This window comes from Polypterus senegalus, chromosome 7, assembly GCF_016835505.1.
Source record: "Polypterus senegalus isolate Bchr_013 chromosome 7, ASM1683550v1, whole genome shotgun sequence".
NCBI lineage: Eukaryota > Metazoa > Chordata > Cladistia > Polypteriformes > Polypteridae > Polypterus > Polypterus senegalus.
This window is the reverse complement of record NC_053160.1, coordinates 106,619,691-106,756,308: the sequence shown is the minus strand read 5'-3', so window position 1 is coordinate 106,756,308 and position 136,618 is coordinate 106,619,691. Positions and strand designations below refer to the sequence as shown.

Below are 136,618 nucleotides of genomic sequence, written 5' to 3'. Positions count from 1 at the left end.
ATAACTAATAATTCTGTAACAATAGTCAGTATTAACTATTGTTTGGTCATTATTCATAATATATCCAATACTGTGCATAGTACATCAAGTACTGTACATAGTCATCCAAGTACACTGGTCTCCTATACTCTCTGCTGGGATACCCTGTAACAGGATTGTCTTTAGAATTGTCTTAGTTACCTACTCCAGTTTTATTTCCATGAACATGTACTGGCTTTTCAACAGTAATATCAGAATTAAGGTTAATATAGTTTTGTCTTTTTATATTAGTTTTTCTTTCTATACTATTTCTGATCTTACTTGGAAATTCAGTTTAGTCTTAGTTTTCCTTCATCATGTACTTTTAGTTTTTTCATTTAGTTTTTATTTCACAAAGATATTTCTATATTAATTTTATATACAGTATATTAGTTTCAGTTTTAGTTTTATTATTATGGTATGGTTAAAGAGCTATTATGGAGTTTAGTTGTGTATTACAATCAGACAACTGTACATTTAACAGGTTTGAAAATGAGATGAGTTTAATGTTAGTGGAAGCTTACTACATCACACGGTTTACTATCTGGTATTGGTTTTGTCTGATAAAAACAAGCATAATCAAAACCAGATATAGAATATGAACAATTTTATACAGTTCTATAATTTTTTTAATATTTTGTATGTTATCTGTCCTGAACAAATGTGTGCTGACTGTTGGTACGTTTCATCATTCCCTTATCTTGCCCAGAATGGGAAAATTTGTGATGAAATTTTGTTGAATTTTAGGGTTTGAGGGTTTTTTACTCTAAATGTCTACAGCTCACAACATATCCTACTCCAAGACTATGCGCTTACAATTAATGCCTTCAATATTGTATTAAAAAATCTCCCATACTGCTCTTTGTTATTTTCAACCAGTCATATTGATCTTTGATTACATCTCAGACATATACAATTTATAGACAGAATTTTGCCACCAGCAGGCCTAAAAAGGTATCAAAAGTCAGAAAACACTGTGTTCTGTCAGGTATGATCATGAAAATCATGGTGGCTTACGAAGAACAGAGCTCTTAGTCTTGAATCAGTGTGCAGACCCCACCTTGCTGTATTAAGGAAAACAAAGAAAATATATATTTTTTCTAAACTTGATTATCCAGAGCAGGATAACGGGAAACCTGGAGCCTATACCAGTAGCTTTGGATGCTAGGCAGGAAAAATCCCAGGACAGGGTGCCAGCCTATTGCAATAATACTATATATATGCAATATGTATGACATGGCTGATGTTAAGGACAAAAAGAGTATGATATTTCAGAGAGTGAGAGAAAGATTGAAAAGAGTGAGTGAAATATTTTAAAACATAATTCTGCCACTGGATTATTTTCACAATATCAGGTATTTTGAGTTGTGAATGTAAAATTTAAAAAGTTCAGTAGAGGCATTGACAACTCAGGAATTTTACAAGATTTGTTTTGCTTCGTTGTGTGATAAGACAGCCCCCGGGCACAGACAGGCAGACACCGAATGTCCCAAAACGCACACTGTTTATTTACAAAATGTCATGCACACAACACAGTGCTCTTATCCTCCCAAACTTAGTCACTTCATTCTCTACTCTTCTTCGTCTTCTGCTGACTTTACTCCTCAAGCTTCGTCTTCCTCCTCCCGACTCCGGCTCCCAAGTGGAGAAAGGCGGCCTCTTTTATAAGCACTCAGATGTGCTCCTTGACAATCTTCTGGCGGCACTTCCTGGTGTGGCGGAAGTGCTGATGTCCAGGACCACAATCCTGCGAGGGCTCCCCTGTGGTGACCACAAGCCCCAATAGGGTTGAGCTTCTATGCTCTGCTCCCGTGGCCCCATACAAACCAGGGCGGCTGCCCTCTCAAGGCCCAGGGGAGGTATAGTCCCTCTCCAGGTCCTTTCAGGCGTCCTATCTGGGCATGGCCAACAGTTCTCCGCCACAGTTAGTAAATTACCTTTTTAAAGCAAAAGTGATTGGTCAGCAACATTATGCTGATCTGGTATGATGACCTTGTTAATTTCTTGATCAGTGCTGTTTTATTTTCAAAAAGGATTTCTACTGTGCAAGGTGGCAGGTGAATTATTGTCAAGAAAATGCAGGCACTTGAGAAATAAACTGAAACATTAATCATTCGTGATTTAGCTGTCCATACAGTAAATGTTTTGTTGACAAGCACATTCCAACTTCAGGTGTTTGAATTACATCTTGATATACTTTACAACAAGCGCAAAGAATTGCGGCCGCTCATCATAACAGACATCAGACTCATGCAGCCTGGAATTTAGCTTAGTATTTGCTTCAGCATTAATAGCTGTGTACATACTGTATCTTGGCCTCAGTCAGAAATACAGTTAACATGCCATCATTTATAAACAGACTAAAATTCTATAAGGGATTATCTGTATCTAATACTTCTCTCATGAGCCCCGGAGATTCAGTGAATGGCAGCTTTGAAAATTGCTAAGCACATTCAAAGCAAAACCATCATCTTGCTATGCTTCACTAACACTTGGACCAGAATTCATCATTCAGACACTATCAGCTCCTGAAGTACTGTCGTTATTATCACACAGTAAATTGCTTTCCTCCTCACATGCTTTATGTGCCCATATTCAGCTTGTTCTATCATGCTGTGTGACCACCTGTCCTCCTTCACCAGCTGCCGTTTACTGGATGAATGTATTTGGACTTCTCGTGGGGGATGACTTTCTGTTTTAGAGTTAAAAATGGCAAAGTTTAATGGCTAACCGCAGGAATATTTATTAAAAAACCAAATGAGAAAATCTTATTAATATATTTGGATTAATTTTGGGACCCCTGTAGCTCAGGGTAACACTTGCATAAGTCAGTTTGTTACAAAAACTAAAAATATTTTTAGTAAATTATTATTTTATTTCAGTTAGTCTTTTCAGCCACTTTAATAGTTTCATTTAGTTTCAGTTTTTCATTTCAGTTATGTTAATTATTTTATTTCAGTTTTCAAAAATGTTTTTATTAATAGTTTAAGATTTGATTTAGTTTTCATTAACTATAATAACCTTGTTCAGAACTACCAATAATTCTGCCAATCTGCTGAGTGTTACTCCTCCACAGGTATTAATCATCACTGTCGCCAGTCTGTACCTGTTCAAGTCTATGTGATCTGCTCTGTTCTACTCTTCTCAACAAACGTCACTAGCCTGTGCCTTAGAACCCTGCCAGTATCTGAATAATAGACTATGTAGGCTGGGCTATATTTGTCATAGCCAACAAAGATACCTTTCTCACACCAAGTGTCTTCTTTTTGTCTTGTTTGTATGTATAGTACATGGACCCAAACGTTTGCATCACAGAAACAGACTTTTTTATGTCAACATAAAGTATGGTGTCTGTTTGGTACGATTGAAGTAGCACCTGCTCCTGATTAGCACTGCTATTTGTACCTCATACATCCATAGCTCTTTGGGGAGGTTACTCTCAATGAGCATGCACCTGGCCATGTCATATAGTATTCTCCATTGTAATTCTGCAGTACCATTCTGGTGAGGTGAGTGTGGTGCAGAAGTCTCATGACTTATATCATTTTTGGTCAGCAGTGCTTTCACACATAAATTCTGTACAATTATCTGATCGCACACATTTGATTTCCCATAAGAGGCACTGTCAGCAATAAACTTCTCCAAGTCTACCAAAGTGCCACCTTTATCCTTCAAGAAATAGATACATATTATACCAGAAAAGTCATCAGTGAATATCATCTCATATTTATATCCCACTTTTGATACTGGGTCAGTTGGACTTGTTAAATCTGTGTGAACTAACTCAAATACTTGTTTGGCTCTTTAAATATTTGTATGAACACTAAAAGAGTCAACACCATAAGACATAAACTAAAAATGTTTCACAATGTGTCCCTGAATGAAGGGAGGCTCAAAATCAAAAGTACCAGTCAGTATCTGATGTGGCCACCAGCTGCTTGAAGTACTGCAGTGCATCTCCTCCTTATGGACTGGACAAGATTTGTCAGTTCTTGCTGTGAGATGTTACCGCACTCTTCCACCAAGGCACCTGCAAGTTCCTGGACATTTCTGGGGGGAATGGCCCTAGCCCTCACCCTGCGATCCAACAGGTCCCAGACGTGCTCAATTCCTTCGACGATAAACACGAATCCGTCCATCACCCCTGGTGAGACAAAACCGTGACTCATCAGTGAAGAGCACTTTTTGCCACTCCTGTCTGGTCCAGCGAAGGTGGGTTTGTGCCCATAGGCGGCGTTGTTGCTGGTGATGTCTGGTAAGGACCTGCCTTACAACAGGCCTACAAGCCCTCAGTCCAGCCTCTCTCAGCCTATTGTGGACAGTCTGAGCACTGATGGAGGGATTGTGTGTTCCTGATGTGAATCGGGCAGTTGTTGTGGCCATCCTGTACCTGTCACGCAGGTGTGATATTCGGATGTACCGAGCCTGTGCAGGTGTTGTTACACGTGGTCTTCCACTGCGAGGATGATCAGCTGTCCTTCCTGTCTCCCTGTAGCGCTGTTTTAGGCGTCTCACAGTGCGACATGGCAATTTATTGCCCTAGCCACATCAGCAGTCCTCATGCCTCCCTGCAGCATGCCTAACGCACGTTCACGCAGAAGAGCAGGGACCCTGGGCATCTTTCTTTGGGTGTTTTTCACAGTTAGTAGACAAGTCTTTTTACTGTCCTGCGTTTTTAGAACTGTGACCTTAAATGCCTACTTTCTGTAAGCTGTTAAGATCTTAACGACCATCCCACAGGTGCATGTTAATAAATTGATTATGGTTAATTGAGTATGCATGGAAAACATTTTTTAAACCCTTTACAATGAAGATCTGTAAAGTTATTTGGATTTTTAAAACATTATTGTTGAAATACACAGTCCTGAAAAAGGGACGTTTCTTTTTTTGCTGAGTATACTTGTTTGGCTCTTTTGTCAGGGTATTTGTTTTTACTCTGGGTAAATTTTCTCTGAATGAACACTTCACAGGAAAGACTGGACTTATCAACTTTACCCTTGATTTTCAACCAAACAACAACATTTTGTAGCTTCAATATGCCATCATAAAATGGTCAACATTTTCATGCTATGTCTGCACATCCTGACATATCTTACAATTGTCATGGTTTTAATCACATACCACATTCAAGAAGTACAGTCTGTTATACACTTTGATGTCAAATTAATTACTGTCTTTGAGCTGAATTACATTTCTGTCTTGCTGGAAGATCACGTTGGCTCCTCTAGCTGTTGCTGCTTTCATGGAGAAAGTGCCCTGCAGGTATGGGGGAATGTACAGTGTGCCTTTAAGTGTCACTGTACACAGTTGTCCCCTGTTGTCAATCAGCTCCAACTCAGCGTCTCCTCTCTGTTGTGCAAATCCTCTGGACCTGGTTCCAAATTTATGGTGTGCCACTCTGTCTGGAACTTGTCTTCAAATGTCTTAAACCTTTTGATGTATGTAATAATGTGTAACGTTGCTCCTGTGTCGACCATCAAGCCCTTCAAGGTCACTTGTCTTGAAAGCATAAGTGTGTTTGGTGTCCTCCTCAGCCATCTGCTTTGCGTTGTCTTTGCCCTGCTGTCTTCTTCAGCACATTGCACCTCAGTTTGTCTTGCTTTTGCACCAGCTGCACCACTGGTGGAACAGAGTGCTTGTTAGGACATGTTCTGGTTATATGTCCTTCCAGACCACAACTGTAGCACACAATATCTGCAAGGCTTTGCACTGGAGCACTGGGCTTTTCTTGTACCTATACTCTCATCATGTGATCATCCAATGCACAAACACTATATTTCTTTGTGTCTTAATAACTTCTTAATTTTACCTTAAAGTATGCAAAAGGTTATAGCCTCATCACTATGTGTCACATAAAAAGTAAATGGCTTAAATGTTTCTAGAAGTTCCTTCTAAGTCATTGCTACCAGGAGACAATCACTAAATGTTTCCCCTGCACTTCGTTGCACTATAATGGCATTCCATACACCATTGGTCACACTTTTTCCATGCGTCTTCTGCAATGAGGTCAACTTAGTGTAAAAACTAATTATTCGTGGCTTGCAATTCCCAGTATAATAGTCTTTTAATATTTTTAATGCTTTTCTGCCATCATCTGCAGCTTCTCGCATATCGAGGGAGAGGCTCTTATTGTCCAGAAACTGTACTTGTTCAGCATAGGCCTCACCATTTAATTCTGTGTCTTCCTCTCTGTCTTCATCTTCAGTTTGCTCATCTTTTTCAGTCCTTGTAAGTGTAGATGGTTCAAAAATTTTGTTTCCCACCGTTCATAGTTTTTCTCATCTCCGTTGACAACTAACCTACTCCATCGGTTATCCTGTTCTATCGTCTTTATTCAAGCAGCTTGTGCGTTAGCTGTACTCGACATACTGTTTACTTGAAATTACTTGCTGATGCTAATTAACTCACATATATCCGGGGCCCATAACCTGTTGACACAAAGACTAAATGTCTGTGTAACAGCAAGAAAATTAATAACAATGTATGCCTGAGATGCGAAAATAAACAGAGGATATACGTATATATATACTTTTAAACTTTCAATTAGAATTTAGTCTTGTGGTCTCTTTTTATTATTATAAACACACACACAGGTTACATGTACTGTACATGTAACCTGTGTGTGTGTTTATAATAATAAAAAGAGACCACAAGACTGGTGTGTTCTCTGGTTGAGAAGTTTAAAAGTGCATTAAACAGTTTTAATAGTCAAATGACTATTAAACAAGGGAACATATCTTGCAACTGAGTGCATTTTATGGTCATATGTTAAAAGTTAAATTTTTCTTTTTTACATATGCTTTTGTCATTGTCTTTTAACATAAACAGAATGGAAGGGGCTATTTATATTGATCAGTATATTCAAATATGCAAAATTCTGAAAGGAGTTGGGGTGGGGATGTAGGTGCATGCATATGCATTAAAATTCACGTTGGGATTTATAAAGGGGAAGTACGTGGAACTTTGGTTATGCACAGTTTTATGAATCTGAATTTTTTGAGCGTATGCACATTTCTGTTTTTGTCTGTAAGCCATGTTTTAGTGTGAATTCTTTGCACGGCATTATACATGAGGCCCCTCAAGTGCCGTTGTGCTTATATGAATTATCAGTGGGCACAGACATATGCCAGTGTTCTGTGACAGGCTGCCATTATCTAGATTTAAGTAGAGCAGCATGTCCAGCCTACCATGGAAGTTCCTTAGCAGACCTGAAGGGTGCAAATCACTCCTAAAAATTTAGGCAACTTTACATCCTTTGAGGCATTCATTTTAAATATTAAAACAGATTCCAACACAATTATAGTGCTAGTCTACAGACCACCAGGGCCATATTCATTGTTCATGACTGAATTTAGCAACCTTCTGTCTGATTTGGCAATAAATTATGATCACGTAGTTCTGATGGGGGATTTTAATGTACACATCGATGTGGAAACTGACACTTTTAGCAAATGTTTTACTTATTTGTTAAATTCAGTAGGATTTTGTCAGATTGTCAAAGGTCCAACTCATAATCATAACCATACATTAGATTTAATTATAACTTACAAAGTTGAAATTCAAAATTTAAATATTACTCCATTAAATGTAGTTATTTCCGATCACTTCTTAATTACGTTTGATTTAGTTCTGCCCATGCCAGCGCACTCGCAGATTAAAACAAAGACAGTGCGACATCTAGATTGTAATTCTGCTTCAAAATTTATAGATACCTTGAGTAAGTCGAGTGTAATTGTGGAAAACCATTTAGATCAGTTAACATCAAATGTAAACGTGGAAAACAATTTAGATCAGCTAACATCACATTATAATGTGACCTTGAGAGATGCTCTGGACACAGTGGCTCCCCTTAAAACAAAAGTGATCAAAGCACATAGAAACTCTCCCTGGTTTAATGAAAACACTCGAGCTCTTAAATTAGAGTGTCAAAACTGGAGCGCAGATGGAGAACAACAAAGCTACATGTCTTTCAAATTGCATGGACAGAGAGTGTTAATAAATATAAAAAGGCCCTCTTTAAAGCTCGCTCAGAATACTATTCTACATTAATAGATAGCAATAATAAAAATCCTAGGGTACTTTTAGAGCAGTGGCTAAATTAACAAATGGGAATTCAGATCAACAGTGCAAAATACCAACAGATATTAGCAGTACAGACTTTATGAACTTCTTCAATGAGAAAATTAAAAATATAAGATCCCAGATCTCAGCATCACAGTACAAACCAAATACTAGCTTAGCAGACCCTGTCTCACATTGCATTCAGCACTTTAATAATTTTAATCCTGTAACTGAGCAGGAAGTCTTAACTTTAATTTAAAATGAAGCCCACTACTTGTTCCCTAGATCCAGTGCCAACAAAACTAGTAAAAAGTGCAATGGATGTTCTTGTAGCACCAATTCTAAACATTATCAATAGTTCATTATTGCATGGCACAGTACCTGATGCACTAAAAGTGTCAGTCATTAAACCTTTACTTAAAAAGTCAGACCTAGACCCACACATACTAAATAACTATAGGCCTATTTCAAATTTACCATTTCTCTCTAAAATACTAGAGAAAGTAGTCGCCAGTCAGCTTCAGTCACACCTTACGCATTACAATTTATTTGAGAAATTCCAGTCTGGCTTTCGCACTGGTCATAGTACAGAAACGCACTAACACGGGTTGTAAATGACATTCTGATATCCTCTGATGAAGGAAATTCCACTGTAATTATGTTGTTGGACTTAAGTGCAGCATTTGACACCATTGACCATTCTATTTTACTGCACAGGCTAGAAAATGATGTTGGGCTTACAGGCCCCGTGCTCGCTTGGTTCAGTTCTTATTTATCAAATCGATTCCAGTATGTACAGAAATGTGCAGACAGTACTCCATCATTATACACAGAAGTTCAATATGGTGTCCCGCAGGGCTCAGTACTGGGACCTTTACTGTTTTCACTTTACATGCTTCCACTGGGATCTCTCATTAGGAAACATAATGTTAATTTTCACTGTATGCAGATGACACCCAGTTATACCTTTCATTTAAATCAAATGAAGTTTCTCCGATGTTGTCTTTAATTAGTTGTGTTAGTGAATTAAAGGAATGGATGAATGAGAACTACTTGTCTTTAAATACAGATAAAACAGAGATGTTAATTGTTGGAGGGAATGACGCTGATCACAGCAATATTTTGTCGTCATTTAACTCAGTTGGAATCCCAATTAATTTTACTGAATCAGCCCGCAATCTAGGAGTTATCTTTGACTCTAGCATGTCATTTAAAGCATATTACAAAGTCGTCCAAAACATGTTTTTCCATCTTAAAAATATTAGGAAATTAAGGCGCTTTCTAAATAAACAGGATTGTGAGAAATTAATTCATGCATTTATCTCTAGTAGGATTGACTACTGCAATGCGGTGTTCACTGGCTGTTCAAACTGTTCTCTATACAGCCTCCAGTTAATCCAAAATGCGCTGCAAGAATTATTACAAGAACAAGAAAATATGAACACATAACCCCAGTTCTTAAATCTTTACACTGGCTCCCAGTTAAATTTAGGGCAGATTTCAAAATCCTCCTTTTAACATATAAAGCATTAAATGGCCAAGGTCCGCTTACTTGTCTGAACTTATCATGACTTACAAACCTGAGCGCACATTAAGATCTCAAGATGCCGGTCTGCTTAGGATTCCAAGGATTAATAAAATAACAGTGGGAGGTCGAGCTTTTAGTTACAGGGCCCCTAAACTGTGGAATGGTCTTCCTGCTTCCATAAGAGATGCCCCCTCGGTCTCAGCCTTTAAATCCCGGCTGAAGACTCACTACTTCAGTTTAGCATATCCTGACTAGAGCTGCTGATTAACTGTACATACTGCATCTCTGTTGTTAGTCATTAGCACTATAACATAAGTAACATGATAATTATATTTGAATACTAACCCTCACCTATTCTGTTTCTTTTCTCGGTACCCAAATGTGGCCATTGGTGCCACGGCCCACCTGCCAAGTTGTTTGCCTGCCTATGGTAAAGTCATCCCTGATGGAGGATCACAGGAATCATGGGAAAGAGGGGTCCTTTCATCGGAGCAATGTTTCAGCCGTGGCATGGCCAAATGGAGATGCAGCTAGATGGATGAGGTCTCCAGGACTCTAAAAATATCGAAACCTAATTATGTCATATCATCTACTGTTAAACCGTAATTCTAAAATTTTTATTATGCTGTCTTAAGGAATTGTTCTGTTGTGTATATTGTATTGTATTGACTCCCTACTTTTGACACCTACTGCACGCCCAACCTACCTGGAAAGGGTCTCTCTTGAACTGCCTTTCCGAGGTTTCTTCCATTTTTCCCTACAAGGTTTTTATTGGGAGTTTTTCCTTGTCTTCTCAGAGAGTCAAGGCTGGGGGGCTGTCAAAAGGCAGGGCCTGTTAAAGCCCATTGCGGCACTTCCTGTGTGATTTTGGGCTATACAAAAATAAACTGTATTGTATTGTATTGTATAGAGAATACTAACGACCTAATGCAGTACTGGATATACAGTATGTGTTCCGTGTCTAACGGAAGAACTCTTAAAGTGGGTGTTGTTAGATAGTAAAATTTTATAGTTAAAAAGGTTGTTTATAAGTTATACAACTATATATAAATATTCCCAGAAAAAAATATGAGGGGTCAAAACATTTCAGCCTGAATCCAAAAAGGGTATTCTGTGGATCTGTGTTTGTAATGGTCTATTATCTTCTGTGTGTGCTAATATATTTGAATAACAAGTTTCTAGTATTTGTAGGTTAAAGCATACATTTCTTGCTTTTAAACAAATCTGCCATGAATGCCAAAATTTTACAAAATCAGGTATTGTGCTCTCATTGAATTTGTAGCCTTATAGTCCAATATACCTTTAGAGATTTATTCTCGCCTAGTCAACATGTACCCAAATCATTTCCCCTTATACACCACAGTCAAGAGACATGCCCCAGAATTCCATTATTGCAGGATATCTCTCCAAAATAACAGAGCTTTGTCTGCCCTTTGACATCTACAACAGAAGAAAATTTTGCCACTGTATTACAAATTGTAATGGAGAATTGAAGAGTGAAGGGGTGTGATGTGGCAGTCACTAAAGGATTAGTTTTGAGTCAGTTGAATCCATTCTTCACAAGCAACTAAACAAGAAAACAGTCTTTAAAGCTGCAAGTCCAGATATTTGACACAGCTGGATATGAAACTTGGATACATCACTATGACTCACAGTACAAACAATAGTTGAAACAACAGAAGCATTGTGGATTTTCAGCACTAAAAAAGTTTAAGATCTTAGCTAGTGCAAAGCCATAAGTACAATTTTATATGATGTTTGGAGTATAGACACTCTGTAATAGGGTGAGTAACTTAGCAATTTGGATGAACCTCAGAATAGAGTCGCTGCTCCTCCAAATCGAGAAGAGCCAGTTAAGGTAGTTTCAACATATCGCAAGAATGCCCTCTGGATGGCTCCCCCTAGAGCTGCTCCGGCCACATTCCACTTGGTGGAAACCCTGTAGTAGATTCAGGATGCACTGAAGAGATTATATCTCTCGGCTGACTTGAGAATGCCTGGGAGTGTCTCAGGAAGAGCTGGAATCTGTTTCTGTGGACAGGGATGTCTGGGTTGACCTGCTTGGCCTGCTGTCATAGTGACCAGGAAAAAACACCAGGAAATGCAGATAAGAAGATGAGATGAATTTAGAGTATATTCCATATTGACTATGTGCCTAAAATGACACCTATAACCAGTCAGAATTATGTTTATTTTTTGTGGCATTTGTGACAGTCATTCTAGGAAAAGCAGCAAGTAAAGCTGTAGACTATTACTCTTCTGCTTCATGACAATGCTCCTGTTCACATGATACAGGAAGTAAAGACAGTTCTTTGAAACTGTAGATTTGAGTAATCCCATATTAGTCCCATTATCTAAACCAGGTTTTGTTGTGACAACCACCTGTTCCCCAATACACTGTAGGACACACTGTGGTAAAGATGACGATATCAAGTCAGCTACACAGGAGTACTTTTATATGCAAGACAAAACATTTTAAATTTTAATTCATACAAAAAGTGATGTGAACATTGTCATGTGGGTATTAGTGTTTATAAATACTATTTTAAAAAAAAAGATTTACTTAGTCATACTGGTGCTTGTCTTAATAGGTCAGTTTTAAACATTTTGATCACACCTTAAACCCCAAGTTTAATTCTATATAAATGTTATGCACCTGCTGCAAAAAAGTTAGCAAGGTATCTGCAGCTAAAAATGATAAATAATTACAGAAAATAAATTCTATGAAATCCCAAGCAAGAAGTAGCCATCAGGAAGGAGCTCTGGGTAATACTAAGCATCACATAGAAGCATAGGGCAGGCCACTCAGCAGTGGCACAGGTTACCGGACCCTCTTCTGAGAAAGAGAGAAAGAAATTGAGAGAAAGAAAGAGAGAGAGAGTTGGCAAGAATAAAATTACAGACCTGCAATGCTTTCTGGTCACTAAAGATTCATGTTCTGGGAGACGTGCGGCATGTAACACTGTGCTCTCCCTCAAATATTGAGGGATCATCCTTGCAGCACTAGAAGTATCACAATAACCAGTAGTACACCAAGAGTACCAGTACACCACAGAGCATACTCATGTAAACAGTCAAACACATATTCACACAGTACCAGTTTGGAATTGTTAAAGTAATATGCAGATGTTTATATATGTGGAAGGAAAACCAGACTACTGTACTGTGAAAAAAATGTACATTGACACAAATCAAATGTGCTGACTCAAAGTTTTTAAACTCACAGTTGTTGAATCTGTAGGGCGGCAGTACACTTGTGTGCTGTCTACATGTATATTTATTAGAGAATACCCACAAGGCAAGACACTGAATGGGCTAATTGCACTACTAGGATAGAATAGGACAGGGCTAAGTCCCACAACTGACCTCCAAAAGAAAGAGCTAGATTTACAGTTGATCGAATGCATTTTCATTTTTTGTAATGCAGGAACCACTATAGGTAGGTATGCCATTTATGTCTGGGACCATGCTCTCCTCCCAGTATAGGGCAGACAGAAAAGTAGCTGGCATAAAGTCCCAGTCCTTTAAAACATATTGAAGGCACACCAGTAGCCATGAGAAAGTTATTGCCTGGTGTTTTTAGAACAAATGGAACATCACTCAAATTCAGGAAGTGATTCTGGTGATTTGGCTGGAAGTTATACTAGAATTGGGTTTAAAGATGTATTCCTTACAGTCAGAAGTTCATCAGGTTCATAGTTGGAACTCATTTGATAATATGAAGAGAGGTAAGGGTGTGGATAGACTGATGAGCCATCTCACTCAGTGTTTGTCCCTCCTTACAGTTTACTTTTAATAAAGGCCATATTTGCTATGGGTTTAGAGGCCTGCCTTCTTCCACAATGAGAATGATGCCAATGAGGAAATACGTTTACCAAAAATTTTAATTTGTTCATTTATTTCTTAAACACCAAAGGAGGGATATACATGGGAGAACCCAAAGTACTATGTAAACAGCAGACAGAATAAACAAGGCTGACTTTCTTGGCCTTCCTAAAAGGTATCTAACATCAGTGTAGCAAGAGAGGTTACTCCAAGGCCATCTCAAAAAGGACGTGAAATGGGCGACTGCCTAGAGTTCTGTTCTTTGTAGATCTCCCCTGTCGCACATGTGTGCATTGTGGACAGCTTAAAGTAATTCCCCACCGTTCCATAGGTTGCAACTATTTACTAGCACCTTTTTTCTTCCTTCCTCTGAAAACTTGGCTTTAACATCAATGACATCCCTTCCGGTGTCTGTCTACATTGACTCGCCTCTTCCTGATGGAAGTCCTTAAAGACAGAAGATTCGTCATCTTCGGCAGTCAAGACTTAGACTCACATCTGAAAAGACATATTTTTTCAATGCCGTCTGTAAGAAATATTTTATTTTCATTTCTATCATAGAGGGCTTGCCTAAATCTTTATGTGTCTCTATTTACTTTCTTACATCCCCAATAATCCTCAATCCCTCTTCACACATACATAAAATATAAAAATATACATAATGTTTAAATATTATAGTAAAGTAACAAACAAAAATGTTTGTTTTTAAACTAGGATGAATGCTAACATTGGGGGGGACACAGATACATTATTCAAAACTGGAGGTTTTATGAAAGATAACGTTTAGCATAACTAAACTAATTTTGAAACAAAAACTTTAGCCATTTGAGAAAATGGTGAGTACACCTATCAATCTTCATTGAGGGACTGCTCCCAGCCCTATAAAGGCTGATGGGCAATGCAGTCCCTCTGCAGTACATTGTATACACTCTGGGTATTAGTGAGTTTCTCTTTAGAATTACTGTCTTTTTGACTTTTTTGCTATATTTCAGGATTTTGTCTTACATTTAATGCTTTGGGATTAGTTGCTGTGGAATGCCTTTATAGGCAATTCCTTTTTGTCTTGCTTGGATCTTCTGAGCTTTTGCTCTGTATTTCCCCTTTTCTGTAATAAATCTTTTATTTATAAAGATTCTTTGTTTGCCCTTTCATCCATAGAGGAGGTGTTTGGTCATACTCCCTGTAGTGGAGAGGAGAGAGAGGTTAGGAGTACGCACTGATACAGCCACCACATGACAAACCAACTCAGGATCCCAGATTAGGATCTGAGTGCAGCCATACAACGGGTGGGATTGGAATATAATTTCTGAACATTACTTATATTTTTTAACTTTTAAAGCCAAAGTCCATTTGCCCTGGTGTAGACTGAAACCAGCCGTTGGAGTTCGGGCTGCATAGGATGAGCCTTATTTGGGCAGGCTAGTGTGGAGCCTGAGGCGTGCTTTTTAGCTCAGTTTTGGAGGCCTCACACCTTTTTACCATTTTTGTGTGTTTGTAAATCACAACATAGCTAGTAAGACACCTGAATGCACCAATAACATTAGCAACAACTACAACAGGCCAGTTACGTGGTCAGTCATCACCACAGCCACTGCTATTCCATGCTGCCCCCACTCCAAAGAAGAATCTCTCAACATTGGTCCATGTTGTACTTCAGCCATGGTTCTTGCTTCTCTGAGTTTCAAATTCTTGTTTTATGTCTTTTTTTGTTCATTGTTTAGTCTTGATTATATGTTAAGGTTACTTTTGTTTATTACTTGATTGATTCCTTAGGCTTATGTTATGTTCCTTGTATTTTGTGAATGGTTTTTCAAAAGGCAGTGCAATCTACCCACCACCACAAGGGACTGCCTACAGCCCTATAAAGGTGGGGACAGTGCACAGTTCCTTGTGGTTCATTAAAATGCTCTTGAGAATGATGAGTTTCTTGTGCTTTGTTATTTACTCTATTTTTGAACTCTGTATTCTGTATTAAGAATATTCTTTGGATTTTAGTATTAGAACCTTGTTTGCCTTGTATTGCCTTTGTTGGCAACTCCCTTTCATCTTTGTGTGTTCCATGGATATTCACAGAGCGTTTTTTGAAAATAAATCCTTAATTTTATGAAGATCTTATGTTTGTCTTATTACTAGATGGGGTTTGACATTGATATTCCCATGTAGTGGGCATTTTTTTTAACTTTTTGGGACTTACATACTTGTGAACTCTTGAGATTCATAGCAGTCCAACAACAACAAACCCCTCCCATCATTCTGTGATGCCAGTCCTGACCTGGGCCCTGCCCACCTCTTGAGATGGGCCTGGGTTGATCACTCGCATTTTTACATTACAAATGTATTCCCAGAATACTATTTCTTTGTCCATACCCCATCTAATGCAATAAAATTCACAACTGTCTTGACCTTTCCTCCTACCAGTGAGCCTTTGCATCATCTCACTTCATAATTTTAGACACAGTAATTGCTCTACTTTAAATCACCCTCTGGGCTCATTTTCAGCAAAGCCCAAGAATAATTTCCAGATTCAGTTTCAGCCCTACTTTTGCTACAGGTGCACAATGCTAGAACACTATTTTGTGGCAGCTGGTGTCTCTGCACTACTGAACATGCAACAACACTAAAAGAGTTAAATTTGCAAGATGGCATGTCAGCTGTTATCTCCCTAAACAAGCAACTTGGCTCATCATACTCTAAGTCATGGACTACTCCCTGTTGACTGTTGTTGAGACAGTGGCCTTCTGTCAATTCTTCCAAGAACTTGTCCTTGAAGTAACAGCCAGATTTTAAACTTTACCGGCCTGTCTGCCTGAATTTCTTGTAGCTTCTTTAGGCATTTTTGTCCTCTCTCCCTTTCTCCTCTCTAAAGTAAGCATTTTGCATGGGTAGCATGCCAAAGATTTTATTTCTCTGTTATATTAAAAAAAGATTTATGTTGTGTCCACGTTATTCAGCCTTGACTACTCCCTTCCACGTCCCTCACCCAATCATTACTACTACTGCACACATCCTTTCTCCGTAGCACCCTGTGACACTCTCTGTGCTAACTTCTCCCTTCAACACAGTCATTTATAATGGCAAGGCAGAAAAGCAAATTGTCTGTTCAAGAACGTTGAATTTTAGATCCTAATAGAAAAAGAGCGGCAGGAGCAGATAATGACTGTTGAAAAAAAGAAAATAAAAAAAAGGTCTGCATATAATAAAAATCAACAACAAAGAGAATTGTCCAATAAACTAAAAAGAGAAAAATATCCTCAACAATATGCAAACAGAAATGCAAAAAAATCAAAGTTTATAGAATTAAGTTTAGAAGATAAAGTCATTAATAATATTGTTTTTGATGAGGCATTAATGTAATTTCATTTCTTATTTACTTTTTTTATGTTTTATTATTCATTGGTTTTTAAAATAGACAGTTGTAATGAAATGCTCAAGTAATTGATTTTCTATCTATAATAACTAAGGACCAAACCGTCTTCCTCCCATGCCCTGCATACTCTTCTATATACCAACTCTTTGAATACAATTACTTTCTCTATTGAAGGGGCACCTTGGCGCCCTTCGAGTGGCTCATCCACGAGATAGTCCCCCCAGGGTTGATCAGTCAATCAAGCAGGGGGCAGAGCCCCCTAGAATTTATTAAATAAGGTTCTCAAATTACTTGCCATTAATAAGATAATAATATAAGGCTACTGTGTATGACTTTGGTATAATATTATTTTCTGATTGCCTATTATTGTGACATTATCTCCTATTTCTTCTGAGGCCTAGTTTTTAAGGTCAGGGAAGACAACTTGATCAAAGTGGCAGCAATGGCAAGTGCCAGTGCAGGTCAATGAGAAGACAAATGGAATGAAAAGGTCTTATTATCATACATTGATTATTACAAATATTAATATATAATAAGTTCGGCTTCCCTGTGAATGTTTGATTCTTAAGTTTAGACTGATATTCTTTATGTGATATGCTGTTTTTATCTTGATAACCCTGCTAGTAAACTACAAAAAAACAAAATTTTAGACGACCCGAATAAAATCAACAAGATGCATCCATTTATTAGTAAACCTGCTTATTCCAGCTGTGGGTTGTTGGGGTTGAAGCCTGTTTAGGTAGTATAAAGTAGGATGTATGAACCAGTTTTTGAAGGAGTACAAGTTAAGTTGTACAACAATTTTTTAAAGTACACCCATTTATTTTCTAACCAGCTAATTCATTTCAGATTCTTAGACAACCATTACTGATTCTAATAACACTGGCAACAAAGTAGAAACTACATAGGTTGGGGTGCTAGTCCATCACTACCTACACTTGCACCAGCATCAACATTTATCTTTAGATCTTTATTTAGAGTCATAATTTAACCTAACATTTACAGCTTTTGGTGCGCTTCAAGTAAAGAAAATCACAGTATTTAGCATCATATTTCAATTTCCTCCACTACAGTATATTGAAGAATACCCACTCTCTGAGCTGGTAAATGAATAGAGTACTATATAAAAATTAACTGAATTTTACTGATTTGTGTTCTATTATGCTGAATAAAGTCATAAAAAAATAAATGCATTGTTTAATTTAAAATGGTGCCAATGAGTACAGTTTTCTAAAGGTACACAATAAAAATCTTTATTAAATTAGAATCAAGAAAAAAAAGCAACGTTGGTGTGTTTTAATACTCTCATCATTCTCATCTACGATCCCTGTGTAGAAACCAATGCACTCACACACACAGATAGATAGATAGATAGATAGATAGATAGATAGATAGATAGATAGATAAACATGACGGAGAATGTATATTTATGAGATCTACTAAATAGAAACGAGGAGCTCATTAATAATTCAGAGATCTATACAGCTACACAGGAGTCGGGATCAGGCAGCTCCCGGACCCGGAAATGAGTCGTCGAGTCATCGCTGAAGCATCATAGCTGGGATGAGAGAGAAAGAGGAGGTACCTTCGGAGAGTACTGTTTGGAATTGAAGAGCGGAACTCGCGAAGACACCAGTCGCAAGGACTAGGCAATCACGGCACCACCAAAATGATGGAAGAAATCGATAGATTTCAGGTGCCAACGGTCCACTCTGAGATGCAGCCTCTGGTAGGACTTTTATGGTGCGAGGAGAGTCCCGTGCGTGCGCGATATTAGTCGTCTTTGCAGCTGTCACGCCCCGATACGTGCCTATTACTAGAGGACGCAAAGAAAAAGCGGTTTTATTGACAGATTTTCAGTATTTCGATTTGAAGCTTATAAAAACAGAAATGCACGTGAGGGTAATTCATAGGTAATAACCATAAATGTGTTTATGCAAAAAATGGCAGCGTTGTCGCAAACCGCCATTGATTCAAAATGAATAGAGCTCCAGTAGATTGCATGCCATCTGTTTGGCACAGTGGCGTCGGGGACTCCAGAAATTTCACCCAGTAGCAATGGCCCACTCCTTCCGTACTTGGGCCCAGTGGACTCGTACTGATACAGACGGTGCAGAAAAAGCTTGGGCCCTGACGTTCACGGTGCGTTTTGCGGCGAAGGCTGCTGCTGTGATGCATTTTTATTACATGGCAAGGTCTACACTGCTCATTTGGCGAATACTTTACGTTCTTTATATATCAAATGAACAACATCACGAAAAATATATGCCTGTCATGTTCAGGAAAATAAGTTGTGTTTAGCAGATTCGTAATGCGACGTCATATCTATTAGGATGCAGGTAGAAATGCTGCATCTTATGCATGGTGATGACACCGGTATTTTTTTAAACTTGTGTAAAGAAAACAGACGTTACAAATGAAACGTGTTATTTTGTATAGCATCGGATTTCCATTATTTTTATTGTGCCAAACAGTGATGACTATGTGCTGCATAATAATGTGTAGTGCCGTATCTTTGTATAAAGTACACATTCTATTAGATAGGCCCAAATTGTTATCATTTGTAATACAGTCAGACACAGTATAACAGGTCAGTATACACTTTTAATTAAAAAAAAAAAAAAAATTTGTGTGTGTATCTATATGTAAAATATATGTGTATGTATCTATTCATGTATAGGCAGTGTGTATTTAAGCCTTTGAGGTAATTCAGATAACTGTTTTGTGCAAGGAAATTATAATGTCATGGACCGTAAACAAGGCCATTTGGCAGAGGAGAAACAAAACTAAACTTTATGTTGATGCCAGAATTAGCAGAAAATGTTTCTAAGTATTTAATGTAGGAGTTTTCACTATATTGTTGAGGTGCTATTTTGTTTAAAATGTTTTAATTATTCACCTTGAGTTGAAGACACATGAATGGAGAATGATTTTGTTGAAACCATTGATTACTTGTTTAGTACAGAGCTGGTAAATAACTGTAAAGCAGCTACACCTCTTTTAAGTATTTCTTTTTTTTATATATATCTGATGACAACATGTAAAATCACACTGTGAGAACTGGGTGACAGAATCCATGAGAAATTGCTAGACCATCATATACCATTTGTTTATATCTGTAGTGTTTCAACTGATGATGTACAGAAAATTTGGCAACAATTAATTTTGTCTTTAGTTATGTAAAAGGGGACATTTTTCATTTATTCTTGGCACAACTTAGAAAGATTTCTACATTATACTAATGTTGAGGTGTGAGAAAAAAACCCCTCACATAATGAAAGATTTCACCATTTTGTCATCTAGTTATTGAATACATGCACTACACTGTTATGTCCACAAAGAACATTGCTCATTATCAGATTTATATAGACAGTTAGCAGAGTCCCAGCTCTCTGAACCTGGGATCACACAGAATTTTCCTGAGGGGAAAAAGGTGATTTCAGAACAAACATACAGTACTTCAATTTACTGCAATTGCTTGTGTATTATTTTGTAATAGAAAACCTGGAAAAAAAAAAAGAAAAATGTATTGCATTTGGGAGAAAGGAAATTCTTCTTTGGCACCATATTTTTTCAAAATTTTTCCTACCAGCTCTCTTTGTGTATCAGTCTATCACAAATTACATCAAGATTCAATACATATAAAAAAAATAAGCAACCCCTTCTGCCATAATTCTATAGGATTTATAACTATAAATATCAAATGTATATAATATTTATGCTATTGAATCAAACTATTTCTGACTATCTTAAGAGGTAATTGGGTAGCATGGATTATTTAGTGTGTACCTTGCTTTACAGGATAATCGGGGAGGATAATTATTTAAGACCTATCTGAAATTGTTTGCAATCGCAAGAAGGGACGAATCCTGGCATACAGTCTTTGTAGTTATAACATAATTTGTGCTTTGCATTAGCCTATTTATTATGTGCATATTTATTTTAGCTTCACCATGCAATATCTAAACACATGCAAGTGACCAAATTCTTAATGCTATGAATAAACCTATTATATCATTATACAGTATACATGAACAGATTGTATCCATACACATAGACATCAGTCATATGTCAACTTATTGATAATTTTGGAGGATGGTATTATTCTCTGTATGTTACATATGATGCTTTTGTCAACATTTGGCTTTTTCATGGGCAAGTATGGCAAGTTTGTCAAATTAACAATGATATACAGCGAGGGAGGAAATAGGTACATTTTAGTAAGGATGGTCATAGTTATAGTCACAACTATAGTTTAAAAAAAGACTAATGTAATATGAACTATATCAGGATCTCTACCAAGAGCATACTTTCCAATAATAATGCCCTATCAATCTTTGGTGTCTATAATATTATCATGTAGATTGTTCCAAAGATAGGGGGCTCCTATAAAATTCCCACATCTTTAGACCGTGGTTTATGCTGTGGAGCACAGGCAGTAATTTTATTAATAAAAAATGGATTTTGTGTTTGCCCGTAGAAGTGATATCTTGTATACAGCAAAAGAAGCATAAGCAAGAATACAGACTCGCAAAACAGGTAACACATCCAATCGATCAATTGATAAATAAGTAAATACAAATAATTGAGTACTTCTTGTGGAAGCATTGAATTGCCTGATAATAGTGGGATATCAGGATGCCCGGAGGCACTTCTTAGCACACTGTGGTTAAAAGTGCTCCAAAAGAGTACCTCCTGGAGGGGATTTTTCATGATGGTATTCAGCTTTGTTATCATCAGTGTGTACAGGGTTTGCCTAGTGATGGAGCATGCTTTCTTGATACGTTGATTCAGTCAATGTGCTTCTTTTGTTCTCAGTTTGCTTCCCCAGGTCACTGCAGCATAGAACACCACACTGGTCACTATGGACTGGTAGAACATTTCCAGCTGCTTGCTGCACACATCATAAGACCAGAACAGTCTGTTCTGTCCCTTCTTGTATAGTGTCACTGTGTTGTCATACCAGTCCAGTTTTTTGTTTATGTGAGCTGCCAGATACTTGTAGCTCTGCACCACTTCCATGTCCTCCACCTGAATGGTGACTGGTCTCAGATGTTTCTTGGCATGTCAGAAGTCCACCACCAGTGGTCTTACTGACGAGTTGCAGGATATTGTCCCAAACTACTAAAGAACATAAATTAAAATTTCTGGCTTTATTCCTTAAGTCTGTGTGTGGTGCTGTGTAAAGACTTAGCAAAATGATAGTCAAAGGCACCTGGTTGTTAAGAGTGAGAGTGCATTGTAAGTGTTGTCTCTTAAGACATCATGAAATTGGATGAGAATATCCAAAGATATTCTGTACATTCATGTGACCCTTTAAATGTATCCTGATAAATATTAGATATTTACAATATAATTAGTTAAGAAAAATAATACACAAAACTTTGTGATTTCAGATCTTTTGTTTATTTCTGGATTAGAATCTAGATTTTTCTTATCCTAGATCAGCTGTGCGCAACCTACGGCCGCATGCGGCCGTGGGCAAGGACTTTGGCGGCCGTGGACGTGTATATAAAAGTGTACGTAATGGCGGCCGTGCAGGTGTAGGGTCTCTGGACTCCAGTGACGGCTCTGATTGACAGCAAAGAAGTAAAGCCTGACCAAATTCCTACCGTCCGTTTTTCGGGCACTTTAGACGGGCTGTTGCAGGAATTCGCTAACCGTTTTCAAGATTTCGAAAAGATTTCAGCAACAATAAGACTCGTTGCTTCTCCTCATCTGGTGGAGACAGAGAGTGCACCGTTACATCTACAAATGGAGCTAGTAGAGTTGAAGAACAATGAGCAGCTTGTGAAAAAGTTTACGGAAGAAAGCGACCTGCTGGATACGTGGAAATCAGCAGTAGAATACCCACAACTACGAGAACTGGCCAGGAACATTCTCGTTCTTTTCGGAAGCACTTATTTGTGCGAAGCAGCGTTTTCCAGAATGAAATATCTGAAAAACAGGTACCGGTTTTTGTCCTATATGACGCTTTCAGACATTTTTTACATATGTAGACCAGTAAATTGAATATTGTCAGATATATCATACTCTGTTTTAATGTGTAATCTGTAAATTTTTACATAAATCATAAAACATTATTAAGTTTACTTGGACTTACTGGCGGCCGTTATTAAAGTAAAAAGTCTGTAGTGCACCCGTCAATAGCGGAAAGGTTGCGCATGCCTGTCCTAGATAATATCCAAACATAATATCAAAAGTATGTTACTTTTATATTAGTTTACTTTCATATTGAGACATCTTTACTCAATTAATATAAGATCATTACTTTTTAATTTATTATGACTAATACATAAAACTCTCAAATTCTGTTATTGATATGACTTTGATAACTAGTTCTTTCATAGTTTGAGTAAGACTTGATATATCTTTTTGTTCCGTATAAATAACATAATTACTATATTACATTCTCAAATGCAAACATCAGGGGCCTCATGCATAATGCCATGCGTAGAATTTGCACTATAATACAATACAATACAGTTTATTTTTGTATAGCCCAAAATCACACAGGAAGTGCCGCAATGGGCTTTAACAGGCCCTGCCTTTTGACAGCCCCCCAGCCTTGACTCTCTGAGAAGACAAGGAAAAACTCCCAATAAAACCTTGTAGGGAAAATGGAAGAAACCTCGGAAAGGCAGTTCAAAGAGAGACCCCTTTCCAGGTAGGTTGGGCATGCAGTAGGTGTCAAAAGTAGGGGGTCAATACAATACAATATACACAACAGAACAATTCCTTAAGACAGCATAATAAAAATTTTAGAATTACGGTTTAACAGTAGATGATATGACATAATTAGGTTTGGATATTTTTAGAGTCCTGGAGACCTCATCCATCTAGCTGCATCTCCATTTGGCCATGCCACGGCTGAAACATTGCTCCGATGAAAGGACCCTCTTTCCCATGATTCCTGTGATCCTCCATCAGGGATGACTTTACCATAGGCAGGCAAACAACTTGGCAGGTGGGCGTGGCACCAATGGCCACATTTGGGTACCGAGAAAAGAAACAGAATAGGTGAGGGTTAGTATTCAAATATAATTATCATGTTACTTATGTTATAGTGCTAATGACTAACAACAGAGATGCAGTATGTACAGTTAATCAGCAGCTCTAGTCAGGATATGCTAAACTGAAGTAGTGAGTCTTCAGCCGGGATTTAAAGGCTGAGACCGAGGGGGCATCTCTTATGGAAGCAGGAAGACCATTCCACAGTTTAGGGGCCCTGTAACTAAAAGCTCGACCTCCCACTGTTATTTTATTAATCCTTGGAATCCTAAGCAGACCGGCATCTTGAGATCTTAATGTGCTCAGGTTTGTAAGTCATGATAAGTTCAGACAAGTAAGCGGACCTTGGCCATTTAATGCTTTATATGTTAAAAGGAGGATTTTGAAATCTGCCCTAAATTTAACTGGGAGCCAGTGTAAAGATTTAAGAACTGGGGTTATGTGTTCATATTTTCTTGTTCTTGTAATAATTCTTGCAGCGCATTTTGGATTAACTGGAGGCTGTATAGAGAACAGTTTGAACAGCCAGTGAACACCGCATTGCAGTAGTCAATCCTACTAGAGATAAATGCATGAATTAATTTCTCACAATCCTGTTTATTTAGAAAGCCTTAATTTCCTAATATTTTTAAGATGGAAAAACATGTTTTGGACGACTTTGTAATATGCTTTAAATGACATGCTAGAGTCAAAGATAACTCCTAGATTGCGGGCTGATTCAGTAAAATTAATTGGGATTCCAACTGAGTTAAATGACGACAAAATATTGCTGTGATCAGCGTCATTCCCTCCAACAATTAACATCTCTGTTTTATCTGTATTTAAAGACAAGTAGTTCTCATTCATCCATTCCTTTAATTCACTAACACAACTAATTAAAGACAACATCGGAGAAACTTCATTTGATTTAAATGAAAGGTATAACTGGGTGTCATCTGCATACAGTGAAAATTAACATTATGTTTCCTAATGAGAGATCCCAGTGGAAGCATGTAAAGTGAAAACAGTAAAGGTCCCAGTACTGAGCCCTGGGGACACCATATTGAACTTCTGTGTATAATGATGGAGTACTGTCAGCACATTTCTGTACATACTGGAATCGATTTGATAAATAAGAACTGAACCAAGCGAGCACGGGCCTGTAAGCCCAACATCGTTTTCTAGCCTGTGCAGTAAAATAGAATGGTCAATGGTGTCAAATGCTGCACTTAAGTCCAACAACATAATTACAGTGGAATTTCCTTCATCAGAGGATATCAGAATGTCATTTACAACCCGTGTTAGTGCCGTTTCTGTACTATGACCAGTGCAAAGCCAGACTGGAATTTCTCAAATAAATTGTAATGCGTAAGGTGTGACTGAAGCTGACTGGCGACTACTTTCTCTAGTATTTTAGAGAGAAATGGTAAATTTGAAATAGGCCTATAGTTATTTAGTATGTGTGGGTCTAGGTCTGACTTTTTAAGTAAAGGTTTAATGACTGACACTTTTAGTGCATCAGGTACTGTGCCATGCAATAATGAACTATTGATAATGTTTAGAATAGGTGCTACAAGAACATCCATTGCACTTTTACTAGTTTTGTTGGCACTGGATCTATTGAACAAGTAGTGGGCTTCATTTTAAATTAAAGTTAAGACTTCCTGCTCAGTTACAGGATTAAAATTATTAAAGTGCTGAATGCAATGTGAGCAGGGTCTGCTAAGCTAGTATTTGGTTTGTACTGTGATGCTGAGATCTGGGATCTTATATTTTTAATTTTCTCATTGAAGAAGTTCATAAAGTCTGTACTGCTAATATCTGTTGGTATTTTGCACTGTTGATCTGAATTCCCATTTGTTAATTTAGCCACTGCTCTAAAAAGTACCCTAGGATTTTTATTATTGCTATCTATTAATGTAGAATAGTATTCTGAGCGAGCTTTAAAGAGGGCTTTTTATATTTTTTAATGCTCTCTGTCCATGCAATTTGAAAGACATGTAGCTTTGTTGTTCTCCATCTGGCTCCAGTTTTCGACACTCTAATTTAAGAGCTCGAGTGTTTTCATTAAACCAGGGAGAGTTTCTATGTGCTTTGATCACTTTTGTTTTAGGGAGCCACTGTGTCCAGAGCATCTCTCAAGGTCACATTATAATGTGATATTAGCTGATCTAAATTGTTTTCCACGTTTACATTTGATGTTAACTGATCTAAATGGTTTTCCACAATTACACTCGACTTACTCAAGGTATCTATAAATTTTGAAGCAGAATTACAATCTAGATGTCGCACTGTCTTTGTTTTAATCTGCGAGCTGGCATGGGCAGAACTAAATCAAACGTAATTAAGAAGTGATCGGAAATAACTACATTTAATGGAGTAATATTTAAATTTTGAATTTCAACTTTGTAAGTTATAATTAAATCTAATGTATGGTTATGATTATGAGTTGGACCTTTGACAATCTGACAAAATCCTACTGAATTTAACAAATAAGTAAAACATTTGCTAAAAGTGTCAGTTTCCACATCAATGTGTACATTAATATCCCCCTCAGAACTACGTGATCATAATTTATAGCCAAATCAGACAGAAGGTTGCTAAATTCAGTCATGAACAATGAATATGGCCCTGGTGGTCTGTAGACTAGCACTAGAATTGTGTTGGAATCTGTTTTAATATTTAAAATGAATTCCTCAAAGGATGTAAAGTTGCCTAAATTTTTAGGAGTGATTTGCATTTTGTTACAATGAATTATTCCAAGGCCTCCTCCTCGACCAGAATCTCTAGACTTATGAAGGAACGAGTATCCATCTGGTGACGCCTCAGCTAGGGAACAGTGTCACATTTACTAAGCCAGGTTTCAGTAAGAAGACACAGATCAGATTTTGTACTTAATATTATATCATTTACCAAAACAGCTTTAGTGCCAAGAGAGCGAATGTTCAATAAACAGCATTTAAAACTGCATGGTTCTTTCTGAACTGCTGATATATTTTTGTTTTAATTTGAATTAAATTTCTATTACAGATGCCCCTGGTGGAGTGTCTGGTTTTATCCCTTGGTCTAATTATACACCTTATTTTTGGTTATCAATTAATTTATGGTTTGTTTCAAGACTAAATTTACTGGATGCCCCACAACAGGGATTATGGGTAACAGCTTCAGGAAAATAACAGGTGGGATAAACAACAGCCTGTGATTTAAGATCACATGACTGCGGCCTGGATGGTGCTCTAATCAGTCAACCAGGCAGTTTTGCTGCCATATTTTGGGATAATACATAAGATCCCTCCAGTTAGGATGAAGACCATCTCTTCTGAAAAATCCAGGCCTTTCCCAAAAATCATCCCAATTGTTCACAAATGCTATGCTTTTATTTGCACACCAGGTTTCTAGCCAGCAGTGAAAGGAATGCAATCTGCTATAAATCACATCCCTCTATACAATCTTGGTAAGGGACCAGATACAATTAAATTCCGACATTTTGTTTTAGCTTTGGTGCATAGAGAGATGAAGTTCGCTTTAATACCTCAGATTGCTGTAAATAAATATCATTAGTGCCGACATGCAGCAATAAGGTAGATACTTCATCGCCGGCAACACGGTCCAATGCGGCCTTTATGCCAGAAATCTTGGCCCCTGCAAGGCACTTAACATTAACTGCTGGTTTAACATAGTTTGGAATTCTAACATTCCGCACTATGGAATCGCCAATTATGAGCACTTTATTATTCTCAGTTTCCACAGGCGCGCTGCGGAGAGCTGAGAACCTGTTCTGGGTCCGAATTGGTGACCTGGGTGCTGGGGGACTAAATTTTGGATTCTTAGACCCCGTCTTACTGTTACCCACTCGCCCTGTGGCTGAATTGGTGCTGCTGATTTCGGCCTCGCACTGACTACAGTGGGACCTGGAGAGACTGAAGCCGAATCAGATGTAGCCGAATTGTCTAAACAAACCGAGTCGATCCAATTTTCGGTTTGCCTAATCGCTATCAGATTCCTAACGCGGTCCTCCAATTCGCGTATTTTCCCGACCAACTCTAAATTAACTAAACATTTTTGGCAGGTGAAGCTATCTGCACTGTCTGCCGGAAAACCTGAGCTGTACATACTGCAGGACACACAACATATAAACGTGCCCTCGATGGGCAGAGAGCAGATAGAACTTACATTAAATGTTGAAGTCATCTTTGCCGTTTTTATAGGTGCTTCTGCGCTTTCCGTGTTGAGCTGAATCACCGTCGCTTTTAAGTTTCCACCACCCGCTAAGCGATCGACTTTAATTTCTCACTGCCGGTTATTTCTACTGGTCAGCTGCCGGCTTTATCTCAGGTGAACTTGCTCGTGTGCTTTCAAAGGGCTACGTGCCTGTGGGAGACGCCGCCGCTCTGCTCTCTGCTTCCGCTCGCTGATCCGCTCTCTGGTAAAGGTATGTCATTTATAACATGACATAACATGACATAAGCACAAAAGCCAAAATGTTCTTACACACAGAAAAATCTAGATGCAGGAATCTGTGCGTACTTCAGCTTCCATGTTCTTCTGCTCCATAAATCTCAGTCAGCGTGAAAAGTAATGCTCCTGCATGTGCCTTCTGTCCCGCCCCCAACTCCTCCCAGAATTACGCCTCTATGAATATGCAAATCAATATAAATTGCCCTTAGGCTCAGCCTTCTGTGAAAAGACAATGGGAAAAGCACGGGGGAAAATATAAGAATTTCAGCGAATACCAAGTGGAGGCAAAGGAAAAGCATATTATTTGTTGATTTAAACAGTGGTATAATCAACAAAAGGAAGTTGATTGAGTGACATAGCATGTTGGAGAAACTCAAAAGCTCAAGTTCACAAAGTTGCACAGTGCCAAAGTAAAAAAAGTCACAGTGAAAAGGCGAGTTGTAGCCCACCGTCTGAGCTTATTAGGGTACAGACAAAAAAATAGGCACACAGTGGGGAAAAAGCACGAAATGTCAACTTTAATCTCGAAATTTCTACTTTAATCACAGTTTATTTTGTCATTAAAGTAGAACATCATAAACTTCTTAAAATCATTTAATTTACTAGTTTCTGAAATCCCATCGTAACTAAAGTAGCATGTTAAATGCTTTGTTTTGTATTTGATCTTCAATGTGCTCTAAGTGTGTGAATCGCTACGTGCTTCTGTTCTTTCTCCGACAGGACACAGAATCCATTACATTCATGATATTACAGCTCTCTGAATAATTAAAATACTGAGATGTATAAGTGGTATCATTTTCATGATGATTGGAATGAAAGCATGTTATTAAACATGGAAACATGATGGCACAGTGATTGTTCATGTCTCACACAAGATGCTGCTGCACCATGCACGACCTTCAATGAAATAATTTATTGTAGCAGTACTGTCTGTTTCAAACATACTAACCTACAATTCCTGCCCTTACTTTTCTTTCCTCAAATACCCAATCGCCACACAATCAGCTCTGTAATAGACCTTAAGCCATCTGTAATCTTAGAACGACGATTCTTCAAAACCTTTAAGGAACATTGAAATATCTTCATAGTACGTGTTTAATTATTCTATTTATCTATCTTTCCAGTGTCCCGCCAGCCTCAGCAAATATACAGCGCAAGGCAGGAACAATACGTGAACTTGCTAGCGCTGCGGCACCGTGTCCTCACATGTTTAATTATTAACAATACAGATTATTTAAATGAAGTTAGTTTTATTTGTATAATATAATCAACATATTTTGCTGTATTTCATCTTACAAATGATACTGTCATCATATGTAAATACGCGCTTTATAAAGTGGCGCAGGTTTTGCAATATTATAACTGTAGTGCAAGTTTACAGTGGGGTAATTGTACTTATAAGTACAAACAGTTCTACAAGGAACAATTGATTGAGTGCGTTTGTAGTTCTTGGGATGAAAGTTTTTCTGAACCGCGAGGTCCGCACAGGAAAGGCTTTGAAAGATTTGCCGTGGCTGAGGCAGCGTAGGCTTGATGCTGTATATCGATAATTCTCTTTCCGATCAGCTGCTGCTGTGATTCCCCACTCAGATATAGTGATATAAATACTTTGAGTGGTGCAGTGAGAGTAATATGGAAAAAGATGATCCACTGTGGCAACCCTTAAAGGGAGCAGCTAAAAGAAGAAGAAGATGGTGCAGTGACAGTAACAACGCTAAAGTAGTTATGGTATTTGGAATACTATGGCTATTCCCTGGACCATTATATTGTTACAAGTTAATTGCAATCAGATGCATTACACTAATCAACAATATGCGGTTAGCTTCAGTGTATTTATAAAGCCGCGTCAGGAAAATAAAGAGTAACCACACAGGAACAGTAGCACTGCTTTGTCGCTGGGTGCCACCAGTCTGCAAAACCGAGCAGCGAATTTGCGTACGACAGGGTATGAGGTACCGTGGAAAATTGCGTGGCTTTACGGCAAATGTATGTTTTATACATCGCGATTTGAACATGGAAACATTCTTACGCAACATTTCTATGCGTATACACCGTTTATGCATGAGACCCCAGATGTCTCTGATAGTAAGTTTGTAATTGAGCAAGGGATAAGATGCTGTATAAATAAAATGTATTTTTCTAAGGTACAAAGTCATTTTAGGTGTTGTAGGAGGGAGTTTAATTATAATTTTTTATTAGTAACATTTTAGACAAAGTCCAGATTGGTCTATAAATTGAAAGCACAAATTTCGTTGCATATAAAATGTTAATGACCAACTTTGTATAATCACTTAAAAACAATTATTGATTTTATTATGGCTTTGAACAAGATCTGTGTAAGCAATGCAATTTGCAACATTCTCAAACCTGCTTAAGCCAACTCAGTGTCTCTGTGTGATTAATATGTATTCAGTGATGAAGCATTTTTTAAGACTAATCTTTTAATATAATTATGTATAGAGTGTACAGTATTAGGGCTGTGCGATATGACCAAAATCTTATATCCTGATATTTCATTTCATATCCCGATATCACGATATAGTACATTTTCTTTGTATTCAGTGAATAGTTTATATAATCACCACTCCTTTTTTTTTTCATTTAAATTAAAAAATCAAAAATGAAAAGTACTCAACTTGTAATTATTTCTGTTCTTTTATTTAGAACATTTGAGCAAATGTTTGACTTGGAATGTAAACATAAAATGTTAATGTATCAAATATAAAACACTTTTCAAAAAAAAATTACTAAAGGCCCAATATAAAATACTGCTATATAAAATGCCTGACATAAACAAAATGTGAACTGTAGCAGCAATAACTCTCACAACATATATTAAATATAAAAGGATCAAAGTACTAACAACTAAACTATAAAAGGCCAATAAACCCTTTAAACAAAATAAATATAAGTCTAACATTAACTGTCAATACCAAATGTAAACATTGTACTTCAAACTGTAGCAGCAATAAGGCTTACGACAAAAATATATTAAATATATAATATTTTTTAGGCTACATTCTAGTAAAATGTTAATTTGCACATCGTAGTGTGGCAAATCTCCGTTAATGAGTTACAGCTGATCGCCCCGTGCGTGGGACTGGACGGCGCTAACGTGTTGATGCCGTCCAGCCCTAAGCACGGGGCGATCCGCGGTAACTCGTTAACGGAGATTTGCCGTGTTAATGCAGTTGTCGCGTAAACGGAATTTTAACAAGATTAACGCTGACAGCAAACGCTGCAGGGAAAATTATGCCTTAAGCAAATTGTTTTGGTAGCAATTAATCTTCCAAGCTTTTAACATGCTCGTTTAAATAGTACGTTTTCAACTGTAATATCCTACGTGGTCTGCCTCTCGGTTGTAAACTCTCTGCATGCTCGCTCACGTGCTTTTTGCGGAGGTGGTAGAAGAGGTTTGTCGTGTTGGAGTCTATGGTAGCGATCGGTTTGCAGCATAATTTGCACAGTACCGTTTTCTGGTCCATGTCAGACTCTTCAAATCGAAACCATCTCCATACTACAGAGGTAGCCCCTCGTTTAGGAGCAAGGTCCTTCTGTGTGGAGCTACCTGGTGTTGCCTCGTCTTCATCAGCCATGCTAGTGTGTCTGCATCCACGTGGTGGCCATCAAAACAATTAAAAAAATATTGCCGTAAACAGTTTATTTTGTGACACCACGAAACAAACGATAGCGTAATGTGCAGCGATAGACGTTTTCATATCCGATATATATCGTTATATCGAACAGCCCTATACAGTATAGTCATGTTGTGGGCAATGGCATAGGACTTAAAACCACAGGAGTTCTAGTTAAGTTTCCATCTTCCTTTCCTGGAATTTAAAGGCTATGATGAATTGGCACCATATTCTTGGTTAATACATGTTTTTGGCCTTATACTTGACAAAGGCTCTTGCCCCTTTAACTCTTTAATTGGATTATGTGGACTTAAACAATGGATGGATAGATAATTTTATTACTGCAAGTTGCAAGTATGATTAGTTTATTTTCTCATTTTAATTTTGTTTTGAGTGCTATCTATAACAAACAAGAGCTGTACGTAGCTTAGATGCCAAAAATTAGCATTTTTGTGTGAACGTTATTGCACCTCTTTCTGTGATCAGCCTTCTATATGTCTGTTTACACTTCTAAATCATAAGGTCTTCACTGGAATGTAGTACTTCATATAGCCTATTACTACTACTGTCTTTAACCAAAGCTAGACTGAAAATTCACCCGGGGTGATTGTGGACATATGAACAAGTACGCATATTGAAAGAAATCAAACTTGTGCATTTGCGGATTCCTGTCCTGCACTATATTTTTTTCAGTTATTTTTAGTTCCATTATACTCAACAATATTTGGGTCTTAATACAGTGGATGACTAAAATATATACAAGTAATTCTGCATACATCTTTATTCATTGGGTTCCTTTTTTTTTTTTGCTCTAGAGTTTGAGAAAAGGAGCATTAGTCTAACAACTTGACTTAACCAAAGTTTTTTCGCCAAAGTCCTGGTATAAAACTATCCTGCTCTTGCATTTTGTGTAAGAAGAGAAGGGCATTGTAATTCCAATGTGATGAAAAGCCTTAACACTTACCTTTGCTACTTCAAAGTGGATGTTATAGATATCGATTTATAAATAAGTGCCTTCTGCATTTCTGAGGCATGGTTTTAACATCAAAAGTAAACTTGAAACTATATATATTTTATCACAGATTCTTGGAACTATTTTCTGTGGTAAGGATTATGGATTACTAGCTGAAATACCCAGTGTTGCCCGAGAGGAAAATACATTTTTTTTATTAATTGTTTGAGGAAAACATGATTAAAAAAACGCAACATTAAAAATAAATTAAGAAACAATGAAGACTCACTAATGTGCTTGCCTTATGGTCTTGTATGTATGTTATCAACCAGTTGATGCTCGGAACCGGTCAACTCTACTTAATTTGAAAAGCAACAAAGGCACGGTTATGCTCAAACATAAAAAATGCTGGCAGTCGCCTCCAGTTTGCCTTCTGGTGGTTGTTCTGAATGTCAGCTGGATGATACCATGCATACAAGACCTCAAGATCACCCCCCATTCTACTTAGAAGGTTGTGGGTTAGGGTTGATTTTACCCTACGGTATTTTTAGTCGACCAATGAGAAACGTGTACCAAGTTTCATGAAAATTGGTCCAGCCGTTTGGAAGTGATGCTGGAATATACATACACACACACACACACACATATACATTGACTTTTATATATTATTATTATTATGACTAAAGCAGAATAAAATATATAAAAAGATTAATGGATGAAAGATATTGAGGATGGCAATTATGATGATGGTGATGTTATTAGTGTTAATATTATAATTATTATCCATTAGAACATTTTTATTATTAGAATTGAGGTGTTGTTCCTGCCATCTGCCTTGTGATTCATGAGAAGTTGTCTCATGACCCTGCCTTGGATAAACATGTTAGGAAGATAGATGGGTGGATTATTATTATTATTATGCATATAGCAAAGACAAATATAAAAACAGATTAATGGATGGAATATAAACTGCTCAAAAAAATTAAAGAAACACATCAGATCTCAATGGGAAAAAGAAATCCTCCTGGATATCTATACTGATATAGACTGGGTAATGTGTTAGGAACGAAAGGATGCCACATCGTTTGATGGAAATGAAAATGATCAACCTACAGAGCCCTGAATTCAAAGACGCCCCAAAAATCAGAGTGAAAAAATTATGTGGCAGGCTAGTCCATTTTGCCAAAATGTAATTGCAGCAACTCAAAATTGTATGCAGCACTTTGTATGGCCCCTGTGTTCTTGTATACATGCCTGACAACATCGGTGCATGCTTCTAATGAGATGACAGATGGTGTTGTGGGGGATGTCCTCCCAGATCTGGACCAGGGCATCACTGAGCTCCTGGACAGTCTGAGGTGCAACCTGGTGGCATTGGATGGACCAAAACATAATGTCCCAGAGGTGTTCTATTGGATTTAGGTCAGGAAAGTGTGGTGGCCAGTCAATGGTATCAATTCCTTCATCCTCCAGGAACTTCCTGCATACTCTCACCACATGAGGCCAGGAATTGTCGTGCACCAGGAGCCACTGTACCAGCATAGGGTCTGACAATGGGTCCAAGGATTTCATCCTGATACCTAATGGCAGCCAAGGTGCCTTTGTCAAGCCTGTAGCGGTCTGTGTGACCCTCCATGGATATGTCTCCCCAGACAATCATTAACCCACCACCAAACTGCTCATGCTGAATGAGGTTACAGGCAGCATAATGTTCTCCATGGCTTCTCCAGACCCTTTCACTTCTGTCACGTGCTCAGGGTGAACCTGCTCTCATCTGTAAAAAGCACAGGGCACCAGTGGTGCATCTGCCAATTCTGGTATTCTATGGCGAATGCCAATCGAGCTGCATGCTGCTGGGCAGTGAGCTCAGGGCCCATTAGAGGACATGGGGCCCTTGGGTCACCCTCATGAAGTCTTTCTGGTTGTTTGGTCAGAGACATTCACAGCAGTGGCCTGCTGGAGGTCATTTTGTAGGGCTCTGGCAGTGCTCATCCTGTTCTTCCTTGCCCAAAGGAGCAGATACTGGTCCTGCTGATGGGTTATGGACATTCTATGGCCCTCTCCAGCTCTCCTATGGTAACTGCTTGTCTCCTAGAATCTCCTCCATGCCTTTGAGACTGTGCAGGGAGACACAGCAAACCTTCTGGCAATGACACGTATTGATGTGCCATCCTGGAGAAGTTGGACTACCTGTGCAACCTCTGTAGGGTCCAGGTATCGCCTCATGCTACCAGTAGTGACACTGACTGTAGCCAAATGCAAAACTAGTGAAGAAACAGTCAGAAAAGATGAGGAGGGAAAAATGTCAGTGGCCTCCATCTGTTAAACCATTCCTGTTTTGGGGGTCATCTCATTGTTGCCCCTGTAGTGCATCTGTCGTTAATTTCATTAACACCACAGCAGCTGAAACTGATTAACAACCCCCTCTGCTACTTAACTGACCAGATTAATATCCCATAAGTTTCATTGACTTTATGCTATACTCTGATTAAAAAGTGTTCCTTTAATTCTTTTGAGCAGTATATTTAGGATAGCTATTATTACAGTACTGTTGTTGTTATTATTGGGTAGCACAGTGGTAATGCTGCCTTTCAGTGAAGGAGAATGGGGTTTGTTATCCCAGGTGTTCGCTGCATGGAGTTTGCATGTACTCCCAGGGTGCTCTGGTTTCCTTGCATAGTCCAAGCATATGCAGGTTAGGAGGACTGATGTTGCTAAAGTGACCCATGTGTGTGTTCTCCTTGCAGTGGACAGGCACCACTCCTGATGACCTTTTGTAGTTTTCTGATATTTACACAAAGGCTTCATCTCAAAGATGAAGGTAATAATGATAATATTCAAAGTAGTAGGAGGATAAGAAGAACATGATAAGTTAGGATACTGTGCTAAACTACAATTCATTATTGTCACTGTATCCCATAAACATGAAGAATAATACAGTAACGAAGACCAAGATGTAAAAACAGAGACACACACAGATTTGGAGTTAAGCCCTAAAACAGTCATGTTTATTTAATAATGAATGATCCAAAGCCATACATTTACTTATGGCTATGGGAAGTGCAGTGTCTTTAAAGTAACAGTTACTGAAACTAGCCTTGGCTAAAAGTCAGTTATTTTTCCAGTGTTTTGTTCATCTTCCAGAGTCATTTGCTGTGTGCCTCTCCATGATTCTCACTTATCTTCTGTGAGGCTGTACTTATATAATGCCCCAGGAGTCTCCATGTGACTTCTTGTACATTCCCGAGCTTGTAAAATATAACATGAGTGTTCCAAAAGTTTGTGGATTTTGCTGTTGGTCACTTTTTCTGCTCTAGTTATCTTCAGTGGATTGATGTTGTGATATTGCTTGCAATTCACAAATGCGTGCAGATTTGCATGCTGTAAATGCATCTTGTGTTAACATTGCCTCACATAGACTGATGGGGAATGTATAATCTGCATATTACCTCACACATTGCCAAAATGTGAGATATGGTTGTGACATACACACATCAGTGTTTTTGGAAAGCAAGTACACATCCTTGCTGTGCCACAAATATGCTTAAGCCTGTGCGCTGCAGGTTTTTGCAGTGATTTATTCTGTTATATATTACTGTATCTTCACTTCCATATAGTTTAGTATCATTTGCAGAATTAAACAGCTTTTTTATATATATTCTTATTCATATCATTAGCATATATTTAAAAGAACAGTGGTGAAGTTCCCTGAAGGCCACTACTTTTAGTATCACCTAATTCTGGAAACCATAACCCTCTTTTCCCAGTGTTTAGGTCAATGTGCACTCCCTTACAAATTACACCTTGAATTCTTACTTTTAGTTTCATCACATGTCTGAAACGTGGGACCTTATTACAAGCTTTTTGAAAAATGTATCTCTTGGATAACACACTTTTGTCACTTTCTCCTTGAAGTCCAGCATATTATTGAAACAGTTTTCCACTGTCAAAAATCATGTTGATGATTTCACAAATAACACCTGTTCTTGCCATGTGATTCGTGATCTATTCCAAGATAATTGCTTCTCAATAATTTACCTGTGATTTTAAACTTACTGGCCTATAATTACCATAATCATAGAATGACAGAAAATATTTGCTAGTTTCTAGGCCTCAGAAATTTCCCCAGTGTACAGTGATTTTTGTCGTTTCTGGTCTGTACCAAGTTGATACCAAAATTCCATAAAATTTAATAGTGTAAGCTTTTTTTACAGTATCTGTAGTACAGAGAGAAAGTTGGCATGACACTTGGGCATGACTGCAAGTAGACAAATTATTTCGGAAGGCACAGTAATGCATGAGAAGAGAATGAGTAAAAGCTTCATGTAAAAATCTCATAGTAGTGATGATACTGCACCTTATCAACACATGTTAAAGATAAACAGTGGAGGCTGTGCCTGAAAAAGATTCATGTTCAAAGCAGAAGAATTTAATTGTGTGAATGTGGGAATTATGGTTAGAAAGCCAAAACACACATACTCGCAGGCTTTCATTATTGTTACTTTTATGTCATTATGGAATAAGTTCTGAAATAAATTAATGTGTGATTTGTGAGATGTGAGTTTTAATTATTCAACTTGTAATAACATTGTAGTAAAGACAAATTGATGCTAAGTTGTTTTTTAATACAGCAATCACTACACAGTCTCTAAAAAGGAACAGAGGCTTCACATTCATTCTGTTCACTTCTACAGATGATCAATCAATACATTTTCTAACCAGTTTATATAGTTCGCAGGTTACGGGGGAAGTCTTGCTTCTCCTGTTAGACATATAGGACTGTGCCAACTGGCAGTGCCAACAACAGTTATTGCATGTAAAAAAAATACAGAAAGGTTTCAGATGCAGTGAATTTTTGGCTTGTGGTGAAATAAGCTGCTCTATTTGTTAATAGCAAAGTTAAATATATTTAGTGTCTTGAAGCACCAAGCAGTATAATTATACCAGTTAGCACAACTAGCAAAATGGTATACTTCATTTTGAAATATGAATATGCAAACACCAAATATATGTGCTTTGTTTTGGTCTTGAAGGCAAGCTATTCTTCATTAATATATCCCCTAAAATATGACTAATGTAGTGAAATCACATATGTCATATAGTTGAAAGGTACATTAGTGAATGTAATGCTGTCTACTAGTTACACTGCAGGTCCATTTAATACTCTAATTCTGGATTTGTATACAGTGTGGAGCCGACCTGGACACAGACAGGCGGACATGTTGTTCTTCACCATCACACGTTTAATATACAACAAATGGTCACTCAGACCCAGAATAGTCCAAATAGTGCACAAACCCCAAACACACACAGTCCTGGCCACAATATGCCTTTCTTCAGGCCGCCTCCACTCTCTCTTCTCTTGCCTTGTCGTGCCTCCTGGTGTGGCGGAAGTGCTGGGGAAACAGGTCCCCAAGGCATTGGGGCGCCTCCTGGCGGTGACCACGGGCCCCTACAGGGTCCTTCATGGCATCCCGGCCGAGTCATTGCCCCTAACATCCCTGACAACAGACTAAGCAATAACAAAGTCTTATCAGTCATATAAGATAATTTGAAAACTGCACAATAAACTGTGTTTTACAAAATTTCTGAAATAACAGGTTAGTATAATACTAAAGTTTGAATTCACATAGGAAACAAAATTTGGACAAATGCTAAATAAGGAGGGACAGATTTGGAAAATTGAAGTTCAAGGACATTGTGATATTGAAAAACCTAATTCATTTGAGCCATATATTAAATATTACTCTTTATTAAGAACACTGTCTATCTATCCTGGAATTTTCCCAGAAAATACACCATTTCTCCCATAAAATTGTTGCAATTACAAATGTTTTGGTATACACATGTTTATTTACTTTATGTGCATTGGAACAACACAAAAAAACAGAGGAAAAAAGCCAAATCTGACATAATTTCACGCAAAACTCAAAAACCGGGCTGGACAAAATTATTGGCACCCTCAACTTAATATTTGGTTGCACGCCCTTTGGAAAAAATAACTGAAATCAAGTGCTTCCTATAACCATCAACAAGCTTGTTACACCTCTCAACTGGAATTTCCCACCACTCTTCTTTTGCAAACTGCTCAAGGTCTCTCAGATTTGAAGGGGCGCCTTCTCCCAATAGCAATTTTGAGATCTCTCCATCAGTGTTCAATCGGATTTAGATCTAGACTCATTACTGGCCACTTCAGAACTTATCAGTGCTTTGTCTTCAACCATTTCTGGCTGCTTTTAGAGGTATGTTTGGGGTCATTGTCCTGCTGGAACACCCATGACCTCTGACGCAGACCCAGCTTTCTGACACTGGGCCCTACATTTTGCCCCTCAAGGCATCCAATGCCAGAGGCAGCAAAACATCTTAGAACATCCACCATGTTTGACTCTAGGTACTTTGTTCTTTTCTTTGTAGGCCTCATTCCGTTTTCTGTAAACAGTAGAATGATGAGCCTTACCAAAATGCTCCACCTTGGTCTCATCTGTCCACAAGACGTTCGCACAGAAGGATTTTGGCTTCCTCAAGTACATTTTGGCAAACTCCAGCCTGGCTTTTTTATGTTTCTGTGTCAGCAGTAGGGTCCTGCTGGCTCTCCTGCCATAGTGTTTCATTTCGTTCAGATGTCGACGGATAGTTCGAGCTGACACTGTTGCACCCTGAGTCTGCAGAACAGCTTGAATATGTTTTAAAGTTGATTGGAGTTGTTTATCCACCATTTGGACTATCCTTTGTTGCAGTCTTTTATCAATTTTTCTCTTATGTCCACATCCAAGGAGATTAGCTACAGTGCCATGTGTTGTGAACTTCTTGATTATGTTGCGCACAGTGGACAAAGGAACATGAAGATCTCTGGAGATGGACTTGATATTTTTCCACAGTTTTTGTTCTCAATCCCTCAGACAATTCTCTGCTCTTCTTTCTGTTCTCCATGCTTAATGTGGCACACTCAGACACACAACAGAAAGGTTGAGTCAACTTTTCTCCATTTTAACTGTCTTTAGGTATGATTGCTATATTGCCAGAACATGTTTCTTGCCATGGTGAGTTCAAACGAGCATCATATGCTTGAAATAAAATGATGTACCCACAATTTTGAAAAGGTTCCAATAATTTTGTCCAGCCCATTTTTGGAGTTTTGTTTGACAAGATGTCAGATTTGGCTTTTTTTTTGTGTTGTCCAATGCATATAAAGGAAATAAACATGTGTATACCAAAACATTTGTAATTGCAACAATTGTATGGGAGAAGTACTGCATTTATAGATATATAGATATACAGTGGAACCTCGGTTTACGAGTAACTTGGTTTCCGAGTGTTTTGCAAGACGAGCAAAAATTTTTAATAAATTTTGACTTGATAAGCGATGTCTTGCAATACGAGCAGTATGGATACACTTTGTCTGCTGAGCGTCATGTGATCACAACTGAGCTGATGGTTCTTCTCTTTCTCTCCTTATCTCGCTCGCTTGCCCAGCACCTCTCTCTCTCCTTATCTTGCTTGCTTGCTCGCCCAGCCCGTCTCTCTGTTTACAGCGCGTCTCTCTCTCTCTCCTTATCTCGCTTGCTCGCCCAGCTCGTCTCTGTTTACAGCGCGTCTCTCGGTCGCCCAGCGCGTCTCTCTGTTTACTACAGCATTGTAACTGTGTGTGTGTGCGCTGTGAAGTGCGAGTCCCCATCTTGCTCCCCAAAACACGAAGCTCAGTACTTTAACACTAGTTTTATTTAGCTTGAAACCGCAACAGCGCTGTTATTTATTGCAGCGGGATCTTTATAATGTTCCTTGTATGACCCATTGACGACAGGCATAGCATGTCTGCGATCTTTTGGATGCGCTTATACGCTTAACTGCTACAGCTGGGAGACTGCGATTGCTTTGGGACACTCTTCCGCGTGTCTTCCTGTTGGGTGGAATCCCACATGAGTTTAGAAACTGGGGAAATTTGCTTTGATATACGAGTGTTTTGGATTGCGAGCATGTTTCCGGAACGAATTATGATCGCAAACCGAGGTTCCACTGTATGTATGTATGTATGTATATATATATATATATATATATATATATATATATATAAAATACATACATAGATATATATATATATACATAGATATATAGATTTTGCAACTTCTGTCATCGTGCTAAGTATCATAGTTCGCGTATGAATTATTTGCGCAAATTTGAGACAGTGGTTACAGGCCTAGGGGAGGGGAGCAGGGCCCTCCTCACTTACGTGCCAGCCTCCATTCAAGTTGGTTTACCTCTCGCCACGTGTTGAAGTGTACCTTGCATCAGCTTATTTAGTGATACTTGTTTGTTCAACAGACATTATCATTTACAGATTGTTAAGGGGTAACGTTTGACATTTATGAGAGAGAGATTAGAACTATGTGTTTTTAGAGGGTAACTGCTAATTACCAGAGATATCACGGCCTCATGCTTTTCTCCCCACGCAGGGGATGCTCTTCCATCAGAGCTGAACTCGATCAGATCAGTTAATTAAGTCAGCTGTAGTTGTTGCTTGGAATAGGTTGCAGTGCTAGCTGGAACCGAAAGACCCATTTACAGTATGAAAATAGGATAAGTATACAGTGGAGGAAATAATTATTTGACCCCTCACTGATTTTGTAAGTTTGTCCAATGACAAAGAAATGAAAAGTCTCAGAACAGTATCATTTCAATGGTAGGTTTATTTCAACAGTGGCAGATTGCACATCAAAAGGAAAATCGAAAAAATAACTTTAAATAAAAGATAGAAATTGATTTGCATTTCATTGAGGGAAATAAGTTTTTGAACCCTCTAACAAAAAAAGACTTAATACTTAGTGGAAAAACCCTTGTTTGCAAGCACAGAGGTCAAACGTTTCTTGTAATTGATGACCAAGTTTGCACATTTTAGGAGGAATGTTGGTCCACTCCTCTTTGCAGATCATCTCTAAATCCCTAAGGTTTCGAGGCTGTCTCTGTGCTACTCTGAGCTTGAGCTCCCTCCATAGGTTTTCTATTGGATTAAGGTCCGAGACTGACTAGGCCACTCCATGACCTTAATGTGCTTCTTCTTGAGCCACTCCTTTGTTGCCTTTGCTGTATGTTTTGGGTCATTGTCGTGCTGGAACACCCATCCACGACCCATTTTCAGTTTCCTGGCAGAGGGAAGGAGATTGTCGCTCAGGATTTCACGATACATGGCTCCGTCCATTTTCCCGTTAATGCGATTAAGTTGTCCTGTGCCCTTAGCAGAAAAACACCCCCAAAGCAAAATGTTTCCACCCCCATGCTTGACGGTGGGGACGGTGTTTTGGGGGTCATAGGCAGCATTTTTCTTCCTCCAAACACAGCGAGTTGAGTTAATGCCAAAGAGCTCTATTTTGGTCTCATCAGACCACAGCACCTTCTCCCAGTCACTCTCTGAATCATTCAGGTGTTCATTGGCAAACTTCAGACGGGCCTGCACATGTGCCTTCTTGAGCAGGGGGACCTTGCGAGCCCTGCAGGATTTTAATCCTTTGTGTAATGTGTTTCCAATGGTTTTCTTGGTGACTGTGGCCCCTGCTAATTTGAGGTCATTAACTAACTCCTCCTGTGTAGTTCTAGGATTCTTTTTCACCTTTCTCAGAACCATTGACACGCCACGAGGTGAGATCTTGCGTGGAGCCCCAGAGCGAGGTCGATTGATGGTCATTTTGTGCTCCTTCCATTTTCGAACAATCGCACCAACAGTTGTCACCTTCTCTCCCAGCTTCTTGCTAATGGTTTTGTAGCCCATTCCAGCCTTGTGCAGGTCTACAATTTTGTCTCTAACATCCTTGGACAGCTCTTTGGTCTTTCCCATGTTGTAGAGTATGGAGTCTGCTTGATTGATTGATTCTGTGGACAGGTGTCTTTTATACAGGTGACTAGTTAAGACAGGTGTCCTTAATGAGGGTGACTAATTGAGTAGAAGTGTCTAACCACTCTGTGGGAGCCAGAACTCTTAATGGTTGGTAGGGGTTCAAAAACTTATTTCCCTCAATGAAATGCAAATCAATTTCTATCTTTTATTTAAAGTTATTTTTTCGATCTTCCTTTTGATGTGCAATCTGCCACTGTTGAAATACACCTACCATTGAAATGATACTGTACTGAGACTTTTCATTTCTTTGTCATTGGACAAACTTACAAAATCAGTGAGGGGTCAAATAATTATTTCCTCCACTGTACAGTTTTCTTACTGTTTAGAAATGGTACAGCTGTATAAGCAAACTTAAAGAAGTGAAACAAGATTTATAAGCTTTATATGCTTTAAACATAACTTTTCATAAACAAGAACTTTTCTTTGCTATATCATTTTCTTCTCTATTTTTATGTGAACTGTTTTACTTTGAAATTTGCAAGTTTTTAAAATGAAGATATTTTGTCTGTGGAATCATTTCAATGCTTCACGCTTTTGCCAGAATCCAATGAAGCATGCTGAAGCTGCAGAACTTTGGTAATTACAGGCAAACACAGCCACAATGTATTGCTTTTTATGATCAAGGATGATATCTAGTTATTTTTCTTTTGTTCTGATTTGAGTAATTCTAAAAACCTTTCTTATTTACTTTATCTGTTATTGCTTTTCCTGTAACTGATATGGTCTGTTTATTTAAAGGAGTAAGTTAAGATGTCTTTTGAGGTGAATTGTGCTAGGACTGGTCTGTGTGCAAGCCATTACAGTTTGTCCCTTGTCAAAGCTGCTTGGATACTTACGCTTGCTCATTTTTTCACGTGACCTTCAAGATCTGTTTATTTACTCCCTAATATATCCTTGACAGGTGCCATTGTAACAAGATAATAAATGTTATTCGTTTCACCGGTTAATGGTTTTAATGTTGTGGCTGAATATTGTACTGTATATTTTGTAGCAGATAGATGCGTGGTCCATCTCTAACACCCTCAGGTATCACTCCAAACACCAGGTAAAAAGTCCAAAGTTATTATTTATTATAATAACAATGTGCACCAAGCACTCTACACTCATAAATCACAAAACCACACTACAATATTCTCTCCTTCTCGCCCAGACACTTCGCCCTCCTACCTCCCAGCTCAGCTCAGTGTCTGGACTGGCCCATAGTCCTTTTATAGCCCCTGACCCGGAGGTGTTCCTGCCCAATCAGTCCACAGTTCCTTATTCCTCCTGGGTCAGGGTAAACAGTCCTTTTCTTCAACCCGGGAGAACGTCGTTTCTTCCTGTCACGTGACCGTGGCGCACTCCCGGGTCATAGGGCACATAAGAGCCTACGAGCCCCCCTACAGCGACGCCTGGTGGCCCCCAAGGTATCCAGAAGGGCTGTGTGTAAACACTACATAGTCCATGATGCCCTGCTGGAACTCGGGGCATGATCATGCTGTCGGGAGAGCTCCTCCTGGCGGCCTGGGGGTGAGGGCCGGAGTAAAATGCCGGCAATCCACCACAATTGATATAAGTAAATCATAGTTATCGAATGGCATTTTCAGTGGATTCATTCTTATACATTTACTAGCTGTGTTACCTCATTTCATAAGTCAATAGGGCTTCGTTAAAGTGGCATTGGTTAATCAGGTGTATCAGAAGTATTATGTAACTAATTGCTTTTATGTACACAATATTTGAAGATTTTGTTTTTTCTTCCAAGGGCTAATATCATTGGCAGTCAGTGTTGTTTAGGCTTTGGCTTTGGACCTAAGACTCAGTGGTTGTGGAGTTGAATCCTGACAGTAACACCATGTGAGCATGACCAAATCACATCACTTGCCTGTGCTCCAATTGGAAAAACAAAAGAAATTTAACCAATTGTATCTCAAATGTTGTATGCTGCCTTGGATAAAGGCATCAATCAAATGATGATAATAATAATATTCAGGCACAGCAGAGGATACTCTTGAAACATACCATAAAAATTTTACACGACTAAAACCTTCTTGTGTTAGATCAATTTCTGCTTTTCCTAGTGATTTGGCTTTTGTTAGTGGTGTCACACACATGTGCCTGAGAGACCGTTTCAGGGTTTCTCGTCATGCAGTTCTATCTGAAGTCACAGATTGGTGCTGCTCCCTAATATCTCTCCTGTACTTCTCTCTGCAGATCCGGAGAATCTAAAGAGGTATGTCATTACTTCTGGTATTTGGGGTGCCTGACTTCACCCCTTCCACCTAATCGACTTCATAGCCATCACTACTGCCATCTCTTCCACAGTTTGGTCAGAGACTCCCGTCTAAAAAGATATATTTTTGCAATATACTTGGTTTTGTGTACAATATATGGGGATCACCATTCTGTGTCCCAAGCCTTCATCTTTTGTTTCTGTTTTTATTACAGTGGTGTAGTTGGCAGAATTAGACTGGGAAAAATGAGCGAGCCAGTCAACTTCACCATGGTGTTTGCCACGTTATCAGGGAGATGATGGCACTGCAGCCTCAAGTGATGAACCAGGAGATGCAGCTCACTGAAACAGAGGCTAGACAGGTTGCCCAGGTGGCTTTTCAAGAGGAGTGATCCTTCAGACCTTCCCAGGTACTCATTCCGCTCCGTCCTAAAGATGAAGTGTAGACATACCTCTTCATCTTTGAATGCGCTGAAACCTGCCACCATTGGGAGTGAGCGGAAACTGGCCCCATTCTTGATGAGGGAGGCCCAGAGGGCTTTATATGATCTTGGCGAGGAGGAGCTTGGTGATTACATTAAGCTGAAGACAGAGATCATTGCCTGGTACAGTTTGACTGCCGACGAGCTGGTGAGGCAATGTATGGAATTATGCTTTGACCCTGAAAGGCCAGTGTGCTCCCAAGCATTCGAATCATGGGGAAGGCTCAGGTGCTGATTGAAACCAGAGTCTCACCATTTCATCTAACCATCTTGTCAATGCTCTCCCTGAGCCTCTCAACTGACAGGTCCACAGACTATCCTGGACTAATATTGACACCTTAATTGAGGCGCTCTCTGACTGCCATGTTGTAAAAAAGGCTGGAATGGCCTGATGATTGTAAAAAATAATAAAAATAACCTCTTGAATGGATGTGGCCAACACTCTGAGCCTAACCACTGCAACACCGAGCCAGTTGACTGACCAAAATAAAAATCCTTGCCGCTCTTGCACAATTACAAGTGTGGAGAGGTGGGTTACACCATCCCGGCCTGTCCTAACCTAGGTGAACCAGTGGACTGCAATTGGGCACAAAGAGGAAGGCACTGTGCATGGTCTTCTGCCAACCCACTTAACGTTACCATTCATAAGTGTGGTGTTGATTAAAGGGCACAGAATAACAGCATTGATTGATTCTGGCAGTAACATTTCTATTGTTGCTTGATGTTATGTACTTTCACAACTGCAGAATTGATCTCGAGGAAGACCAGTCTAATCTGTATTCATGGGAAAACTCAATGGTACAGGTCCAATAATGGTGTCGTCACGTTTTGTGGACAAACATGCATGATAACCATGGCCATGATGCTGAACCCACTGCATCTGGTTGTACTGGGGCGTGCTAGTCTAAAAGAATCGGTGGGTTAGTGCAGAAAAAACCTGGGAACCTGATGGTCCTGGTAGTGGGTGGAGAATCTCTGTCGCAGGTTGTCTTTCCACTGTGGTGATCTTTAGGTTGAGAGAGACATGACGTTGGTGCAGAGTACACGATGAGTGATGCTGCACAGTCTAACACTGATGCTCTGAGAGAGGCGATTGAAGAGATGTTACAGATTGAAGCCCTGCCCCTGGAGGTCACTGCAAACACTCTCTTGAAGCCAAACTTTCAGTTTTGGCATTTGCCAAGTTCATTTAAAAGAGAACAATGGATCATTCACTGAAGTTTGCAAAAAATGCAGTAGCAATAGCTGGCCAAAGGACCACACACTCCATGCCCATTATGGGACTGATAAAACCCTGGAGCAGACTAAGGACTGATTGTATTGGTCTAGAATTAATGAAGAGATCTGGAACTGTAGCTGTGGGTGTGTAAGGCAGAATCAAGCACGGGTAAAATGTGTCCAAAAGTTGTTATAAAAGATTTAGTGAATAATCAAAGCAAATAGTCCACATAAGAATAAAGAAAAAAGGGTTGTTGCACACGTAGAATAAAAGGCAAAAAATGAGAAAAAAATGTATCTTCTCTAAATTTTGCTTTTCTTGTCAACCTTTAGTTGTTTAGTTGTAGTTTTCAATAGAGCACGTTGTCTTTCATGTTGCTTAGCATGTAAAGCACGGTTTAAAACCATGTGCCCTCAACACCTTACACGTGACACAGGTCACTAACTGAGTATAATGTATAGGTGGAGAGTTTAGAAGTAGTTAGAATATACCAATTCAATTCAAGTTATGGGGTTTTTAAGAACCTCCCATAGACTAAGTAATAATATATAGGCAAACATTTATAGAATTTAAATGACTAGCAAATGGCTCTTACAGGTACTTTTGTAGCATCTTTTCAGAATGTCAATTACAGCAGATTCTTTGGAAAAATGTGCTGCTCTTGTTGCAGTGCCTCTGATTGACATTCCTTTTGAGCACATCGGAGTAGATATTATGGGAGAGTTCGAACCCTCAGAATGTGGACATAAAGACATTCTGGTCATCGTGGATTCCGCTACTTAATATCTGGAGACCTTCTCATTGTGACAGTCCCCTTTCAAGAATATCAGACAGGAAGTGGTGGATTTCTTTGTATGGTAAGAAATCTCAAAGGATGTCCTTACAAACCAAGGGACACCTTTTATCTCAGACACGTTCAAAGTGGTGGCCAAGTTACTCATAATCAGAAACCTTAAAACCTCAGTGTACCATCCTCAAACTGTGGATTTAGTGGAGTGGTTTAATCAGACACTAACAGATGCTGTGCAAAGTGGTCAATGAGGATGGTGAGATTAGGATCAGTTACTCCCTCTCATGCTATTTGACTATTAGGAGGTTCCGTAAGTCTCCAATGGGTTCTCACCCTTTGAGCTATTATATGGTAGACAACCCCGTGGTTTACAGGATATCCTAAAAGAGGCCTGAGAGAATGAAGCACTCCTTCCACAATTATTTTAGAATGTATCCTGCAATTATGTGATAGATTTGATAAAATATGACCCATTTTATAAATATGGAATGTGACATGACCCTCCATGAGATCAGTCCCAGAGACTACCTCATGGTTCTCCTTTCCACAAACTTTTCTTTACCTTTCATTCTCCAGACTGATGCTTTGGAGACAGGTCTAGGTGCTGTTCTGAGCCAAACCTTTGATAGTGTTGGACACCCTGTGATGTAATTGAGCCAGAGTTAATTGGATTGGGAGACCAGGTATGAGGTGGTGGACTGGGAAAACTTGGTGAATAAATGAGCCATACATTAGATACTACATTTACTCCTAGGCCATGAATTCACACTTCCAGTGGATGATGCTGTATTAGGAGTCAAACCCTATCACTATTCAGTGCCTCAGACCTTCATCTTTTGTTTGTTTGTTTTTATTGCAGTGGTCATTGCAAAATACAGTTTTACATGAAAGTGTGTTCTTTTGAATTGAAACAGATAATCAGTAGGAATAATTTAAAATTTTAAGTACAGTATATATTATCATTATTAGGTGTTTACGATTTTCATTTGTTTACATCACTCACACAAGTACAGTATCTTTTTGAATGTTTTTCATCAGTTGTATGTAGTTCCTGTTTTAAGTTCACAGATATGAATGTATACTGAAAGTATATTTGAAGCATATACTTAAGTGCCAAAAACCTATTTGTTACACCTGTGTATTAATGAGAAGAGAGGAGCAGTTGCATTTAAGCACCACTAAGACTGATGCTGTGGTATTGTTCAAGTTAAGCACAGTGATTGAGGAATTGGAGCAGGGTTTTGGGAGTTATTGGTGGTGGTGTTCTTCCTTTGAGTTTGCAGCACCACAGTCGAAGAGTGGTGGTCGTTCCCCCGTAGTTTTCATCACCGTGACTGGGAGCTGATATGTATCTTAGTGTGCCAGTAGTCAACAGCAAAAAACAATAGATCTTTGCATCTCTCCATTTCACATTCAGGACACTTGCTCTGATTTCAGTCATTCTAGTTAGTGGTGCTATTTGCATGACCCATCTGTCGCTTGTGGCACATCTAAAATTTGTAATATGCAGCTCTTGGCACAGAGCATGTATGCTAGCAAAATATCAATAAATATTGACCAAAAAAGAAAAGTGTTGGTTTTTACCCCTAAATATTGGTATATCAAAATGTCCTTTCTTATTGGATTCGTGCCTTAGATGTGCCCAGTTCCTGCCAAAAAAATATATATACACACACACACACAACTCAGTTTTTCCAGAAATGGAAATGCATGTGGTAAAGTCTTAATGTATCATGAAATCAAAGCATAGAACAAATAAACAGTGGTTGGTATATGAATAAGTCAAGGAATCATTAAGTGTACAAAATTTTGTTCATATTTTTGAGTCCTCAATGTAGCCACCTTTTGCTGATATGCCAAACACATACATGGCATTCTTTCTATAAGGAAAATTAAATATTGGTCAGAAAGATCTTTCCACCACTGTTGCAGTAATTTCCACAATGTATTGCACTTGTAGGTTGCTCTTCTTTCTCCCTGCTGTCCAGTTCATCCCAAACTAACTCAATGAGGTGTAATTTTGGAGACTGTTCTGGCCAGTCTGTCTTTTGAAGTGTACCTTGTTGTTCTTTTCTTTTAACGTAGTTCTGATATAGCCTGGAGGTATGTTTTGGGTCATTGTCTTCCTGTAGATAGATAGATAGACAAATAGATACTTTATTAATCCTCAAGGGGAAATTCACATACTCCAGCAGCAGCATACTGATTAAAAACAATATTAATTAAAGAGTGATAAAAATGCAGTGCAAGTTAAAAATGCAAGGTGGAGAGTGCGAGGTAGGTGCAACAGTCTATAATCTTGTATAATATTAAGTTTACAACCCGGGTGGAATTGAAGAGTCACATAGTGTCGGGGAGGAACGATCTCCTCAGTCTGTCAGTGGAGCAGGACAGTGACAGCAGTCTGTTGTTGAAGCTGCACCTCTGTCTGGAGTTCATACTGTTCAGTGGATGCAGTGGATTCTCCATGATTGACAGGAGCCTGCTTAGTGCCCGTCGCTCCGCCACAGATGTCAAACTGTCCAGCTCCGTGCCTACAATAGAGCCTGCCTTCCTCACCAGTTTGTCCAGGTGTGAGATGTCCCTCTTCTTTATGTTGCCTCCCCAGCACACCACCGCATAGAAGAGGGCGCTCGCCACAACTGTCTGATAGAACGTCTGCAGCATCTTATTGCAGATGTTGAAGGACGCCAGCCTTCTAAGGAAGTATAGTCCACTCTGTCCACTCTTGCACAGAGCATCAGTATTGGCAGTCCAGTCCAATTTATCATGCAGCTGCACTCCCAGGTATTTATAGGTCTGTACCCTCTGCACACAGTCACCTCTGATAATCACAGGGTCCGGGAGGGGCCTGGGCTTCCTAAAATCCACCACCAACTCCTTGGTTTTGCTGGTGTTCAGGTGTAGGTGGTTTGAGTCGCACCATTTAACAAAATACTTGATTAGACTCCTCCAGGCCACGATAGCAGTGTTGTCAACGAAAGTTTGCGTGTGGCAGGACTCTTGAGTTGTATTGGAAGTCCGATGTATATAGGCTGAACAGTACTGGAGAAAGCACAGTCCCCTGCGACGCTCATGTGCTGCTGACCACAATGTCAGACCTGCAGTTCCTGAGACGCACGTACTGATGTCTGTTTGTAAGATAGTGCACGATCCATGCCACCAGGTATGAATCTACTCCCATCTCTGTCAGCTTGTCACTAAGGAACCGAGGTTGGATGGTGTTGAAGGCACTAGAGAAATCCAGAAACATAATTCTTACAGCACGTCTGCCTTTATTCAAGTGGGAGAGGGATCGGTGTGGCATATAGATGATGGCATTTTCCGCTCCCACCTTCTCCTGGTATGCGAACTGCAGAGGGTGGAGGACATGGTGGACCTGTGGCCTGAGGTGGTGAAGCAGCAGCTGCTCCATGGTCTTCATCACATGTGATGTTGAGCGACAGGCCGGAAGACATTCAGCTCACCAGGACGTGATACCTTTGGGACTGGTATGATGCAATATGTTTTCCAAAGCCTTGGGACTCTTCCCTGTTCCAGGCTCAGGTTGAAGATGCGCTGTAGAGGACTCCCCAGTTCCAACACACATGGCTTCAGCAGTCGTGGTGATACTCCATCTGGACACACTGCTTTGCTGGTACGAAGTCTCCTCAGCTCTCTGCTTACCTGGACTGCTGTAATTGTGGGTGGGGTGAAACTCTCTCCTATGCTGGTATCAGCATAAGGATGGGTGGAGGATGCAGTACTCTGAGGTGAGAGTGGGTTAGGGTGGTCAAACCTGTTAAATAAGTTGTTAATCAGGTTTGCTCTCTCCACATCTCTCTCGATGGTGGCACCCCACTTCGAGCTGCAGCCAGTGATGATCTTCATCTCATCCCACACTTCCCTCATGCTGTTATTTCTCTACTTTGCTCCAGTTTTCTCCTGTACTGCTGTTTCGCCACCCAGAGCTGGACTCTGAGTTCCTTCTGCACACGTTTGAGCTCATGCTGATCACCACATTCTTTTAAAAGCCTTTTTCTTCTGGTTCAAAAGGCCCTTGATGTCACTTGTAATCCACGGCTTGTTGTTAGCATAGCAGCGTACTGTTCGAACTGGAACTACAGAGTCCATACAGAAGTTGATGTAGTGCAGTCAACAGCCTCCTCAGTCTTCTCACTATGTGACCACTGCAGGATATCCCAGTCCGTAGTTCCAAAGCAGTCTCTCAGAGCCTGCTCTGCCTCAGATGACTACTTCCTGAATGAGCGTGTGGTTGTAGGTAGCTCCCTCACTCTTGGTTTGTAGTGGGGCTGAAGCAGAACCAGGTTATGATCTGCTTTCCCAAGTGCAGGGAGTGGGGTGGTGCTGTATGCGTCTTTAATGTTTGCATACAGTAGGTCAATAGTCCTATTTCCCCGGGTGTTACAATTCATATACTGGAAGAAGGCAGGTAATGTTTTGTCCAGCGTCACGTGGTTAAAATCTCCAGAGATTAGCACAAGCGCCTCGGGATGTTGTGTTTGTAGTTTAGCAACAGCGGAATGGATGATGTCGCACACTATCTCTGCGGCCATGCGAGGAGGGATGTAAACCATAACAACATTGATGTGTCCAAACTCTCTGGGCAAGTAATAGGGACGCAGACTTACGGCCAACAGTTCGATGTCCCTGCAGCAAGTGGAGATTTTGATATTTTTGGTATTTGCCACTATGTCCACTCTTAACTGTGCTAAACCCAGGTAGCTCCACATTAGCATCTGGGATGCTAGTTGTTAGCCACGTTTTGCAAAAACACAACATACTGCATTCTCTGTAGGTCCTGTAATTTTTCACCAGCACAGCCAGTTCATCGATCTTATTTGGTAGTGAGTTCACATTTCCCAGGATCACAGAAGGCACCGAAGGCTTGTATCGCCACTTCCTCGCTAGCCGCTAAGCCTTTAGCTTAGCACCGGCTCTGCTGCCATGAAACCGTCTTTTTAGCTCGTCAGGTAAATAGGGAACCACACCGGTATGTCCCTTTGTTCTCAGTGCTAGAAGTTGAGTACCTGAATAGACAAGTCTCGGCATTTAACAATCCATGTCCAAGTATTAAAATGTGTTCAGGAAACTAATCCACATAAAAGAAAGTGGTAGGAGTGATCATAGAGATCATAGAAATAGAGAAAATGAACCAAAGATTTAAAATTGTGATTCATCAGTCTATAAGATTTTCCTTCAGTCAGCTGTAGTCCAAAGCCATTATTTCATGGCCCAGGCAAGCCTCGGTTTCTTATTTTATCCTTTAAGAAATGGCTTTCTTGCTGCAACTCGCCTTGTCAGCACAAAGCCTCATCTTCACTCTAGAAAATGAGACTTGGTTTTTTTGACTACTGTTAAGCTGTGCTTGAAGCTGTTGGGCTTTGAGGTGCCTATCACACAAGCTGATGACCCTCGTTTCTTCTGGTTGGGTTGTGACTTTGCGTCTACCAGATCTGTTCAAATCAGAGTTTCTTCCAGTTGCCTTTGTAATGTGTAAGACAACATAATCACTGCCACTTTAATTTTTTTCTGTAAATGAAAGGCCTACACTTCTAAGAGAAATAATGCTTTGACTGATTTCATTTGTTAATTGCTATTTTCTTACCATTATTACTGGAACTTAAAACTTTCAACAATATAATGTTTTCCAAGTAGTACATCTGAGTGTGTAGTAACACAGTCTGTTCCAACTCTTCCTTAAGACTGACAGGCTTTTCAAGTAATCAACTGAAGTTGGGAGACCTGTGCAAATTGTTGGCTTCATCTTGCAAGGCTTAATTAATTTTAACTTTGTTAAAGAACATCTGTAGGTTGTAACCAATTAGTTATTCCTAGAAGTAGACCCATATTTAATATACTTAAATTATTTCGCTAACCTAAACTTTAAATTTAAACCTCTGGCAGTTTACTGTTTATCTTTTCACCTTTTCTTGATCATTTATTGCATTTCAAGTGAATAAATTTGAGGAAAACTGAGGTGTTCTGGAACTTTTGACCAGCCCAACATTGTTTGCTTAGACCTGTGTTTAGAAAGACCTTTATATTTCCTTATGCTATGTATTTCCAGGTTTTTAAACTACAGGCAGTCCCTGGGTTACATACGAGATAGGGACTATAGGTTTGTTCTTAACTTGAATTTGTATGTAAGTCAGAACAGGTACATTATTTTAATAAATTCTATTGTTGACTGACTATAACCAAGTGTTCTGCCAATGAATGATGGAGTTTCACCTTTCTCTGACCTTTTTATTATCCATCCATCCATCATCCAACCTGTTATATCCCAACTACAGGGTTACGGGGGTCTGCTGGAGCCAATCCCAGCCAACGCAGGACGAAAGGCAGGAAACAAAGCCTGGGCAGGGCGCCAGCCCACCACAGGCTTTTTATTATTTCTGCTTTATTTTCCATGGTGATGTTTTTTCTCTTCTTTACTGTATCACCAGCATTTGCATGAGATTATGTTTCAGAGACATTGTTGAAGTGTGAAAGCAAAAGGTTAAGATGAGCTCTTCTGCACAGCACTGTACACGCTATCAAAGCAGGAGGGCACCCCTCGTCAGCACGTCTGGTGTATGTACGTAACAGTACAAGCAGGCTTACTATTGAGAATAAATGGGGGTAGTGAGGGGCGGTTCACCACCCACCCACCACACAGTCACCTCCACTTGCATACAGAATGCTGCCTGTAGCATCCGCCCACCAAGAACGAACAGGGTGTGGCGGGTAGTGACGGGTAGTGGCGGGTAGTGAATCGCCCACCACTGCCCCCATTCAACAGGCAGCCACCTGAGGCACAATACAATGCTGCCCCCCGCCTCCCCATTCACCCTCAATGGCCTCCGTCCAGTCACAACCAGGTCACCACTTGCGGCATCCCAAGCCGCACCAACCAGGAACGAATGGGGCAGCCGTTTGAGGGACACTGTAAGGCTGTGTGGTGGGTAGGCAGTGAAACACCTCATCAAGCCTCCATCCTGCACACGAGTGGTAACTATGGCCCCAGTGACTATTGTCCCCGGGTGACCACTTGCTGTGCACCCAGCCGCCCACTGAGAATGAATGTGGTGCGGCCCCCACCACCCCATTCATCAACCGGAGCCACCTGAGGGACACTACAACTAGCAACAAAATCGCCCCCCTCCAGCCTCCGTCCAGCCACTGCTTGCAGCGTTCCCATGCCGAACATGACGGAACAGTAGTTACTGAGGAGCCTGTGTTGTGTACCCCAGACAGATAAAGGAGCAGCTGCGGCCCCATTCGTATGTCGGATGTCCGTAACTTGGGGACTACCTGTATTCATTCAGTGAAATGTTTTTTAGTCTGGTCAGATATGAATAAAATTTAATGAGAAAAGCTTGTTGTTATTCAAATTGATTTTGAATCAAATTCTTCCAGCAGGTTTAATACAAATGATACAGAATAATGTGGGTCTTGATATAAAGCACCATATCTTCAGCATAAAGAGAGATTTTCTCTTCATACACTTACCATATTAATTTATCTATGTCTGATTGCATCCAGAAACAAATAGCTAATGCTTCAAAAGAAGAATTTAACGGTATTCTGTACATGTGACAAACAACATTGACAACTATGACCTACTGAGAATCCTCATAAACCTTTTTAAAATTTTGGCAAATACTAAAAATCTGTATGATAATATGTTACCAAGTCTTAACAATTCTTAGTGTTTTATAATGACATTGTGTAATGGTATCTCTATCAGTTTGATAAAGTTAGCACTTTTAACCTTGAATTAGGATGCTATTTGTGGATATTTTATAACCAATGATGAATGTACTGGAATCAATTACCTTTGATAGCCTATGCCCTGGTTTATTCAGAAGTTCTTTTTATTCAGGAGTTCTTGAAGAAAGACTGGTTGGCATATTATTTTTCTGTTCTTAGATGCAATTTACTTGGATATCAAAAGAACTCAAAGTTGTAGTAAAACAAAGCACATATTTATTATTGATGAGCAGAGACATTTGTTGCAGTTAAATTCCATGTATAATGTATGTGTGTGTGTGTGTGTTTTTTTTAAGTAAATATACTTCAAAATATGACAAACTATTATGGGAATACTTTTAGAATAGTTGAGAGATGCATTGGCAAGTGCATAAATGCATTTAGCACTTTTCAAAAAGTTACTTAAAAGGCAGCCAGAAAACATTGTAGCTGTGTCCATTTTTGCTTCAACTCCCATCTCATCAGACAGAAGTGGTCATTAGATTAATTTTAAAAAGTACTTTTCCCCATTTGTCTAACAAAAGTGATTTCACCCAGTCAATTAATTGATATTGGCAGTTAAACACTGCTAAATGCAAATATGCCTTACAGGTTTTAATTATTTTTAATCATTAATTACACCACAGCTTTTTTGTTGTTAAAATGTACATTTACTACATTTATACAGTGTTTTTTATTTTTGTTTTCCCTAGTGTACCAGTTAGACATTCCTTATTCCTGAGTTGTAATTATAAATATGGATTACCATCTTAATTATGCAGTACTGTACTTGTTTCTTACCAAAACTATACTATCAACTTGAGAGGATTGTAAGAGTATCCAGCAGGGGGAGCTAGCTCCCATCCATCCATCCATCCTCTTCCGCTTATACGAGGTCGGGTCGCGGGGGCAGCAGCTTAAGCAGAGAGGCCCAGAATTCCCTCTCCCCGGCCACTTCTAGCTCCCTTGTTGGAATAATTTCTTTTATAATTGCGACATGTTACATAACCTGAAACTATATAGATATAATATAAAAAGGCAATACTCCTCCTTTAGTAATACGCGGTAAGAAATCACATAGAAGAAATTACTTTCTTTAATGATGGATTATGCAGCATAACAGACAAAGGAAGCCATGACAAGACCCTCAGGAGTAGGGGCCAAATGTATAGAATCTGCCATTTTTGTTGCTGCGTTGGAAGGATTTTCCAGATCAGACGATGTCATCTCCCATCCATCCGTCGGCTTCAGAGGTGTGCCGAGCAATGTTCCAAGGCTTTATGCTCTTACTTCATGTGCAGGCCCCCACTTAGGTGAATCATGCCATTCCAAACAAGACAAAGAGGATAAAGTTTCATGCTGACTTTGACACATAGAAATAATATACAATGCCCATTTCGCAGTTGTCCCTTTCTTGTCTTCTAATGCTTGCCTAGCAGTTCTGAATGATGAGCCCCTGTGATAAATCTAGCTTTGTATTAGCTGTGCATGTGAGTAGAAAGAAAAGTAGATTTATAAAATATTTTTTTACAGAGCACAATGACATATTAAACTTATACACTTATTACACCCCATCACCTTGTTTACTGAAATAATAAGAAAACCAAAAAAAAACAGGCACTTGATAGCGCTATACTAAAGTTGCAGTCAGGCATTGGCTGGGGTAAATATTCCCCATAGAGCAGTCAGGCTTTCAGGGTCATCGCACTGTCTTGCAGGTTGCTCATCTCCTAATGCAAGAAACCTTCGGGGAGCACCCTGCACTTGTGGCTCGTGGACCAGAAGGGGCATGGTCAGTTGCCCTCATTGAGGGTGGTCTTGGAGCTGTTAGTGGCAAAACAGACAAAGTCAGTGATTGTGTTCTCTGGTGGCTCCGGGTGGTATTGGTTACTTCTGATGTGATCAGATGGTGAACCTCTGATATGCATGCATGACGACCTAAACTCTGTGACACACACAAACAAATAATAAACACAGTTTACAAGCTTCAAATCGATCAAAAGTTCATAAGATGTTTATCAAGATGATACAAGACTAACATGTTTAACATGTTTACAAGTAAAATAGATACATTTTTCTCTTTAGCTAACAAGCCTATTATTTATTAAGCAGAAATTTGAAATTCTTTTTTGTTTCTTTTATAATTGAAAATCTAAGCTACGGTACTTAACACAAGCTTGTTCTCCATCCAAACTCAGACAAACGTGTTAATTCTTTGATTAATAAAATTAAACCACTTGTCTCCTAAGATGTTTTACCAACTTCCTTGTTTATAAAAGGTCTAAACTCTATTGGCCCTAGCCTAGTATCTGTTATTAATTGCTCTCTGCACTCTGGTTGTGTCTTCAGTTATTTTAAAAATGCTGTTGTTCAAACCCTGTTGAAAAAACCTAATTGAAATCCCACCATTTCAAAAAAAAAAAAATAGGACCATCTCAAAACTGTCGTTCTTTTCAAAACATTTACAAAAGGGTGTTGAGCAGCAGCTGGCCACCTTACTTGTAGACAAACAAGATCTTGGACCGTTTTCAGAGTTTCAAAAGAATTATTCCACAGAGACTGGCCTAATAGTCTTAAATAACATACTAATGGCTGCAGATGCTGGCAAGTGCTCTCTGTACAGGTACTGCTTGATCACTGTTCAGCTTTTGATACTGTTCAGCATAAGATCCTTTTAGTTAGTTTGTCCCACTCTGTAGGATCAACATTACTCTGCTTTGTGTGGGCATGTTTTCAGTAGTCAGTCGTTCTGTCCTTGGGCCTGTTCTTTTTTCGTTATATATAGGTTACCATTAACTCATATTACCAATTCTCTTAAGGATATTTCTTATCATTTCTATACAGATGACATCCATATTCTTTTATGACTCAACGATCATACAAGTTTTCACTATGCAAGTTTGCTTTTCTTGTTGATTGACTGATGAAGATTAATAAATGGCTCTTAGCCAACGACTTAAAGCTAAACTCTCAGAAAACAGAGCTTCTAATTTTTGCCCCTCCTGACCTATACACAGCAATAAGCCAAAAGCTTTCGTTATTTTCCACCTTCTCTTAGGTGTCTCTATGCAACTTAGGTCTTGTTTGCAATCCCTAAATTTTGATGTCAATTTGAGGCCCCTTAGTTGCTACTGCTTTTTTCATTTGAGAATCTTATCTAAGTTAAGAACTGTTGTTTCGAAGACCAGGATGGAATGCTCGAAGACCAGGATGGAATGCTTATCAATACTTTTATCTTATTTTTGTAACTCTCTTTATACCTGTCTAAGCAAATCTGGTTTAACTTGCCTACACACCAATTAAGACGCAGCTGCCAGGCTTTTAACACGCTCACATAAGTGGACTCGTAATACTCCTTTATTATTCTGTTTGCATTGGCTTCCAAGTAGAATTAGGATACAATATAAAATTCTCATACTCACTTATAGATTCCTATATAGATCCTTGTAGATATCCTGCACCATTACTCCACTAGTTGAGCCTTGAGGTCCAGCCAACAAGGACTTCTTTCTATCCCCTGCTCCAGGCTGAAGCCGCGTAAGGGTCGAGCATTTGAATCTGTTGCTTCCAGACTGTAGAACAGTCTTCCTCCTGCCACTGAGATCGGTGCAGTCAGTTGAACAGTTTAAAACTCAGCTTAAGACCTACCTTTTTAGACAAGTTTTTGGGTAGTTTTTGTTAGTATATTTTTACTTTATTTTTTTTTATAATTTCTTTGTTACTTTATTTTATTGTACAGTTCTTTGTGGTGCCTGTCTGAGAAAAATTTTTTATTTTTTTTACTTAATTTTAATTAAAGGATACATTTTTAAAAATATCTGAATTCATTAAAGTAACTTTTCCTACTTTTTGTCTAATTGCACGGCATGACTCCTCCGATTCCTTTTTCACAGTTTATTAATCCTTTACTTGCTTTCTTTTATGTAAAGGCTAATTTTTCAGTCCTCTCCTTCTCTTGTTGGTAAAGTCTACCTTACTACTCTCTGTTTATCGGAAGTTTGCAGGAAAAAAAGACTACCAGTAGCTCAACTACTGTAATCCCTTACATAAAAAGGAACACTAAAACTAAATTATCATAAAGCTGAAGAAATTTTTTTTTTTTTTTTGGTGATTGCCCAATTTACAGATTTAGATCAGCTGCTGATTGATTGGCGCATCACTACTGCTGAGTAACTGGAATGGCAAGTAGATATATTTTTACATTCAAATTTGTATGATGATTGATATAAAAATTATCTGAAATAAAACTTTTTGTGATGGTGTATGCTTTTGACTGATTGTTGATGGGAGTGAGGCCAAAGCTTTGTGTACCTTGGCATAGCAAAAGATCTAAACTTGAAGCAGTCTTTAAAAAAATTCTTCCCATGTGTCAGATTCTGCTGGGTAACTAAATTACATGCTAACTAGTTAAGGCAAATTTAATCATGATACTCTTATACTATACTTGTCAATTCACTGTGCTGCTTCCATTTGGAACATACATGAAATTCTCAATTGGAATCTTTCTCTGATCAGAAGTTCTGAGTGCTGGCAACTACCTGTGCGATTTATCTTTTTAATTACAGCTTTCATTGATTGTAATTATTTGTTTTTATCAGGATCCAGCAGCGTCCTCAATCTCTGAAGGAGATGCAGACACTCAAGAGGCAGAAACTGTTTCCATCAATTATAAACCATCTCCACTTCAAATAAAAATAGGTGAGTCCATTAAGATGTCTGAGTGTACCCCTTTATACTGTACATTGTCTGATGTAAAACAATTGTGTTTGGGTGGTTTTAAGATAAGTCTGCTGTTTGTCTATCATGATAACTTTGAGTGCTCATCACAGTTTTCTTTGTTCTGTCTTTTCATTCATGTTTGTAGGTTGCATGATCCACAACGTTTATTCAGAAATACTAACATCTTTATACACTCTTAAACACTCTGCACTTGCTGTTAGTCCTGCACATTATAGAATTCTAGGTATATATAATCTTCATTTGGGTCTTGATCTTTGTCCGCGAATGAATTAGAAGAAGCACTAGATGGCAGTAGAGAGACAGCTAAAACATAGGCATTGCATTAAGAATCTCCTCCACGCTTATACTACTGAAGACTGTAGTACTCCAGTCACACTTCAAAACGCAGACATTCCAACTAAACAAATTGTTGTGCTTTAAATTAACTAAAGAGATCTTCATTTAGATCTTGATCTTTGTCCGCGAATTCCATGCATGCGTAGACCACCTTCCTGTTTACTACGTTGTTGTTACTCAAGGGGTGGTGGACAGTGTTACGCTGATTAGCTCCTGAGGCCTGGTTAGAGAATGAGATTGCCGAAGATAAAAGGTACGTGCCTACGTAACATATGAATGAAAGAAAGACAGTGGGTGAAATGAATGACAACGTAACAGCACGTTCCGGAAATTATTATTGTTACGCTAGCGGCGAGTGCTGCGCGTCTCACAGTTGTACATGCTCACATGTCAGTGAAGTGATCTCTATTTATGCTTTAAAGAACCTGAATGCCTATGTGTCCCCCTTATTGCCTTACTCTTTGGATTGCCACAAAGCAACCTGCGAGATTGGAGAAAGGTTGAGAAGACATCGTGAGAGGAAACGACAGCGTCCTGAAAACGCGACGGACTGTGAACGGACAGAAACAAAAATGCTCCTACACCACCACATAATTACGATCCGGATAGTGATTCCGAGTGGGCCGTTCCTATCGAATCAATATCCAAGGGTTTTCTTTTTTAATTTTGTTTCCCTTATAAAAAATCATAATGCTGTGCGACGAAGGGCCTAGTTCACGACTCGCAGCCGTGTTTACACAGGTAGCCCTTCACAGACAACTTTAACACGCGCAACGCAGTTGGGCGCACATGGCTAGTCACTGATATAAGAAATAGAAAAGTCATGGTTTTGTTATTTAATTTAGTTATGGGTCAGCCAGTAATCCTCCTAACATCAATGTTATTCCTTCAAAATGCAGACATACACATATCATGGTTTGGATGTAAAACTGGTAGAAAACTGCTAACTTACCTGAAGTTGCATTTTTATTTCTTTTACCCTTATCTTCCTTAGATTAGCTTACACAAATTGCCCCCCAGGAAACTGTGCTGTTCACAGTTTGCTTCACCATCTACAACCTATTTATGAACTTCTCTGTTTTCTGTTGAAGTACATGGACTTCTTGAAAGGAACCTACGTTAGAACTGGAGATAAAAAACAAAAAGTGATGGTGGACTGTGCCACCTGGTGCAGAGATAACTGCTTCCAAATAAGCATTACCAGAAATTGATGGTGAATGTCTAGTTTCCGTTGGGGCCACAGAAGATCTTTCACCAAACTGGTCAAGATGGTGAAGGTTATTCCAAACTATCTGAGGGTCTACTGTATAAATTGAGCCATGTTAGACTCTTCTTCCTCATGAAAAGACTGGTCCTTAAAATTGTGCAACAAGCTGCTAAGGATGTTTATCATGTCCATATTGAATAGTGTACTTTTTTTAATCTCTTGTCTGCTGGAGGAGTAACATCAACTCGGCGGATGCCAAATATTTTGATACATTTATTAATTAGTCTAGCAGCATTCCAGGACAAACACTATGTCTACCATAGTTAGTGGCATATAAGAGAATTGTAAACTTAGTGGACTAAATAATTTATTACTGCTCGTCTTTGCTTACATTTAGCCTTCAGTTCATTTCACTACAGTGTGCCAAAAGGTATGGGAATTTTTTTTTTGACCCATATATCAGGCTATGTAATACCTTCTTCTGTCATACTTCTATTCACCTCAGCCAGTTATAATAGAAACACAAGTGTAATTGCATCATTTCTTTAGAGACTTTATATACTTGATAGACTATATGTACAAATCTGGGTTATTAATTCCACCCTTTCTTTTTGCTGTTTTGCATCCTGATTTTATGTTCTATACTGCTTTTGTAATAAGTGAATTTCCCCTTTGTGAATTTATTAAAACTGCATAGTGCCATGCTTATGTGCATATATTTATTGTGACATCAAAGCAGTCTAGCGTACTGTAAATATTAGATTGGTAGTACTTTATTTCCCAAGGGGAAATTTACTTTTTTACAAATGCTCATGAAATATAACATACAACAACCATCCCATCAACACACAGAAGAATCACAAAAAAGAAGCAAAAACCTCTGTTAGAAGACCTGATATTAAGACAGATATTGTGACAGATAGGGGGCGCTCTCGCTCCCTTGAACCCCTGTCCACGACTCCACACACCAGGTAAAAGTCCAAGACTCGACTTTATTTAAATGCCACAGTACACAAAGCACACTCTCCACCACTATACTCATACAAATAACAATCACTAATAAACAATTCCTCCAGCTCCCAGACGCGTTGCCATCCTTCCACCCACCTCAGCTCACCGTTTTGGAGCACCTGTAGTCCTTTTATATTCCCTGACCCGGAAGTGTTCCAATCCCCAGTCCATGTGACTCTCAATCCCTTCCGGGTCAGGTACAAGTCCTTTCTTTTCACCCCAGAAGCCCGTCGCTCTTCCTGTGATGAACTTCTGGGTTAAAGGGCACAAAGAAGTCTTCGGTCCTCCCTGCAGCTCCCTCTTGCGGCCCCTGTGGTATCTTCGGGGCACCTCCATACTGCAGGGAGGGCTCCATCTGGCGGCCTGGGGGTATTGGCTGGGATGACAAGCCGGCCACATCTCACAGTATTCCTCCCCCAGCGGAAAACCAAGGTTTTGCACGTCTTGTCCCACACGGGACATCTTCCCCCAAGGAGATCCAAAGACCGGGTCCCGGTGATGCAGTTGCCACTCCCGTGTGAACCTAGGAGGAACATTGTATAAATAAATATTTTGTTTTCCTGCCCTCCTAGGACAACCTCTCCACTCGTATCCCGGTCTGCGGCATTCATAGCACAGCCGCGGTCCCCTTGGTAGTCTCTCTCTGTGGGACTTGAAGCACCTGGGTACTTCTGGCACCGCCCCCTTCTCCGCTGAGGAGAATTCCCCGACCGCCTTTACATTCTTATGGCCCTTATCCACTTTGTCAGGAGACTCCTACTTTAACGTAGAGCTCTCCTGTTTTATTTGGGGCTTGTTCACAGTCTGGGTCTCTCTATTAAACAAAGAAAGCCCTTTTACTGTCTGCACCCCTTTATTTTTATAATTGACCGGTGGTGGCATCTTTAGGACCGCCCCGCTCCGGGCAGCCAGCACTATCCAGCTGCCCCGGCTCGAGCGATCCTTCCCCTGACCGGTCTGTCATTGTTCCGACCTCACTTGTAGGGCACGCCGTGTACTAGCACCCGCTACTTATTAAACGCGGGCCCGGATCACACCACGTCCCTCTATTATGTGCGATACGGGTTTCGCTTACCTGTATCGCCGCATTATTCATTACGGGAGGCTCCCCACCAAATCGCCGCACCTTCTCCAGCGGCTCTCTGGCTGCAGCTCCCAACTCCTCAATAATTTTCTCAATTGTCTTCAAGATCTGTAAGAAACTACTTATGGGCTCGATTAAGCGTCCGAGTTCCCGCAAGTCAATACAATTATTTATTTCGGCCGACAGAAGACTCACTTCCCTGTTCGTCTTACCTGCCGACCGGGAGCCAATGAGCACGTCCGCTTCTGGCATATGCTCAGGGGTGTCTCGCGGAGGCTTCTGGGATTTGGAGTTCTCCGAGGTCGAGGATCGGGTCGCTTCTTTCAGCGGACTGCGGGCTGTCTTTTTTAACTTATCGACATCCCGAACAGCCATTTCCCGACCCTCTTTACCTTTTTTGCGGGGTGAGCGGTGCTTCACTCGCCTCCCCCTTCCCCTTCGGAATGTCCAAGTCCTTTTCTTCAGGCTCGAAGGCGCAAACAGTGGGACGCGGACCTCCTCCTTCCCAGAAAGCACCGGGTTTGCTGCCGTGTCCCTTGTTGGCTGCTGTCATGCGGAAGTCGTCTCCCAGGTGCTCTGGCTTCGACAGGAGCGTGCCATCGTCGTCGGGGCAGTCTTCTTTTCCCCGCAGAGCCTCCAGGTGATCATCTCCGAGGTACATGCACAGAACAAAATAAGTTATTATAAACGGATTTTCAGTAATGTACTAGGCATGTACCTCAGAGCGATCGTTGGTTCCTGGAGGTTTCTCCGGACTTGTAAGGCCGCTCCTTAATAAAAAACATTTCTTTTATTTCACCCCAAGAATATTAAAAACTATTTCTGCTTAATATGTAGGGAGTTCTAGAGTCATACTTTGAAGTCTTATTCTATAATAAACATATATTTACAGTCATGGGCGAAATTATCGGCACCCCTGGAATTTTCCCAGAAAATGCACCATTTCTCCCAGAAAATTGTTGCAATTACAAATGTTTTAGTATACACATGTTTATTTCCTTTATGTGCATTGGAACAACACAAAAAAACAGAGAAAAAAAGCCAAAACTGACACATAATCTCAAAAACCAGACTGGACAAAATTATTGGCACCCTCAACTTAATATTTGGTTGCACGCCCTTTGGAAAAAATAACTGAAATCAAGTGCTTCCTATAACCATCAGCAAGCTTGTTACACTTCTCAACTGGAATTTCCGACCACTCTTCTTTTGCAAACTGCTCAAGGTCTCTCAAATTTGAAGGGTGCCTTCTCCCAACAGCAATTTTGAGATCTCTCCATAAGTGTTCAGTCGGATTTAGATCCGGTATCATTGCTGGCCACTTCAGAACTCTCCAGCGCTTTGTCTTCAGCCATTTCTGGCTGCTTTTAGAGGTATGTTTGGGGTCACTGTCCTGCTGGGACACCCACGACCTCTGACGTAGACCCAGCTTTCTGACACTAGGCCCTACATTGCGCCCCAGTATCTTCTGGTAGTCTTCAGATTTCATGATGCCTTGCACACAGTAAAGGCATCCAGTGCCAGAGGCAGCAAAACATCCCCAAAACATCTTAGAACCTCCACCATGTTTGACTGTAGGTACTGTGTTATTTTCTTTGTAGGCCTCATTCTGTTTTCTGTAAACAGTAGAATGATGAGCTTTACCAAAAAGCTCTACCTTGGTCTCATCTGTCCACAAGAAGTTCGCCCCGAATGATTTTGGCTTCCTCAAGTACATTTTGGTAAACTCCAGTCTGGCTTTTTTATATTTCTTTGTCAGCAGTAGGGTCCTCCTGGCTCTCCTGCCATAGCGTTTCATTTCGTTCAGATGTCGATGGATAGTTTGAGCTGACACTGTTGCACCCTGCGTTTGCAGAACAGCTTGAATATGTTTTGAAGTTGATTGGGGCTGTTTATTCACCATTCGGACTATCCTTCGTTTCAGTCTTACCAATTTTTCTCTTCCGTCCATGGCCAGGGAGATTGGCTACAGTACCATGTGTTGTGAACTTCTTGATTATGTTGCACACAGTGGACAAAGGAACATGAAGATCTCTGGAGATGGACTTGATATTTTTCCACAATTTTTGTTCTCAAGCCCTCAGACAATTCTCTGCTCTTCTTTCTGTTCTCCATGCTTAGTGTGGCACACTCAGGCACACAACAGAAAGGTTGAGTCAACTTTTCTCCATTTTAACTGGCTTCAGGTGTGATTGCTATATTGCCAGCACCTGTTTCTTGCCACAAGTGAGTTCAAACAAGCATCATATGCTTGAAATAAAACAATTTACCCAGAATTTTGAAAATGTTCCAATAATTTTGTCCAGCCCATTTTTGGAGTTCTGTGTGACATGATGTCAGATTTGGCTTTTTTTCCTCTGTTTTTTTGTGTTGTTCCAATGCACATTAAGGAAATAAATGCATATACCAAAACAGTTGTAATTGCAACAATTTTCTGGGAGAAATGGTGCATTTTCTGGGAAAATTCCAGAAGTGCTGATAATTTCGGCCATGATTGTAGATCAATTCTATTGAGAAATTACAATTTAAACTCAATTGCTTTCTGCAGTACTGCAATGTAATAGGTACAAATACCAAGTCCAAATTATTTGCACAATAACTTGCACACTGTTTCCAAACTTAAGGAGACAATAATAAACCAACTGATGAATGCCTGTAAAGGGGATGATAAAAGTAACAATTCCTTCTGCTCCTTGTGATACCTTCAAAGAGAACAACATTGTTAAAAACAGCCATGCATATCAGTAATTGTCAGCTGTCTTGAGCTCAACTGGCTCCTGCATCCATAAGCAAGTTTTTTGCTTGAATGCCACTTTTGCATGTTTTGTGATTACAGAGAAACAGCGAGAATTAGCAAGAAAAGGATCTCTTAAAAATGGAAATATTGGAAGCCCAGTTAATCAGCAACCAAAGAAGAACAATGTTATGGCCAGAACACGGTGAGTGAACTGAACTGAATAATATGAAAATGCAGGTTTCAAGAGGTTATGATACTGTACCTTGTTTAATGTCTTAATTAGTTTTTTATAGTTTTGCCCTAAAATAAAGGATAAACAAAAAATGTAATTTTTTTTCATAACACAATTTGGGAAAATATTTTTTATTCATCAGTCTTGGTATTTTTAATTACAATAATAATTTTTGTAGTGAAGAGTATAGAACAAATTCTGTCACTATGGCTGAAAAAAAGTTTTACTGCAAGAAGTCAGGCTAATGTTTCTCTGAGACAAAAATTTTAAAGAAAGGAGGCCATTGATGTTCCAGTGCATTATCTTCCAAAATGAATAAAGCCATAGCTGCAAAGCAGATTTTAGATATAATGTACAAATCCTGATTTGTGAAACAGTCCTATTTTGTATTTTATTTTAATGTTATTTAATTATTCCAGTACATAAACTTAAGTACAGTATATTAGAAAGAGGAGAGAATTCCACATGTCACGAAAGTGGTAGAGGTGCTTGGGCTTCTTTTTTTAAAATATAAGTGCACTTGCCGTTTTTGTTTCAAGAAGGTCAGTGGTATTCCATCTACTCCAGCAAAGAGCCAAAAGGAAGAAGCAGAAGCTTATGCACATCTATGACATCATCACGCCTCCCACGTAATCACGTGAACTGACTGTGGCCGCAGTACGTAAAAAACAAGGAAGAGCTCCCAAAGAGCGCTGAAGAAAAACGCAGAATACTTTATTCGCATACAAGTTTAATGAGAAGACAAGAGGTATAAACGAGACTTTGGATCACTTTGTAACGGAGTTAAAATTGCTGTAGCGAGAAACTTTTAAGTGCCGGGTCTTAGCTAACATTAAATAAAGCCATGGACATCGCAACATCACACAAGAGAGCAGCTCATGTGAACTGACTGAACGCAGTACGAATGATCATTTCCATGCATCAGACCTGTTCAAAAAACGGATTACACAATTGACAAGGTAGGAAAAGAATATGCTCCGAGTTGAGCTCCACAGCTAACGCGGTCTTGCGGAAGCTACTTTGTCACGCTGCCACAAAATGCAGAAAAATCCACAAGTTAATACACACGCTGTCTCTAGAGTTTCTCCACACTCAATGTCTTCCTCGTATCCCCTTTATACCCTCTGATCTCCCCTTTCAATTCAGATGCCTCCAATTTCCAGTAAGGCTCTGCTGCGCGATGACAAGTAATAAGTCCCTGGGACAGACCCTACAAAACGATGCCATTGATTTCAGGCAAGATTGCTTTTCTCCTGGACAACTATACGTTGCATTCTCAAGAGTGAGCTCGCGCAGCTTCGTCATATTACAACCGGTGCAGCCAGAAACTTTTAAGTGCCGGGTCTTAGCTAACATTAAATAAAGCCGTGGACATCGCAACATCACACGCGAGAGCAGCTCATGTGAACTGACTGAACGCAGTACGAGTGAACACTTCCATGCATCAAACCTGTTCAAAAAATGCATTACACAATTGACAAGGTGATGGCTTTATGTGTCGTTCGTTTATAAAACAACGGAGAAGCTGTGTAAAGGCTGTTTCACAAAAAAACAGCGGATCGTCTTATATGAGCAGGCAGTCAGCTAAAGAAGGGAATCAATAAATATCTATAATCGTATTAAACAAACAAAAAATAATGTACTAGTCGCGGATTAAATAAAGGAAATGGGTACCTGAACAGTAAAGTAAGTCTCCAATAGCTACACAATAACTATAAGAATCGTAATAAACAAACAATAAAACAGTACAGAACCGCGTAGCAAGGAGAAACGATGGCGTTATATGGCGTTCGTTTATAAAGCAGCGGAGAAGCTGTATGAAGGCAGCTACACAAAAAAAAACAGCAGAGCACCACACTCTGAATGTATTCCTGGCATCACTGTTATACCCTCTGATCTCCCATTTCAATTGAAATGCCTCAAATTTCCGCGATGACAATTAATCATTAATTAGTCTCAGAGGACACACCCTACAAAAGGTTGCCATTGATTTGAGGCAACATTGCTTTCCTCCTGGACAAAACTATACGTTGCATTCTCAAAAGTAATCTCAGTGCACAGCTTGGTCATATTACAACCAGACTGCTGAACTGACAACGTGGTATACAAAGAGATACTTAACAGATAGTTATTGGTATATTTTCCCTCAGTTTAAAAAGGTTTTCTTTTCTTCTTAATAAAAATTTAAAAGCAGTTCTTCGTCGCTGCGAAGCGCGGGGATTTTGCTATATACAGTGTTTATGTATATATATATATATGTGTGTATATATATATATATATATATATATATATATATGTGTGTATATGTATGTATGTATGTTTATAATAATAATAGATTTTATTTATAACGCTTTTCATTGACAAAATCTCAAAGTGCTACAACAAGAGCAATAACTACAAAGTTGAAAAGTTTAAAAGACTAGATTAAATTTACAATCTCAGCAGTTATATGCTTTCCTAAATAAAAAAGTCTTCAAATTTGCTTTAAAAGTGTCTAGATTTTGTGTAGTTCTCAGTTCAACAGGGAGCTGATTCCAGAGCTGTGGGGCAGCAGAGCAAAAGCTCGACCCCCATAGTACGGAGCTTAGTAAGGGGAGTCTGAAGCTGCATGCTGCCAAATGATCTGAGGATCCGATTGGAAGTTTGTAAGTGAATCAAATCTTGAAGGTAAGAAGGTGCCTGGCCATAGATACATTTATGGGTTAATAGAAGAATTTTGTACTCAATCCGGGAGGAAACAGGGAGCCAATGAAGTGATTTGAGGATGGGAGTAATATGTTTGAATTTCCTTACTCTTAGTAGGATTCTTGCAGCACTGTTTTGGATATATTGAAGCTTTTGTAATTCCTTGGTATGAATACCCACAAAAAGTCCATTGCAGTAGTCCAGCCTTGAAGAGATAAAGGCATGGACAAGTTTCTCTACATCTGGGAGGGTTAAGAGGGGGCGGGGTTTGGAAATTTTTCGTAGATGGTAAAACGATGCCTTACACACATGTTTTATGTGGTCACTAAAGGTCAACTGTGGATCAAACCGAACCCCCAGATTAGTGACCATGGAAGAAAGAGTAATGACCTGGCTGTCAAAAGTGAACTGGAGTATTGGAAAAGAACGAATCTGGTGGGGGGTGCCAACAAGGAGTCCCTCAGTTTTATTGCTATTCAGCTGTAGAAAATTGCTGTTCATCCAAGCCTTTATCTCCTCCAGGCATGTAGTAAGGTGTAATGTGGCCTCTGAAGGATTTAGGGCAGTTTTAATGTAGAGCTGCGTGTCGTCGGCATAACAATGAAAAGATAGTCCGTGTCTGGCAATGACATGCCCAAGAGGTAACCTATAGATATTGAAAAGGATAGGACCAAGAACTGACCCATGCGGGGCCCCACATAAGACGGTGGACAGTCTGGAGGAGAAATCTCCCAACGACACCTGTTCAGTCCTGCCAGACAGGTAGGACTGGAACCACCGTAATGCAGTTCCCGAGAGTCCAGCAGTGTGATGAAGACGATCCAGGAGGATGGAATGATCGACTGTATCGAAGGCCGCTGACAAGTCCAGAAGAATAAGCAGGGATGGTGAGCCTGCATCAGCTGCCATCAGTAGATATTTTGTCACCCTGAGCAGTGCTGTTTCCGTTCTGTGGGCTGAACGAAAACCTGACTGGAACTTTTCAAACAGATTATTACATGTAAGATGACTCTGGAGTTGAAAGGCAACTGTCTTTTCTATAATCTTTGACAAAAACGTCAGGTTTGAGATGGGCCTGTAGTTAGCAAGAACCTCAGGATCTAATGAGGGCTTCTTCAGCAATGGGAGAATGACAGCTGCTTTGAGAGATGGTGGTATATGGCCTGTTTGTAGTGAGAGATTGACTAACTTTGTAATAGTTGGACTGACAATGGGGATAAATGACTTAAGCAGAACTGTCGGAATAGGATCCAATGTGCAGGATGATGGTTTCATTCCTTGCACAATTCCACCAGTGTAGCTGCTGGAAACCTCCGTGAAATGTGTGAAAGATGGCATATTCCCAGTTGATGGATTTGAAGCAGGCATAGGCGGAGCATATGGTCCAGGCATTAAGGAGCGAATGTTATAGATTTTTGATCTAAAAAAGTCAATAAAGCTGTTACAATGCTCCTTAGTAACTGGCGTTGAGAAAGATGGCTGCTGTGGTTCCATAAGTTGGTTTATTGTAGCAAACTTCTGCTTTGAGTTTCCTATATTTTTATTTATCTGATTTGAATAAAATTGACCTTGCGCATCTTTTAGGGACTTGGAATAGGCCTTTTGATGGTCACGAAATGCAAGCTTATGGACAGTGAGTCCAGTTTTCCTATATTTGCGCTCCAAAGCACGTCCTGCCATCCTGATTTGGCGTAGTTCTGGTGTATACCAGGGAGCAGAGCGTACAAACATAACTTCACGTGTCCTGATAGACGCATGGAGGTCAAACGCACTGCTCAAAGATGTATTATAATAATCAACCAGCTCATCTACCATTGTAACGGCTGGACAGGGAATTTGTTTGAGGTCTGCTAGCATCACTGCATGTTCACTTTGGAGCCATATTAAGCAAAATAAAAATAATATACAGTGGAACCTCGGTATACGTCCTTAATCCGTTCCAGACCCTTTGACTTATACCAAACAGGACGTATACCAAACAAATTTTTCCCATAAGAAATAATGGGAAAATGATTAATCTGTTCCCATGAAAAAAAAAATCCTATTGCTATGGCATATTATACATTGATGGGGTTATATAAAATAATTTAAACACTGCTTAATACTAAAATACATAAATACAAAAGCAATTAGATGAAATAAATGAACATTTTACCTCACTTTACTTTTTAATAACATCTTTGTTTTTCACAATCGTAGATACCGTCGTTCTCTGCAAACAGTATGCAACAGCCATATCCCGGATACGCATGCCACCTTCCTACTTTTCAACAATGAATTCAAATTTACATGAAAAAAACACAAAATCACGTTGTGATGATGCAGGTTTGCTGTATGCTCCCATCTGCTGCCGGGGAGCCCTTGAATCCTACACCGTCGGTAATGTGCCTCACAAGTGCTTTTATTAAAACAATTAACAAAACAAGATGTTGAAATTAAATTGCAGTCTCCAAAGTTCCAATAAATAATCCATAAAATCAGAAGTGAAATGTGGAGGTTAAAAACAATAGAAAAAAGTCTTCTTAAAAACAACGAAGTTAAAAGCAGGAAGCATTCTTTAAAAAAAACAAACAAGAAGAAGCCCGGTGCCTGCTTCCCAACTGGGGAGTTGCCCTACTTGCAGCTGACCTTCACTCTGCCTGCTTCAGCCACTTCATCCATGAGCGCTCCCGCTCGCTCTCTCTCTCTCTTGCGTTCATTCTTTCTTTTTACTCCCCTTCAAGCCAACTCGGCCTTCTGTTTATCAAGATAAGCAGCCCTCTCTCTCTCACTCACTCAACCTCCTGTCCTTTTTTTCTTTTTACTCCCCTTCTAGCTGACTCGCGCTTCTGTTTATCAAGATAAGCAGCCCCAGGAACAATCATGAATGCGGACGGTCCCTCACAAGTGCACTTTGGTGAGAAACGCCCACATCGCTAATCGCCCTGACAACCTTCAGCCACATAACCACCACGCCCCCTCACCAAGCTGCGAGCACGGTGATTATTTATTTTAAAGCTGGACTTTGACAGGAGCTGTGGACCCGCTATATCACACACGTGAAAGTTCACAGAGAGTTATAGCGGGTTGTTCACTGAATGCTAGCAACTGGCGCACTGACGCTTGTGGGCAGTCGTGGCTTTGTCTCGAGAGAGGTAAACAAGGTTAGCACGCGAGTTGTATTTCAAACAAAGGTCGTATACCAAGCAAAATTTTTTGTGTCCAAACAGGACGTATACCAAGTTGGACTTATTCCAAAGCAGACGTATACCGAGGTACCACTGTATATATATAGCAATACTGCAAGTGTGAAAATTATTTACATCACAAGATGCTGTACCATGACTAGCAGTTAGAAGGAGGCTGGCTTAGCCGCTGGAGCAGATGATGGAAATAAGTGGATAGCTGGATAATTCATGCTGGATACACTTCAGCAATGTTCAGCCAGGCAGGTAAATGGTTAATTACATTTTTTGAATGTTTTTTTTTTATTCAATACCTTTAAACCGTGGGATATAGAGGACACTATATTCAGACCATGTACATTTGGTTAAAACACTTTTGCTGTTTTAAGTCATTTAGGGAAGATGTCTGAATGGTTTGAAATGATTTGCCAATACTTATTGATTTGGTAGATTTACTACAGCATCTTTATGTTCCTAGGACAGTCCTTTTAAATTTTTTTTTTCCCCCACAAATTTTCAATGGGGTTTAGGTTAAAAATTTGAGTGGACAACTCAGAACCAATAATCTTTGTAATCTTCAGCTGTTCCAGTTTTGCTTTGGCCATGTACTAGTGACAAATGCCCTACTGAAAAGTTAATCTTTGACAAAATTTCAACTTTTTCTATATTGCAACAATCAAGATTCAATGTACAGGCAGTTCCCGAGTTACTTACAAGATAGGTACTGTAGGTTTGTACTTAAGTTGAATTTGTATGTAAGTCAGAACAGGTACATTATTTTAATAAATGCTATTGTTGACCGACTGTAACCAAGTGCTCTGCCAATGAATGATGGAGTTTCACCTCTCTCTGACCTTTTTATTATTTCTACTTTATTTTCAATGGTGATTGTTTTTCTCTTCTTTACTGTATCACCAGCACTTGCATCAGATTTGTGTTTGAGACATTCTTGAAGAGTGAATACAAAAGGTTAAGATGAGTTCTTCTGTACAGCACTGTACACGCTATCACAGCAGGAAGGCACCCATTGTCAACACGTCTGATGTACTGACAAGAGACAACTTCCTGCTATGTGCATAAAAGTTCAAGCAGGCTTGCTATTGAGAATGAATGGGGGCGGCGAGGGGGTTCACCACCCGTCCACCACACAGTCACCTTCACTACAGTATGCTGCCTACAGGATCCACCCACTGAGAACGAACAGGGTGTGGCTAAAGGCGGGTAGTAAATCACCCACCACCGCCCCCCATTCAACAGGCAGCCACCCAATGCACACTGCAATGTTACCCCCTGCTGCCCCGTTCACCATCCGTGGCCTCCATTCAGCCACAACCAGGTCACCGCTTGCAGCATTACCAGCCAACTACCAATAACGAATGGGGCAGCTTTGTGTGGTTTGTCGGGCAGTGAAACATCCCCCTCCGCTCCATGCAGTCTGCGTCCAGTCAGGACAAGTAGCTGCGGCGGCTTGGTGGGTGGGCAGCGAACCACACCATCAAGCCTCCGTCCTGCACACGAGCAATAGCTGTGGCCCTGGTGACTATGGACAACGGGTTAGCGTTTGCTGCTGGGAGCCACCCGAGGGACATCACACTGTGCTAGCAGCAAAATCGCCCCCTCTCCAGCCTCCGTCCAGCTACCACTTGCAGCATCCCCAGGCCGAAGATGACGGAGCACCAGTTGCTGAGGTGCATGCATCGTAGCTGCAGCCCCATTCATAAGTCATAGGTCGGATGTCCGCAACTTGGGGACTACCTGTATTGATAGTATTTTTGTAATTTTTTTAATTTTGATTATGTCTGAACTCTTACTCCTAGCGAAATCACTATTGTTTATTCTAGCAATTTCCAAATAAACATTAAATTGATTCTTTTTAAGTAATGCCCATTAAAGGTTTCTTTTATTCATTTTTTAATGATTCTTTCTTTCAAGCCAGTCTAATACAGACCAAGCTCTTCATATCATTTTATGATATTTGAGATAGATTGCTAAGCAAGAAGTAGTTGCCATGGTGATAATGGTAACACTGAACAGGGAAAGGACTCTATAATAACTGGAGAGTATTTTAGACACACAGTTCTCACTAGTATTACACCAAGCTCTTTTTGTTAATTTCTTGAGGACTGGTGAGAGGAGAGAAAACCTAGTTCCCTTTAATAGAAATGGGGCCTCCTGTATAAATGGTGTGTACGCACAAAAATGTTGCGTTTGCCTGTTTCCATGCTCACATTGTGGTTTATAAAAACTAAACATGGCGTAAAGCCTCTCACATTCTCACGTCAGCTCAAACCTTTGCATATGTATGTTTTTGCCTTGGATTTGCAAACTGGTGGCACCCAGCATCAAAGCAGTGCTACTGTTTCTCTGAGGTTTTAACTTTATTTTTTAAATTGACATCCCAGACATGGCTTTATCAAATACACTGAAATTAACCACATATCATTTATCAGTTTAAGGCAACTGATTGTAATCAATCTGTAACAATATAATGGTCCACGGAATGGCCAGACTATTCCAAATACCATAGCTGCTTTAGTGTTGTTACTTTTAGTGCACCACTCAGAGTATTTTAACCCACTGAATCTGAGTGTGGAATCACAGCCCTACAGCAGCAGATCAGAAAGTGGATTATCGGGATACAGCATCTAGCACTTGGTGCCACAGCCATGCGCACAGTCAATTTGAAAATCTCCCATACAGCACAAACGCTTCAGAGTCATCCCAAGAGCTCTAAACGCACTCAATCATTCCATCAAGTGCTCCTGGTAGAACTGTTTGTACTTATAACTACAATTACCTCACTGAAAACTTGCACTACAGTTGAAATATTGCACAACCTGAGCCACTTTATGAACCATTTCATTAACTGCACTATATGTACATGCTTTCATATTATATATTTTTTATTGTTTTCTTCTTCTTACTGTTATTTTATCATTTTATAGGAAAATACATTTATGGAGGATTTGCATATTGAATCTTACTGTACCATACGATAACAATAAAGCAATTCAATTCAATAGAAGAAAGGGCGTATTTACATATGATGACGACTGGCTTCTAAGTTGATGGCCGATTTCCAAGCGCTATCTTCATGGAGCTGTTGAAATCATTTTAAGATAAAATGCTGTAAAGTATGTATATTACATTTTGCAGAATAATGTTTAACTTCATTGAAATAATGTATATTGTTAATAATTAAACATGTGAAGGCGTGGTGGCTCAGCGGTAATGATGAGCTGGCACCCCGTTCAGGGATTGTTCCTGCCTCGAGCTGTATACTTGCTGGAACTGGCGCGACCTTGGATGGATAGATGGAAGGAATAATTAAATATGCAGAATGAAGATATTTCAATGTTCCTTAAAAGTTTTGAAGAATCTGTGTTCTAAACTTACATTTATTACAAAGCTAAATGAATATCATGAAAATGATATCAGCTCTACATCTTAGTATTTAAATTGTTCACAGGGTTGTAATATCATTAATATAATGTATTCTGTGCCCTGTTGGCGAAGGAAAAGCCCGTTTAAGAAGCACTTTGTGATTTACACACATATAGTACATAGAAGAACACATAGAATACAAAGCATTTAGCATGTCACTTTAGTTACAATGGGATCTGAGAAGCTCTATTAAATTAAACATTGATTTTAAAATTAAGTTTGCAATGTTCTACTTCAATTTTGCAGTTTATTTTGTTATTAAATTGGACGTTTGACCTTTTTTCATTGTGTCCCTATTTTTTACTTTTCTCTGTACCCTAATACACTTCCGTATGAGACTCAGACAGTGGTCAACAACTCACCTTTTTACAACGACTTGGATATCTGACCACTTCTATTTTATTTCGGGCACTATACTACTTTCGGAACTTGAACTTTAAAGTGTCTCCACACACTGGATCACATGGTCGTCTTCCTTTTGTTGTTTATACCATTAGTTAAGCCAACAAATAGTATGTATTTCCGTGCAACTTTGCATTCACTGAAATTCTTATTTCACATGCTTTTTCCATTGTCTTTTAACTGTACACTGAAGGGAAAGGGCTGTTTATATTGATTTGCATATTAAAATATGCAAAATTCTGGGAAAAGTCGGGGTCGGCTGTTAGGTGCGTTCACGAGCATTACTTTTCACGTGTGGAAGTTGGCTTACTTTTGTCCGTACAGCATGTTTTAGTGTGAATTCTATGCACGCCGTTATGCATGAGGCCCCTGGTAACCAAACTTTTGATGAAAGTAGCAGTTTAAAATAAGTACCTGATGAGAAGCAAGGCAAATTAAGTAATGAAAAATTGTAGGCATTCCAAATACCAATATCGAAAAACTAATAAAAGAAGCATGTAAGAAATGTACAAGTAAGTAAGCCTGATCTCTAGGTGTAAATTTAAAGCGCATCAAAAAATAGAAAATTTAAAAACACCACAGTAAAAACGTTGAAACTTGCAACACACTGTTACATTTTCTGTACTAGCAACAAATGTAGGATAATTCGTGGGTTACTTTAGTAAATTTTTAAAGTGATAGTAAAGATGCAGCAGCAGCGGGTAGGAATAGACTGGAAAATGCCTGTTGCTGTTAAAGGCAGACCAGTTAGTTGGCATCAGGCAAAACCAAAAGATGAACAGACTTTATAAGTGCTATAACAATTCATATGTCATTTTAATAAATCAATTCAAACCTTTTTTTCTTCTGTTTGTTCATTATGCATATTGTATCTTTCTACCCTGCCAGTGAAGACATGTTTTTTTTCAGATATCAGCAAATAGAGAGAGATCGTATTCCTGTTTTCTCTCAAATGCCATGCACCATTCTACCAGATGTTTAGCATGGTAATCTGGGGTGTAGCCAGGAATTAATTTCCAGATGGTTGGGGGATTAATCAATTAATTGGAACTGTCATAAAATATATTTGGGGTGTTCAAGCATGAATTACACCCCAGTGGCTGAACCTATTATTTCAGTTCACCAACATTGCTGTATACTGTGTGTAGTTCTTGGCAACTTGGCCAGAACGTTCCTAATAATGAGCTTGATGATTTGTACATTTTTTTCCTCCTTCATCCAATGCCTTCAATAATATCCAGCCATCTCTTTTAAGGGGTATGCTCAGAGACATGTAGGCAGATGAGCTTATGGGGTCCTAGAAAATGGACTATCTTTCTGTCAGATTACAGTTTCTAATGCTCACAGACTATGTCTCTGATATGGATATGAGCAACACTGTAGTATCACAGTCCTGTCTCTTTTCTTTTTATTCTGTACACCTCGGACTATACATATAACACCAGATCATATCTCTTACAGACATTCTCAGATATTCTGTGCTTATGAGGTATATTTATAAGGGGATGATACAGAGTATAAGGAATCAAGTAGTGAAGTTTGTTTCTTGGTACAGAAATAATTGTCTGCAATTTAACATCATCAAAGCCAAGAAACTGATTATTGATTTTCACCACACCAAAGAGCCTCTATGTCTGGTCAGTATTTTAGAAGTGGATGTAGAGGTGGTACAGTTTTACAAGTACTATCAATGACAGGTTTGACTAGCTTCTTAACACATAGGAACTACACAAGAAAGGGCAGAGCAGGCTGCTTTTTCTTAGGAGACTGTGTTACTTTAATGTGGGTAATGATGATCTTCGCATATTCCATTCCATGACCAGTGTGATTTTTCTATGCTGTGGTGTGCTGGGTCAGTAACATTACTTCAAGAGAGACCCACCAAAACAAAAATCTAATTTAAAGGGCATTCACAGTTATGTAGAGAAGAAGTGAAGGAGAGAATTAAAACAAACATGACTGCTATTACAGGGGTGTGGAAATCAAAATCAAAACTTAGAAAATCCACTTGTCCGCCAGTTAAATTCACTTGCCCATAAACAAATAACAAAAGTGAAAAATAGTTTATTTTTTCTGATCTCTTTTATTGATACCAAAACTGCCTTCCATTTTAAAACTGAAAAAAGTTCTTTCAGGGAGTAGTATTTTGCCACCTTGCTCTAGAACATTATATAAAAGATCCCCTTATTTTAACTGGCTAATAAACAATGCCTTCATTATAGCTACACTAGTTCTTTTTATATATATTACAGTTACATAACAGAACACTGTCCTGATTCATCTTCTCCCCCAAGAATGTTTACCATCTCAGACAGCATGGGCTGAATACTGTTCATTTCTGCTTGAGCTGAACTGCATGGTTCCTGGACTGATGGTCCTGCAGAAGTGGATGCTGATGACTTTTCAGGTTTTTTATGAGTGATGTGCCTGTTGCCAGGTGACGGCCAGAATTCCACAGCTGGTCAAGGGTCAAACTCTTCTAAAGAAGCAGTATTGAACAGCCTAGCATAACGCTCAACCCTTCGAGCATTCAGCTTTAGAAAACGCTTTTTCAATTGAACCAACTTTTTTCTTACTTTTAGACTCATGTCTCTATCTGACGTACTAAACCCCCAGTTCCTATCCTTTTTCTTTCTGCACATAACCAATCACCACACGATAAACGTATTTGTGAAATTAAAACTAGTTATAAGCTTAGACCTCTGAATGGATGGCATAATTAAACATGTATAACGAAAATTGTTTTTAAAGTTCTGAAAACTGAGGTCTAGGTTTATAACTAGTTTTAATTTCACAAAGAAGTTTATCGTGTGGTGATTGTTATATGGAGAAAGACAAAGGCTAGGAACTGGGGGTTTAGTACGTACGGTAGACACAGCAAACATGCAATAAAGAAAAAGCCTGCTCAGAAAAACATCCATTGAATTCTTCGTTCGTATCTCCTACCTCCAGATCACAAACCCAACATTTACACAATATTTCAGTTAAACCTGTGCGATACCCATTCAAATACAGTATCCAGTTTTTTGGAGCCTCGTCACACCTGCCATAAACTTCTCTACACTGAACGTAGACCTGAGAACCCCTTAATGCAAGGGAGTCACGCCACCCATGTCTAATACATGCTTTAATGCATTTCATCGTGAAAAAGATATCAAGTATTTATCTTAGTATTCTGAATGTTCATTGAGCAGGAATATCATGAAGTCAATGTGCGGCGATTACTGCCGGCGCCTCTCACTGCAAAAGAAAGTCAGTTTAAGAAGCGTGCAGAGATTAACAACTACGTCGGGGAACACTTAATATAAAGCATGTAATGTGCTACATTAATTTATGACGGGGTTTGAGAAAATCTAGTAAATGAAACATTCATTTTAAGATGAAATTTAGTTTGCGACATTCAACTGACAAAATAAACTACGAGAATAAAGTCAACATGTCGACTTTAATCTCGACATTTACATTTTTTTGTCTTCACTGTGTCCGTATTTTTTTCACAGTGGCCTTACTATGCTTCCTTAGGTTTTTCAAGGCCTATTCTGCCAGTTTTAATCAAGAAATGATCCATTTCTCATCCGTGATGCTACTTACTTCAATTTCAACAACACGCATATAGCGAGAACAACGTGCTTACCGCAGTGCATTATGGGTTACGCAGGTAATTCCTAATGACGTAATCGAAATTCAGCAAGAGGTTACATTTCCAAAGAATATTACCGATGTTGTCGGGAAAAAAAATAATCGCGTCTAAGTGAAGATTTTTATTGATATTTCATAACATTTGGAAACCGTCAGAATGTTTGTTTTCTTTATTTTTAAAAAACTGACAGCGTGAAACCAACTTGTTTTATATGAAAAATTCTCTAATCAAAAACGATCTATACACAGCTCATCAAAATTGATGTCACACAATAAATTTCTTAACTCCTCAATATATTACAACCTACGCAAAATCGCAAATTTCATAAAGGATCAAATGCCTAACAAGCTTTATGTGGCAAACAATTGCATTGTAGGTGAAATGACCGCATTTTTATGTAGAAAAAATTAATTTTTAATATATAAAAGTTATCGATTATAATGAAAAATCATCAAATTACATCGTAATGTCGGCATAAGAAAATGAACGCATCTCCAAGCATGTAAATAGTAGGGTAAAATACTTATGTAAGACCACAAGAGTGCTTCCCCTTTGAAAAAATCAGCCGTCATTTTGTAAACAATATTGAATACCAATTTGAGACATGAAGAACATGCCTAAGTAAACTGTTTCCGCACGAAGTACGTACCCAAATGTTTAAAATTTGAAAGTAGTGGTAAAAATGTGCCCTGCACTGCACATTTAATTCTTTTTTCTCCAGAAAAATTGCACTTGTCCGCGGACAACTGAAACCAGAAAACACGCTTGTCCGACGGTCAATTTACCCGTGTCGGACAAGTCGGGGTTGGATTTCCGCACCCCTGTATTATGAACAATGCTGCACTTTCTCTATATGACACACCAAGTACTTTCAGCCAATTGATTATTTAGCACAAGTGTAACAAAAAATGCTGCTGGGGCTCCTTTATAGCAACAGCAATCATCTACATAATGCCATACTGTGACATGGACAGGTCATTCAGGTGTGTGTTCAGAAAAGTGTGTGGGTGTGTATATATCTGTTGAGCTTTTGTAAAAAGCCACATTTCCCCAGGGGACAAATACAATTCTATCTGTCTTACTTTGCAATTTGTTGGATATAGTTTTAATTGATATTATGATTAATAATGAGACCTACCAGCTCTCAAAGTATTTATCTTTGCACAGTAAGGTATAAATGGCCATGGCTTTGTTATATGTGCTAATTACTGTAAATTCTTTTCCTATAGTTATCTGTAGTTGGTGCATTTATTTATGTCTTGTTATGGAGTAACAATAGCAAAGAAAACAGTGTATAGCTAGTGTGATTAGCTTTCTTTGGCTATATGAAGTTTTCTGCCTCATCTGGTGGGGGCATGTATTATAGGTATTGATCTTTTTTTGTTTAGTTTTTTTTCTGATTTGTTTTTTTCTGTTTATTTCTTAAAACAACTGGAAATTTTTCAATATATAACTGATACCAGTGTGGATTACAGTAGTATACAGTTTATTTTGTGCACTTTAGAATGACAGTTGTCAGTTGGAATATTAAGAGTGAACTGAAGAATGTGACTGGCCTGCTTTGTAGTCGTAACGTGGTGGGCCTAATACATGTTTTCTTTTATGAAGATGGTGTACACCCCTCAGATAGCATGGTAGGAGACTCCTGACCAGACAGATAGAGATAGGTGGGTCACAGTCTAACCCAGGCACAAGTTAATGGTTCCACACTGTCTGGGATCATCAACCTTAGAATTGGAAGTGTCAAGCCATTTTCAGGTTCTTGTAGAGCTGAACGTGAACTCTGAGGTGGAAGGTAGACATGACGAGTCCCAACAGGGCACCTCAGCAACAGTCCCCAGAAATTGAGTAGCTATGATAGTGGGGAATTCAGTCATCGGGGGACTGAAACACAGGCTTGCTCCAGAGACATTGAGACTCACACATTGTCTTACGACCTTGTTTTTCTCTCTTTCCAGTTTTGAGAGACATAAAAATTTTAGTATTTAAATTTATTTATTTGAAACTAGGGGGCTTCGCTTGCCAACCCCCGTGTTTGGTTTTCCGGATACATACTTTTAAGATTTTTTTTTTCTTTGAATTTGTGCTATTTCATTTGTTTCACTTTTATTTCAGAACTTCTGTAAAAACAATATTTGGAATCTTGTGAGTCCCAATATGCTGAATCTTTTTAATGAGGTCAGTGAGACATGTGTTTACTGACTTTGTACCATAATTAAGGATAGGTTTCTCTGTTTGGAATTTCAGCACAGACAAAACGATCAACATCATCAGCAGTTAATAATTTTTTTTACAAAGTAATCAATAAATGCATGTGCGGTAAACTCCGTTTTTGAAATTCTCAAGATTCAATATTCTTTATTTGTCACATGCATAGTTTATACAGGACAACATGCAGTGAAATGCATCGTGATCCGCTTATCAAAAACTGTGCAAAGTTAGAAGAATATCAGTTAGATTAACAAAAAGTCATAGATTGAAAGATAAGAGTATAGTAGAACATAATAAATAAGTAAAATTATGTGAATAAAGTAGAATTAATTGTTAAGGTGCAATAGCGCAGTGATTATTGTGCAAAACCAAAGTTAGACAGGTGCATAGTTAAATGAGGCAGTTTGTTTGTTTGCGCTACTGCGATCTTTACTTTCTTTGTTTTTAGTACTTTACTACTAATTTTCCTACTTTCATATCCTTTAACTTTCTCCACATGTGTATTGCGCCAAGATTTTTTTTTTTTTTTTTGAGCCTTACGAATTCCACTGCTTTCATAATCTCTAACCTGCACTGCATGTGCTTAGCGCCAACATTTTTGAATGTCTTTATGAAGTTCTGAATTTGCCTTCTTTTTCTTTCCTGGTCATTTTTCTCTCCAATGCTTTTGAGTCTCTTTTCTCTGCGCTGCTTTCTTCTTCGCTTAGTCGTTGACGTTTCATTTATAGCGTACTGTCCTTATACGCTTTATATGCGCTGAGATTCTTGGATCAGTGTGTGCTCAAATCCTTTAGAAGACTGAATGTTTTGCTGCCCCTTGGCCTATTTGATATTAATTGTAAGTAGGTCGTGTCTTGCAAGAATCTCATGTTCTACATCATCGCGTGACGGTCCTGGATCAGTCTCTTGGCAAAAGTCTCATGTTTAATGTCCCTGCGAGATGTTCTGTGGCCAATCTCTTTCATCTCACAGTTTCTTTTAAATGTCTTCCATGATCTTAACATGAAGGGCACGTCTCAACACCCTTGTGTTTCTCTCCAGGATTTTTTTTTTATAATAGAGAGATCAGTTAGATTCTTGCTGAAATCCTGCAGCTTTTACACTTTGCAGCAAGCTAACATGTCCTGAAATTTCAGGTTTATAGTTTTGTCCAACTCATTTATGCAAATTGCCCAGAGTTATGGTATGTCAAGGTGCTAAAAATCATTAGATAAAACATATTTTTGTTAAATTCAGAATACAGCATCCTATCACAGTCCTTGAATATATTGCTTTTCTTTCTCTTTCTGTGTTTAAAACACTTAATGCTTATTTATTTCATTTGATAGCATTTTATTGACCTTTTAACCTTGATTGATATAAGGATTGCCTGACTTAAGTGGCAGTTTCTCAGTTTTTGTTGTGGTTAACAAATTAAAATCTGTTTGAAAAATTAACATTACATTTTAAAAATCTGTTTTGGGTGACATAGCATAAGAATATTCAAAACTAAGCTTGGAGATATGATTGATTATTTTGTTTTACCTTTTGTTTTAATATTTCTTTCTATATTAAAATAGGATATTGCTTGCCCCTTCAAATACATGCTGAGCTTTTTCAGACAGTTCCAGTACAAAAATATTGATTTGTGGGTAAATAAAATATTCCTTTGTTAATAGTAGATTAAGTCACCAACTGCTCATTGAACAAATAGGAACTAATATTTCAAACTTCAAAAAAGTAGAGCATGATCATACTCAGTCACTCTTTGCATAATACACTCCATCTCTATTGTGCCCATTTATTAATTTATTTGGCTATGCAGTGTTTGCTCTGAGGGTGTTGATGGAGAAATATAGAGAAGGCCAGAAGGAGTTGCATTGTGTCTTTGTGGACCTGGAGAAAGCTTATGACAGGGTGCCTTGAGAGGAGTTGTGGTATTGTATGAGGAAGTCAGAAGTGGCAGAGGAAGTACGTAAGAGTAGTACAGGATATGTATGAGGCAAGTGTGACAGTGGTGAGGTCTGTGGTAGGAGTGACGGATGCATGCAATGTGGAGGTGGAATTACATCAGGGATCGGCTCTGAGCCCTTCCTTATTTGCAGTGGTGACGGACAGGTTGACAGATGAGTTTAGACCAGAGTCCCCTTGGGCAATGATGTTTGCTGATGACATTGTGATCTGCGGTAAGAGTAGGGAGCAGGATGAGGAGACCCTGAAGTGGTAGAGATATGTTTTTGAGAGGAGAGGAGTGAAGGTCAGTAGGACAGTAGGAACAAGACATAATGTGTGTGAATGAGAGGAAGGTCAGTGGAATGGTGAGGATGCAGGGAGTAGAGTTGGCGAAGGTGGATGAGTTTAAATACTTGGGATCAACAGTACAGAGTAACAGGGATTGTGGAAAGAGAGGTGAAAAAACGTGGAATGGGTGGAGAAGAGTGTCAGGAGTAATTTGTGACAAGATGGGTATCAGCAAGAATGAAAGGGAAGATCAACAGGACAGTAGTGAGACCAGCTTTTTTGTATGGGTTGGAGACGTTGGAACTGACCAGAAAGCAAGAGATAGAGCAGGAGGTGGCAGAGTTAAAGATGCTAAGATTTGCATCGGGTGTGACAAGGGTGGACAGGATTAGAAATGAGTACATTAGAGGGTCGGCTCAGGTTGGACGGTTGGGAGACAAAGTCAGAGAGTTAAGATAACGTTGGTTTAGACATGTGCAGAGTAGAGATGCTGGTATATTGGGAAAATAATGTGAAAGATAGAGCTGCCAGGCAAGAGGAAAAGAGGAAGGCCTAAGACAAGATTTATGGATGTGGTGAGAGAGAACATGCAGGTGATGGGTGTGACAGAGCAAGATAAAGAAGACAGAAAGATATGGATACAGATTATCCGCTGTGGCAACCCCTAACGGGAGCAGCCGAAATAATAATAAGGTTTTCTGTATAACGTAGGCCCAGGAAGCCACAATATTGTTTATTTATACTGTATTTCCACCAGTAGTTATTAAACTGTATTTCTGTCTATACTAATGGATTTAGACAGTTATATACTAATGGATTTAGACACTTTGTCCTAACTGTCCTTATTTCCAAAACACATCCCTTAAGTTTAGTATCATTCCTCATGGCTGAAAAAATTCTCTTAATGTTGATCCCTATACAATATGTTCTGTTATTAAAAATCAACATCCAATGATGGTTAAATTGGACTGACTGTAACTGGTAATGTTGTAAGTGGTAATGTGGTGATAGTCACCAATGTAGTAGTAAATATTACAGTTGTCATCTTTTAGATATTGATTAATTATAGCAGGTTGATGGTGCATGGACTTGGTTCTGACCATATTATGCTTATCACATTTTCTAAACCAGTGTTTTCAAAACTTTGTGGTGTCACAACCCAGTTTTTTACATGCCAGTGTGTCTGTGACCCCCACTATGAATTTAGTGTGATTGTCTGAGTGGGTGGGCAAGGTGATCGCCCTTAGTAAATCAAGATCAGTTGTCAAAGGGGTATTAGGGGGTCCATGCGATCACCAGAGTGTCAAAGTTAGATGAATCAAGTGTGATTTTGCAGTTTTATACATTGAGCATGATTGTCAGAGCTGTTCTAAACTATTTGCTATTTTAATACTGTAAAAATATCCCCATTGTTGTACAGGTTAAATTCAAAACAAATTCAATTCAGATTAATCATGTACTATTTCCATTAAAACAACAGTTACAAATACTCAATGATTACATGTTGCTTATGTTCAGTTGCCTTGTTGTGGATGCAGATAATTAACTTTTCCCCCTATATAACTCTAAAAAATGATGTTGCAGAAAAATAGATCTTATTAGATATTATTTTATGATGACAATTCTTTCTATACTGGGGATTTAATATGATGCAATAGTCAGGTCTTGGGTCAAATACCCCAAAGAAAAGGATATTAATGTCTAAAACTCTTGATCCAGTTCAGACAGATGCCTTCTACAATTTGGGTCCCACAAGGATAATTTTTTTTGTTGTCAGAGTACCAATACATAACACCTTAAACTTTTAGTTTGATTTTTTGGATTAGCAACCTATGATTCCTTTAACTGGAACTTGTGTATGTTTCAACAAACAGAGATTCAGTAGTCAATTGATTAATTGCTTGATTCCTCTTTCTAGAAATCAAACCATTCAGCAGTGAGATGTATAGACCCATTTGTTTTCCCTTAAAGTTTTAGTGTGGTTTTAGATGTATCTGATATTGCTTGTTTCTCAGACAATTCCTTTGTTTGAAGACCTTTATTGCAGCCCAGTTTTCAGGTTCAAGCTCAAGTGCTGTTCTCTCCAGTTTGGTAGGAAGAGAATTTTTACCTGCAGGTATAAAGACTTAATAGCTTTACTCAATATTAGGTAATATTGTAATAGTTAATTTGTAATTGCTGAAAGTTACGTATGGATCCAGTAAAGGAGAAGATGCTGGCTCATTTACTGGCCCTTCTATTAATATTTTATGAGGTGTTAGTCCTGTTTTGTTGGGAGTACACAATTTATTTCAATGCTATTGATAAAACAGATGGCATTTCTGCGACTCAAACCACTTACACCTTAACACCAGCAAGACCAAGGAGCTGGTGGTGGATTTTAGGAGGCCCAGGCCCCTCATGGACCCTGTGATCATCAGAAGTGACTGTGTGCAGAGGGTGCATACCTATAAATATCTGGGAGTGCAGCTGGATGACAAATTGGACTGGACTGCCAATACTGATGCTCTATGTAAGAAAGCTCAGAGCAGACTATACTTTCTGAGAAGGTTGGCATCCTTCAACATCTGCAGTAAAATGCTGCAGATGTTCTACCAGACGGTTGTGGCGAGTGCCCTCTTCTACGCGGTGGTGTGCTGGGGTGGCAGCATAAAGATGAAAGACGCCTCACGCCTGGACAAACTTGTTAAGAAGGCAGGCTCCATTGTAGGAATAAAGTTGGACAGTTTAACATCTGTGGCAGAGCGACGGGCACTAAGCAAACTCCTGTCAATCATGAAGAATCCACTGCATCCACTTAACAGGATTATCTCCAGGCAGAGGAGTAGCTTCAGTGACAGATTTTTGTCACTGTCCTGTTCCACTGACAGACTGAGGAGATCGTTCCTCCACCACACTATGCGACTCTTCAATTCCACACGGGGGAGTAAATGCGAACATTAATTTTATTTTAATTCTTTTCATTTTTATTACTATTTAATTTAATATTGTTTCTTTGTATCAGTATACTGCTGCTGGATTATGTAAATTTCCCGTTGGGATTAATAAAGTATCTATCTATCTATCTATCTATCTATCTATCTATCTATTTCAAATCTAGTTTCTGTTTTTTTGGCTAATTTGTTTTTCATTATCAAATTCCATTCTGTAGGTAGTAAGTACAATGTATACATGTTCTTATTGTGATCTTCACTCAATTGAAAAGCATATCTACAACAACAAGTAAATATTCATAATATAAAAAAGTCAATCTGAATATATACTAAAGAAAAAGGCGTTCAGTTGGTCTTCCAATATTCAAACTATTGATGCATAACATTTGTTGCTATGAAAGTAACCTGGTAACCTAAAGTTCCTTTACTATAACTATACTAAACTACCATTACCCCCATTTTGACACTTGTATCAGTTTTTCTTTATTCTTATTAGTGGGAACGGGGGGGCACACAGGGCATCCGCCAGCAAAAACTTTAAAACCGGTCCCATTAATATAATAGGTGATGAGCCAAATATTATAACAGTAAAAAATTGTGGAAAGCAAAAATAAAAAGCGTAGAGAAGGCAGACATTTTTGGAGGTTATTAGTTAACAAGCAAAATACCCGCACTTTGCAGCGGAGAAGTACTGTCTTAAAGAAGTAATGAAAAAGAAAAGAAAACATTTTAAAAATAACGTTACATGATTGTCAATGTAATAGTTTTGTCACTGTTATGAGTGTTGCTGTCATATATATATATATATATATATATATATATATATATATATATACCAGCAAAATAGCCGCGCTTCGCAATGGCGAAGTACTGCCTTAAAATTTTTATTAAGAAGAAAATTAAACCTTTTTAAACTGAGGAAAAATATACCAATAATTATTTGTTAAGGATCTCTTTGTATACCACATTGTCATTTCGGCCCTCTGGTTGTAATAGGACCAAGCTGTGCGCTGAGCTTACTTTTGAGCATGCAATGTACAGTTGGCCATGTGAAAAGTAATCTTGTTTCAGATCTCATAGCTTGGATTGCTGCTGTCATAATCAGTTTGAGTTTCATGGTTTGTTTCAACAGTATTTGCAGAACTTGTGTTGAAGTGACATTCGGCATCTGTCATGCGTTTTAAGCATACAACCGGTTTCATCGATTAACTTCACATCCAGCTTTTGAGAGTTTAAACATTCATAAACATCAAAGTGTCCACTACTGAAATCGTCACCTGTGAATCTAAACTGTTTAAGAGGCATTGGCGGTTGTCCAAAGGTGTAAAATATTTGGCCATTTCAGTACACTTGAAAGCGACAACCAAACAATTCAGCGGCAGCCATCAACTCAAATGCAAATCCATAGGTGAAGGGATTAAGCATTTCACTGTTTTAGTGCTTCTGTGTAGTATAATTATCTCCTGTACCGTCATCAGTTCACACCTTGAACCTGTCCCATTCATTCAATACATAAGACACGATGTTCCTCCGGATATCAAGAGTGAGCTTGATATGGCCGTGCAATATGTCACAAAGAGAAGGAAAAGGTAGTTGCCATCTCCGGGCATGGAAACCAGTCGGTAAGTGACAGTTCTTTGATCGATGGTGATCACCTCGGTAGACATGTTAATAGGGGTATGGTTGGAACGATAAAGGAAATGGGTACCTGAACAATGTAAAGTAAGTCTAAAATACCTACACCATAACAATAATCGTAATAAACGAACAATAAAACAGCAGAGAAGCCGTGGATTAAATAAAAAGGCTGTAGTTATCAGCAGGGAGACATGAATCCTGTGGTGAAGCAAGGAAGGGAATGTAGAGACCGGAGAGACGGAGGGCCCTACATAGGCAGGCAGCCAACGACGTGGGAGGCTTTGTGATGGGGGACCCAATGCCGCCTCACACGGTGACCGAGCTGCAGGCTATGGACGTATATATGTACGTAAGTAGGATTCAGTTAGCGCTGAATATATGCGTACCAAATTTCTTGAAGATGGGCCCATAAGTAACAAAGACCGTTGGAAAGTTCAATATTGCGGCCGACAGTGGTGTCATACCAATGAAATAAGTACATACATTGGTTTCGGTTAGCGCAGGGATGATGCCTACCAAATTTCGTGAAGATGGGGCCATAAATAAGAAAGTTCCACATGGTGGACATTGTCGACCGTTATGACCGTTACACATAGAATTTCGAAATGAAATTTGTCATTGCCATGAGTGTTGCTGGCATATATATATATATATATATATATATATATATATATATATATATATATATATACACAGACACACACATATATAAACATATATATATACACACATACATATATATATTTTTAATTTTTATTTAGTTGACAGAATATTATTCCGGAATAAATCAACTCAAACCTTAAATAACTTATAATATTTTGCTCTCCATAAAGATATATCCTGTCTAAATTATACAAGTTAGAAATAAAGTAAACGTTAAAAGAACAAACATTCAAATTTCTTTATTCTTATGTAATGTTATATAAAAAATCAAATTAAATTTTAAATATCCCAAAAGATTTTGCTCTCCATAAAAATATATCCTGTCAAAATTATACAAATTCAAATATGAACATGCTGCATAAGAAAACCTGGAAATATAAATAAAATTTGTTCTTTTCAGCAATAACAAATCAAATCATTCAGCTGTCTTTGCTCATCAGGGGTGCGGAAATCCAACGCCCGACTCGTCCGACACGGGTAAATTGACCGTCGGACAAGTGTGTTTTTCTGGTTTCAGTTGTCCGTGGACAAGTGCAATTTTCTGGAGAAAAAATATATGTGCTGTGCAGGGCACATTTTTACCACTACTTTCAAATTCATTTGGGCACGTACTTCGTGCGGAAACAGTCTACTTAGGCATGTTCATCATGTCTCAAAAATGACGGCTGATTTTTCAAAGGAGAAGCGGTCTTACATAAGTATTTTACCCTACTATTTACATGTTTCGAGATGCGGTCATTTTTTCATGCCGACATTACGATGTAATCTGATGATTTTTCATAAATCGAGAACTTTTATATATTACTGATAAAATTCATTGTTTCTACATAAAAATGCAGTCATTTTACTTACAATGCAAATGTTTTCACCACATAACAAAGCTTGTTAGGTAGTTAATCTTTCCTGAGATTTGCGATTTCGCATAGGTTGTGATATATTGAGTTAAGAAATTTATTGCGTGACAGCATCAATTTTGATGAGCTGTCTATAGATTGTTTTTGATTAGAGAATTTTTTATATAAAACAAGTTGGTTTCGTGCTGTCAGTTTATTAAAAATAAAGAAGAAAACATTCTAATGGTTTCCAAATGTTGTGAAGTATCTATAAAAATCTTCACTTAGACGCGATTATTTTTTCCCGACAACATCGGTAATATTTACTTTTTGGAAATGTACCATCTTGCAGAATTTCAATACGTCATTAGGAATTACCTGCTTAACTCATAATGCACTGCGGTATGCACGTTTTTCTCAATATATGCGTGTTGCTGAAACTGAAGCAAGTAGCATCGCGGATGAGAAATGGATCGCTTTCTTGATTAAAACTGGCACAACAGGCCCTGAAAACATGACAATGAAGGCAAGAAAAGAAAAACTAAAGCTGAATGGGACCGTGAGTATGATAAAAAACGAAAACGGTCTTTTCAATCGCAATGGCTCAAAGAGTTTCCATGGGTAAATGCAGACGACACTGACTCCGTTTTTTGCCAAATTTGCCGTCAGTATCCACTTATTGCCGACAAAACGTCCACATTATTTACCGGCAAGAAAGTCGACAGAAAAGACACACTACTGTCGCATCAGCTGTCTGCGAAACACATTGCCTGTATGTCAAAGCATGAGTCTAAAAGTAAGAAAAAAGTTGGTTCAATTGAAAAAGCGTTTTCTAAAGTTGAACGCTCGGAGGTTGAGCGTTATGCTAAGCTGTTCAATACTGCTTACGCTGTTGCTAAGCACAACAGGCCATTCACTGACTTTCAATTTCTGTGTTCTGTGCAGGAAAAAAATGGTGTAAATTTAGGGAGTGACCATCGAGGCAGGGACGCCTGCGTTGAGTTTGTGAAGTCAATATCGTCTGTTTTGTTGAATGATGTCTCAAGCCACATGAAACATGTCAAATTCTTTTCAGTCATGAGTGACTCAAGCACTGACTCATCAGTAATAGACCAAGAAGGTATACTACTGAGGTACGTTCATCCAGAAACATTTGATCCCTACACAGCCATGGCTAGCATTGAGAATTTAGAAAATGCCAGAGCAGATGGTGTTGTTGCTGCCATAAAAAATGGTTTGTCAAAATGTGGCATTGATATTGAAAATATTGGAGACAATGACCCAAAGCTTGTGTGCATTAATCTTGATGGTGCTGCAGTTAATCTTGGAGCTAAAATGGTGTTGCCAGAAAGCTCAGTGATTGTGTAAGTAACAAAGTTCTTGTTACACACTGTGTGGCACATAAACTGGAGTTAGGTGTACTTGATGCTGTAAAAGACATAGGCTATCTAAAAAAGTTTGAAGACACCATTAAACGCATCTGCAAGTTTTATTCTTTTCACCAAAGAGACGAAATGAGCTGCAAAATCTTGCGTCAATTTTGAATGAAACCTTGCTTATGCATTCAGAAATAAAAGCCATCAGATGGGTATCATCAAAGTCCAGAGCACTGAAAGCTGTTAGCCAGGATTTACATGTAACTGTTACCCACATGGAACAGATACTTTCCACATCAAACAAGGCAGATGAACTGGGGCAGGCTAAAGCCATCCTACATGACCTCAAGCAAGTAAAATTTATTAAGTATCTATATCTGATGATGGATGTACTTTCTGCTATTACAGCCACCTCAACTCTTTTCCAGAGCAAAGATTTGCTGATATTTGAAGTTAAGGAGGCCATTGACACCTTGTACACCAGATTGCATGCCATGACAAAGGAGCCAGGAGAAAACCTTGCAAAGTTTTATAACCTGTTTGACAAGAAGTCTAGTACATTTGATGGATACTTAAAGCTGTCTGGTGGTTTAAGAGATTTTTGTGAAGACAGAGATGTTCATGATCTCCTGGAAAGCATGGTTCAGTATATACTTACCAGATTCTCTGACCTTGATAAGCCTCCTGTGTCAGATATGAGGGTGTTTGATTTCAGAATCTGGCCACACACTCTGTCTGAACTGAGCACTTATGGAAACTATGAAATCAAGAACTTGTGTCAGCAGTATAGTGATTTGTTGACTGATGAGCAAGTTAAACATGCACCATCTGAATGGCAAGCACTTAAAGTGCAGATATCAATGCAACGGCAGTACCATCCACTTGCTGTCTATTCCTCAGTTCTGCAGAGGAAAGAAGAGTCTCTGAAGAATGTTAGTGTGCTGATCTCACTGTTTCTTACAGTTTCTCCTTCCACAGCTTCGTGTGAGAGATTATTCTCCAATTTGAATTTAGTAAAGAGTTCTCTAAGAACCCGCCTGACTCAGGAAAACCTTCAAAACCAGATGCGCATTGTTGTTGATGGCAAACCTTTAGAAGAGTTTGACCCACTACCAGCTGTGGAATTCTGGCTGTCATCTGGCAACAGGCACATCATTCATAAAAAACCTGAAAAGTCATCAGCATCCACTTCTGCAGGACCATCAGTCCAGGAACCATACAGTTCAGCTCAAGAAGAAATGAACAGCATTCAGCCCATGCTGTCTGAGATGGTAAAGATTCTTGGGGGAGAAGATGTTGCAAGACAAAAGCTAAAGAACATGGCAGAAAATGAATCAGGACAGTGCTCTGTTATGTAACTGTAATATATGAAAAAATAACTAGTGCAGCTATAATGAAGGCATTGTTTATTAGTGAGTTAAAATGATAAGGGAATCTTGCACATAATGTTCTAGAGCAAGGTGGCAAAATACTACTCCCTGAAAGAACATTTTTCATTTTTAAAATGGAAGGCAGTTTTATATCAATAAAAGAGATCAGAAAAAATAAACTATTTTTCACTTTTGTTATTTGCTTATGGGCAAGTGAATTTAACTGGCGGACAAGTGGATGTTCTAAGTTTACTTGTCCGTGGACAAGTAGAAAAAAATTGGATTTCCACACCCCTGCTCATATGTCATTTTATCAGAGCTGGAAGCCTGGCATCTTTTTTTGGCAATAAGTTCGTTTATGTTTGGTGTGAGGTTCTGTGTTGTGGAGATTGTCAGGGTGGACTGCAGGTGCTCATCAGTGAGGCGACTCCTGTGTGCTGTTTTGTTAGTCTTCATGACTGAGAAGAGCTTCTCACACAGATATGTGGTACCAAACATGCACATGGTTCGAGCCGCATGTAGACGGAGCTGTAGCATTTTTGCGGGAATGGAGTGAATAAACTGTGCGGGCCCTGCAGTATCGTACTTAACTTTTGTAAGTAAGCTGTAAGGAATGAGCCTGCCAAATTTCAGCCTTCTACCTACACGGAAAGTTGGAGAATTAGTGACATTTGGAAAATTAAATATGGCGGCCGACAGTGGCGTCATACCACCGAAATAAGTACGTACATCGGTTTTGGTTAGCGCAGGGAAGCCACCTACCAAATATCGTGAAGATGGGGCCAGCCTTCTACCTACATGGGAAGTTGGAAATTTAGTGACGTTGGAAAGTTCAATATGGCGGCCGACAGTGGCGTCATACCATCAAAATAAGTATGTACATCGGTTTCGGTTAGCACAGGGAAGCCGCCTAACAAATTTCGGCCATAAATAAGAAAGTTCAACATGGCGAACGTTGTCAACCGTTATGACCGTTACTTGTAGAATTTCGAAATTAAACCTGCTTAACTTTTGTAAGGAAGCTGTAAGGAATGAGCCTGCCAAATTTCAGCCTTCTACCTACACGGGAACTTGGAGAATTAGTGATGAGTCAGTGAGTGAGTCAGTAAGTCAGTGAGGGCTTTGCCTTTTATTAGTATAGATATATATATCGACACGTACGCGACATGTGTTTTGCCCTAATTCTGGGCTCATCAGGCGTACACACTCACTGCACCCCCCCCTCTTGGGAATCGAACCTCGGACATCGGCGCAAGAGGCTGCGCCACGGCGTGTGATTCGTTTATTTGACAGTATGTATATCGGGGTATATATATATCTCTCTCAAAATACCCGCGCTTCGCAGCATAGAAGTAGTGTGTTAAAGAAATTATGAAAAAGAAAAGGGAACATTTTAAAAATAATGTAACATGATTGTCAATGTAATTGTTTTGTGACTGTTATGAGTGTTGCTGTCATCAAGGATTTGATTATCATTATTTCTTTCAATCAGGTTCGTATTTGGAGGATGTGTTGTGTTCAAGTTACATTCCGTGTTTGTCAACCGTTGTAAAGATAACAGGTTTCATTCATCGATTCCTTTCTTACTGCATCAATAAATGGCTCATCTTCCTGTTTATTTGAGACATCACACACTGCATGCACAGGTTTTTTTTTTCCATTGTCTTCCTTTAGCTGGACATTGACTTTTTCCACCGTGTGTTTTGTTCAGTCAGTTCATGTGAGCTGCTCGGAGTATATGCATCGAAGGTTCTCAGCTGTGCTTGTGCTATCTTGTGCGATGCCAACGGCTTTATTTAATGTTAGCTAAGACCCGGCACTTAAACGTTTCTCTCGCAGTTTCGCTGAGTTTGTGCCAAACACCACCCTGACCATCTCATCTTCGTTTCCATAAACACAGTCCTAAACCCGTGAATATTTAGAGGCAGAGTGTTTCTATTGGATTGCCGTTTATGGATGGCCTTATATGGACAGGCACTCAATTGCATGGGAGGCGTGACGATGAGAGACGCAACTCCGCCTCACACGGCGACTGAGCTGCAGGCTATGGCCAGTATATATGTACATAAGTAGGTTCTAGTTATGACCGTTACGCGTAGAATTCCGTAATGATGGTTGTCAAAATGGGGTTGGGGGGGAGAGAAAGAGAGCAGGCTTGATCTATACCTAATCTATCCTCTCAATCTTTATAACTATCAATGTAATAATAAGCTGCAATGGCAACAACTCTTGGGGAAATAGGAAATTAAGACCTAAACTATCTCACTTTCAATTAATACTATAAAATTACATCAAAAACTCAGAATCAGTGTCTCCATGATGGGACAGTTAACTTCGTAAGCTGGAATGTTAAAGGCCTGAATCACAAATTAAAGAGAAAGATAGTACTTTCTCACCTAACAGGTCTAAATGCTAAAATAGTATTTTTACAGGAAACCCACTTACTAAGCAAGGATCAGTTCCGGCTGCAAAAAGACTGGACTGGTCAAATGTTCCATTCTAGTTTTATGAAGAAAACTAGAGGTGTGGGACTTCTCATACATAGAACAGTACCATTTGTAGCATCAGATGTAGTATTAGATCCTGAAGGGAGATATGTAATGGTCATGGGAGATTTATCTAACTGTAAAATGATTTTGATAAATGTCTATGCACCTAAAGTTGATGATAAGGAATTTATACAAAATTTATTTGCATCCATTCCCAATCTGAACACTCAAAGTTATAATGACAGGGGACTTTAATTGTGTTTTTAATCCACTTTTAGATAGGACTTCTTCCACAGGGGGAACAGCATCTAACACTGCAAAGATAATTACAAAGTTTATAACTGATTACACCTTATCAGATCCCTGGAGGTTTTTAAACCCAAATTCAAGAACATATTCTTTCTACTCACCAGTACATCATTGCTACTCAAGGATTGATTACTTCTTTATAGATAATAACTTCTTGCCTAAGATTAAATCTTGCAAATACGATGCTATTGTTATTTCGGACCATGCAACTATGATCTTGGAGCTGAAATTACTAAGCCCCATACACTCACCTCGCACATGGCGCCTCAACCCGCTTCTGTTAGCTGACGAGAATTGTACGGAATTTATATCCAAACAAATCAAATTCTTTCTAGAGACAAATACATCCACCGAGATCTCTGCAGGAACACTCTGGGAAACTCTTAAGGCCTTCTTAAGAGGACAGATTATCTCATATCTTTCCCACAGAAATGAATCCGAAGCGAAGAAAGTAGCAGAGATAAAAAGTGAAATTACTAAAATAGATGAAGAACATGCCAGACTACCATGTGAGACTCTACATTGGAGGAGGCAGGCTCTTCATTCAGAATTAAACCTCTTGACAAGTAAAGAAACTGAACAACTAATTTACAAATCCAGACATCATTACTATGAACATGGAGAGAAAGCTAATAAGCTTTTAGCTCAACAAATTTACAAGCAAGAAGTGCGCAACCCAATCTCGGTAATCACTAACATGAACGGAGATAAAATCATCGAACACAAAAATATATAATGCACACTTTCACCACAAGTGGACGCTTTTAGTGTGGAGGAACTTGATACACCTCTGGCGTTATCAGAATTACTAGATGCTGTAAAGTCACTCCAAGGTGGAAAAGCAGCAGGCCCTGATGGCAACCCTGCAGAGTTTTACAAGAAATTCTCCGCTCTGCTAGCTCCCCTCCTGTTAGCAACATTTACAGAAGCCAGAGATAACCAATTTCTTCCACAAACCTTTCGCCAAGCATTAATCACTGTCTTTCCAAAACAAAATAAGGACTTACTACAATGTGCATCATACAGACCTATTTCACTTCTGAATAACGACGTTAAAATACTCTCTAAAATCATAGCCAGAAGGATGGAAAAAGTGCTCCCCTCGGTAATATCACAAGACCAAACTGGATTTATTAGGGGCCGACACTTATCTTCAAATCTTTGACGCCTGTTTAATGTAATATACTCACCAACTAAATCAAACACCCCAGAAATATTATTATATAATATATAATATTGGCCCGAACATTTGTGCATGAATTAAATTACTGTATACTAACCCAGAAGCTTCAGTTTACATCAATAACATTTGCTCAGACTACTTTAAACTAGAACGTGGCACTAGACAAGGATGCCCCTTGTCACCGCTGCTGTTTGCGATTGCCTTTGAACCACTGGCAATACATTGTGGAAATACTAATCAGATAAAGGGGATTAGCAGAGATGGACTGGAACAGAAAATCTCATGGTACTGTATATTTCGGACCCAGAAAATTCTGTGTCTGCAGTCTTAGCAGCACTCACAGAATTTCAAAAGATCTCTGGTCTCAGAATTAATCTGAATAAAAGTGTACTCTTTCCAGTGAATTCTCAAGCATATAATATTAGATTAGATACCCTACCTTTTATCATTGCAGAACAGTTTAAATACCTAGGGGTAAACATCACAAGTAAACATAAAGCTCTATATCAACAAGATTTTGCCGTCTGCATGGAAAAAATTAAACAAGACTTGCTGATGTGTTATATTATTTGAAATTGGAAAAAATCAAATACTCAGTTACAGTTACAGGATCCGTAGAGACTTTTTTCAAAACATGGTAGGATCTAATGAGTAATATTTTAAAATAAGTTCATAAAGCACAGAGAATTTATTAATTTAGATATGTTTACAAGCCTTAAATTTTACGCTGTCTGGCTTGCTCTCTCGGGTGGGGATCGATCTGTTCTTAACTCAATTTTTCTTTTTGTAAAAACTTGATTACTTTGTATGGATTGTAATAAAATTAATAAAAAAAAAAAAGAATTTCTAAATGAAACCTGCCTAACTTTTGTAAGTAAGCTGCAAAGAATGAGCCTGCCAAATTTCATCCTTCTACCTACACGGGAAGTTGAAGAATTAGTGATGAGTGAGTCAGTCAGTCAGTCAGTGAGGGCTTTGCCTTTTATTAGTATATAAGAGCCATGTTCTATGAAGGTTCCTGTAGAAATTAGGAAAGTTTCACTCTGTAATTCTGTAAGTACAGATTTGTTTGCCTCAATGTTTGTTGTACCCTTTGCAGAAGAGCAGTGATCATTGCATGCATGAAGAACAGTTAGGAGTTAATGGAAGACAATATAGCACCTAGGCAACATCTCTCAATCAGCAATAGTAAGCAGAAGTCAAGGTAGAAATCCAGTATGGTCAAGTGAATTCATTTAGAAAGATCAAAAAAAGCTTAATTAAAACAGTTACGCTTCAAATCCCCTTTTCACATTTTTCAAGATTATTAAGGTATGTGCACATTTCTTTTCTGTTTATATTTTAGTCTGAGGTTTTAAAATCACTTACAAGAGTGACAGATATTTATATCTAAAGCTAACTGGTAATTCATATAAAACATATTTTATGTTTTCCTACAAGTCCTTTTAATTATTCGAAATACTTTTTAATCAGTAGAAATTATCTTTAAATATTCTGTTAAACATATCTGTTTATATTTTGTAATAAAGCTAAAACATTATCTTTATAAATATCCAGTTATGTTTCTTTATGCTATTTATTTTTTACTACTTATTAAATTATCACATACAGTACTACCTTAGGCTTTAAAAATTTAACAAAGTGCCCAGAATGTGTCATTAGAACATCATATTATAGGAAGTAAAACTAAACCTTTCATCAGCTTTGTAGTCTATTGCATTTTATAAAGTCACAAACTAGTTAAACATATTAGAATTTCTAGGTATAAGAAATAACTTCTCATATGTAAATAGTTATCAAAGAACAAAGCACAAGTTATATGTTATATATGATCTCATTTTCTAATCTAAAATGTGCTAGTACAAATGAAGTCAGGATGTCCTAATTTAACAAGCAGTCACTTTCATGCACTTTTACTTTTCCCTTACAGCAGGCCTCATTTTTTTTCAGTAGGATAATAAGCATCTCCACACTTCACTGTTAGGTTGCAGATATTTTTAGCTAAACACATTTTCATCAAATTATTGTTTGATAATAGTTGAAATGTATGAATGTGTAATGGTTCATTGTGAATTAATTTACATGTCTATATACCATTGTTTTCCTGTAACAGAAATGTATCATTTCAAAGAGCTCATAGTCTGAAATGGGGAACTATTTTTTAGAGCTAAAACTGCTTTCTAAATTCCTGTTTCTCTAAAATAGGTTGGTGGTCCCAAATAAAGGGTATTCATCCTTAGACCAGAGTCCAGATGAGAAGCCTCTTGTTGCTTTAGATACAGACAGGTGAGTAACAGTAGAAATTCTGTAACGTTGCACTTGGCTACACTTAGATGTGTTCTGCAGTTTTAGTATACAGTATTTCACATTTCTAAAATTATAATCATTCTATTTCCTCATTATTTCCCAAGAGTCAGAAAACATAGGTTGGTTTTAAGTGACCTCCATTAGTTTTGCTGTGCTCATTGGAAACTGTTTTGAGACCATTCTGTTAGAACTGTTCCCTGTTTAATGGACCGTTTCATGAAATCTTTTTACCAAATCTCTGTTAAGTAGGCCTAGCGTCATGTTTTCCATAGATAATTCCTGCAAAATTGGAGTTATTTTACATTTAGTATTTTTGGCAACTTCTTCCCAGTTCAAAGACTTAAACACTTCCTCCAAAGCCCCAAAATAAACTTTAGGGGGTATTGAATCACTCTGGTAAATGCCAGTTTAAATTTAAAATATTTTGCTATCTTGGTGCAATCTGATTAGAGATTTATATTTGAGTAGATATCTTGTAATAAATTAGTACAGCATATGGAGTTTTAGTAACTTGATGCTCATCAGCTTCAAGAATTGATGTCAATGATACTGAATCAAAAGCTATTTCAAAGTCTATGATTCCTAGACTTAATAGAAATTCATATTTATTACATTTTTCCCCTAACCTCATTTTAGCATTTGCATGTGGTCCATGATACTAAATCAACATTTTCTCTCCCTTGACTCAGATGTCATTTTTTTCTATATGATTTGAAACATGAGGGGGAGTCAAGCTAAAGTTAGAAAATGTGATTTATTAGAACATGGAACGAACCTTAACAAAACTGATGTCATTTCTCAATGTAGTCTCCACCCTTCTCAATGCATTTGCGCCACCTGCCTGGATTCCATCAGAATAAAAGGTTTTGTCTTGTCCTTGCAACCACTTCTGCACCCGATATATTGTCGAACACTACGTGCCGAGGGATACTAAAATCATTAGTGCAAATTTCTGTGACTTGTTGGAGACCAATGTGAATCTTGCTATTCAATCCATGGCGGGGACTGCTATCTCAAGGAATCCTTTTGCTGCAAGACAATGCCTGTCCACACACTGCTAAGAACACCAAAGTTTGTTTGGAGGAACTGAAGTTTGAAGTATTGCCACATCATCCTTATTTGCCAAATTTGACACCTTTTTGACCACTAAAAAACAACCAGGTGGTCGTCGATTCAAGACAGATAACGTGAAGTAAACAGTGCACGAGTGGTTGCGAGTACAATACAAAATCTTACATTACATCTTGCCTGAAGAAGGGGCCTAGGTTGCCTCAAAATCTTTCATATTGTAAACTTTTTTTCGTTAGCCAATAAAAGGTGTCATTTTACTTGACTTTTGAGGTATTGTTACTGTAACTTTTTGTCATTATATAATTTCTCTCTGCCTGCCCTTATTCTTTTCTAATTGTTTTATTTAACTCAATAAATTCTTCTTGTTTCTACTATGCCCATATTGTTTCATTTTACTTCTCTCTGAAATTATTTTGGTTTCTTTGATCCATTTCCTTTGCCATGTCTTTTAAAATATAATTCAAAACCTTATTTTTATACTTAGTGTTATCACGGCTTACTGTGATATCTAGAACATCAAATCTATTACTCAATTCTATCTCAAATATCTATAGCTTTTTACATTTCCCCATAGTTGGTTTTGTTCTTTCTAATTTTGTGTTCAATTTTACCATACTTCTTACTATTCTGTGGATGATAGAGATTTTAAACCATTTAAAGACAGATGCATCTTAAAATATCTCCTTTTAACAAAATTAAATCTGTTTCATTCTTAATTCCTTTTGGATTTTTCCTTGTTTGCTTTCTTTTAGTCCTTTTGAAAAATGTTTTTTAATAAACATAGTTACTTTCGGTATATTCTACAAGCCTAGCCTGCCTTTTGTTTCTTTTGCCAAAAGTAAAAGGAAGTAATCCTCAAGGGCATTATTTCTTAAACTATGGGTTGTGGCCCAAATTGGTTTGCGGACATGATTGTGATTGGTCACCCCATCATTGTGTGTTACAACTTGCCTAATTCATCCAAGATCAAATTCTGTGCTGACTGATAGAGTGCCCTCTCTTTAGCACTTTATTTATTGTAGTATTTGAAACAATGCAGTTGACACATAACAGAAAGCCTTCATTTCAATGGCACAAAAATATTAAAAATATTCTCCATGACACCAGCTGCCCTCTCACAACCAGTGAAACAATAAAAATAGTTGGTAAAGTGAAGTGTTTGCAGAGCTTGAAATGTCAAAATGAAAATAATGGATGCAGCACAAGAATGTGACGATTTTCAGAGTGTTATGAAGGACAAGTGAAATTTGGTGGGGGGTTTGTATACTAAAAGCAGTTTCAGTAGCCATGTAAAATTGATTGGTGCTTTGTAGTGTATTTACTCTTAGGGAATTAAATTGAATAAATGAAGTAACAAAGGATCAAGGAGGATATGGCAATATATTTAATGTTCTTCGGCGATAAAAGAATTCTTTCTCATAATACTGTTTTAAAGCAGTTCCATAAATTTCAGTCTGCTGGTTTGATGATTATTGTTATTTTATTACCATTACTTTTGATTTCCAGTTTCTCTCTTTTAGTAACATTGATGTGAGAGAAATGCTTGACAGAACAAAAACAGCAAAAACACGTTTTTCTATTATAAGGCTGGTTTCATTTGTTTATGACTCCAGTCATAATTATAATAATCTTTATTTTGTGTCCCAGTATGGCACCAGTTTTCTTATTTGGATCCTCAGATTAAAAAGTTTAAGAACCCTTTCTCAAGAGGAATTAATGCCTGTCCACCGGTTTAATAATATAAACCTTCTGTAAGCCCTTACTAAGTGCTATTTGGTCGATATTAAAGCTTGTTATTACTACTAAAGTCCAGGAGGTGTCAGCAAAAGTAAAAAAAAGAATTTAAAAGTGGCAAACTTGAAACAAACTTAGAAGTTTCAAATTACACTTTTAAAAACATGACAACTCACTGCTTGGAATAATAATAATAATATTATGCTACCATAAACATAATTAAACAGAAAATAAGTAATTGGTTATAACTTGCATATCTTACACATTTTTGTAAAAAAAGAACTACAGTGTCCAGGACTGGTCTAAGAAAGAGTTAGGCAGCCCAAGAATAGGCCAATCATTCTTGTTCAATTGGCTGTCCTTCAACAGCACATAACCTACTTTGACATTAAATCTATCTCATGTCCACTTTCTGTGACTTTGTAAGGTGAACTGATAGTCACTTTTCCATTTCTTACAGAATGTCCAGTTCTCATGTCCACTTTCTGTGACTTTGTAAGGTGAACTGATAGTCACTTTTCCATTTCTTACAGAATGTCCAGTACCACACAATACTTGTTTCCTTTGTTTTGTACTAAACCCTGTTGAGCCAAAGTTTTCAGAGGGACATGAAAGGGAATTCATTTTTTTGATCAGGAGCAAAGCTGGTGCAAGTACTATGGGGGAGTCCATTTTTGATCTGCATTTGTCCTAAGAGCAGATTTTTAAAGACATAGACTGACAATATTATTCTGCATCTAATACTGTTCACTGTTAAACTAGTCTTTCTCATTAATGCAAATGGAAAGCAACTGTCATAATTCTGATTTTCCTTTTATTATAATACTTTAAATCCCCAATTTAAAACTGATTATAGGTGTCCACAATGTACATTTACTGTAGTTACTCAGGCCACACACTGTATACACAGTTTTTCTCTGTCTTATATGGCTTGAAACTAATGCCTAGAACAGGGAGGCATACTTAACACTAGAATTACCAGAGCCTACAAAAAAACTCGTAGGTCTGTCCCACCTTAAATCGCTTCTCGCCTCTCTGTCAGCGTCTTTTGTCCTTTAATCTATACTAATAAAAGGCAAAGCCCTCACTGACTCACTCACTCACTCACTCACTGACTCATCACTAATTCTCCAACTTCCCGTGTAGGTAGAAGACTGAAATTTGGCAGGCTCATTCCTTACAGCTTACTTACAAAAGTTGGGCAGGTTTCATTTCGAAATTCTACGTGTAATGGTCATAACTGGAACCTATTTTTTCGTCCATATACTATAATAGACTTCTGCTTGATGCCCATGGGAGGCGGAGTTACGCCTCCCACGTAATTTAGTACCTGCCCATATAAGGCCGTCCTTCAGAGGCAATCCAATAGAAACACTGCCGCTAAATATTCACGGGTGAAGGACTGTGCTTATGCAGAGGAAGATGAGATGGTCAGGGTGGTGTTTGGCACAAACTTAGCGAAACTGCGAGAGAAACGGGTCTTCACTAACATTAAATACAGCCGTGGGGTGGAAAAAGTCAATGTCACGCTAAAGGAAGACAGTGTAAAAAAAAACCCGTGCATGCAGTGTGTCACGTCTCAGATAAAGAGGAAGACGAGCTGTTTATTGATGTAGTAAGAAACGAATCGATGAATGAAACCTGTTATCTTTACAACGATTGACAAGCACGGAATGTAACTTGAACACAACACATCCTATAAATACGAACCTGATTGAAAGAAATAATGAGAATCAAATCCTTGATGACAGCACAACTCACAAAACAATTACTGTATATTGACAATCATGCGACGTTATTTTTAAAATGTTCCCTTTTCTTTTTCATAACTTCTTTAACACACTACTTCTCCGCTGCGAAACACAGGTATATATATATATATATATATATATATATATATATATATATATATATCCCGATCTACATACTCTCAAATAGACAAACCACACGCCGTGGCGCAATGGTAGAGGTTCGATTCCCGAGAGGGGGTGCACTGAGTATGTACGCACACTTCCAGATTTATTTTACCCTCGCATTCCCTTGGTTTGAGACGTATGAAAAAAAATGTGGTTAATGCAGAAAGACAGATCACCAATTGAAGCTTTATGAATAATGAATACTTTATTCGCCATCAACGATTGTTTTGGTAAAGCCATACTCAGTGTATTCAATAGATGAATGGTAAAAAAGTAAGAGCGAGGGGAGGGTGTCTTATTGAGGCACACAGTCGAACCACAATAGCACGCGGGCTCGATGCATCGGTGCGCGTCAACTCGATTTGAATTGCGCGATCACATTCGAAAAAATATATCATTTCATGTTCTATTTAGTCGACACAAATATCTTTGGTTGGAATGTAAAGGCTTAATTTACTCTTTACATTTGTATGGTGAAGAAAAATTTATGCAATGATGCCTACATTTAACTTACATTCCTACCAAAGATATTTCTGTCGACTAAATAAAAATTCCTTATATTTAAAATTTAAATAGAACTTGAACGGATACCATAGTTCATAATATCCACGCAGACTTGCACGTAAGAGCGGGAGTCATCCGTTTTAACAAAAAGCGTATTGCACTGATACGAAATAGCCTGCCCATTTAATTATTTAGGAATGGATAAATAAATTAAGATTTTGTACAAATAATGTTTTTCATTTTTCTTCCTTGATGGATTCTGGCACCCCCAGCAACAATTGCTTGCAGTACCGCCGCTCCCTATCATGCAGAGTCGCAGTCTCGTGGGGCACCAACTCCTAGAGGGCACCATCCCAGCTGCTCAAAGAAATCGTTTTTATATATTATTATAATAAATTAATATTAATAATATACATATACAAATAAACAAAAATATAAACATATATATTGCATTTTACGGTGAACGCAGAGTAGGCTAAGCACACGTGATGACGCGTGCGGCACGCCCTAACCTCTGTTACGGCTGCCTATTTGGCCAAAAATTATAATAATTGAACAATATGCCTGGTCCTGGAAAGAGACATCAACAATCCGGCGCCGAGAAATGAAAAAAAAAAAAAATCCCAAGATGAAGCCCGTGCATCACTTTCAGGTACGTTCATAATCCTGTGAAACTTTATTTTATTCTGTCGACGTTAATAATGTGTTTTAATGTCGGTAATAATTTCACGACTAATGCATCTTTCATAATATGAATACAAGCAGATCTAAATAAACAAAATGACTTAAAATGCATTATATTAAAACACAGAGGCAATTATGGTTATTGATTAATAATGACCATATGGTGTCATTAAGTAGGTGTTTTTTTATTATTTTATTTTTACTTCCGTAATATTTGGAGGAGGGGGCACAAAAGTAAATTTCTGCTTAGGGCACCCATTTGGCCAGCAGCAGCCCTGGTTGCTCGCACCCCAAAGAGTGCGTGTGTGTGTATGTATATATATATAAATATATACAGTGGTGTGAAAAAAACTATTTGCCCCCTTCCTGATTTCTTATTCTTTTGCATGTTTGTCACACAAAATGTTTCTGATCATCAAACACATTTAACCATTAGTCATATATAACACAAGTAAACACAAAATGCAGTTTTAAATGATGGTTTTATTATTTAGGGAGGAAAAAAAATACCAAACCGACATGGCCCTGTGTGAAAAAGTAACTGCCCCCTGAACCTAATAACTAGTTGGGCCACCCTTAGCAGCAATAACTGCAATCAAGCGTTTGTGATAACTTGCAATGAGTCTTTTACAGCGCTCTGGAGGAATTTTGGCCCACTCATCTTTTGAGAATTGTTGTAATTCAGCTTTATTTGAGGGTTTTCTATCATGAACCGCCTTTTTAAGGTCATGCCATAGCATCTCAATTGGATTCAGGTCAGGACTTTGACTAGGCCACTCCAAAGTCTTCATTTTGTTTTTCTTCAGCCATTCAGAGGTGGATTTGCTGGTGTGTTTTGGGTCATTGTCCTGTTGCAGCACCCAAGATCGCTTCAGCTTGAGTTGACGAACAGATGGCCGGACATTCTCCTTCAGGATTTTTTGGTAGACAGTAGAATTCATGCTTCCATCTATCACAGCAAGCCTTCCAGGTCCTGAAGCAGCAAAACAACCCCAGACAATCACACTACCACCACTATATTTTACTGTTGGTATGATGTTCTTTTTCTGAAATGCTGTGTTCCTTTTACGCCAGACGTAACGGGACATTTGCCTTCCAAAAAGTTCAACTTTTGTCTCATCAGTCCACAAGGTATTTTCCCAAAAGTCTTGGCAATCATTGAGATGTTTCTTAGCAAAATTGAGACGAGCCCTAATGTTCTTTTTGCTTAACAGTGGTTTGCGTCTTGGAAATCTGCCATGCAGGCCGTTTTTGCCCAGTCTCTTTCTTATGGTGGAGTCGTGAACACTGACCTTAATTGAGGCAAGTGAGGCCTGCAGTTCTTTAGATGTTGTCCTGAGGTCTTTTGTGACCTCTCGGATGAGTCGTCTCTGCGCTCTTGGGGTAATTTTGGTCGGCCGGCCACTCCTGGGAAGGTTCACCACTGTTCCATGTTTTTGCCATTTGTGGATAATGGCTCTCACTGTGGTTCGCTGGAGTCCCAAAGATTTAGAAATGGCTTTATAACCTTTACCAGACTGATAGATCTCAATTACTTCTGTTCTCATTTGTTCCTGAATTTCTTTGGATTTTGGCATGATGTCTAGCTTTTGAGGTGCTTTTGGTCTACTTCTCTGTGTCAGGCAGCGCCTATTTAAGTGATTTCTAATAATAATTGTGTTTAATTGTGTTATATTTGACTAATGGTTAAATGTGTTTGATGATCAGAAACATTTTGTGTGACAAACATGCAAAAGAATAAGAAATCAGGAAGGGGGCAAACTTTTTTCACACCACTGTATATGTATTTGTGTGTATATACGCTCACCTAAAGGATTATTAGGAACACCTGTTCAATTTCTCATTAATGCAATTATCTAATCAACCAATCACATGGTGTGACGATGTGGGTTCTGGCTCCACGCTCCCATGGCTGTTTGGGAACCCTTGAACCCAACACCGTCGATAATGAAACCGAGAGAGCTAGTCAGTGAAGGCAATAATTGAGCATCTTAGCAAGGGGATGGTTAAAAGTGAAAACAGTGCTTTTATTAAAAACAGTCAACAAAAACAGTGTTCCATAAATAGTGCAGTTTCAAAGTTCTTCATTAAATAAATAATCCATAAAAAGAACACGTGGAGGTTAAAAATCAATAGAAAAAACAATCCTTTAAAACCAGAGGTTAAAATCTTCTCATGGAAGCAGTCTTAAAAACAACAACAAATCCGGTGCATCGTTTATTAGCGTCTCACCTGCTTATCCCGTTTGGGCCAAGCAGCAGGCAAGACGCTCTCTGCCGCTGCCCTCCTCTACACTTTCGCGAGACTGGAGACTTCCCGATCCCTGGCTCCGGTATGGCACTCATCCCAGTCCCGAGACTTGATGTCCACCAATGACCAGGGCGCACATTGGGGACTCCACCACCAAGTCTCCCGACTTCCGCTGCCTTTCCGCGGCCTTCTGCGGCTCGTCGCTTTCACCTGGTCACTCCCGCTACATGGTCTCTCAGCGGGAGCAACCTCAACTCAAACACCTGGGTGTCGGCCTAACACCCAGCTTCCTCGCAGCTGCCCTCGAGCGCTTGATCGCGCGCTCACCACACGCACGCACCGCCTGCTTCCTCGCTCCCTGTAACCTCCGTCTTCTTCCTTTCTTTCCTTTTCTTATCTTTCCATCTTTTTTCCTTTTTTTTCTCCGATCAATTCCCTTTCACCCCCTTCAACCACTTGCGCTTATTTTTTTATAACGTGAGGGGCCATCACAGCTGTAGCATTAGCCACGGGAGCAATCACGAATGTGGGCAGTTCCTCACCTGTGCACACGGTGAGAAACGCCCACATCGACGACCGCCCCGCGGCTCGCTACAACATCGCCCCCCCTCACGAAGCCGCCTCGGGTGCGGTGATTATTTAAAAACGGCCTTTGCTCAGTGAGCTGTGGACCCATAACACCACACATGGCAGTTGCTTCAATGCATTTAGGGGTGTGGTCCTGGTCAAGACAATCTCCTGACCTCCAAACTGAATGTCAGAATGGGAAAGAAAGGTGATTTAAGCAATTTTGAGCGTGGCATGGTTGTTGGTGCCAGACGGGCCGGTCTGAGTATTTCACAATCTGCTCAGTTACTGGGATTTTCACGCACAACCATTTCTTAGGTTTACAAAGAATGGTGTGAAAAGGGAAAAACATCCAGTATGCGGCAGTCCTGTGGTCGAAAACGCCTTGTTGATGCTAGAGGTCAGAGGAGAATGGGCCGACTGATTCAAGCTGATAGAAGAGCAACTTTAACTGAAATAACCACTCGTTACAACCGAGGTATGCAGCAAAGCATTTGTGAAGCCACAATACGCACAACCTTGAGGCGGATGGGCTACAACAGCAGAAGACCCCACCAGGTACCACTCATCTCCACTACAAATAGGAAAAAGAGGCTACAATTTGCACAAGCTCACCAAAATTGGACAGTTGAAGACTGGAAAAATGTTGCCTGGTCTGATGAGTCTCGATTTCTGTTGAGATATTCAAATGGTAGAGTCAGAATTTGGCGTAAACAGAATGAGAACATGGATCCATCATGCCTTGTTACCACTGTGCAGGCTGGTGGTTGTGGTGTAATGGTGTGGGGGATGTTTTCTTGGCACACTTTAGGCCCCTTACTGCCAATTGGGCATCGTTTAAATGCCACGGGCTACCTGAGCATTGTTTCTGACCATGTCCATCCCTTCATGGATGGATGAAAGAATAAAGTTAGGTTAAAACCAAGCACACCATTGTTTTTCTTGTGAAATTCCCAATAAGTTTGATGTGTCACATGACCCTCTTCCTATTGAAAAAACAAAAGTTGGATCCAAAATGGCCAACTTCAAAATGGCCACTATGGTCACCACCCATCTTGAAAAGTTTTCCCCCTCACATATACTAATGTGCCACAAACAGGAAGTTAATATCACCAAACATTCCCATTTTATTAAGGTGTGTATCCATATAAATGGCCCACCCTGTATATACATATATATACACATATCAACATATACAGTATACACATATACGTACATACATACACACACACATATACATATATACACACATACACATACATATATATATATATATATATATATATATATATATATATATATATATATATATATATATATATATATACACACTGCTCACAAAAATTAAAGGAACACTTTAAAGAAACACATTAGATACATCAGATCTCAATATGAAGTTGGATATCTATACAAATAACGACAGGGCAATGTCTTAGGAACAAAAGGATGCCAAGTCTTTTAATGGAAATAAAAGTTTTCTGCCTACAGAGGGCTCAATTGTGTAGACACCCTAAAATCAGAGTGAAATGAAGATGTGGCAGGCTAGTCCATTTTTCAAAAACTTAATTTCTGCTACTCAAAATGCTTTTCAGTATCTTGTGTGGCCCCACGAGCTTGTATGCATGCTTGACAACGCCGGGCATGCTCCTAATGAGACGACGGATGGTGTCTTGTGGCATTTCCTCCCAGATCTGTATGAGGGCATCCCTGAGCTGTTGTACAGTCTGAGGAGCAACCTGGCGCCCTAATGGACCAAACATAATGTCCCACAGATGTTCTATTGGGTTTAAGTCAGGGGATCGTGAAGGCCATTCAATTGTTTCAATTCCTTCATCCTCCAGGTACTGCCTGCATACTCTTGCCACATGAGGCCGGGCATTGTCGTGCATTAGAGGAAACCAGGACCTACTGCACCAGCGTAGGGTCTGACAATGGGTCCAAGGATTTCATCCTGATACCTAATGGCAGTCAAGATGCCGTTGTCTAGCCTGTAGAGGTCTGTGAGTCGCTCCATGGATATGCCTCCAAGATCATCACTGACCCACCACCAAACCAGTCATGCTAAACGATGTTACAGGCAGCATAATATTCTCCACGGCTTCTCCTGACCCTTTCACGCCTTTCACATATACTCAGGGTGAACCTGCTCTCATCTGTGAAAAGCACAGGACGCCAGTGGTGGACCTGCCAATTCTGGTATTCTATGGCAAATGCCAATTGAGCTCCCGGTGCTGTGCAGTGAGCACAGGGCAGTAGACATTTGGGCCCTCAGGCAACCCTCATGAAGTCTGTTTCTGATTGTTTGGTCAGAGACATTCACACCAGTGGCCTGCTGGAGGTCATTTTGTAGGGCTCTGGCAGTGCTCATCCTGTTCCTCCTTGCCCAAAGGAGCAGATACTGGTCCTGCTGATGGGTTATGGACCTTCTATGGCCCTCTCCAGCTCTCCTAGAGTAACTGCTTGTCTCCTAGAATCTCCTCCATGCCCTTGAGACTGTGCAGGAGACACAGCAAACCTTCTGGCAATGACACATATTGATGTGCCATCCTGGAGAAGTTGGACTACCTGTGCAACCTCTGTAGGGTCCAGGTATCACCTCATGCTACCAGTAGTGACACTGACTGTAGCCAAATGCAAAACTAGTGAAGAAACAGTCAGAAAAGATGAGGAGGGAAAATGTCAGTGGCCTCCACCTGTTAAACCATTCCTGTTTTGGGGTCATCTCATTGTTGCCCCTCTAGTGCATCTGTTGTTAATTTCATTAACACCACAGCAGCTGAAACTGATTAACAACCCCTCTGCTACTTAACTGACCAGATTAATATCCCATAAGTTTCATTGACTTTATGCTATACTCTGATTAAAAGTGTTCCTTTAATTCTTTTGAGCAGTATATATATATATATATATATATATATATATATATATATATATATATATACACACACACATACACACACACGCAAACACATATATATATATCTAAAGTATACTAATAAAAGGCAAAGCCCTCACTGACTCACTCACTGACTGACTCATCACTAATTCTCCAACTTCCCGTGTGGGTGGAAGGCTGAGATTTGGTAGGCTCATTCCTTACAGCTTTCTTACAAAAGTTGGGCAGGTTTCATTTCGAAATTCTACACGTAATGGCCATAACGGTCGAGAACGTCCGCCATGTTGAACTTTCATATTTATGGCCGCATCTTCACGAAATTTTGTAGGCGGCTTCCCTGCTCTAACCGAAACCGATGTACGTACTTATTTTGATGGTATGACGCCATTGTTGGTCGCCATATTGAACTTTCCAATGTCACTAATTTTCCAACTTCCCGTGTAGGTAGAAGGCTAACCCCATCTTCACGAAATTTGGTTGGTGGCTTCTCTGCTCTAACCAAAACCGATATACATACCTATTTCAGTGGTATGACGCCACTGTTGGCCGCCATATTGAATTTTTCAAACGTCACTAATTCTCCAACTTCCCATGTAGGTAGAAGGCTGAAATTTGGCAGGCTCATTCCTTCAGCTTACTTACAAAAAAAAAAATCCTAGTGAATTAGTTTTGTTTTTTATTTCTACATTTCTGCCTGTTATATGTAGATCTTTTCCCCAGTAGTCTGTCTTTTACTGCTCATCGACATGAAACTTAACTACAGTCAGCTCTAATTGTTTAATACCTCCTGCTAAGAAGTGTGAAAGAACTCAAGTGTTTGCTTTTAATAGTGTGTGGTCTATAGTGATGGCAAACCAGTGTGTGGTTATGTTTTTACTCCAGGTCAGTAAGGTAACTCAGACTATTCCTAAAGCTAGGAAAAATTTAAGAACATTAATACTAATGGTTAGCGGTTAAGGGACCAAAGGCATTAAAGAAATGGGGGCATAATCTTTTCAAATACATATGTAGTAATATTGGTGGGATTCATTTTGTTTCCCATTGTCTCCTTTGCAGGCTTTTTTCTGGCTTTCAGGGGAAGACTGAATGTGCATGAAAGTTAGAAAGTACTAGGAGTATAAAGATCAGGGTCCTCATGCATAGAATCCACACTAAAATATGGCATACAGACAAAAGTGGAAATGTGCATACGCACAAAAAAAAATACAGATGAATAAATCTGTGCGTACTTCCACATTCTTCTGCTACATAAATCCCGGTCAGCATGAAAAGTAATGCACATGCACACGCCTGCTACCACTCCCCAACTTCTCCCAGAAGTACACCTCTTTGAATATGTAAATCAATATAAATAGCCCTTAAGCTGAGCGGTCTGTGACAAGACAATGGCATAAGCATGGGGGAAAATAGAAGAATTTCAATGAATACCAAGTGGAGGCAAAGAAAAACATAGTATTTGTTGGTTTAAACAGTGATACAAACAACAAAAGGAAGTTGATTCGATTGGTGGAGAAATTCGAAAGTTCAAGTTCACGGAGTTGCATAGTGCCCGAAAAACAAAGAAGTGGTCAGATATCAAAATGTTGTAGCCCACCAACTGAGTGTCATATGGAAGCTTATTAGGGTACAGAGAAAAGAAAAAAATAGGGATACAGTGGGGAAAAAAGCTCGAAATGTCAACTTTAATCTCGAAATTTCCACTTTAATCACATAGTTTATTTTGTCATTAAACTCAAACGTCATAAACTTAATCTTACAATCGTTTAGTATACTACTTTCCCGAATCCCATCGTAACTAAAGTAGTGCATTAAATGCTTTGTTTTGTGTGTGTTCTTCTATGTGCTCTATGTGTGTGAATCACTACGTGCTTCTTAAATGGGCTTTCTCTTCCTCCGACAGGACACAGAATCTATTACATTCGTGATGTTACAGCTCTCTGAATAATTTAAAAACCAAGATGTACAGTGCATCCGGAAAGTTTTTACTGCGCATCACTTTTTCCACATTTTGTTGTGTTACAGCCTTATTCCAAAATGGATTAAATTCATTTTTTTCCTCAGAATTTTACACACAACACGCCATAATGACAACATGAAAAAAGTTTGAGATTTTTGCAAATTTATTAAAAATAAAAAAGTTGAGAAGGCACATGTACATTAGTATTCACAGCCTTTGCCATGAAGCTCACATTGAGCTCAGGTGCATCCTTTTTCCCCTGATCATCCTTGAGATGTTTCTGCAGCTTAATTGGAATCTACCTGTGGTAAATTCAGTTGATTGGGCATGATTTGGAAAGGCACACACCTGTCTATATAAGGTCCCACAGTTGACAGTTCATTTCAGAGCACAAACCAAGCATGAAGTCAAAGGAATTGTCTGCAGACCTCCGAGACAGGATTGTCTCGAGGCACAAATCTGGGGAAGGTTACAGAAAAATTTCTGCTGCTTTGAAGGTCCCAATGAGCACAGTGGACTCCATCATCTGTAAGTGGAAGAAGTTCGAAACCACCAGGACTCTTCCTAGAGCTGGCCAGCCATCTAAACTGAGCGATCGGGGGAGAAGGGCCTTAGTCAGGGAGGTGACCAAGAACCCGATGGTCACTCTGTCAGAGCTCTAGAGGTCCTCTGTGGAGAGAGGAGAACCTTCCAGAAGGACGACCATCTCTGCAGCAATCCACCAATCAGGCCTGTATGGTAGAGTGGCCAGACGGAAGCCACTCCTTAGTAAAAGGCACATGGCAGCCTGCCTGGAGTTTGCCAAAAGGCACCTGAATGACTCTAAGACCATGAGAAACAAAATTCTCTGGTCTGATGAGACAAAGATTGAACTCTCTGGTGTGAATGCCAGGCGTCATGTTTGGAGAAAACCAGGCACCGCTCATCACCAGGCCAATACCATCCCTACAGTGAAGCATGGTGGTGGCAGCATCATGCTGTGGGGATGTTTTTCAGCGGCAGGAACTGGGAGACTAGTCAGGATAAAGGGAAAGATGACTGCAGCAATATACAGAGACATCCTGGATGAAAACCTGTTCCAGAGTGCTCTTGATCTCAGACTGGGGTGACGGTCCATCTTTCAGCAGGACAACGACCCTAAGCACACAGCCAAGATATCAAAGGAGTGGCTTCAGGACAACTCTGTGAATGTCCTTGAGTGGCCCAGCCAGAGCCCAGACTTGAATCCGATTGAACATTTCTGGAGCGATCTTAAAATGGCTGTGCACCAACGCTTCCCATCCAATCTGATGGAGCTTGAGAGGTGCTGCAAAGAGAAATAGGCGAAACTGGCCAAGGACAGGTCTGCCAAGCTTGTGCCATCATATTCAAAAAGACTTGAGGCTGTAATTGCTGCCTAAGGTGCATCGACAAAGTATTGAATAATGGATGTGAATACTTATGTACATGTAATTTCTCAGTTTTTTTTTTTATTTTAATAAATTTGCAAAAACCTCCAGTAAACTTTTTTCATGTTGTCATTATGGGGTGTTGTGTGTAGTATTCTGAGGTAAAAAATGAATTTAATCCATTTTGGAATAAGGCTGTAACATAACAAAATGCAGAAAAAGTGATGCGCTGTGAATACTTTCTGGATGCACTGTATACTTGATATCATTTTCATAATGATAGGAATTAAACCATGTATTAAATATGGGAACACTGTGGCACAGTGATAGTGACAAGCAGGCGCCCTGTCCAGAGATTGTTCCTGCCTCCTGCAAAATGCTTGGTTCACTGTACACAACTGTTCATGAAATAATTTATTGCAGCAGTACTGTCTGCCTCAAACATACTAACCCCCAATTCCTGTCCTTATATTTCTTTCTCCAAGTAACTAATCGCTTTGTAATAAATGTTAAGCCATCTGTATGCTTAGAACGCTGAAATATCTTCGTAGTATATGTTTAATTATTCCATCCATTTGTAATAAATGTTAAGCCATCTGTATGCTTAGAACGCCGAAATATCTTCGTAGTATTTGTTTAATTATTCCATCCATCTGTCCATCCGGGGTTGTGCCATTCCCAGCAAGCATACAGCGCGAGGCAGGAACAATCCCTGAACAGTGTGCCAGCACATAGCTAGCGTTGTGACACCATGTCCTCACATATTTAATTATTTACAATATAGATTATCTAAATGATGTTAAAATTTTATATGTATAATGTAATAAAACATTCTTTCCTGCATTTCATTTTAAAAATGATATCAAGAAGATAGCGCTTGGAAGTCTAAATCGACTTAGAAGCCAGTCATCATCATATGTAAATATTTGCTTTATAAAGTGGCTCAGGTTGTGCAATTTTATAACTGTAGTGCAAGTTTACAGTGAGGTTAATTGTACTTATAATTACAAACAGTTCTAGCAGAAGCACTTGATGGACTGATTGTGTGCGTTTAGAGCTCTTGGTTTGAAACTGTTTCTAAACTGCGATGTCCCTACAGGAAAGGCTGTGAAGCGTTTGTCATATGAGAGCAATTTAGTAGACAGTGCGCATGGCTGAGGCAGCGTGTGCTTGATGCTGTATACCAATCATCCTCTTTCTGGTCAGCTGCTGTAGAGCTGTGATTCCACACTCGGATACAATGGGTTAAATACTCCAAATCATGCACTGAGAGTTACAACGCTAAAGCAGTGATGGTATTTGAAATATTTTGGCCATTCCGTTATATATTTACGGGTTGATTACAATCAGGGGCCTTAAACGATATGTAGTTAACTTCAGTGTATCTGATAAAGCTGCGTCAGTTATGTGGATTTAAAACAGAATGGTAAACCACACAGGAACAATAGCCCTGCTTTGATGCTTGGTGCCACCAATTTGCAAAACCAAGCAGAGAACTTGCATACGCCAGGGATTGAGCTAGCATGAAAATGTGAATGGCTTTACGTCAAGTTTAGTTTTTATACATCGTGATGTGAGCATAGAAACTGGCATACACAACATTTTTCTGCATACGCTCTGTTTATACATGAGGCCCCAGCTGTGCAGAATTTTACTTTGGGAAGAGGTGAAGATGTGTGCAGAGGTGAGAGAGTATTAGTGTGATGACTTGTGTTGCAGAAAAATTAGCACCATGAGATGTATTTGAGGTATGGCTTGCGAGTCATTATACCAGTGTAAAATTTGTTATGGCAAGAAAGATGTTGTGATCCTTTCCAACTGTCAGGTAATGGTATTTTCTCTATTGTCTAATGAAAACCATTATTTATGTTAAGACTTTTTAACATGATAAGATATGTGCTGTGATATTTATATACTTTCACAGGTGGTGTTTTAGTTTTGATGGTGTATCTTGCAGATAGATAACGTTGTAAGACACGGCATCTACAATACAATATCTTTATTACTTCTGTTACTCCTTTTGCCAATATAACAGCCTCTAGACACATCCTATAGCCTTTGAAGAGTGTCTGGATTCTGGATGGAGGTATTTTTGGCCATTCTTCCATACAAAATCTCTCCAGTTCAGTTAAATTTGATGGCTTCCGAGCATGAACAGCCTGCTTCAAATCATCCCAAAGATTTTCGATGATATTCAAATGAGGGTACTGTGACGTCCATTCCAGAACATTGTACTTCTCCCTCTTCATGAATGCCTTTATAGATTTCGAACTGTGCTTTGGGTCATTGTCTTGTTGGAATATCCAACCCCTGCATAACTTCAACTTTGTGAATGACGTTTGAACATTATCCTGAAGAATTTGTTGATATTGGGTTGAATTTATCCGACCCTTGGCTTTAACAAGGGCCCCAGTCCCTGAACTAGCCACACAGCCCCACAGCTTGATGGAACCTCCACCAAATTTGACAATAGGTAGCAGGTGTTTTTCTTGGAAGGCGGCGTTCTTCTTCCGCCATGCAAAGCACTTTTTGTTTGAACCAAATAACTCAATTTTTGTCTCATCAGTCCAAAGCACTTTGTTCCAGCATGAATCTGGCTTGTCTAAATGAGCATTTGCATACAACAAGTGACTCTGTTTATGGTGTGAGTGCAGAAAGGGCTTCTTTCTCATCAACCTGCCATACAGTTGTTCTTTGTGCAAATTGCGCTGAATTGTAGAACGATGTACAGATACATCATCTGCAGCAAGATGTTCTTGCAGGTTTTTGGAGGTGATCTGTGGGTTGTCTGTAACCATTCTCATAATCCTGCACATATGCTACTCCTGTATTTTTCTTGGCCTGCCAGACCTGGGTTTAACAGCATCTGTGCATGTGGCCTTCCATTTCCTGATTACATTCCTTATAGTTGAAACTGACAGTTTAAACCTCTGAGAGAGCCTTTTGTAGCCTTCCCCTAAACTATGATACTGAACAATCATTGTTTTCAGATCTTTTGAGAGTTGCTTTGATTATCCCATGCTGTCACTCTTCAGAACAGAGTCAAAGGGAAGCACAGCTTGCAATTGACCATCCTAAATACCTTTTCTCATGATTGGACACACCTGTCTATGAAGTTCAAGGCTTAACGAGCTAATCCAACCAATTTGGTGTTGCAAGTAATCAGTATTGAGCAGTTACATGCATTCAAATCAGCAAAATTACAAGGGTACCCAAATTTTTGCACAGCCAGTTTTACACATTTGATTTAATTTTATACAACTAAATACTGCTTTACTAAACACCTTTGTTCGAAAACACCCCAGTACTCAGATGTTCCTAGGAAATGAAAGACATACCACTATTATCTTATTTTGTTGAAAGTAGAGTAGATTATTATTCAGGCTGAGAGGGGTTCCCAAACTTTTTCATATGACTGTATATAGGTAGTATAGACAGCTCTGCTTACCAACATAAGAATGCTTAATTCATTGAAAGTTAAATTTCTATTACCAAGTACACATTGCATTCTCTGAAGGCACAACCGAAGATGTCAAGAAGTAAGTACTACAGAAATTACTGTTTGCAGATGCCCCCCTGTTGTTTTCTGGTGTGATTTTAAAATGCTCAGTCTTTGCTAAAGAACATTTTGGTAAATGGAAAATTCTTTGGAGAATGTATGAATCAAACTTTAAAACTGAAAAAATGTGCTTGTAATTTTATTAGTTTTACCATTGGATGTAACTAATTTGTAATCACATAACTATTCTGCATAGTTAGACTGCAAAAAATAGAATGTTAAAAGTTGACTCATTGTTAACAGAAAGAATATGTTTGTCAAATGATTATCTAATATAGATTTTATATACATGTGAGCAGCATTTATTTATATATAGTTGATTTACTTTTTGATATTCTTAATGTTGTAAATCTGTAAATGGAGCAACCACCACCACAAGTGTTTATGCCCTAACTCACAGCTTACTTTAAATTAATGTGTATCTGATATGATATTACCAATAACAAAAGACACCATAATGCTTTTTGTAAATTAAAGTTCAAGCTACAGTGCATGCTTTTGAATAATAATTATTCATAAGACGAGAGCTGGCTTTGGAAATAAAAAGGTACACTATCAAATAATTTTTGTTTGTTTCAGTGATGATGACTTTGACATGTCTAGATATTCTTCATCAGGATATTCTTCTGCTGAGGTGAGACACTGTTTATTTACTTCTTCATTCATCATTCTTTCTGCCATTACCAATCAGAATGTGTATTTACTTTGTGTTAATTGTTATTATGTTAACTTTTTTTACACCACCCAATTTGGGTTTCATGAGTTATCATCACGAGACGATCATCACAAGTCACTCACCAGCTTTCAGACATGGCTTGGCCATTTTAGATCCTTCAGAAAAACTGTAACAGCACCAAAAGGAACTTTGAACGAAACATGCCACAGTATGCAACAGGCCGATGGCTCAAGCACAACAAGTGCCACTGCCCAGTGTCCTGTTAGCCAAAGTCCAGTAACTGGAAACAAGCTGGATGACATCTGAGTAAGGATAAAGTTCCTTTAAAAATTTAGGAACTGCAACATCTTTCGTCTCTGATGCTTGGCTAACTCCGAAGGTGCCGGATCATGTAATTCACCCTGCTGAATCTTTCTAGGTTTACCTTATTGACAGAACAGAGAAGTATGGCAAAATGGAAAGTGCATCTAAGAACGCAAGTCCAGCCTATAGCAATGAAGTTTTTTGAGATGTTAATCAAAAATGATATGCTGTTCTCTACCAGAAAACTGGATCCATTAAAGTTTGCAGTATAGCTCAAGTAGATTCACAGAGGATGCTATCATATTGATTTTTCGTACTATACTGGCCTACCTGGACACCAGTAGAGAGAATTATGTGTGAATGCTATTTATTGGCTATAGTTCTGCATTTAACACAGTAATTCCCTCCAAGCTCATCATCAAGCACAGCAACCTGCGTCTGAGCACTTAATTTCTTAATAGGCAGACCCAAGGTGGTTCAAGTTGGTGGCCACACCCTATCATCCCTCACTCTCGACACGGGTGCTCCACAGGGCTGTGGTGTTAGTCAACTGCTGTTCTCCCTGTACACATTTGACTACATAGCTGCACATGACTAACATTATTTTCAGATTTGCTGATGACACAGCTGTGTTAGCTCTGATATCTAAAATCAATGAGCAGGCTTATCTGGAATGATTGGAAAGTTTGTCACAGGTGCTAGGGCAACAGTCTACTCCTGAATGTGAGGAAGACAAAGGTGCTAATTGTGGATTTTGATAGAAATCAGCAGAGGCAATAGGGCTGAACTATTGAAATTGCAATTTGAAACAATGAGATTAGCAAATTGCAAAGGTTACGGTTTAGGATATATGTTATGCAGCATGTGTGAACAATAGGGTTGTCAGATCAGATGTTGCTATATGAATATAGTTTGAGTTCATTTAAAAAAGGTCTTATCGGAAGGCAAAAGCTGACATTCGATTGTAAAAGATTGGCTGTTTATTTTACCCGCACTAAGTTCAACATCAAGTTACTCCACATGTGCTCTGAAAAGCTGCAGTATTTTGCAGATGTCTTGTTGCACTTGACTTTCATGATGGCCTTTTTTGTAATTTTGAATGGCTACCCATATTTTTTTCTTATTAGTAAAACTTGCAGCTAAACACTTTTAAAACTTTTTTTTCTTCTGCCCTACTGCTGCAAAAGTCAGACCTGTCACTGTGGTGGGCCTCAGGGTTCCATGCCTGTCCAATCAGACCGCTAGGGCCATCCATTAATAATTTTTTTAATGAGGAAAAAGTACTCTTTCATATAAAATGTACATACTGTATGTACTTGTTGATTCACAAAGAACCGAATAAGTGATTCTTTGATTGATAGCTGCTGTTCTAGCGAGTATGATCACGTATCATACCCAAACTGTTTAATTGGCACAGACAATAACACTCGGTTTTACCTTCAGTAGGAGGTTGCACATACATCAGTGAATAATATTAACTGCTAATAATTACAAAGCATGGTTCATCAATTAAAAAAAATACACTTATAGATATTGTAAAATGATGGATATTCCTCCTACTGCTTAATTACATGACTACATACCTGATATTTCACCAGAAAACCCTCATATTAGCAACAAAATTTAGCTTTCAAACTGACTTGGACTCAATAACATGTGCCAAGTGTGATCACTGTAGATGCCCTGGGCTTGGACAATCTTAACCAAGTTCTACTGGGGGAGCTCCATATGAGACAAGTTTTTACTTAGATCTCTTTCAGTGCTTCACTGTGCTTGTCATGTGTCACACAACCACTGTGTCCTGTTTTATTTATATTTACATGATTTCTGGCTCGGTGATGCACTAGTCTGATGTCCAGTATGTTATTAATATAGTCCGTAGTATTCAATTAACATTCTAAAGTCTGAAATGCGATTATTGACTGGTTTTATTATTGTTTTGGAGGCCTCAGCTTAATTCTGTTCTTTGAATAACTCTGTTATATGGCATCTGAGCATGAGGTATGATCTGGTGATGTGAGCACATCTGCTACTCACAGTAGCACAGAACTCTAGTTATAAATTATCTATTCATACTTGCACTTGATTTATTAACATATCACCATCTCTGCTGTTCGTTTATTCTGAAATCAGTACTTTGTTTAAAAAATTGCAACAGGATTCACTTTATTTAAAATTAGAAATTCATATTGACTAGTGCTCATCCACAGAAATGCAAAGGTCCACCTTAAGATTTAGTTTATGCGACGGGTCTGCCAAAAGTCTACTAAGGGCAGTTATTTCAAATACTTCTCCAGTGATGAAAAGGTTTCATTTTGTATCTGATTCTTTCCCATTTACACTTAACCTATGATTCCTAATTGTTTCTTAATATTACAATATGACAAGACAGAGGTGCTGATGCTTCCCCTTTATGGGGTGCAGTTGCTTGGGATTTTGATGGCTCTTATTTTTAAATAACAATTGGTGAGTACCACTGGGATTTTTTTTTTTATTTTTATTATTGTGGTTTTGTTCGACACTGCAGCCATTACCATAATAGTAAAGTATAAAAAAAGTACAAATGTACATGTAACACTCAACGTTATTAACCTAAGTTCAGATATTTACCTAGTTTTAATTATAATATTCAAACCTTTTTTTTTTTAATAGCTAATTTGACTGTACTAGTACACAATGGTAGCTTTCTAATGTTAAGCAAACTGCCTTGCAGCGTCCTGTATATACCAGCCACGAGTTTGCCATCAGAGAGACTGTTTAGTGCTGAGAGAAATGTAGTCCCATGTCATTGTTCATTTCTGTAAATGGCAAAGGCTGACATACAGATGTTCTTGACACCAAAGGCCACAACAAATGCTGAGAAGTAATAGAGGTGTAAGGGAAGCAAGCATTATGGGGTAATTTTAATATTTTAGTTGTTCTACATTATACGAGGTGTGGCAGAAAAGTAATGAGACTGGCAACACTGCAAGCGATCTGGCAACGCTGCGCTGTTTTTCTTGATAGAGCACGTGTATCAGTACCCTCCCATAGCTCAGTGCGAGTTTCAACTCCTTCCGTTAACTACGTGATTTTTGTGACTGCTATTAGCAAAGTTGTGTTTTTGGTTGTGCGTCACGCAAAATTGAACAGCGGAATTTGGAGCAACATTGTGCCATTAAATTTTGTGTTAAGCTTGGAGAATCAGCAAGTGTGACGTTTGAAAAGTTAAAACAGGCCTATGGGGAACATTCTTTATCCCAAGCTCAAATTTTTCGCTGGCACAAATCATTTTTGGAAGGCAGAAAACACTTTGAAGATGAACACCGTTCAGGGAGGCCTTCAACTTCGGAAACCAATGAAAACATCGAACATGTGAACACTCTTGTGAGATCAGACCGTCGTTTAACATTAAGAATGTTGAGTGAACAATTAAATTTGAACAGATTTACCGTTCATCAAATTTTGACTGAACATTTGCGCATGCGAAAGGTTTGTGCCAAAATGGTGCAGAAAAACCTCACAATTGAGCAGAAGGACATTCGAAAAAACAAGTGTCTTGATCTTCTTGACAGAATCGCTAATGAGCAAGATTTCTTTAGTTGTGTGATCACAGGTGATTAATCATGGATTTTTGAATACTCGTACGATCCTGAGACCAAGAGGCAAAGTCAGGAGTGGCACACTGCAAACTCTCCTCGACCAAAGAAAGCTCGAATGAGCAAATCGAAGATCAAATCAATGCTGATTTGATTTTTTGACAAAAGGGGATTTGTCCACGTATTCTGTAGTGGTAGACTTTCTTCTTCTTCTCTCAGCTGTTCCTGTTAGGGGTTGCCACAGAGGATCATCTTCTTCCATATCTTTCTGTCTTCTGCAGGATTATGTGAATTTCCCCTTGGGATTAATAAAGTATCTATCTATCTATCTATCTATCTATCTATCTATCTATCTATCTATCTATCTATCTATCTATCTATCTATCTATCTATCTATCTATCTATCTATCTATCTATCTATCTATCTATCTATCTATCTATCTATCTATCTATCTATCTATCTATCTATCTATCTATCTATCTATCTTGTTCTGTTACACCTATCACCTGCATGTCCTCTCTCACCACATCCATAAGCCTTCGCTTAGGTCTTTCTCTTTTTCTCTTCCCTGGCAGCTCAATCTTTAGCATCCTTCTCCCAATATACTCAGCATCTCTCCTCTGCACATGTCCAAACCTACACAATCTTGCCTCTTTGACTCTGTCTCCCAACCGTTCACCTTGAGCTGACCCTCTCATGTACTCTTTTCTAATCCTATCCATCCTCATCACACCTAGTGCAAATCTTAGCATCTTTAACTCTGCTACCTCCAGCTGTTACAACGGCCTTTCCATTTTTCATCCTCTTCATAGCTGTCCTTACTTCCTCCTCGCTAAACCATTGCAGTTCTGATTTCTGTCCTGATTCACTATCTCCACATCATTCAACCTCTTCTCTCTCTTGTTCTCTTCATTCATCAGCCTCTCAAAGTACTCTTTTCATCTGCTGAACACACTGTCCTTGCTTGTGAGTACCTTTCCATGTTTATCCTTTATCATTCTAACCTCCTGCACATCTTTCCCAGCTGAGTCCCTCTGTCTAGCCAATCGTTACAGGTCCTTTTCTCCTTCCTTAGTGTCCAACCTCTCATACAACTCATCATATGCCTTTTCTTTAGCCTTCGCCACCTGTCTCTTCACCTTTGCGCCTTATCTCCTTGTACTCTTGTCTACTTTCTGTATCTCTCTGACTATCCCACTTCTTCTTTGCCATCCTCTTCCTCTGTATACTCTCCTGTATTTCCTCATTTCACCACCAGGTTTCCTTTTCCTCCTTCCTCTTTCCAGATGTCACGCCAAGCACCCTTTTTGCTGTCACCCTTACTACATTTGCTGTAGTTTCCCAGTTGTCTGGTAACTCTTCACTGCCACCCAGTGCCTGTCTCACCTCCTCCCTAAACTCAACCTTGCAGTCTTCCTTTTTTAACTTCCACCATTTAATCCTTGGCTCTGCCCTCACTCTCTTCCTGTTCTTGATCTCCAGTTTCATTCTACACACCACCATCCTATGCTGCTTAACTACACTTTCCCCTGCCACCACTTTGCAGTCTTCAATTTCCTTCAGATCAACTCTTCTGCATAGGATGTAATCGACCTGTGTGCATCTTCCTACAATTTTGTACGTAACCCTATGTTCCTCCCTCTTCTTAAAATACAAATTCACCACAGCCATGCCCATCCTTTTAGCAAAATCCACTGTCGTCTGACCTTCTTCATTCCTCTCCTTGACACCATACCTACCCATCACCTCCTCGTCTCCTCTGTTGCCTTCACCAACATGTCCATTGAAATCCACTCCAATCGCTACTTTCTGTCCCTTGGGTACATTGTTCATCACTTCATCCAACTCACTCCAAAAATCTTCTCCTCCATCGCACACCCAACTTGCAGGGCATATGCACTAACAACATTCATCATTACATCTCTAATTTCCAGCTTCATAATCATTACTTTGACTAACATTCTTTTCACCTCTAAAACACTCTTGACATACTGTTCCTTCAGAATAACTCCTACCCCATTTCCCCTTCCATCCACACCATAATAGAACAATTTGAATTCACCTCTGATCCACGTGGCCATTTTTTTTTTCCATTTAGTCTCTTGCACGCACAATATATCAACCTTCCTTCTCTCAATCATATCTGCTAACTCTCTCCCCTTACCAGTCATACTGCCAACATTCAAAGTTCCTGCACTGAGTTCCACTCTCTTTACCTTCCTCCTCTTGTCCTGCCTCCGGACATGTCTCCCCCCCTCTTCTTTTCCTTCTTCTTCGGCCAACAGTAGCCCAATTTCTGCCAGCACCCTGTTGGCTAGATAGATAGATAGATACTTTATTAATCCCAATGGGAAATTCACAACAGTACTGGTGGCGGTTGTTGTTAACCTGGGGCTTGACTGATCTGGTATGGAAATTTGTATTATTGTCCACATATTGATTTGGCAAAATTTTACACTGGATGCCATTCCAGATGTAATTCTCCCCATTTATCCGGAATTGGGACCGGCACAAAGAAAAACACTGGTGTGTGCATCCCCTGTGTCTGTGTTCAGTAGTGGTAGACTTTTTGGGGGGAAAAAGGTTCAAAAGTTAAATGCTTTTTATTTGCTAAATATCTGTTTTATTTGAATGCACAATATTGAGATATTAATAGTGAGCACTTTTTTTTTGATAATTATTTTGTGGTTTGTCAATTTATAAGCTAAATACTGGATATCAGTAAATAATTATGGATCGTGCAATATTTAGATGCTACTCCTGAGCCACAAGTCACAGCTTTTATTATAATTATTCTGTGTTTGATTGTTCTATGTCAATTAAAAATGTAATAAAAATGTCACCCTTGCATAAGAATATAAAGCAGTTAACATTTTGGTAGCATCTCAAGTGGTAACGCTCCATCATGTTTTAATGTCTGTTACACAGTAAATATTTGACTGAAGCTTGACTTAAAAAAATATTGCAAATCAAATCGCTATATCTGTAAGAAAAATCGCATGTTAATGTTTTTCCTAAATCGTTCAGCCCTGAGAGGCACTACCCCCTCCCCCCTCATTATTAACAGCATTCAGGCGGTGAGGGTGGAGAGTTTAGGAAACCTCAGCTGTCACATTACAGTGGGCTTAACCTGGTCCAAACACACCAACACCTTGGGAAAGAAGGTAATGTCTTTACCACCTCAGATGCCAATGGGATTTCAGGCTGCCCTCCCAATTACTAAAGAACCTCTACCCATCTACCATTGAAAGTGGGCATTTATTATTTACTACATAATTAAAATGCTAGTAATGTGAGAAATATATTCTTGAATGTGACAAATAAAATTTAATTTGATTTGCTCTTCACAGATTTCCCTTACTTAGGTCCTGAGGTATCTGGATTTTCACTGCAGAATATTTTGGGTTTATTTTATGACCATGGTTAGATCACAAAACCTGATTATTTAATTACATTTTTAGTTTACCCAGTTGTGCGTGTTATCTGCTGAGCCCACTTATTCTGTTGAAGGGTTGCAGGGAGACATCCATCTTCATAACATCAAGTGAAGGGCTGGAAAGTAATGTAGCACCAGTCTATCATGGGGCAAACTCACATGTACATGTTAAGTTTTTTTAATTCTAAGTGTCTATCTTTTGGATGTGGGACGATAATGTACGCACATTATGACATGATCATGATAGGTTCATGCTTCTATTCAGCATTATAATATTCATCAATCTATCCATTTTCTGTACTCACTTAAATTCTCTTGCGGGCCTTGAAGCTATTCCAGCACATGTTTATTAAATTCTCATTAGCACAAACAAGAAACAAATGATCATGTTTAATTTTATGAATTTTGCTTTTTCATAAAGGTATCATAGAAATTAATTGTAATTATTTTGGTATAAATATAATTATTCTAACTCACTATACAGCTAGAGTGTTTTCACTCTTTGTGTTTTATGATATTATCTATGTGTATATATTGAAGGACAATCAACAGTATACACACAGCTGCTAATAAATACTGTATGTTGCCATTTTCTACCATACTTTATTTTAACACAATTGAATCATTACTACATTTTACAAATACATTTTGTTTAGTTTTCTCTAGTGTAAAGTGACTTGGACTTATAAAATCCTTATCTCTCATTTATAAATGTAGTGAAAAGTCCAGCAAAATGACACCTTTTACTGGCTAACTAAAAAGATTACAATATGCAAGCAGTTGAGGCAACTCAAGCCCCTTCTTCAGGCAAGATTTAATATAGAAACTGGAGTTCCCTGTGTTTATATACACACTAGGACAAGAAACAACATTTGGTAAATCTTTAAGTGAGAAATCTTAAATGTAAAAAATTAATAGATTCCTTCAGGCTATGGTTCATTTAACAAGAGAGAAGAACAATGTATATGGTCAAGATCTTTGGATAAGATAACTGTCCAACAAAGTCTTTTGAAGTTTTTAATGAGTTTTTCAAAACAATGTGGATATGTAGACAGGTTGTCTGTGTCAGTTTGAGAGATGCAAATAAACCTCATATCTGTCCATAAACTCTTGTCTCTATTCAAACCATGTTGTAATGTATTTAATTTTAGCATGTGTTTAACTTCCCATTCTTTTCTCTGTTGCTGTGTTTTGAAGTTGCCCATAAGCACTGTGACATTAAAGCCCCTCTCAGAGTGTCCATGGCTGTTGAAGTGGGCCGCTTACATGAACATCTTTGTTGCCAAGTTTAATGTGAAACCTGTGTAAATTCATTCTCTGGCGGAGTGTTTGTCTAGTTTCTCCCAGATAGAGTGCAGTGTCAGGACATTTCATGCAGAGAATTAGGTAGACCACATTAGATGATCTACAGGAAAATGATGTGATGTGATGTTCTAGTTGGCAGTATGGTATAACTATACGGTCTGTATTATAAATGTGGGCACACCTTTTACATCTTTTCTGTAGACAGGGAGATGTGCTATTTTCTGTTGGTTCACTTAGGGAGCTTCGGACAGTTAGTTACTGAAGGCTTGGTGGTTGTCTGTATGCCAGGAGGGGAGGTTCAGGAAATACAGCATTCAGTGTTTGGTCATTGTTTAGCATTGGCTGAAGTTCTTTTATAATTTTTTGAAGTGCTTCAAGATGTGGGTTGTAGGTGACAACAAGGGGGATGTGGTTCTTGTTGTCTTTTTTTTTTTATATTCCAGAAGATTGTCTGTGGGTATGGTAGTAGCTCTTATTTGAGTGTCTGTTGTTTTTGGGTGTATAACCTTGTCTGATGAAATCTTGTTTGAGCTCCTGCAGTTGTTAATCCTGGTCTATCGGGTCTGAGCAATTACAATTGTACCGTATTGCTTGGCTGAAAATAATGGAGTGCCTTATATGCTTGGGGTGGAAACTGTAACTTCTTAGGTAGGTCCATCTGTCTGTTGGTTTGTGAAAAACAGAAGTTACAAGGGTGTTGTCTTTCAGTTGAACGGTGGTGTCAAAAAAGCTGACTTCTGTTTTTGAGTAATTCAGCTTCAGCTTTATGTTGGGGTGAAAAGAATTTATATTTATAAAGAAAAGTCTTTGTTGCCAACATAAATCCCCTACTAAAGTAAAAGCTTTATCTTCCTATGAAAATAATCAGGAAATATTAATTTTAATATGTCAATACCAAAGGATATTTTGGAAAAGAATTATATTACTCAGTGTTCAACATTACCATACTTCCACGTTACCTCCCAATTCATATTTACATAAATCAAGATAAGACTTTGGTGAAAGAACTCATGCATGAAGCTTGTTGATACAAAGTTAATTAACTTTCACATTACAAGAGGCATATCATGAGTGTGTTTTGACTCATTAAGCATGATTTTTAGGGCCCAATCTTACTAACTAATTCATTAAACAAAACCTAATTGTGACAGTCTGGCACAAGTACAGATTATATACTTATCAATGAGATGTCTCTCCAATGACCCAAAGCCTACAGGTTTAATGTAAATAATAAATTACACTGCATCTTTATCATTTACATTTTAGCATGCTAAGTAAGATGTGTATCATTTAAAAATAAATTGAACTGAATTTCATGGTATGTGTAGTACATTGACTATCCATCCAAATTTCCTTTTGTTTTTCTAGCTAACCTCTTAAGTATGCTAAATAGTTTAATTCTGAAGTGCTGTTTATCATCTTTTACAGTATATCTAATAAAATATTTGCATTTTCAACAGTATAGTTTGCACTTATTTCCCTGTAATGTAAATTAGTTTTTTTTAGTTGTGCTGTACATGGAAAACATAAATGAGAAACAAAAAAACATTATGAGGAAATAATGATTATTAATTATATAAGCTACCATCAGCTTTGTTGTTAAAGATTTTTTTCCTGTCTAAGCTATTTGAATGTAGTTACTAATAAATATGAGCCATGACCTACATGTTATGTTATTGATTTTATTATGCAATTACTGTTTGTTATTTTTTTCTATTATTAACTGATATTTTTACTATGCACAATTTTGCTAGATGTGTAACATTTGAAGACTATCATATGAATACAAATTTGGAAATAAAAAAATTAAACCTGATGGCAACATCAGCAGTAATGCTTCATTTTCACTTCTTGAAATACTATGTGAATTTGTTGGTGAATAGTTTTATGCTGCTTCTGTTACGTCACAGAGGAGCCTGTTCGAGTACTTGGGTGCTTGTTAAGCCAGTACCTTGTTTGTGTATACAAGACAGTTGAAAGGTGCGGAATTGAATTGTGGTGGGGTGAAAGAGGCATCTTGGAAATAAGATTCTGTATTTTTAACTTTTCAATTCCAAAAGTAGCTGAACAAATCGTCTTTCAAAGGAGAAGCTCAAAGCCTACAACTAAATGTGACAAAAATACAGGAATTCATTATCATTAAAGAATATGGACTTTGGAAGAACAGTTGTACTCCTTTCTTTACTGTGAAGTTAGTGTCCCCACAGATGCTTCACCTATGCAAAAATGTAAAATGTTTGAAGACTTCTGGTCTCCTAGTTTGTCTGCATTTCCCTCGTTGGTCAAGTTTGTCATCATTTCCTACTTTCCCCAGTATTTTGCATACATATGGGTCAGAGTTGTTGTAAATAGATACTGGTTCCCGTCAAGTTTTCTTTTGGAAATCCTGATGTTTGTGATGGGATTTGCGTATGTAATTTTCAAGCCTGTTTTGCATGTATGCATGCTTTATAAATGAGGCCCCTGGTGTCTAAAGTCACCACACCCTCATGCTCCCAGGCCTTGAGCCAATGCATGCCAGAATCAAGAGAAACAATTCTTTGTGACCTCCCCCAGCTCTGTACAGCAATTCCACACAGTCTTCTCTCTCAGGTGTGGTCTAGCTACTATAGAATATATAAAAATTTTGGTAAACTTCTTTTGGCCTACCGTCATTTTTAGAGCAGTTTTAGAGACTAATCTAGAAAAGTCTGCACCGAGGAACACAGATAAATGCAACAGTTATGAGGTATTAGACATGTTTATTTTAATATTAATGTTTCTTAATATGAATCAAGAGCGGATATTTGTTATGCACAGGGTTGTCAATGTTTGGTTTTCTTTGTCCTTCCTGAAAAAATGAATATAGGAAAAGGTTGGACAATAGAAGCAGATCTGAGTTATTAAAACTCGAGCCCTACATAAAGTGTGCAATTAAGCAAGCTCAGGCTGCCTGAAGCAATAAGTGATGTGAGAATTATTTTTCATTTTCTTTTAATTGAATTTCATATTAAACTTCTTAATCTTTGTGAATTTTAGGATTTCTCATTTTTATTCAAATTTAAAACCACACTATTACCCCCATCTAGTGCACCTGTTGTTAATTCTATTAACACCAAAGCAGCTGAAACTGTTTAACAACCCCCTCTGCCACTTAACTGACCAGATCAATATCTCAGAGGTTTCATTGACTTGGTGCTATACTCTGATTAATAAGTGTTCCTTTAATTTTGAGCGGTATATTTATGCCAATATAAACCCCTGTATCATTCAAACCACTATGCAAGAGTTTAAATCAAACCACAGGGAGCAATTTCACTTAACATACCCATCTTTGGGGACAAAATTGCATAAATGCAGATGAATCTAATCATTGTGATATTAACATCTTGTACAGATTTCTGTCTCGTCAAAGTTATATTTTGAACTGCTTTTCTGTGTGAACGGCATTATGAATCAAAATATATATCGCATTCAGGTTGTTTAACTAAACACTGGTATGGACAGTCAGCATTTACCAGGTGCCACAGTTTTAAAGGGGAAATAAATGCCGCACTGCTCCTCTTTCTACCAATTAGACTTTTCTTCATCCAGGATATCAGCAAATGAGACTTTATACACTCACTGGCCTCTTTATTAGGTTATGTACTTCTGTTCAACTGCTTGTTAATGCAAATATATAATCAGTCAATTACATAGCAGTAACTCAATACATTTAGGCATGTAAAGTTCAAGACAAACTGCCAAGCTCAAACCAAGCATCAGAATGAGGAAGAAAGGTGATTTAATGGACTTTAAATGTGGCATGGTCGTTGGTGCCAGTCGGACTGGTCTGAATATTTCAGAAACTGATCTACTAGGATTTTCATGCACAACAATCTTTAGGGTTTACAGAGAATGGTCTAAAAATGGGAAAATATCTAGTGAGCAGCTGTTGACTGGATGAAATTACCTTATTGATGCCAAAGGTCAGAGGAGAATAGCCAGACTGGTATGCAGAAGAGCATCTCTGAACACACGACAAATCAAGCCTTGAAGCAGATGGGCTAAAGAAGATGGAGACCACACTGGGTTTCACACTTGTCAGCTAAGAATAGGCAACTGAGGCTACAATTCGCATGGGCTCATCAAAATTGGAGGAGAGAAAATTGGAAAAACGTTGTCTGGTCTGATGAGTCTTGATTTCTGCTGCAACATTTGGAAAAGGGAGATCCACATCATGGATGTGCAGCCGACAAATTTCCAGCAACTGTAGGATGCTACCATGTCAGTATGAACCAAAATCCCTGTGGAATGTTTCCACCACCTTGTTGAATCTATGCCTCAGAGAATTATGGCAGTTCTAAAGGCAAAAGGGGGTCCAACCTGGTATTAGCAAGGTGTGCCTAATAAGGTGGCAAATGAATGTATATTTTTGTTGTTAATTATTCTAATTTATTTTTTATTACAAACCAGTCAGTCCTGCTCAGGATTAAGCCTTCTTAGAAAGTGGTATATATGGTATTTAGTGGTTTTATATGAAACTTGACCTTATCGACAGTAGCTTCCATTTGTGGTTCTGAATTCCTCGTCTGATTATCCCCTTTGTTGCCATGTCATGAGCTTGTGGAACTGGTGTCATGCCTACCACTTTCCTTTTATAGTGATGAAAACAAAACAGTCTGGTATTTGTATTGGCACACCACAGCACAAAGTTGCTCCAAAAACCAAACACTCATCCTGTTTATGAAGATATTCAAAAGAGACAGTTGTGTTTAAAATCTGTGGGAAGAAAGCAGAAATGAAAACGTAAGATAATTATTGAAACAAAAAAGTTGGTGTTGTTTTGTATTTGCCTGAATTATTTCTAACGTGACTATTTTTTCTCTGCAGCAGATTAACCAAGACTTAAATATCCAATTGTTGAAGGATGGCTACCGATTAGATGAAATTCCAGATGATGAAGACTTGGACCTAATCCCCCCAAAATCTGTGAACCCTACTTGCATGTGCTGTCAGGCAACCTCATCTACAGCCTGTCAAATTCAATAACTGTGCACCAAAGTTGGCTGGGGGGAGGAGATATGACACCAAGAGAGAAGTAGATGGGTACTCCCATCTTTTCTGCACATTTGTTAGGGACAAAAGAAGAGCAAGATTAGCAACAAGTGGTTCCTCCTATGGTAGGACATGTAATTCTCTTTGTACAGAGCCAGGAGGAATCCAACCTTGAGCAAACTGTAATGTGGCAGGCTGAGTATCAGGAAGGCAGGTGAATGCTCAACAGGTACAGAAATCAAATGTTATTTTTCTTATCCAGTAATCATACACATTACCATGAAGTGTGTTTCATGTGTCATATTTCATGATTTATGAATGTGTACAGGCATACTTTTTATAATGATCGAGTTGTGTCCAAGACAATGATTACTGGATGAAAACAGTGCTATCGGAAGTAAGCACATTCTCAATACATATATACACATACAAGCTAATAATATTGTTTGTGATGCAAAAACCCATATTTTAATACAGTACATAATTGTATTTCTATGTATGATTGTTTTAAATTAAAGTGCAACATGCCTTACCTTGGAAACACAGCAGAAATAGTTGTATATACAAAAATGAATTTTCATAGTGAAGATGTGACCATTTAAGTGATTTAAATTATTTTGTATTAAAATGACAATTCCAAATCAAAATTCTAAGAAATATCAATATATTTAATAGGTGCAGTTCCAAAATCGACAAACAGAAATAAGATATATTTTACCCAAACTGTAATTTTGTTCACTATCTGTGTGGCTTTGGGTTACTTTCCACTCCTGTGTTTACTTCAGTGATCGGTTACTCGTGCAGAACTAGCAACAAGCTGCTGGAGCTCCAACTTATTTCCCATGTCCACAGATAGGCTGTTTAGACTGAATATATGAACTAATGTCTGATCCAAGGGTGTTGTCAATCTTCTGCATCCATCCAAACCAATATATAAAATGAGTACGTTGTCTTTCTTGACTCTAGTGCTGGTAGTACTGAAATGAATATCCAAATTATTTTATATACCAGTCATAGAAGTCTGTTATGATGTATACTTCGATACTGAATGCATGCATCTTTTACCATGCAGAAACTCACAGTGCTATTTCTGTGTTAGTAAAATGAGAAGGAACAAAATTACATTCAAAGCTTGCAGATCAGATTACCTTTCTTCAATGTTTAAAGAAAACATTAAATCCAGTGAAATCTCATGGCTGCCCAGAGTTTTTGATCACCTGAATTTCTGAAGAAATGTAATATACTTTAAATTTTACACATTTTCTTTTAGCTTTGTTGGAACTGAAAGTTTTACGTATATTATTTTATATTAATACTATTTGTCTGTTCTGGCTGAGCTTCCAGAAATTAGTCAGTAAATTTCTATACTCAGCAAGCAGTTACTGTCTGTTAGCATTAGCAGAATGCTATGCAAGGCTCTGAAAGGTTGAATTCTTTGTCATTGCTCATCAGTTGATATTCATATTTTAATGGACTGAGACTTGATTCTTACTGTTCAAAAAGCCAAAACCTGCACAATCTAGATTGCTTTGATTATCTTAGGTTGGATTCTACTTGCTCTCAACTTTTGTGTTCATGTATTTTCAACAGCCATTCTTGTAGCATTTGTTTGAGATTAGTGAAACACAATAATGATGCTGCTTTGGCCTCCTGACATATTTTGTTCATTTTAGTAATTTCTTCTCTCTTACTCCTGTATATGTATATCTTGCAAACAGAACCCCGCTCAAGACATATAAGTAAATATAAGTAAATCTCATAAGGTACCTTTTGTGAAAAAAAGGCTAGTCTTGCCTGACTTTTACAGGCTCATCTTGTCAACATTTTGTCATATATTGCCCTTTTTTAGTAGATTCTCAACAGGGATTTCAGATTTTTTTATTTATGTATTTTTACCATATCATTTAGAGAAAAAAGCAATCAAATTGCTGTGTCCTTTTAGCATAGAAGTGTGATAAAACCGTATGAAATCATAAAACAATAAATATTTTTTACTGAGTATGATTCCGTTAAAAAAAAACAAAAGATTATCTGAATCTGTTGTATAACTCAAAGAGACAACAGTGTGACACTACTGAATTTACTGGTGCAGTGTGAATCTTGGTTCTATTCTGTAAATCATTTTACATACTTAAGTTTGTTTTAGCTTGTTCAGTGAAGACTGTTTCATTGTTGTTAGAGTTGAGCTATATGATTTTCATGTCAGCTATTAAAAAAATTATTTATTTTGGAGGCAGAGGTGGTGGAGGATTATGGTGATGGTGCAGCATAGCTGACAGTCTTTTTTTTTTTTTAAACTTTTTTTAAACTTGTGTATTGTGTCTTAATTTTGACTTACACTATATGTTTGTGGATTCTTACATTTACAAAGCTGTTGACATTTACGGTCATTTTCGCCATGGAGAGGAAACTGACAATAAAAATAAAAACTACAGAAATACAAGCAGTAAATGAAAAGTACGAAACACATATTATAATTTTTCTTTTAGTTCAAAGTAAACAAAATAAATGGAAAAAAGTAAGAATATTCTGCAACTGTGTTAAGTGCCATTGAGAATTTGTGCTTTTCCTATAACATCCATCTGTTGACCTCAAAATAATTTTAGCAATAATTTCTAATGTATCAACTCTTTACATTTACATTAGTCTGCCTTCATTTTTCAAATTATTCACCTGCACATGTATTAAAAAAAATAAACAAATGTTTTGTTGATAAGGCAATTTGCTTATGCTGGATATGCATTAATTGATTGGTTGCAGTTTTTCTAAATTATCCATTCCACTTAATGTGCATTTGGTTGATATGTTACAGGGTTTCTAAACTATTATCCAGTCCACTTAAAATTTTTGGAGTTTTTTTTTTTATTTTTAATGTACTATTAGAAATTTCTTAGGTAAACTGAGTCCATTTTTACTGTTTCTTCACAAATTTGTCAAACAAGAAATACAGTTTCTTCTTGTTCTGAAGAAACAGGTATGCTTGTTATATTCTGTGATTGGAAAAAAAATCTTTTCAATTTCCACTAGCATCAAAAAATAAATAACATTTCAAGCTTCTTCAGTTGTAACTGAACCTTTCAAACCACATAAGATTATATGTAATTATCTTTATTTCACTTCATTGCTATTCTCCTACCCCTTCTTCTTCCATAGCTATTCCCATTTTTATATAGGTTTACTGTTTGTTTATTTATTTTTTTTTACTTGACTTCTACAGTAGAGGTTTTGGTGTGATTTTTACATCCTTTCCTTACCACAATTCTCCCCATTTATCTGTGTTTTGGACCGGCTCCAAAGTGGAGACTGGGTTATTTTTCTTCTTTGGTATGGATTTTTAAAAATTAGTTCTGCAGATAACACAGTAGTTATGTTTTATTTGCAACCCAGATAAGCAAAAACCTTTTTTTTTTTTTTTAACTAGGTAAGCAAAGATATTTTTCAATTGTGACAAATGAAATGTAAGCAATTTAACTTATAAGCAACTTGGAAAAAATACTGTTTGTATATGTGATAAGAACAATATGACATTATCCAGATATTAGGGTACACATACATTATAATGTACGTGTAAAGTGTTCTAATGTAGGCTAGGAGCTTTATTGCTAATTTTAAAAAAACAGCTGAAAGTGCATATTACTGTTGAATGTGTATGTGCCAATTAAAAGAATGAGAAGAGTAATTTTTTCTTGCCTTTGAAGAAAAAGTTTTACTCAAGATAAATTGCTTTTCTCTCAGTAAGATTGTGTATTGCAAATGAAGACAAATTATATTGTTATGTTGTTTATGTCTTTGCTAATGGAAAAAAAATGTGTGGTGTTTGCTGCTTGCTCCTTCTCAGAATAGGTTGCTGCAATTTTCTGTTTTACCCCTTATTCCATTTACTTTTCATAGCAGAAAGCTATTGGAATATGTCATCTTTGTACAGGTTATTCCAAAGACTCTAATGTTGCACTGTCTTTAAAACATTAATGTATTCAGTCTCTATTACTCTTGTCTATCATTTTATGTGTCTTTTGTATCTTTAATATCAGATTGTTAATTTTACATCTCACTCTTGGTTTTTATTTGTCTGTTATCCTTATACAGTTAGTGTTCTGTAGTAAAGAGGGACAGAATTAGAGTTTGTACAGTAGTACAATGTAATGTAATGTGGATCATTTAAGGTAAAAAAAAAAAATCTTACAATTATTTATTTAATGTAGTGCAGTTTAGATTGGCGGAAAGATTCCATCCAAATAAGAATTCAGTTTACTGTCTTAAGAGAAGAAATTAATGTTCTGTTTTGATTGTTTAAAAAATACATCAAAACAAGGAACACATTTTTATGGATACAGGTAGAAATTCCAAATTTCATAAATGACTTTCCAGAGCAGTAAACCTCACCAGCACATTTCTTCAAGATAACA

At 38.6% G+C, this 136,618-nt stretch overlaps 1 protein-coding gene across 3 annotated transcripts; it reads left to right on the top strand.

Annotated features, from left to right (window-relative positions):
- The first annotated feature begins 18,315 nt into the window (after positions 1-18,315).
- LOC120532773 (protein FAM219A) lies at positions 18,316-133,407 on the top strand. Of its 3 annotated transcripts, none has more exons than XM_039759144.1 (6): positions 18,316-18,528; positions 59,756-59,855; positions 66,372-66,474; positions 99,270-99,350; positions 118,477-118,531; positions 132,051-133,407. In XM_039759144.1, the coding sequence occupies exons 1-6, from the start codon at positions 18,469-18,471 to the stop codon at positions 132,204-132,206; spliced, it is 555 nt and encodes a 184-aa protein (XP_039615078.1). In that variant the 5' UTR covers positions 18,316-18,468; the 3' UTR covers positions 132,207-133,407. The 3 variants fall into 3 exon arrangements, with proteins under 3 accessions (XP_039615078.1, XP_039615079.1, XP_039615077.1); XM_039759145.1 differs by having other exon boundaries at positions 18,317-18,495; positions 132,048-133,407; XM_039759143.1 differs by having other exon boundaries at positions 18,317-18,528; positions 132,048-133,407.
- The last annotated feature ends 3,211 nt before the right edge of the window (positions 133,408-136,618 follow it).

Excerpts from the sequence above, each read along its gene's own strand:
- LOC120532773 (XM_039759143.1), top strand. The coding sequence starts at position 18,469 with ATGATGGAAGAAATCGATAGATTTCAGGTGCCAACGGTCCACTCTGAG. Across the intron at positions 59,856-66,371 it reads TCCACTTCAAATAAAAATAG|AGAAACAGCGAGAATTAGCA; the intron begins GTGAGTCCATTA and ends TTGTGATTACAG. Across the intron at positions 118,532-132,047 it reads CAGGATATTCTTCTGCTGAG|CAGATTAACCAAGACTTAAA; the intron begins GTGAGACACTGT and ends TTTTCTCTGCAG.